This window comes from Cupressus sempervirens, chromosome 6, assembly GCF_028749045.1.
Source record: "Cupressus sempervirens isolate cs-2001-9-10 chromosome 6, ASM2874904v1, whole genome shotgun sequence".
Classification (NCBI taxonomy): Eukaryota; Viridiplantae; Streptophyta; class Pinopsida; order Cupressales; family Cupressaceae; genus Cupressus; species Cupressus sempervirens.
In genome coordinates, this window is record NC_143123.1 from 137356771 (window position 1) to 137485915 (window position 129145).

The following is a 129145-nucleotide window of genomic DNA, read 5'->3' on the forward strand; positions in this document are numbered from 1 at the left end:
TCAAAAATCTCGAGAATGGTAAATTATATGCAAAAAGTGAAGAAGGTATATTCCTTGGCTATTCCACAAGAAGTAAAGCTTATAAGTGTTTAAATACTAGCATTACAAAGTTGTGTAAAGTGCAAATGTGAAATTTGATGAATATACAAAAGTACATGAGGCTGAACCTATGAAGGAACAAGAGGAATACAAATATTTTGTATACTTTTATGAAGTTATGCTTGCTGATGAAGATTATGTAAATCAAGTTGCAAATCAACATGTTTTAGTGACTACCGAGTCACATACAATGAATGTTGAGTTGCATTTAGGAATTGAGCTACAGTCAGGTGTCGAGTTGCAAAATGAAGATGAGGCACATTTTGATCCTCAGATAGGTGTACAAGAAAGAGATGTTGAAATACCTGATAGAGAAGTACACAGTGATTCAAAATTTGATAGACCTAATGAGGAAAATAGAGTAGAACCAAGATTTTCATAGTATGTCAAGAGACATCACCCTACTTAATAAATTATTGGAGATAAAGATGCTAGACCAATGACAAGAAATAGGCTAAGAAATTATATATGTTTTCTTAGCTTGCATGAACCTAAAATAGTGAAAGATGTCGTAGAAGACATGGATAAGAGTAAAGCCATGAAAGAAGAGATTGAACAAATTGAAAAGAACAAGACATGGACTCTAGTTCCTAGACCAGAAGATAAGAATGTGATTGACACCAAGTGGGTGTACAGAAACAAGTTAGATGAAAATGGTGAAGTCACAAGGAATAAGGAAAGATTAGTTTGCAAGGGGTATGCACAAAAAGAAGGGATAAAATATCACTATTAAGAAGAAAGAGTAGTGCCCAAGGCTATTAAGAAGCAAGAGTAGTGCCCTGCATCAATTGGAGCTAAAAGTTGTATCTTACAACTTGATGCAGTAGATCTTACTTTAGGAGCCGCCTAAAGTAATCAAAGAGTTGGAACAGTTAATTAGTCACAAGCTAGGTGACAGAGGGATAAACTAAAAATGTTCATATCTACATGTTGAGATGACAAGTATTTGGCATTTTTGTCAAAGAGGGACATAATTTAAAGAAGAAACATGGAATATCTACTCAGACGGAGATAGTGTACCTAAAGATTACTATAGAGGAAGAAATGATTAAAGACATACATCTACCTAGTAAGAGGAAGATAGTACTAAGGGATATGTAAGAACAAAATAGTATAGAGATACCTAAATATTAGAAAGAGGGAGTGATCAAGAGGGATTTATAAGGATTAGTTGATTTTCTATTGATCAAAACAAAATTTTGTAACCTATATAGTAGATGGAAGTTGCTAATAGAGGGAGAGATTTCAATACAAGGAATTATTTTCTTTTTGGTATTGTTGTTGGTATTGGTTTACCATCAATGCCAAAGAGGGAGATTGTTGAAAAAAAATTGACATAAGTATGAGAGTGTGTTGCAATCATTGTTTTGTCATTGATGTCAAACCTGCTACTTGTTGGTAAGACAAATGCATAGTTTATTTGAGTATTATCATTTGTTTGATTGATGAAGAGGATTTGATCAAATGAGATGACAAGAGCACCAAGAGGAAAGGTTAAGTTATGGTAAGAAAAAGGAGTACAAAGATTAGTTAAGATAGTAATGTTATACTACATTGATTATCTACTTAAGGTTGCACAGCTTGGATACACTGACTAAGTCTAGAAGAACAAGTAATAAGAATTGAGTTTGCTAAGCTTGACTGAGCAGATAGTAGGTGCCAAGAAAACTTAGTGCAAGCTGAGAAAAAAATTAGTTGGAGACAAGCAAAGTGTAATTTTAGTGTATGCTGAGTGATACAATGTAAGCCAAGAAAAGTTTAGTTGATGCCGAGCAACAGTAAACTTTAGTGTTTTTTGAGTCATCTAATGGATGATAAGTGGAAGAATAGTATGGAAGCCAAGTGACAACATACTGATGCTGAGTGCTAGTATTCATGTTAAATCATAGATTTGATGAATCTAAGGTGACTATTTTATTTTCTTGAATTTTGTGAAGCATGTGGAAGATAACTATGATGATTTGGTGGCACAAAATTTATGATAAACCCCTTTGAGGCAAATTCAAAGAGGATTAGAGGGACTCAAATGAAAAGATGGATAGATTCATTGAATCCTACCTAATACTACCAAACCCTAAAATGGATGATAGAGGATGAACGACAAAAGATCCTAATTTTCTATTTATAAAGATGGCTTGTCAAAAACAAGGTTGGTCATGTCCGAGAACCTAAGTTAGACAAGATGTTTGAGGTATTGCTTCATTTAGTGACCAAACAAAAAAGATTTCTATTGACAAGCAAAGCAAGAAGGATTAAGAGTATAAATGCTTAAAGGGTGAACAAGCTATCAGAGATGAAGTGTATGAAAGCTGAGCAGAATGGAGGATTGAATCAGAGATTTGTAATCTACAAGTGAATTGTAATTTGTTATCATATCAAGCCTTACTATTACTTTCTAATCATTTTACCAGTCTAGGATAAATCCTTTGGATTAAGGTTGACCTAACAATCATTTGTAAATCATTTAACCGAGTGACATTCCAAGTGAATGATCTAAAGTCCTCTAGCAAGGCTCACTCCTAATAGGGTGATTAAAATCATGTAACTAGGTCACATTTAACAATGTGTATTGTAACCTTTAACAGGGTTGGCCTTTCATAGGGAATCGCTTAAGAAGAGTGATAATGAGTAGCATGTTACTGGTGGTTTTTCCCAAATTGGGTTTCCATTTAAAATCATTGTGTTAAATGTGTTATTGAATCTATTATGTTTCATGCTTACGTTCTGCAAAGTTGATTTGACAGTAACCGAAATTTTTTAAATGATTGTATGATCTAATAGATGCATGCATGAATAATTTTTATGAATATGGGTTCACTAAGCTATGAAAAGTTTTATTTGTACATCTATACCTTGGATAACTGATTTATCCCCCTCTTAGTTATTCTAAATAAATCCAACAATTGGTATCAGAACCATGTGCTTAAGAGGACTTGCTTGAAGGTACTAGAAGAAAAAGATCAAGATGTCAAAAAGAGAGGTACCCAAGCTAAACAATGACAAATTTCTTTCATGGAAAAGTATGATGAAGCTACACCTACACGGTCTTGGAGATCATGTACATTCTACTATTTCCACTGGGCATGTTGATCTTGCCATAGCCCTAACTACTGAAGATCTGAAAAAGAAGAAAGAATAAAATCAAAAAATGTTGGAGATTGCATTTGCCCCAAGATATGCTAAGTTCGATGACATCAAGGGTTTTGATAGTGCAAAGAAGATGTGGGATGCTCTTCACACCATCTATGGAGGAGATGAAAATGTTCTAAGAGCCAAATATGAAAGTCTTAGAGGTAATGAGAATGCAAGAAGGTGAGAATGTTGCTCAATATTACTCTAAAATAAAATATGTTGTTAATACTATAAGAGGATCTACTGGTAAGATAGATGATGATATTGTATTAAACAAAGTTTTGAGAATAGTATTTCCCTTCTATGCTATTAGTGTTTCTACAATACAAGAAATAAGATGTATACCAAGTTCTAATTTGACTCTTGAAGGTCTGGTAGGTAGGCTCACTACTTTTGAGCTATCTATTTCAAATCTGACAATGTTGAATATGGTTTCAAAGCTAAGATGTAATTGAAGGAACCTAGTGAGAAGAAGAAGAAAAAGTTAAAATATGTTTCCAGTGATAGTGATAACGATGAAGAGGATGTAGAACAACTTGAAGCACTACTAGCAAGGATATTTCACAGAGGTGAAGAAAAATTCAAAGGTAAGTTACCTATCATGTGTTTTAATTGAAATTAAGTTTGTCATAGTGTTGCTAGATGTCCAAAGAAGAAGAACTATAGAGGTGGAGACAAGTACAAAAGTAAGAGAAATTAGGACAGCAAAGATTACAAAGACAAAGGCAAGAAGTCTTGCTACATTGTAGAAGAGGAAACCAAAGATGGATTTGACGATCATGATGCTGAAGTGGTGTATGTTGCAATGAAGGATGATTATGATGAGGATGAGGCAAATGCACTAGTGTCTTGTGTGAATAAGAATGATAGATGGATCATCGAAAGTGGGTGTTCACATCACATGACTAGAGATAAAAGTAAGTTCATTACCTCGCATTATTATGATGGAAATAGTGTAAGGTTTGGTAATGATGCACCCTATCTGATAAAAGGAAAAGGATCTATCAAACTCATATAAATATTTTATGCGACAATTCCTATTATATTGAAGGACTTAACAATAATTTGTTGAGTGTGTCACAACTAAATAGTTCAGGTTCCAAGGATGAGTCTGAGAACAAGATAGCTAAGATATATGATACTGATGAAAAACTAATTGGAAAAGGCGATCAAACTAGAGGTAACCTATTCTACCTTGATATGCATGATGCTACTTGTCTTGTTGTAGAATATGATGATGTGTGGTTATGGCACAAGAGGTTATATCATGTTAATTTTGATAACTTAGTATCAATAACATGAGAAGAGTCAAAGGTTTGTCTAAGTTGAAAAAACTTGACAATGTAATTTGCAAACAATGTCAGTTAGGCAAAATGAAAAAGTCTAGTTTTACAAGTAAGGACTCACACCTCTAAAGGAATTTTGGAGATTTTTCATACTAACTTGTGTGGACCAATTGATGTGCAAATCAAAAAATCTGACAAGTACTTTATGCTATTTGTTGATGATTATTCTAAGATGATGACAGTTATGTTTCTGAAACAAAAATTTGATGCTTTCCAAATGTTTAAGTGGTACTTAGCAAGAGTTGAGAAGGAATCATGTAAAAGCCTGAAATGTATGAGATTTGATAGAGGAGGAGAATTTACATCAAATGAGTTTGAGATGTTTTGTAATGATAGAGGAATTAAAAGGCATACATCTGCCCCTAGGACCCATCCACAAAATGGAATTGCTGAAAGGAAGAACAAATATATAATGGACTGTGCAAAGATACTTATGATGAAGAATAATATTGCTTTGAAATACTGGAGAGAGGTTGTAAGTAGAATTGTTTATACCTTGAAGCATGTGTAAGTCAAGAAAGGTACTCATTCAACACCTTTTGAACTGTGGTATGTATACTCACCCAGTGTAAAATATTTTAAGGTATTTGGAAGCAAGTGTTATATTCTCAAAGATTTTAGTAATGGTAAATTAGATGCAAAAAGTGCAAAAGGTATATTATTTGGATATTCCACAAGAAGTAAAACTTATAAGTGTTTAAATACTAACACTAACAATTTTGTGGAAAGTGCAAATGTGAATTTTGATGAATATACAAAAGTGCATGAGGCTGGACCTATGAAGGAACCAAAGGAATACAAATCTTTTGTGTACATTTATGAAGGTATGCCTACTGATGAAGATTCTATAAATCAAGTTGGAAATCAACAAGTTTAGTGACTATCGAATCACATACAATGAATGTTAAGTTACATTCAAGAACTGAGCTATAGTTAGGGGTTGAGTTTTAGAATGAAGCTGGGGCACATTCTGATCTTGAGATAAGTATACATGAAAGAGATGTTGAAATACTTGATAGAGAAGTACATAGTGATTCAAAAGTTGACAGACCTAATGAGGAAAATAGAGCATAACCAAGATTGTCAAAGTATGTGGACTAGCATAAAGTCATGAAAGAAAAGATTGAATAGATTGAAAAGAACAAGACATGGACTCTAGTTCCTAGACCAGAAAAGATAAGAATGTGATTGACACCAAGTGGGTGTACAAAAATAAGTTAGATGAAAATGGTGAAGTCACACAAGGAATAAGGAAAGATTAGTTTGCAAGGGGTATGCGCAAGAAAAAAGGTTAAACTATGGAAAAACATCCACCCCTATTGCAAGATTGGAAGGAGTAAGAACTCTAGTTTCTTACGCTGCATGCAAAGGTTTCAAAGTTTATCAAATGGATGTTAAATCTACATTTTTGAATGACATATTGGAAGAAGAGGTCTATATAGAACACCAAAATGATTTTTTGATGCAAACAACAAAAACATGGTATGTAGACTACACAAAGCTTTATATGGTTTGAAACAAGCACTAAGACCATGGTATGAAAGGCTTCACAAATATCTTGTGAAGATTTGATTTGAGAGGAGTGATGATAAAAATAATCTGTACCTGAAGACAAAAAATGGAAAAGGTATTTTTCTATTTGAATTTTTTTTTGATGATATTATATTTGGTGGTCAAGATACTTTATGTAAAGCTTTTGCAAATGAAATGAAGAAATAATTTGAGATGTCTATGTTTGGAGAGATCAAGTTCTTTGTGGGTTTGCAAGTACATCAGATGCAATATGGTATATACATCACTTAGTCTAAGTATGTAAAGGAGACACTGAGAACTTTTGGATTAGAATATTTTGATCCAGTAAGCACACCTATGGTAATATGATACAAATTGTCAAAGAATGATGATTTAGCTGAGGTAAATCAAACATTGTATAGGTCTATGATTGGAAAATTGCAATATATAGTGAATAGTAGACCTGATATTGCATTATCTATTGGGATAGTTGCAAGATTCTCTACTAATCCTAGGGAGAATCATTTGATGGTTGTTAAGAGAATACTGAGATATCTAAAAGGAACGAAAGCCTATGGTCTACACTACAAGAAAAATGAGAAGTTTGCATTGAGAGCCTACACTGATGTTGATTAGGCTAGAAATATTGATAATAGAAAGAGCACTAATGGAGGAGCATTTTTCTTAGGAAAAAAGTTAGTTACATGGACCAACAAGAAACAAAATTGCATATCTTAATCTATTGTTGAAGTCGAATATGTTGTTGTTGTAGTAAATTGTACAAACATTGTATGGATGAAACAACTACTCAAAGGTATGAACGAAGAAATCACTGAACTTGTGATACTTTATTGTGATAACACAAGTGCCATAAATTGTGATGTATACAAAGACTAAGCACATTGCAATCAAGTATCGTTACTTGAGAGAATTAGTTCAAAACAAATAGGTGAAGATAGAATATCTGAATACAAAAGAGAAAATAGTTGATATCTTCACAAAAGCATTACCTAATGATTTTCATGAGTATCTAAGAGGTAAAGTAGGGGCAATACCCCTATCCAAGGATATTTAAGAAAAAAGAGTAGTGCCCTACATCAACTGGAGCTAAAAGTTGTATCTTACAACTTGATGCAGTGAATCTTTATTTAGGAGCTACCTAAAGTAATCAAAGAGCTAGACAATTGATTAATCACATGCAAGGTGATAGAGGGAGAAACTGAAAATGTTCATATCTACATGTTGAAATGACAAGTCTTTGGCATTGTTTTCAAAAAGGGAGATAGTGTAAAGAAGAAACATGGAATATCTACTTAGAGGGAGGTAGTGTACCTAATGATTACTATAGAGGGGCAAATGATTAAAAGACATACATCTATCTAGTAAGAGAAAGATAGTGTTGAGGTAGATATAAGAATAGAATAGTACAAAGATACTTGAATATTAGAAAAAGGGAGTGATCGAGAGAGTCATAAGGATAAGTTAATTGTCTATTGATCAAAAAAGAATTTTGTAACCTGTATAGAAGATGAAAGCTATTGATAGAGGGAGAGATTTCAATACAAGGAATTATTTTCTTTTTGGTATTATTGTTGGTACTAGTTTTCGATGAATTCCAAAGAGGGAGATTGTTGAAAGTAGATTTACATAAGTATGAGAATGTGTTTCAATCATTGTTTGTCACTGATGTCAAACCTTCTACTTTCTGGTAAGACAACTACCTAGTTGATTTGAGTACTATCATTTGTTTGATTGGTGAAGAAGATTTTATCAAATGAAATAACAAGAGCACCTAGAGGAAAGGTTAAGTTATGGTAAGAAAAAGGAGTACAAAGATCAATTAAGAAAATGATGTTATAGTGCATTGATTATCTACTTAAGGCTGCAAAGCTTGGATACACTGGCTAAGTCTAGTAGAAAAAGTAATAAGAATTGAGTCTGACAAGCTTGACTGAGCAGAGAGTAGGTGCCGAGAAAAGTTAGTGCAAGCCGAGCATAAAATCAGTTGGAGCTGAGCAAAGTATAAGTTTGGTGTATGTCGAGTGATGTAGTGTAAGCCGAGTAAAGTTTAGTTGATGTCGAGCACTAGTAAGCTTAAGTGTTTGCCGAGTAATCTAGTGGATGATGAGTGCAAGAATAGTATGGAAGTTGAGTGACAACATATTGATGTTGAGTGCCAGTATTCATGTTAAATCATAGATTTTATGAATATGAGCTGACTATTTTATTTTCTTGAATTTTGTGATGCATGTGGAAGATAACTATGATGAGTTGGTGGTGCAGAATTCATGGTAAACCATTTTGAGGAAAATTCAAAGAGGATTGAAGAAGTTTCTAGAGGGACTCAAAGAAAATATAGATAGATTCATTGAATCCTACCTAACCCTAAAATGGATGATAGAGTATGAACGTCAAAAGATCTTAATTTTCTATTTATAGAGATGGTTGGTCAGAAGCAAGGTTGGTCATATTCAAGAACCTAAGTTAGACAAGAGGTCTAAGGTAATGCTTCATTTAGTGACTGAATGGAAGAGACTGCTATTGGCAAGCAAAGAAAGAAGGCTTAAGACTATGAATGCTTGAAGGGTGAACAAGTTATCAGAGCTGAAGTGTGTGAAAGACAAGCATAATGGAGGATTGAAATAGAGATCTATAATCTGCTAGTGAATTGGAATTTTTTATCAGATCAAGCCTTGCTATTACTTTCTAATAATTGTACCAATCTAGGGTAAATCCTTTGGATTAAGGTTGACCTAACAATCATTTGTAAATCCTTTCACTTGGAGACATTCCAAGTAAATGATCTAAAGTCCTCTAAGAAGGCTCACTCCTAATAGGGTGATTAAAATCCTTTAACTAGGTCACATTTAATAGTGTGTATTGTAACTTTTAACAAGGTTGGCCTTTCACAAGACATCACTTCAGAAGAGTGAGAATGAGTAGCATGTTACTGGTGGTTTTTCCCAAATTGGGTTTCTATGTAAAATCATTGTGTCAAATGTGTTATTGAATCTATTATGTTTCATGCTTACATTTCTACAAAATTGATTTGATAGTAACCTACAAAGTTTAAATGATTGTATGATCTAATGGATGCATGCATGAATATGGGTTCACTAAGATGTGAAAAGTTTTATTTGTACATCTGTACCTTGGATAATTGATCCACCCCCCCCCCTCTCTCAATTATTCTAAACATAATGATAGTAGTTTTGAAAGTCTAAGCATAGCTCTACCCATGAATAGTAATAAAATTAGGAAGGGAAGCCCCAACCATCACAACCTCAACATTAGAAACCCTACCTCCACCCAACCTGTGTAGAGTCTTTTAGACACCCTCAAGTAGAGAACTGGGAACACCCAACCTAGACATGATTTAGACTTCGTCTAGAAAAGTAGAGGGCACAACCAATGAGGAAGTTTTTGGTAAAAAATTGTGTAAATCACTATGACCATAACTTAAAAAATTATTAATTTAGGAAATGTCTCATGAGGTTTTTCTCCTCTCAGCAATAGGAGGGGCTCCCTTCTTACTATAGGTGGATTTAACAAAAACTTATTTGAAATTGCGAAGGGGAAGTTCTCTTAATCAATTTATTTTTTAAATATATGATTTATAAATAATAACTATTAAAATTAACAAAAAAGGTCATATTGCTATGATAATATCAGTGTCTTGGGGGTTGAAATAAAAACAAAACCAAAGACAATGATCTAATTTATACTAGGTGGAATAGATACATGAACTCAAAGTATCATGCGCTTATTCCAAATGGAGATTCTATAATTTGAATTAATAGTAAGGAGCAAAGTCTCTAACTGAAAATATATGAACTTAAATAAAAATACTTACAACTGAAGCACAAAGTCTTTCAATTCTAAGTAGTTGCAGCCACTATCAATTAAGTAGTTGCAGCCACTATCAATTATAGAAATTCTTCTTTTTGAAGCATAAAGTCTTCAAAACTCAAATTGAATTGCAACGTTGAATGTAATAGCCAACTCAAAGTCTATAAAATTAAATTCAAATCCCTCTTGAACAAGGCATCGAAACTCATGACCAAGTCAATAAAATATCCTCTCAAAATAATTCACTTCTTTTATTGAAAGCAATTCAATTTACATCTAAGTTCATAGTCTTAGAGTGCATATACAAACTAGTAGATTTTTCTTGCATTGCTAAAAGATGAAAATCAAAATGATCCCACTCCTTTATTTATAGGAGATAAGTGAAGAATAAGGTGGAGAAAGAAGGGGTAACCCTTAACTACCTTTTACTTATTCAAGATTAGAAAGCTTAACGCACTTTTAATATGATTATATGTTATGACTTTGCATGTGATATGCTCACATGCACTTACAAATTATTACCCAATTAGAAGTAATTTGTCAACAAAACTACACCTATTTACTTAAGCATGTAAAAATGAGTAAGTGGATCACAAGACACAACTTCTACTACATTGTCCTTTATATAGTCTTCATGTTTCTATAGGATGCTCCATGATTAATGTGCTCAAGTTTGGTGAAACCATCTTTAAGTGGAATATGAATCTACATCCTTGATTTTTTTTATTGATGGCATCAAAAAATCATCTTCTTGAAATTAGTCTTAAGTCTTTCGATTGTGTGATCAATCCATTTTGCACCTCCTTGAACGAGCATGGGAAGATTCCTCTCTTGTAACTTGGGTTTTTAGGTCCTATTAGAAGTCAATCTAGAAAGTACTTTCCTCCCACAAACAAGTTTCAAAAGTCTATTTACAACCTCAAAAATAGCATTAAAAATGCATGTAAAACACTTAGAAGTGGGATTTTTAGTTCACATTACATACCACAAAAAACTTGCACTTTTTAATGCAAAATAGGTTTATGGTTATGATTATTAATCCCGTTGCATATGAGTGTTTGTAGCTTTATAATGAAGAGAAGAACTTGCATTACAACCTTGGGAAGAACTCTTGTTGAGTTTAGGGAAGATCATTAGTTGCAACACAAACTTGCAACATGATGGGAAGTACTTGCATTGTTCTGTAAACTAATCTCATTCAAAGATTACTGATCTCTAAAAATCAAATCTCTTAAATTTTGGGAACTTTGTATCCAAGAGACAAGTCTCCAATTCGTAGCTATATAAGCAACCAAGATTGACCAAATACTCCCCATAATGAAGGTAAACTAATACTTCTTTAAATCCATGACAAATGACCATGAATGAGAGATAAAATGAAAAAATGTAGCAATTGTAAGATTCATTCAAACTTCCAAAATGCAAATGTTTTGTGCCATTACAAATTGATTTGCATTAGGAATGAAAAATGACGCTCGAGCATGAGAAACATGATTTTTGTGATGATGAAAAAGTTGTAAATTAATTGTTCTTCTTAGATAAGATTCTCTAGTAGAGACATGCATAAAATGACAACATTTTGATAAAAATAGGTTTTAGAAACTTCAATACAAGTTAAAATGCTCAAAAATGGCTTTAAAATGACACTTTCATATTACACAAAGCCATTTAAAAAGTGTAAGTGATATAAAAATAACCAACCTTTATTATTGAGAGTCAAAAAACATTAAAAATGTGATTTCGACTATACTTTGCATGCCCTAATACCATAACCTATTTTGGATCATTCATCACATATGTTTGGATGCATATCAAAACATGTAATTGATTCAAAAATTGCTACTTTTGAATTAAACATGATTTTAAATGAAAAATGCATGCATAGTAATATGTTTTTACACATTTATCATGTATATGCAATGAGATGAAAATTTTCCACTTTTTAAGGCTAATGACATGTTGTTTAGATCTCATTGCATGTTTTAAACTTAGCTTTTAAAACACATGCAATGCCTTCAATATTTTCCACCATGGGTCTTAGAAGATGAAATACATATTCATGTTTGAATTAAGATATGCAATTTCTTAGAAAAATGCTAGCATTAAACACTTATGGGTATTCCCCTGTCTATTTACATGTAACCATTTAAAAGATAAGAAATTTAATCAGAATTTAAAAACACACCATTACATCGAAAACTCATTTGAAGTTCATATATCCTCATGCCAACATACAAAAATGAACTTTTATTTCCATTTCACATGTAAATACTCCCAAGGTGTTATGCAATGGTTAATGAAAAGTCCCTTAGGAAACATTTTATTAAAGAAAAATAATATGCAATCAGGCCAAAAAAGCCCAAATGATGAATGCTTAATTTTTTAATATCTTTTGATAGGCAACTTCGGTTGAAGTCTAAGATAGTGAATGAAATTGAAAATACAACTATCCTAGCGTGAAAATAAAAGCAAAATTAAACAAGACAACTAAGAAAATTCCTTGGAGAGTTCAAACTACAAACACTTACATAGGGTTGTCCCAATTTCATTAATATGAAATTAAGGACAACAAAATCCCCTCCCCATAGTTGAATGATCAAAGGTGAAGAAGTTTGTAGAGTGGCAAGAATAGTGGCTTGGACAAATTTGGAAAACTCTGTAACACCAAGCTAGAACCAAAATCTGTAACACCAACAATGACCATGTTGTGATTTAATTGTTAAATGTAAGAATACTCCATTACAAAATTATCTTTCAATCTAATACATTCTTAAGAGTCATATGTAGATTTTTTTGGAAAAACATTATACAATATGGTGTAAATCCTAGATAGGTGTCTTCCATACTTGAGTCTATTGTACAAATTGTTTTAAGATCATATTTAGAACTGGTAAAATACCTCATCCTAAATTTATTTTAGTTTTTTAAGACTATAGGAATCGTGGATATCACACTTTATAAACTACAGTGTGTTTGGTAAACTTCTTAATGTGATTGGAAATGTTGGTGCTACACGTCCTCCAATACCATGTGGGCTAGGGGGAGAGTGGACTTTGTGACCTTGTGCTTCATAACAAGAAGTTCTCACCAATTGATCTAGCCTTGATCGTTGATCCAAAATTTAATCAAGAGCACTTATTTTTGTGCATGATAGTATAATACACAGACTTAAAAATAAAAAAGACCTTTAGTTTATATTGATCAATCTTGAACACTTATGGATACTTATTAGCATATTTTGATAATCTGGAGCATGTTTCACTTATTATTAGTTTCCCCTTTAGCCTTAGGCCTTGTTTGTCAAAGTTAAAGGTTTGATATTCAATTATAAAAAGTATAAACCAAAATATAAAACATTATAATTCATAGATAAAAACTCAAAAAAAATATCAACTAATATACTATTATGACTTATACATATATTATAATTAATTACCAAGTGTCACGAGGTTAGAGTGTGTCCTTGTGCAATACTACCTTTTGAACTAAGTATGGTGACCTAGAAACCAATATAGACTACACCTTCACCTTAACACAAAATTACTACACATCTAGGATAATCATTAAGCATGTACAAAACTAAATAACTTAATAAAAAAAGCAATGCATAAACCCAAAAGACATGTAACAAGAAAATAGACACATAAATGGGGCAACTCGTGGATCCTTTATTCCATCATATATCAATCTTTACAAAAAGCTATCCATGCTCTATAAGTCAGATACCATATATTTCCATATATTTCATAGTTAATGGTATCCCATATATTTCCACTAAGGTACTATGTCATGCTATGATTCTAGTCACATTGGACACCAAACAATATAACCCATCTTACTCACAATATGAAACTAGCCTATGCAATTACAAATTAATCCTACCCAGATTGCTCACTCAGCATACATCTCAATACCCGTCAATTACAATTAAGAGGCACTCTCATATAGCCAACCAAGCTAATCAAAGATGGAACCAATCCATGCCCAAGATATCTGCATTGGACGCCATATTTCCCAGTCTCAACTTGATACTTAGTGTTTCCTTAAATCAACCCAGGTACTCTTATACCAATCTATGTGATTCATTCTGTGTGACCGTGGGTATCATGCTTCCATGGTAGTCGCTTGATCATCATCTATTTTCCATTTCCATGAAGCACAGTGCCTTCATGAAAACACACATTCCTTCAAGCTCAAAATCTAGGAAAAGTTGTGTTTATTTCCGCTCATCATAATGTAGCATACTTGATTTCCATTTTACCCTGGCACTACTTTGAAAGGCCACAACATTCTCCCCTACTTAAACTAGGTGACACCCTCGACATCGGTGCACCCTTCCTTCTCCAGACTGCACAAAGATCTTACAAACCTGTTCAAGCTTTCCAAGTTGAGATCCCCTTATTCATGAACTCTGTTACTTGCTCATCATCTCACCATAAAATTTCAGAGCGCTCCCATATCGCCTCTCCCTAGTCTGTTCCCTCGCAAACCACCATGAACTCTTTGTTTGATTTCTTCCCAATGCCTTAAACTGTCATAGGCAACAACTCTTTGATGCGATGATTTATATTGTCCAGTATATTTGCTAGACCTCTTTCAAGGATGTTGCATGCCAAGTCTTCAAGATCTGCATGGTGCAATATGAGCTGCAAAATGTGAAATACCAGATGCACTTTTAGATGCAAAGGAAGATTTAATTTGTAGGAAACCTTCCCAACCTTTGCAAAAATCTCAAATGGTTCATCCCAATGATGAACAAGTGAGGAGATAATACTTTTAGGGGCCTTAAATTGGTCCAAATTCATCCTTGAAAGAACCTTGTCTCCCACATTGAAATCTAGGTCCCGTCTCTTACGATCTGCAAACCTCTTCATTGGATCGCTTGCCTTGGTCAAATGGTATCTAGAAATATACACTTTCTCATTCCATCTTTGCACAAATTCAACTGCAGTGGTATCATTCCCATGGTAGCCACTCAACACCATGTGTGGATTTAGGGATTGTTGTACGCTAGCTAGCTCGAATGGAGATTGCCAATTTGATCCACTTTTCTGCAAGTTATAACTAAATTGATCCATCCCCCACAGACTCAAGCAATTCTTTTGGTTAGTGTCCACAAATCACATTAGGTAGCCTTCTTTTTGTCTAGCCATCTATTTGATGATGGTAGCTTGTGCTCATCAACAACCTCGTGCCTAGAAGCTTAAAAAGTTATGTCCAAAATTTGGATGTGAAGCAGAGATCCCTATCACTGATCAAGCTCAAAATCACTCCCCTATACTTAACACCATTACTAAAAAAGTATTTGGCAGCCAACTCCACTAAGCAAGGATATTTCCATGGCACAAAGATCCCATACTTGGTAAATCGGTTAACAACCACCATTATACTGTCATACCCATATATTGTTGGTAACTAAGTGATAAAATATAATGAAATTCTTTCCCATGGCAAACTGGAACGGGCAAGGGCCACAAGAGGCCCCCTGGATAATTGGGCATGAGCTTGTCTTGTTGGCAGGTTCTTACATATTGTTCAACATCCAATATCATTTTAGGCCAGTAAAGACCCCTCTCCAAGAGGGTGAGTATCCTATGTTGTCTTGGGTGATCAGTTTAGACATAATCATCTCACTTAAATATTATTTTCTTTCTCAGTTCCTTCCCCATAAATATGATTATCCATGAATTAGAGAATCTCTTCAACAATATTGAATCACCTAGTCCTCCCATCTTGGCATTGTAGGATGGTATGGTGAGCCTACGTATTAGCATCAAGGACTTCCTTGATTCGATCTAGAACCTCATCACTTAGCTCCACGTGACTACTAACTAGCTCCTCTGATTCAACAACAACATCTAATTGTGATTTTCTGCTCAAGGCATCAACCACCACATTATATCTGCCTGGATTGTAGACAACTTCAAAATCAAACTCTGTCATGAATTCTTGCTAATGCACCTCCTTAGGTGATAGCTTGGACTGTTTTTGAAAATACATGGAACTTATGTTTCCTGTGCAAACCACAAATGGTACACCCAAAATATAGTGATGCCACATTCTTAGGTAGTGCACGACGACTGTAATCTCCTTTTCATGAGTTGGATAGTTTCTTTCTCAGTCAATCAACTTCTGTGATTCATAGGCAATAGGGTGACCATTTTGCATCAGCATGCCTCCCACTGCATAATTAGATGCATCTATTGGAACCTCAAAGGGTTTTCCATACCTTGGAAGAGAAATTACTATCTCTTCAATTATTCTCCGCTTCAGCAAGTCAAATGACTCCTGTTGCTTCGTACCCCAATGCCATCCTTTGCCTTTTTTCAACCGATCAGTTATGGGGCCAACTATCTTAGATTAGCCTTGAATGAACTTCTTATTAGAATATATAGTCCGCTGATATAACTGGAAGGGGGGGTGAATCAGTTATCCAACTAATATCACAATTAACAACCATAAATAATCTTAACCATACGAGTAATATAAACTAAAACTACAACAAGATAATCATACACAATAGCAACAAATATGTTAACTATGAAAACCCTTGATTAGAGGGAAAACCTCGATGGGGATGGTACCCACAAGATGATCTACTAATATAAATATTCCTTGTTAAAAGATATACCCTGTTAGGAGTCTGTTACAACATTCAATACATATGAGTTTCTATTAGGAGACTTTAAATCCCTATTAGGAGATTCCGACCCTGTTAGGAGTTGTGGAAGACAGCTGGACCCACTGTCCAAACAGCTCCAAGGGAAAGACCAATGAACCCACTGTCAAAATGATCTTTATATTATTCCTTGTAGAATAATAGAACTGAAATGTACTTCCTTCCTTTGTCTCTGTCCTTTCAACCAGACTTCTACTCCTTCAGATCTTGTAACCAGATCTCAAATCTCACATCCAATAATCCCTTGGATTGCTTACACACATTCAGTAAGCACTCTACTCCTTTTCACACTTCACAATTCTTGCAACGATCATAATACTTGAACATGCTTGATATATTTTACAATCAAGGAAAACAACTTTCCTTTATACTATATCTTCATAATAATTCCTTGAGTCGTCCTTGAGGCTTCCCAATTAAAAAAATGAGATAATTAATTAATTACAATTACAATAGCATTGTCGGCTCACAATATATACAAAACTCATACATGTGATACTAAGGCTTGTGCACTCATTGATATCATCATCAAACTATCCTCTATCACTGCCTGACTGCACATCTCTTCATTACATCTCAAACGTAAGATAGCCTATAATCATTAGGAATTGCTTTCCCAATACTCTGTCTCTAAATTGCTCTCTATAAATTAGGTACAACTTCCATATGTCTTCGACTCAGACTCTATGCACCTAACCATGTCATCAGGACACTGTGTCATACATTTCCATAACTACGCACGACCAAACAATCAATCCATATGTCTTCAACTCAGACTCTGTGCACTTAACCATGTCATTAGGACACTGTGTCGTACATTTCCATAAGTATGCACGACTAGACAATCAATCCATTGTCTGTACCATCAAGATCTTTGTCTACTGCTCTACCAATCTTTATTGAATTTATGCTATATTGACATCAATGGAAAAAATAGTCATGAACACTACATATCAATACTCTCCAATGCTCAAGATACCCCCAAAGTAGTATCATTGGCATTCATGCTAACTATCTCCCCCTTTGGCATTAATGGAAACATAGATGAAAAACATCTAAGTTCCAAGAATACCAGGTACTACTCTACTGATGCTATTGTCCTCATCTCATTCATACTCTCCCCCATGCTTTAGGAAATGTGTTTCATGCATATTCTCCCCCATTGACATCAATGCCAAAGACCTCAAACTCAATGTACCAATTGTTAATCAGCTACTCCAAGTCATCAACCAACTCGAGTGTCCAAAGACACTATTCAATACCAAATACCAAGAGTCCTCAATGACTCGATACATACTAGATACTCCTCCAAATGGGAAGCATCATCATTTAGTCTAGTCAAATAATAGTGCTTTGTACCACTTGACTGATGCATTCTCTACATCAACTACTCAGAAGTAGGCAGGGGCATAACCCCAAGCATACCTCTCAAGTACTCACAAGTATCTTTAGGCAAAGGCTTCGTAAAGATATCTACAATATGATCCTTAGTACTTACATACTCCAATCTAAATTATTATTTTGTTGCTTTCTCTCTTAGCACATAATTTTTAATAGATATATGCTTTGTCTTAGAGTGCAATACATGATTCTTAGACATACTCATTGTACTTGTGTTATCACAATAAATGATAACAGGTTCTTTAATCTCAAGTCCGGTATCCTTGAACATATGCTTCATCCACATAATTTGATTATAGTTATTTGGTGCTACAACATACACTACCTCATCAGTACTTTGTGAAATACAATCTTGCTTAACCAAGAAACGAATCTTCCTCTAAGAAAGAATGCTCCACCACTGGTGCTCTTTCTGCCATCCATACTACCTACCCAATCAACATCAATATATGAACAAAGTGTGAAATCACTTGATCTGTCATACCAAATACCATAATCAGATGTCCCTTTCAGATATTTGAATATTCTATTTACTGCTGCAAAATTATACTACTTAGGATCAACTTGAAATCTAGATACAATCCTAGCTGCATTTGCTATATCTAGTTTGGCATGAGTTAGATACAACAAACCTCTAATCATTGATCTATACTTCTTTTGCTCCACTGCATGTGTCTCATCTTTGCTAGATAACTTGTAACCAGTTATCATAGGTGTGCCAACAAGTTTACAACTTTCCAAACCAAACCTTTTCAACAAATCTTTTAGGTAATTATCTTGTGAAATGAATATACCATCATTATTCTACACAATCTACAAACCTAGGAAAAACTTCATTTCTCCTATCATACTCATTTCAAATTCATTCTTCATCTCCTTAGCAAATTTATCACTAGCTTCATCATTACCTCCAAAAATGACGTCATCAACAAATATTACAATAATCAACAATCCATCTTTAATTTATTTTAGATACAAGTTACTATATGCCATACCTTTAGCAAATCCAAGCTTTGCCAAGTAATTGTCCAATCTCGCATACCAGGTTCTAGGTGCAAATAATTGTCTTTTGATTCCATTTTCTTTATAAAATATGTTAAATTCTTTAGAGGTGAATTCTCCTCCTCTATTAGATCTCAAACACTTAATCTTAACACCAAATTCATTCTCAACTCTATTCTTAAATATCATAAACCTCTCAAAAGCTTCAAATTTCTCTTTAAGAAATGTTGCCCACATCATTCTAGTGAAATTATCAACAAAAATCATAAAATATCTTTCACCATAGAATCCTCTTGTTCTAGAAGGACCACTCAGATCTATGTGAATGATATCTAGCTTCTCCGTGGTAGTAAACTTCTTGCTAGGGAATGATACTTTCTTCTTCTCAGCCAAATTACATTCCTTACACACAACATTAGTAGGGTTAACAATATTAGGAAAGACTCTGACTACAAAAGTGTCACTAACCTTCACAATATTATCAAAGTTTATGTGATAGAATCTTCTATGCCACAACCAATTGTTATCCACTTTAGCTACCAAACATGGCATCTCAGTAGGATTCAACATTTATACATTACCTCTAGATCTAGTGTCAGTTCCAATCATCTTACCATCTTTTTCTCTGATAGTGCAGGTCTTCTTAGTAAACTGCATTTGATAACCCTTGTCCACCAACTATCCAACACTCGACAAGTTATGCTTCAATCCATCAACAAAATAGACATCATCAGTGTTAGTTTTACCATCAAGAGTAATGGATCCAATTCATGTTATATCATAGGCTGCATTGTTACCAACTCTAACAATACCTCCAGCATGATTCTTGAACTTAACAGACTTATTCATATCACCAGTCATGTGATGTGAACAATAACTGTCAATTATCCAATCAGACTTATTTTCCACTTGGGTAACTAGATCATCACTTTCAGTTTGACCTTTCTCATCAGATTTTTCATCTTCATTTGCATGCGAACAATTTCTATCTCTATCTCTTCTAGGGTTAAACTTTCCCTTATACTTTTTCTCTCTTTTATGACATTTAGATGCATAATGACCAAATTCATTACAAGTCCAACATTTAACTATTTTCTTACCATCTTTTTCTCTTCTCACCAGAAGGGCTATTCCTTCCTCAATCTTTTTCTCTTCATCAGCTCTCTTGTTGCCAACAAAATCTCCACGAGTACTTGCACTCCTTGTCAAATTAGGTTGAATGTTTAGGGCACTAAATTTTTTTTTTACTCTTGCAAGTTCTCCAAATTGTCTTAGATATGCTTATGTTGATTCTAATCTCCCAGGTAATGTTTCCTTAGTGTAGGACATCACTAGCTGAATCATCTGAGCTATCGGTTTGAATGGTGGTGTCAAACTTTTCAAGATCTTCCATATGAATTCATCATCTTCCTTGGTTCAATCATGAGACTAAATTCTTGTAACCATTTCTAATATTCTACCAATATAACTTCTTACAGATTCATCATCCATCATTCTAGCATCTTGAAATGTACATATCCAATTCTGTAATCTCATTCTTTTTGCATTATCATCACCTTCAAAAGTAGATTCTAATGCTTTCCAAATTTCACAAGATGTTACAAGTGACTTTATCTGACTATATTCATTCTTTAGAAGATTTTTCAATAGAGCTTCTCTTGCTCTCATGTTACACATGAATAAATCTCTTTCTTCTTCATTGCATCTTTCAAGCTTATCTTCTTCAATGATTTTCTTCTGACTTTTTTTCAAGATCCAATATCTTGGACCCATCCACAAAAGATGAGTCTTTATCCTCTCCTTCCAATTATCATAGTTGGCCCCATCGAATCTAGAACTATCTTCCTGAATATATTTTCCATTGATCTCCCAAAGTTGTTAAGCTTAACCTTCAAGGATCTGACTCTCTAATACCAATTGTTAGAATATATAGTCCATTGATATAACTTGGCGGGAGGGGGGTGGGGGGCGGTCGTGAATCAATTATCCAACTAATATCACAATCAACAACCTTAAACAATCTTAACCATATGATTAATATAAATTGAAACCATGAGATACTCGTACACAATAAACCAGATATGTTAACTAGGGAAACCCTTGATTAGAGGGAAAGCCCCAATGGGGATGGTACCCACAAGATGATGTACTAATATAAATGTTCCTTCTTAGAGGATAGACCTTGTTAGGAGTCTATTGTAACATTTAGTACATATGAGACCCTGTTAGGAGACTTTGAATCCCTGTTAGGAGTTGTGCCAACCCTGTTAGAAGTTGTGCCAACTCTATTAGGAGTTGTGGAAGACAAATGGACCCACTGCCCAAACAACTTCAAGGGAAAGATCAATGAACCCAATGTCCAAATGATCTTTGTATTATTCATTGCAGAATAATAGAAGTAAAATGTACTTCCTTTCTCTGTCTCTATCTTGTCAACCGGACTTCTACTCCTTCAGATCTTGTAACCAGATCTCAAATCTTGCATCCAATAATCCCTTGAATTGCTTACACACATTCAGTAAGCACTATGCTTCTTTTTGCACTTTGCACTTCTTGCAATGATCACAATACTTGAACAGACTTTATATATTTTACAATCAAGGAAAACAACTTTTCTTTATACCATATCTTCATAATAATTCCTTGAGTCGGCCTTGAGGCTTTCCCAATAAATAAAAAATAAGATAATTAATTAATTACAATTACAATAGCATTGTTGGCTCATATTCTATACAAAAATTTATGCGTACGCTACTAAGGCTTCTGCACTCACTGACGTCATCATCTGACTGTCCTCTATCATTGCCTGATTGTGAATCTCTTCATTACATCTCAGATGTAAGATAGCCAAGAATCATCAGGAACTACTTTCCTAATAATATGTCTCTAAACTACTCTCTGTAAATTAGGTACAAATTCTTTACATCTTTGACTCAGACTCTGTGCACTTAACCACGTCATCAAGACATTATGTCGTACATGTCCATAACTAGGCATGACGAGACAATCAATCCATTGTTCGTACCATCAAGATCTCTGTCTGCTGCTCTACCAGTCTTTACAGAATTAATGATATGTTGACATCAATGGAAAACACAGTCATGAATGCAACATATCAATACTCTCTAATGCTCAGGATACCCCCAAAGTAGTAACATCAACATTCATGCTAACACTTCCTATAGTAATTTTGCAACTTAATCTATCATTTACTTAATTTCACATGTATTTAATTCATGTGATTCCACACTTTTATCTCCCACCTTTTGCTTCTTTATGTAGTCTCTTGATCACATCATTTCTAAATAATAACAATATTTTTTGGGCATCAAAAGGTAACCCCGATATCATTCTTAGAGATTCTAAGTGATTGGTCATAGTAACGCTAGATGCTAAAAACTTCAACATGGAAGGAGCAAGGTCTTTGGTAGCCTCATATAGGACTGCTACCATCTTTTCCACTCCTACAAGAGGCATGGATTCTTTTTTTTTTGTTATTTGAATACTACCATCTTCTTCCCCATTGCAAAGAAGCTAATGGGATTGTAGATATGTTGGCAAACAAGGGTTGTTCCCTAGAAATTCAAAGCACTATTTTAATAAACTTTAAGTCATCACAAGTCCTCATATATCCTCGTTGATCAAAGGAAGATGCTATTATAAGATTACATAGCTTAAACATCACACATTAAGGTTTGCTTCCAAAGTTAAATGTGTCGAATAATCAAAGTTCTTTTTTTAAAGTTTAATTTTCCTTTAGTGTGTGATGTTTAAGTCTGGCCTTATAAGATAGATTTTTCTTGTTTGTATGATCACATGTTATATGCTTCATTCCTCTTCATTGAAGACTATTCATGACCCTTTTGGTTGGCTAATTGAACATGTTTTCCCAATTCTTAAGGTTGCTCCTACTTTTGATGGATATTTCCACATTTATGTTCCTCTCCTTCTTTGGTACTCTATTGTAAGTCTTTGTTAGCTACTTGGGTGGGTTAATTATGTCCTTTCTCTAACCAAAGTGGGTCCTATTCTATGTTTTTTATCCTTTCCAAACTTTTATTCTTGTCCATTTTTGTCCAACATTAATATTTTTCTTATTTTGTCACTACCTCTAATCACTTCCCAAATTCCTTCACATATATCTTACTTGGCCCAATTCTCTTATTTTCTTATAACTAGTAGTCTTTGTTCTCTCATAGTTAAATAAGGTAGCTTGATTCCTTGTTAGTAGCCCTTGACTGAATTTTAGTTTATTTCTATTGTTCCATGGTACTTGGTTGAGCTGACATGGATTTCATGTAGGTGCATGTTGTCTACACAATTTTCTATCGATGCGATGAAGAAAATTTACATGTATTTGTCACCTCTTAGTGAATCAAGTTGGACTATGGGAAAGGACCCAGTATTGTGTTCTAATGGTTGTGATAGGAGTTGTTGATTTGATACCCACACTTATTGATTTAATATAAATACTTGTTGATTTAATGTTCAATTTTTTTTTACTACATTATACCACTAGTTGTGACTTTAAAGTTGTTAGTATAATGACGACTACCCATAATTGGATGAATTGTACCCTTAGTTATAAAAAGTAGCTTTTTTAGATATACCAAAGGTATTTTGAGGTCATTTAAGTGGTATATAATAGATATATGAGCCTATAATTGATCCAAATTATATTTGTAACAGTTCACAATCTTTTGTATCATTCAAAAATTCTCACTAGAACCAAAACATTGTCTTGTCCTTAAGAAAACTTAGTGAAACCATTTATATTATTTAAAATTTATCAAATTATCTGCCTTCTCATGATTATTCATCTATGTAAGTAGAAATTAGTAATACACCTTTCATCTATGTAAGCAGAAATTAGTAATACACCTCTTTGTTGTCTAGACAAGTTTTATTTTCTTTTTCTTTTTCATTATTCTCTTACTCGCAGGGTTGTATTTTATGAAAGTCTTTATTGTCTACCTATCCTACTTCTTAATTAAAGGAATTTTCATCATATCTTTACCTAAATGTTCTCTATGAATCTTTGTTGATGTGGTCTGTCTTTGTAGGCACATTTATAGTTTCTCCTTATTGACACAACATTGTCATTTGAAGGAATCCCCCAATATATTTTATTTGACCAATAAAATTTAAAGGTAATGTCATTCTCCCTCAAGATTTTTTTTTTTTTGTCAACAGTCTTTTCTTAATAAAGTCTTATCCTCTAACACTTTATATATTCATTCAATGAAAACTTCTTTCATTCTTCTATGGCAGTCAAATTGTGTTTCACTACTTATTAACTTGTAGTTGTCACTATAAGGAATCTCCCCATTTATTTTATTTGATCAATAAAATTTAAAGACAATGTCATGCTCTTTTAAGATTCTTTGTCCCTGAACAATTTGTTCTTGGTAAGGTCTCATCCTTTAATGCTTTATATATTCAATCATCAAGAAATTTTTCCTTTCTTCTCTGCTTTCTTCTATGGTGGTCAAGTTTTATTTCACTACTTCTGAATGTAATGTTTCTTTAGATATGTGATTGATAGCCATGACCCATAGTGCAATCATTTCCTATCATTGAACTTCTTTCTAACCCTCCACATTCTTTTGCTCCTTTTTCACCTTGTTTTTCAGCTCTCTTTTTTGTTAGTTCCTCGCATGGAGTTTCATCTTCATTGTATTCAACATTTTGTAGTTTAGTTTCAGATTTTTTTATTCATTTGTGTATTTTCCTTTTCGTTATGCTCTTGTGACCTGAAAGTCTACTTGTAAAGATTCTCCATGCAAAACCAATGCCACATCAACAATCTCCATACAATGTGAAAAGTCTATAAGAGTCAAGGTCATTTGAGTATTGACCAAACAACATTAAGTTTTAATTATCATTTAAATTAAAGAAATACCTACACTAGATACTAGATACTAGATACTAGAATACCAAGATGATCTAAACATGACAACCAAGACGATATGAGCTCCAGAATCTTCTCAAGAAATATAAAGGTGAGAATATTGTAGGATTTCTTTACCACCCTACCATGAAGTTGTTAAGCTTCCCTAGAATCTTTCCTAAAATGAAAGATACCCAACCTAGCATCAAGACTAACCAAACAAAATTAAAAAGAGTAATAGAATCGTGTGCAACACTTACAATATATGTTCTCCATAGTATAGTGCAATTTATTCTGTCATTAAATTTTTTTAAAAACATTATCAAAGGCTGACAACATTGAATACAAAAACATGATATTTATCCAATGACGTAGACCTACAAGTCATACATCCTTCAATGTACATGATTCAATCAATAGAATTTAATGAAAAATAAAAACTTCAATTTCAAGTACATTTTCAATGGCATCATTCAATGGCATCACTTTCTAGAATGCAATAGGGTGTCATTTAGTCATGCATTAGTCAAAATCTCAAGAAAAAATATAGATCTAATATAATAATTTCTTGCAAATTTTCTAACTCAATTTGGTATAGACTATGAATGCTATTAAATACTTCCTATTTTGGTAGTTTTAGGCATATTAGTTAAAGACATAATGCTAAAGCTTATATTCAATCAAGATTTATCTATTCACAAGAAAACACCAAGACATACAATATTTTGTTTGCTTCCACAATCCGATACAAACAACATCCAATGTTCATAGTCACACTGAACGTGACTTCTAAGAAAGCTGCAAGTAATTGAGGGCTTTCAGAATCTCACATGTTGGACAAAAAATCCAAGATACAATATTGAAGCATTGTAACTAAAGTTTTACTTGCATTCACTTATTCATTTAGATTTATATCTGGAATTTAATTCACCTAGTTCCAATGCATACAATCAAATTATAATTTTGTAGAATGCATTTACTAAATACCTAATGCATACATTCACTTTTCAAATCAAAATGCATTATCATTCTTGTTTAATACAACTACTTCATGATAGGAGAGTATATATATTCAACTCAATCAATCTAAAGGTAGCATGTACTAGAACCGTCAAAAATATTGGGAATTAAAATTCTACATAGAGGAACACATTTACCCATCCAAAATTAATAAATAAAAATTGGAGGGAACTTCTATACAATTTGGATTTTATGCTACCATTCATGTGATCCCATTAATTTGATAATTAAATAATCTCTCCAATTCAACAATTTTATACAGCTTGGAATTACTCCTGAATCAATATTTTAGTCTAGAATCAATGTTGTGGTCAAGAAAATGTGGCACTTATAGATTTTCAATACATTTACTCAAGTATGTGCTGATCCTTTTGGTAGAAATGGTGAGTTTGGTATGAATCTAATATAGCTTTTATTTTGCTTGTTTGGAATAGGTTTGTACCTATGAACAAATCAACTTCACAACATTAAAAATTTTCTCGACAATAGTTAATGCCAAGTGACAGTTTTTCTCAGCAACAGAAGGTGTCGAGTGACAGGCAGTGGATGCCGAGTGAACTTGGCATTCTAAGGAGCCGAGTCAACTCAAAAATAAGGGGAGCTCATCACAGTGGATGTTGAGTGAACTCGACACAAGAGATATCGAGTGAGCTCAACAACAAGAGGAGAGCTCGCTTCCTTAAGGGAATACTGAGGAGGCCGAGTGAGCACAAGATGAGCTCAGTTACAACGTGAACCGAGTGAGTCAAAAATAGACTTCTTATCTAGTTTTGCTCCACCATTAAAATACAGAGAAGGTAACAAAAAAACTTACAAATACGAACTTCTCAAATACTAAGCATCGTGCAATAATGAATAGAAAGGAGACGACAAAGAGCCAACACAACTGGATCGATTAGTATGTCTTCTTGCTTACTTTCTATTCAACTAGCTTAAACTATTACAAAATCTCAGAGCATTCGGCCTCAACTAGTAAACACAAAATACTTCAACTGATAAAAATAATCTTAAACTTATAGTCGTAAAGGTTGCATACAATAATGCATGCATCAATGGTGTTGAGTGATAGGCAGTGGATGTCGAGTGAACTCGACATGCCAAGGAGCCAAGTGAGCTTGACAGTAAGGAGAGCTTGGAAAAGTGGATGTTGAGTGAACTTGACACAAGAGCTGTTGAGTGAGCTTGGAAACAAGAGGAGAGCTCAATTCCTTAAGGGAACAATGAGGAGGCTGAGTGAGCACAAGATGAGCTCGGTTACAACATAAGCCAAGTGAGTCAATAGTAGACTTCCTGTCTAGTTTGCTCCACCATTAAAACATAGAGAAGGTAACAACAAAAATTACTAATATGAACTTCTCAAATACTAAGCATCGTGTAATAATGAATAGAAAGGAGACAACAAAGAGCCAACACAACTAGATTGATTAGTATGCCTGCTTGCTTTCTTTCTATTCAACTGGGTTAAACTATTACAAAATCTAGGAGCCTTCGGCTTCAACCAGTAAACACAAAATAATTTAACTGATAAAACTAATATTAAACTTATAGCACTAAAGGTTGCATACAATAACGCCTGGAGCAATCACTGCTTCATAGGATAAATAAAAACAAACTTACAAAATGACAGAGAGGTTCAACACATGTTGTTGCAAACACTAAAACTAAACCTACTTTTTGTCCTTCAAACTCTTCTTTGAATATTTCTTTCACCTTTGCTTTGATCTTCTGATCTTCTTGTCTCTACTCTCTTTTTTTTCTCCTTCTTAATCGAATGAATGAGCTTCATTCCTTTTGTCTTGTTTCATTTTTCCTTTCATTTGGATTTTCAAATACACCTACCAAGTTGAATTTTGTCAAGCAAGTAGGTGGGTGTGTGTCTCCAAGATGAAACCGACCATTTTTTCTAACACTTGCCCCTTCTCCCAAGCCATATGAACAAGGATCACTCTTGATCCAAATCAACTACACCAATACTCCTTAGGTGTACAAAAGTTGCTATGCCCAAAGGCTTAGTGAAAATGTCTGCTAGTTGTTGCTCAAACTTACAAAACTCCATTTTGATATCTCCATTCTCCACAAACTCTCTGATGAAGTGATATTTGATTTCTATGTTCTTTCTTCTCCCATGGAAGACTAGATTCTTAAACAGTGCAATTGAGGAAATGTTGTCACAAAAGATTGTGGTTCCATCCTCTTGCTTTTCATTCAAATCAGTCAAGATTATCCTTAACCAAATAGCTTGACATGATGTTGCATTTTTTGCTATGTATTCAGCCTTTGCTGTAGATTGAGAAACAATAGGTTTCTTCTTGGATGCCGATGAAATTGCACCTGATCCCATATGGAACATTTATCCAGAAGTGCTCTTCCTATCATCTATGCTTCCAACCCAATCACTATCAATGTATCCAATCAACTTGAAATCACTATCTACAGTATACAAAATCCTATATCCCTCAGTACCACTCACATAAATTAGGATCTTCTTTCTTGCTTGCCAATGGGATTCCTTTAGTGTTTCCATAAATCTATAAAGCAAACTTACTACATGCATCATGTCAGGCCAAGTTGCTATCAAATACATCAAGCTTCTAACCATACTCTTTTATAATGTTGGATTCACACTTCTGTTGCAATCTTTCTTGCTCAACTTTAGACCTATTACTTTTGGTGTTGGGGTTTCCTTATTATTTTTCATTTTGAATATCTCCAAGATCTGATTTGCATACTTTTCTTCGGAGATTAAGATGTCAACATGCATTTGTTTTACTTCTATGCCTAGAAAATACTTCAAGAGACCTAGGTCTGTCATTTTAAATTCATTCTTCATGGCCTCTTTGAACTCATCTATTAGGAAATTATCATTTCTGGTGAAGATTAAGTCATCTACATACAAGACAACAATCAATACCTTATCATTTGTTGCCCCTATATAGAGAGTGGGCTCACCACCGCTTTAGTCATTTCTATTGTACCATGCCCTTGGAGCTTTCTTGAGCCCATATAGAGCTCTCTTCAATCTATACACCTTGTGTTCTTCACCCAGGATTTCATAACTAGGTGGTTGCTCCACATAAATCTCTTCTTTGAATACATCATTCAAGAAGGTGGACTTCACATCCATTTGATATACCTTCCATTTGTATTGGGATGCAATTGCTACAACAACATGCATGGTTTCCATTCTTCCAACCAGGGCATATGTCTCATCATAATCTCTGCCATACTATTGCTTGTACCCCTTGACCACTAAATGTGCCTTTTGCCTATCTATTTTTCCTTTTGCATTGTAGTTGGTTTTATAAACCCATTTCACTCTAATTACTTGCTTCTTGGGAGGCAAAGTAGTTAACTCCCATGTCTCATTTCTTTCAATAGCATCTATTTCCTCATCCATGGCATTACATCATTTCTCTTCCTTCATAGCTTCTTCAAAGTAGACTGGATCACTATGAGAAAATAATGCAAAATTTACACTCTCATCAAACTCTTCATCATACCTTTCTTATTGGTATATCTCCCTTATAATCTTATTCTTTCTTGGCAACAGAGAGGCGAAAGTGGGATCTAAATTCTCAGTAGTGATGTTGTTACTATTTTGCAAGCTAGCTCGGGGTTGTCTTGAATTGCTAGGAGTTGAAACTCGGCATGTTAGAGGTTGCTTGCCCTTTTTCCTTTGTCTTAAAATTTCCATGTTTGCTACTTCATCATCTTTTTGATCACCATTATCTTCTTCTTCATCAATGGTCAGCATTTTACTTGAAGTGCTTGAAGATTCATCTACTGAGCCATCCCATGACCAATTTTTAAGAAAATCCACATCTCTTGAAATGATGATCTTCTTGGTGATTGGATCATACAACCTATAAGCCCTTGATTTCAAGTTATAACCAATGAGGATACACTTTACACCTTTGTCATCTAGCCTTTTCCTTTGTTCCTTTGGAACATGTGCATATGCTACACATCCCAACACTCTCAAGTGTCCAAATGTCCATCTATTCCTTGACCATGCCTCAAGAGGAATCTTGTCACGAACTAACTTCATAGGACACCTATTAATAAAATATATTGTTGTTGCTATAGCTTCTCCCCAATATTCAGTTGGGAGTCCCTTTTCTTTCATCATGCTCCTTGCCATTTCAACAATGGTCTTGTTCTTCCTCTCAGCCACCCCATTTTGCTACAAAGTATAATTGGCAATAATCTCTTTCTTAATGTCATTCTTCGTGCAAAAATTTACAAAAAAAATGGAGGTATACTCCCCTCCTCTATCTGACCTAAGGACTTTGACATAGTGTTCACATTCTTTTTTATCTAGGTCTTTAAATTCAACAAATTTGTCAAATGCTTCAGATTTGTTCTTTAATAAATACACCCATGTCCTATGATTGAAATCATTTATGAATGTCATAAAATAAGTACTCCCCCCAATAGAAGTGGTTTGCATAGGTCCTATTAAATCAAAATGCACCAATTCTAATGGTGTTCTTGCCCTTCTAGAATACCAGAATCAAAGGGAAGGCTATGTTGTTTACCAAAAATATAAGCCTCACACTTGTCACATGAATTTTCAATGCTTGGCAAACCATCTACCATTCTTTTCTTGGACAACAAATTTAAACCAACAAAGCTAAGATGTCCATACCTGAGATACCATAGCTTGGAGGGGTCTTCAATCATGCTCCTAAGAGATGATTGCTAATGTACTAATGTACATGCATGCTTGGTAGGTGCAATAGTGACTTGAGAAGATAAATATGTCTCTATCTTCAAGAGAAACATCTGGTTCTTTATCATTTGAATTGCTGCAAGTAATCTATTACTCCCATCCTTTTCATGGATGACACACACATCATTTTCCATCAGCACTTTATAACCATTTTAAATGAGTTGTCCAACACTCATCAAATTGTGCTTCATACCCAGGGCAAAATATACATTTTGTATCTCCCTCTTCTCACCTTGCTTGGTGCAGACCATAATAGACCCTTTGCCCACAATGGGAATGGTTCCATTATTTCCTATCTTAATTTTAGAACTGAAGCTTCTATCAATGAAAGAAAATAAACTTTCATTACCACTCATGTGGTTGCTACAACCATTATCCAAGTACAATACCTCAGGGATTCTTTCTTCACCAATGTTATACATAATGAAGGCTATGGGATTATTTGCATTTCCCATGTTCACATCAACCACATTTGCATTTTTTCTTGACTAATCACCCTACTTCTTCCAACATTCACTTGCATAATGCCCAAACTTATGATAGTAGTAGCATTATACATTACTCTTATTGGAGTTGTTATTCTTCTTACCTCCTCTAGAGATGTTTTGAGAGGTGCTTGTGTAATGCCCTACTCGGAGATCCTTCGAACAAGGATAAATATAAGACAAGTAATTTTTTTTTAATTAAGTATGGATGTACATGACACGTGACATACGAGGATCACAAAGATTGCAACGAAAGACTAACCAAATATCCTGACACCAACAGATCTCCAAATACCAATACTAACCAAAATGACTAACAACAAAAGACGCTAAACTGAATTCAAATCGAAATATTCTGAATTCAAAATGTGACACCAAAGGAATGAAGAACACATAAGAGGGTACCCTAAACACTTCCTGAAAAGTTTGGGTCTTACCAAAAAGTGTCTGCTATCTGCTCGGACAAGTTTTTACAAAAACTAGGCGATACTTTAAATCAACACTAGGTGATATTTTCCAGTATCATGCAACATTTCTCAAGAAGGGGTGCGACACTTTTAGGATTTGGGCAACACTTTGCTCAAGGGTGTTCGATACTTTACAAGTATCGTACAACATTTCTTCAATGGGGGTGTGATACTTAAGAGTATCACATGATATTTCTTCCTAAGAGGTATGATACTTTCTAGTATCACATGAAAAAACTCTAATGGGTGTGCAACACATTATTGTATCGCCCCATGCTAACACATGGTCGCCTAAGAAAACTAGAAAACTCTTAAGGAAAAACAAAAAGGGTAAAATAGAGTTTAGAACCTCTACATCGAGGAGTACTAGATCCACAATTCGAGGTGTAAACACTCAAACACAATAGTGAAAGATGGAAACAACATCTAACCATCTAATAAGCAATAAAAGGAAAGTACATAAGGTAACATCATAGTGTACTTAAAACAACATCGCAATAACTGAAAACAACATTGCAATGTGCAGAACAACCAAACTAAGTACACAGTTCCTCCCAACCATAATAGCATCATAAGACCATTGTGTGCCCTAACCATCCCCTGTGTGTAACATCTCAAGCTACCGATCAAATCATTAGTACCATCATATAGGGACGTCACTACTAAAATATGCTACAACATAAGCATAAGGAAATCTAACATGCTAGAAGTAAAGCATAAGATAATCCTACAAATCAACTCATCATCTACATATGCTAAACATCATAATAATTAAATGTTTCAATACTAACATCATCTAAACATGATATACAAGCATTCCAATGAAAGCATAAATCACAAGAAAGCATACTCCAAAACTCGAAGTACCAAGTGAAAACATCCAGCAATGGTCGCACTAGGACAATAGATCATCTCTATACACAAGTCCTTAGCATTGGTATGGGTAGCTACGCCTCCCAACCATGTGGAACTCGTAGGCCCACTCTCATCGTGGTGATGGAGATAATGATCCAACCACAAACACGCACAAGCAAACAACCATGGCTAACACACACACCAGGCAGTATGATGACTAAAACCAAGACATAGACAATGCACAAACTACATGTCCTGGTCAGACACTCAATAGGCTACTAAGTAGGGGTTGACATCATGGAGAGTCGCTTGGCATCCAAAAGCCTAAGCTCAGACCATGTAGATTCAACTCCTCTACGGAAGGCTCTAGCACACCACATCTTTTTATTATCTTAAGTTTCATTACCACCAAATATTTTATTTAGTTATCACTTAATTAAAAATTCCTTCACCAACCCTCTAGGAACAATGATCACCAGGCTATGAGATAGAAGTCCCCTCCATATGCTACCCTACCCTACCCATGCTCATCTAACGATGAGTGCCCGTACACATGCAAATTCTCAACCCAACCCCAATGATCATAACTTTTGGAAGTACCACAGAAGATTGAGACCCGCAAGTCACTTGACAAATGTGCACACACATATTCATGTGTGGTGCACCACCATCACGAAGATCATAACACAAGGACTGGATGAGAACACAAGCAGAAAGTCACTCAATTGAAAACAAACTTAAGAGGAGGGATGTGACATGCATCCCAATGCAACACAAAAGTGCACTAAAGGTCTAACTGACATCCAAATGAATAATCCAGGTCCACGACCCAACTCATGCCAAGAAAACCTCACAAAATAGGGTGGCATGCAAAACGAGGTAAAAACCCCAAAAATTGGAAAATTTTGAAATTAAAACCCATTTGACCTTTGGGTACAAAAATCTCAAAAATCCAAAAATAATTGAGTTTGGACACTGTATGCAAAAATGACCAGCATTACAGTGCAAAACCCCAAACCTCCATCTCAAGAACAGGGAAAATGTTCATACTCGACCAATTGGGCAAAACTAGCAAACAAAAATAGAGGGGAACACTAGTTCTTAGCCTCCTAACAAACTGCTACAGGAAACAGAAGCTTAAATGAAGCAGAAACAAGAAAACTTGAGAGCCCTACCTGACAGCAAAAGGGCCCGAAACTGAAATCAAGCTGATAAAATAAATAACTCGCAGAAACTGCCAAAAGTGATGGCAAAGCAAGGTCTCCTCGAGCCAAGTCCAACGAGACTGACCTTGTGAAAATCCCACGCTCACAGCTCCTAGAAAAAACAAAAATCAAATCCTTCAAAAGAGGATTTTAGAAAAGCTCTCCAAATTTCTAAATTCCAAAATAGAAAAAAATGAGGAATTATATTCCTCTTTCCAAACTTATTCACTTTTCAAGTAAATCGTCGATTAGGGAAAATAGCCAGTTAGACTAGTTAGACTTCGAATCAACCCAAACAAAAATAGGTTATTCCTCATAATGGGAATTCACCTAAGGCAAAGTTTCCAAAAATTAAATTTGATAAGATTTAAAGCCCAAAAACCCAAAATCACAAAAAATCACTTAACAACTTTTGCGACAATTTGAACCTCTAAATGCACAAACACACATACTGGTCTAATCACATAATGCATATAAGTTCGGATTTAATAATCACCAAAAGGTTTAATTTAAATAATTAAATAAGGATACATCGACCATACAAGGATGACGTTGCTAAAATATGAATAGTTGAATCACTAACTCCATGTGCCACTATCAGGGATATAATTCTTGCACACTAAAACACACAATCAAGTGCAATTGTATATAATATCATAGCTGAAGAAAAATGCATTAAATACCTAATTAATCCATTTACATCACTCATGTTCGCATAAAGAGACAAGAATGAAGTAAATCACCATATCATAAAATCCATCACATAACATAATCAAAAAAATATTTTAAAATACCAAATAATCAAATATCATCATAGATCTATTGTCATCTCAAAATGGCATCAACATGCAAATATGATAAACTCAACAACATAGAAGTAAAAATCTATGGTACTGAATCAAAGTATAACATCTGACCCTCAGGTTATCTCAAAGTACATAGATAAGAGTATCAAGTATCTCTCAAATCAAAATCAACAAGGGTACAATATGCAAACACGAGAGGCACTATAGCTTCCTATCACTTGGTTGCTTTCTCATCTTGAGCTTTCTGCACCAACATTCCTTTGACCATTCCTTCCACTACCTCTACTTCTCAAGCCTCTACCAGAGTTATTTCTTACTCTCCCCTTGCCTCTTGAATTCTCTTGAGCCTTGAAAGATTGCTCTTGGGAAGTTGTTGCTAATATGTTGATCTAGTGCTCATGGGTTTGAAGAGTTCCCATCAACTCATCCATGGTGAATGTGGTGAGGTCCTTTGCTTCCTCGATGATCATCACAAGGTTGTCATATTTATAAGGTAAACTCCTCAATATCTTTTCCACAATTGTTTGCTCTTCATACTCTTCTTCATTTGATTTGAGTTGGTTTATCAAAGTGGAGATTTTTGAGATGAACTCTACAATAGGTTCATTGTCCTTCATTTGAAGGTTTTCAAACTCCCTTCTAATCATCTATAGCTTTACTACTATGACCTTATCAATGCCCTTGAAGTTCGTCTCAAGGATATCCCATGCTTCCTTTGAGTAATTTATTGTTGCAGTCTTCGGAAAAATAGTCTCTGTCATTGCTGCCTCAATCAAACTTTAGGATTTTGTATCCTTTCTCCTTGACTCCTTCAACTGAGTCTTCTGAGAGTTTGTGAGGGTAACATTCTATGTTGGGTCAGTTACATCATTGAACCCATTCATCACAAACTCCCACAAATCATTAGCAACCATTATGGTTCTCATCTTCTTCGCCCATGTATCATAATTTTTCCTATTAAAGGATAGTGGTTGCTGCCATATCTTTCTTGTATCTCCTACCATGTCAAGTATCCAGAAACCAAATACCCTAACTCACTATGGATGTGGGCCCTCAAAATTCTGATACCATGTAAGAAATCACAACTTAACAACTTCAAAATTCACTTGGCTCCTTAGCATGTCGAGTTCACTCGACACCCACTGTCTATCACTTGGTACCTACTTCTACCAAGAAAAATTTGAAGTTGTTAAGTTGTGATTTCTCACGGTACCATTTTCTAACTTTAGACTCAGAACTACACCCATTGATGCAACAGTAATGAGGAGGATCGAAATAACTAATCCATGGAATGGATCTTGAGGTATGGTTTACATTTTTGTGGATGACATACATCAAAGGCACATGGAACATTTACAAAAGGAACTGAAAAAGGATGGTTTTATTTTTCCATTGTGATTATCCCTATTCGAATAAGCAATTAAAATGTCACATTAATGTTGTCCATTCAACAGTGATAGTGTAGTTGCTTGGATATATATATATATATATATATATATATATATATAGCAATGATATTTTAATAAGTAGGAGATAATTTCCATAGAAAGTCAAATTGTGATATTGCTATCAAGATTTAACTATGTGATTTTGAGTCAAACTCTTTGACCCATGTTTCATGAGTAGTGATTCAACATGAAACCATCTCTCATGAGAATAAATGGAACACTTAGCACTCATTGGATCTAGGTGATGCTCATAGGGGTAAAGCACTAGGACTTCCCGTGAGGTCACCCATCCAAGTACTACTCCAGCCTAATTGCACTTAACTATGGGGTTGCAAGCTTTGGATTTAACCATGGAGAAAACTTCATAGTTAAGTGGGCTTAGATTGGAGTAGTACTGGGATGGATGACCTCCCAAGAAGTCTCGGTGCTTCACCCCTATGAGCATCACCTAGATCTAATGAGTGTTAAGTGTTCGATTTATTCTCATGAGAGATGGATTCATGTTGAATCACTACTCATGAAACATGGTTCAAAGAGTTTGACTCAAAATCACATAGTTAAATCCTGATAGCAATAGCACAATTTGACTTGTTGTGGAAATTATCTCCTACTTATCAATTGATGCGCTTAAGGAGATTTCTAATGAATGGTTCATAAGGCACAACACTTGGTGAAGGTTTTTCAAGTGGGGTTGCAAGCTTTGGGTTTAACCATTGAGGAAACTCCATAGTTAAGCACACTCAAGCTGGAGTAGTACTGGGATGGGTAACCTCCTAGGAAGTCTCAGTGCTTCACCCCTGTGAGCATCACCTAGATCCAATGAGTGCTAAGTGTTCCATCTATTCTCATGAGAGATGGATTCAGGTTGAATCACTACTCATGAAACATGAGTCAAAAAGTTAGACACAAAATCATACAGTTAAATTCTGATAGCAATATCACAATTTGACTTGCTGTGGAAATTATCTCCTACTTATCAATTGATGGGCTTAAGGGGCTTTCTAATGAACGATTCATAAGGCACAACACTTGGTGAAGGTTTTGAGATTGGGGTTGCAAGCTTTGGGTTTGACTATGGAGGAAACTCCATAGTTAAGCGTGCTCAGGCTGGAGTAGTACTGGGATGGCTGACCTCCTGAGAAGTCTCGATGCTTCACCCCTTTGAGCATCACCTAGATCCAATGAGTGCTAATTGTTCCATTTATTTTCATGAGATATGGATTCATGTTTAATCACTACTCATGAAACATGGGTCAAAGAGTTCAACTCAAAATCACACAATTAAATCCTAATAGCAATATCACAATTTAACTTGTGGAAATTATCTCCTACTTATCAATTGATGGGATCTCTAATGAATGGTTCATAAGGCACAACACTTGGTGAAGGTTTTACAAATGGGGTTGCAAGCTTTGGGTTTAACCATGGAGGAAACTCCATAGTTAAACACACTCAGGTTGGAGTAGTACTATTATGGGTAACCTCTCGGGAAGTTTCGATGCTTCACCCCTACGAGCATCACCTAGATCCAATGAGTGCTAAGTGTTCCATTTATTCTTGTGAGAGATGGATTCATTTTTAATCACTACTCATGAAACATGGGTCAAAGAGTTCGACTCAAAATCACACAGTTAAATCCTAATAGCAATATCACAATTTGACTTGCTATGGAAATTATCTCCTACTTATCAATTGATGGGCTTAAGGGGCTTTCTAATGAACGGTTCATAAGGCACAACACTTGGTGAAGGTTTTGCAAATGTGGTTGCAAGCTTTGGGTTTAACGATGGAGGAAACTTCCATAGTTAAGTGCGCTTAGGCTGAAGTAGTACTGGGATGGGGTGACCTCCCTAGAAGTCTCGATGCTTCACCCCTGTGAGCATCACCTAGATCCAATGAGTGCTAAGTGTTCCATTTATTGTCATGAGATATGGATTGATGTTGAATCACTGCTCATGAAACATGGGTCAAAGATTTCGACTCACAATCACACAGTTAAATCTTGATAGCAATATCACAATCTGACTTGTGGAAATTATCTCCTACTTATCAATTGATGGGCTCGAGGGGCTTTCTAATAAATGGTTCATAAGGAAAAACACTTGGTGAAGGTTTTGCAAATGGGGTTGCAAGCTTTGGGTTTAACCATGGAGGAAACTCCATAGTTAAGCGCGCATAGGCTGGAGTAGTACTAGGATGGGTGACCTCCCCAAAACTCCCAGTGCTTCACCTCTGTGAGCATGACCTAGATCCAATGAGTACTACGTGTTCCATTTGTTCTCATGAGTGATGGATTCATGTTGAACCAATACTCATGAAACATGGGTCAAAGAGTTTGACTCAAAATCAAAATTTGACTTGCTGTGGAAATTATCTCCTACTTATCAATTGATGGGCTTAAGGGGCTTTCTAATGAATGATTCATAAGGCACAACACTTGGTGAAGGTTTTGCAAATGGGGTTTCAAACTTTGGGTTTAACCATGGAGGAAACTCCATAGTTAAGTGCGCTTAGGTTGGAGTAGTAATGGAATGAGTGACCTCCTGGGAAGTCCTAGTGCTTCACCCCTGTGAGCATCACCTAGATCCAATGAGTACTAAGTGTTCCATTTATTCTCATGAGAGATGGATTGATGTTGAATCACTACTCATGAAACATGGGTCAAAGAGTGTGACTCAAAATCACACAATTAAATCTTAATCAATATCACAATGAAATTTTAATCAACACTAGTGAAGAAAATCAAGACTGTCGATATCACACTCCAAGGAGATCGTTTACCAATTCATGATCAATTTTATATATTCAATCCAACAAACAAGTCAATTCCAAAAATAATACATTCTTGATCGATTTTATACCAATAGAAATTGGTATTTAACAAGCATGTTGGGGCAATTTCCTAGCCTGATACCATGCATTCTTCATGAAGTTGTTCAACATCAAAATGAAAACTAGGAAGTCAATATTTCAAACACAATCTTATCAACTTTTTATTTCTAATTTATTTCTTGATCAACGAACTCAAGGAACATAAAATGGACTACCCAAATCCAATAGCATGAAACCAAATTTTCTATTTAAAACCATAATTAAAGATGGTTACAAAATATAGAGCACTAGAATCGGGTATTGCCAAGGAAACAAATCATTCAATGTAGAGTTTGATTTCAATCAAGAATGATTTAATTTCAGGCTTCAATTTCTTGGAATTCCAAAGTAAACAACACAGACTACCAAGCTTACGAGTTTCGTATGCAAATCTTCAAGATTAACTATTAAAAGTTATAGATAAGAAAACATGGACAACTAAAATACCTTTTCAAATAAAAGAAAGATGATTCAGATGAGAACCTGGAAGAGTTAAGTCTGAAATTTTTGTTCCAACAAATTCTCTATGTTGCCTCCTCTCTGCAAACTAAAGGAAACACACATTTAAACCCAATAAACAAAGTGACTATCACCACAAGGTAACGAAAGCGCATTTCCTAAAATTGCCCTCATTACACCCCCTTTAACATCCACTAGTGCATACGGATAGGAAGAAAGATAGTGGTGTCATTCCATTTCGAGTAAATTCTTGTCAGTAATTTGTAACTACTAATGTAGTGATATTATATTATTATTTATATACATAATTTTATATAAAATAATTTCAAGAATGGAAATCAATAATCCACAAGGCAAATGGCACACCAATTTGTTCGGTAATGGGAAGGTGGGTTGTGACACTACTAATACTTTGTGTTCTTCCCCTTTCCTTCTTATTTGGATATGTTTTGGAGAGTGAGTTCTTGATTGATTTATTTGTGCCTAGCTCATTAAGTTTGAAGGTTGCAAAAAATTATTTAGTTAACTTATGCTCCTTTGTCTTCCCTTGTTCTTGATTAAAATACCAAGAACAAGATGATTTCAAAGTCCAATAAGATGGTTGGACCCATTTTTGTTAGACTTGCTATTCCATATTTAGTGCAATACTACTTGCAAGCAACTATATGTGAATATGGATCAAAAGTCTTTTTGTACGAGTATTCTACCATAATAATAAGAGACAAGATTTCCACAATCCATAGATAATCTTGGAGTATTTTTGGATTCAATTGTGTCACTATTTTTTGAGAAAAATAGTGACACAACTGAATCCAGAAACATTTAAAGATGGCCATAATAACTAGCAGTTGCACCCAAAAGAAGTGCAATGTTTTAGTTGATAACAAAATATATTTTGTATTATATTATTTTGAAAAAAAAGGTTAAACAATAAATAGGTATGTACATTTCTCTCTCTTTTTTCCCCTTTGTCTAAGTGAAGGATTACATTGATAGAAAAATATGTACGATGGACTACATGTGTCAATGTTGAGAAATTTCTCAATCTCTGATGCGTAATATATTTTAATTCACATAGTAAATTGGATTATGTCTCCAACAAACTACATGTTGTGTGGTAATTTTTGCATGACTTCTCTGACCATTTCAATTTCACGCATTGATTTGTTTAGCTTACACCCTATATTATCTCTTAATTGTTTGTGGTGACATTAGAGAGGCTTCCAAGATTATTTTGATACGATTTTGACTGATTCACTAAAGTAGAATCAATTATCGATGTTAATTTTTCATCACCTTCTTTGTCTTCTCTTCCTCTTCTTCGTCTTTTGTGTATTATCCTCCTCATTTTCCTTCTTCTCCTTCCTCTCCTTCTACTTCTTCTTTTCCTCCACCTTGTTCTTGTTCTTCTTCTCCTTCTCCAGCTCATGCTTCTGTAACGCCCTACTCGAAAACCCAAAAGAAATAAACCTAATATGATACAAAGTTTAATAAACTATTTTTTTTAAAAATTAAGCAACATCAAAGCAACAATGCAGAAGCAATATACACATACACATTTTTTACACATAAGCAATACAAATAAAAATTCCATTCATCAAGAGTTCCTTCATGTTGAGTCACATTGTAAGAAGTTTTATTTATAGTTTAAGTCTTAAGTACAATGTCTACAATTATAATGAATGATAGATACATAATCTCATAAGAGCATACATAAGAACAACTAATATGATAAAGTACAAACAAATAACACCATCCACTACACATGTTGTAGGGTATGCAATAGTAAATACTAGTTCATCAATATACATTACAACATCTCATAGGATCTCAAGATACATGATACATAGATGTATCAAATGAATAGAAGTCTCCAAGACAAGAACACAGATGATATAGGTATAACTGAATCCACGAACATCCAATAACTGTCAATTTATGGGGGAACCCAATGGTAAGAAGTCACTACCTCTCGTCCACATGGTCATCTAATCAAGCTCCCACTCCCACCATACAGGGAAGATAATGAACGATCCATACATAGATAATCAAATCATAAATCAATCCTAGGCAAGAAATCTTGAAAGCCAACTCTACCTCAAGGATACACAAACTACCGATAAAGAAAGATAACCGAAGTCAAACAAGATGCTCAACCCAATCATACACCACATACCAAGTCAACATCAAACACCAAGTATAAATCAAGTATTGAAAACAAAGAGATACACATTGGAAGAATAACCATTTCCAACACCGAGTGCCAAATGTCAAAATCACAATAACCAACAGATAACCAACTATCATCAATGAAAGAAAGCACCAACAATAAATAACATCTGACAATAAAATGCCACAAAAAATAACATCCAACAAGTACACCACCAGAGTCAAATATAAAAAATAACAAAGGAGACCCAAGCTACATACTAGGAAGTGTCATCAAATGTTCAAACTACTTGAGTTGCTCTTGACTAGTCTCTCAAGACCCTAGACCCTCAAGTGTTGGGTTACAATGAATTGGTCACTTTAGACCCTGGACCCTCAACATGACACATGCGGAACTAGAATACTCTCTCATGAAAATGAGGAAACTAGTCATGACTCTCAATCTCATCCTTAATCTATACAAGAACTCAAGGCATGGGCAGGGTAATATCTCTATTTACCTTTATAATGTGTTTCCAAAATATTAAATACTAGATTATCACTTATTACACAACTTACAATAAATTTTGCATCTAATCTATTTTAGATGTAAGAAGAATATTTAGCTTTATTTTAAAAGTTCATGATAATCACATGCTTCTAGTATAAAATTTAAAGTTGAAACCCTTGTTGTTCAATGTGTTGTTATCTTCCAATTTTCTATAATTAAATTTTACCTATATTAAAAAGGGTTTTAAAAGAATACGGTCATAATAATTTTCTAGATTTTTCCTCAATCAATTTTTTTTTATCAATAAGTTTTCCTTTTCAAAATCTACAACCTAATTCTTTATCCAAAAATCAATACAATAAATTAATCGGTACTATGCAAGCACACAAAAAGACAGAAAGTGGCTAGGTCTTTCAATTAAATTTTACTATAGATTTTCAAGCCCTATCTCAAAACAACAACTAATAAAGAATCATAACCCTTCAAACCTTTGAACAATTCTTTTGCTTCAATTCCAAATTTTGCTCCCCAAAACCTGTATGACTAAAAATGAACTACAAACTCTCTAATAAAGAATCATAACCCTAACTAGGGTTTCTATTCTCCAGTTACTAAAAACCACAAACTTAATTAAATAATAATTGCTTTAACTATTTAATCCTTTCATGCACACTTAAAAGAACTTTTTAATTAAAACATTATTTTATTTCTTTTCCTCCACTTTATTAATTAGTGCAAACACTATTTAAAGCGAAGTTTATTATTTAAATTAATTACAATAATTAAAGCTCATTATTTAAATGGAACTCTAATTTAATTATTATTAATTAAGTAATTATAATAAAGTAATATTAAATCTTTAATTTTTTAATACTTTAATTCTCTTTATTCAATTTTCTAAATTAGACTTATAAATTAGTTCTTTTAAATTAAAGCATATATTTAATTAATTATTCTCATATTTTAATATTTTCTTTTTTATCAAATAATATTTAATAATTTAGTTATCGTAAGATTTATCCAAGCATCATAATTAAACCATTTACCAAGTGAATCACAAGCAAAATCACATAGAAACAACATAGCAAAACCAACTGAAGTCAAAGTCAAACAACACATGCAAAGAAGACCCATGGATTTAAAAATGGCAGACAATCAAATACAAGTCGTCCCTCTCAGGAGAAGTAAATATTTTATGGATGGGATTGGACTTGAACATTATCTCCCCATTCTTACTATAGAATTATTGTGATAGGGCATGCTGATCCAGACAATTCAGTGAAGTCAATGCTTGATACCTATAATCTGCATAAAAGATTAGCATGTACATGTGCATATATATCTAAGCTAAATAGATAATGGCAGAAAGTGGTACATTATATAAATCTCGACTAGCGGGTGACTATGACTCCCTCCCTCAACCAGATAAGGCATGTCAAAAAGAAATGTAAAATAGACACACACACACACCATATACATGCAAGTATGAGGTGAATATAATAGTAAATCATAAATATAAATAATATCATATTACTCAACATATTAAAGTATTGCATTTCAATTATCAATTAAGAGCTAACATATCCACAGAAGAGTTATATAGAACTTTAACAACTAAGTCTACAATGATAGAAAATGAGGGATATTACAACTTCCACTTATCCTTCTTCGTCTCCTCCTCCTACACCTCCTCAATGTCTCCTTCTTGTCCTCCTTGTCCTCGTCTACCTCCCCATCCTCTCCATCTCCTCCTCCGCCTTTTAATAAAAATAAATAAATATATCATTCTTCCTTTTTTTTTTTAAAGATTATTAGATACATTTTAAATATATTATTAATCTCGATAAACATGCTACAATGGTAGGAAGGGTGGAGTGTGATGTGTCAGTGTGTTAATGTTAACAATTACATTTTTATTTTAAATTTGACAACCATTTGCACGTCAAAATTTCAATATTTATTATAAACATAATGTACTTTTAAAAATAATTTAATAAAATCTCATAAAAATAAAAACAAATATATTAATTACTAAAACTATGAGTTTTGAATTTTTTTTTAATCAAAATTAAAAACTAAAGTTAGCCGCAAAAAATATATATAGATTTTTTTTTACTGGTAAGAAATTAAATTTTAAATATTTTATAATTAATATCTATCCATATTTCTTTACATATATTTATACTAGTTATTTGAAATATTAAAGTTATATAAAAGTTGGGTGCAACATTTTTTGAAGAGTTTTTATAAATAGAATTCTTTCAAGAAAGTTTACAAGATTAATTATTTATTTAACATATCTTTGTTTGAAGTATTACTTATAAATTTTATTTTAAATTTTAAAATTACTATAATGATAAAAAAAAATTAAATTAATAATTGATTTAATTTGTCATTTATTTATTTTTATTTTTAATTGGTAAGAGGATTTATTAAGCAAACTTTCCAAATAAGAGGGTGTTTATTTAACATCAAAGCTTAATTTTTGTTTGTTAACTAAATATTTAGTAATATTTAATTGTTAATTTTTTTATTTTAAAATAATTATATAAAAATTTAAATTATATAGCTCTAAATCTTTTAAATAAATTTTAATTTTTTAAAAAAATTAAAAATTTAATACAATCATTTTTTTTTTTGTCTTATGATATATAATTGTCAATCTTCTTCATCAACTATAAATTAAATAATATACTTAATACTCTTTATTGCTACTCTTTAGACATGTAAACGTAGATTTATGTCATTTTTAAAACTTTTATAATTTATATAATCAACTCCTCATTTTACATTCTACTCATTTTTATTTAATATAAAAATATTAAATAAAATTTAAAAAATAAAAAGAGCACTTTCTGATTTATTATTAGAATATGAAATAAGTATTTTAGTTTTGTTAAAAACATTTATAGAGTAATCATTGCTAAATTAGAGCTTACTTATGAAAAAACTATATATTAGAATATGGAGTAGTTCTAACATTTATAGAGTAACCAGTGCTATATTAGAGCTTACTTATGAAAAAAGTATATATTCGAGTATGAAGTAGTTCTAACCTACATTAAGCCAAACTTCCAAAAAAATAAAATTAAAAGTGTCTGTCTCGTGAAATGATATACTTACTACTTTAACATAGATTTATATCATTTTCTATTCTAATGAAATAAATTGATATTTTATAATCCATTGCAATCTTTATTAATGATTTCTAAAAAATAATTTTATTATATAACTATAACTATTTTTTTATTCAATATAAAAATATTAAATATAATTAAAAAATAAATAATATTCTTCTTCAAAATAGAGAGTGGTCTTATGATTTATTATTATAATTTGAAATAAGTATTTTACTTTTGTTCAAAACATTTAATTGAAAACTTTTAATAAAATAAGAGCTCTAATAGAATTTCAGTCCTTGCCTTGTGTTAATGATAATTCACATGTACAAATAAGATTGATTTGTAGAATATTATAGAAAACTACACAATTTACATTATTTATCATTATTTTATTTTATTAATATATTTTTTCAAAAAAAATTAAAGATTTAAATTCTTATATTGTTTAATTGAATTGAAGAAATTTTGCATAATCTATCTATGCTCATGAGCAACCATAATAATAAATTAATATATTCAAATTTTAAACTATTATGAAGAAAAGTTTAGAAACATATTATTTTTTTAAAAATATATTTAAAATAAATAAACAAAACAATAATGTAAAACAAAATTAAACAAAACTCTTAACTAAAAATAATTCTTCAAACTAGTTTTTTCAAAACTAAAATTGAGCTTTCTTTAAACCATAATTTAAATATTTTTAGATATTCTTAATTCCAATTTAAATATTTTTAGATATTCTTAATTTTGATTTAAATATTTTTAGATATTCTTAATTTTTGCAGTAATTATTAGTTCCTACCATGGGTAGGAATACTTATGCATTCATGTCAGTGCTAATATGACATTAACACTGACCAATCAAATCAAAGAATTTAAAAGATTATATGAAACATCAAATGTTTATATCTTTTTCTAATTTTTCATTATTTTATAAATCACATTTTTCATTCATCCTATTGGTCCATAGTATTTTTGGTGGATTTTCTTCAACAAAAATACAAATATTTTCTAACAACTTATCATGCATTAATTACAACTTTATCTTTTCCACATTTGTGATAAGTTGATAAGATTTATTACTTTCAATCATTTTATCTTCCACCTCACACAACATGTCTAATCAAATATTAATTCTCAATAGCAATATAATTTCAATATGTTATATCTCTGTATTTGAATTTCTAATTTTATTAAAACTTTGATTTTTTAATAAAAGTAGTTAAATTATTACTATTATTTTACTTTTATAAAAATAAATTAAACAATATTATTTTTTAATTATATTTTATAATAGTGTTTGTTAATATGTATAATTGATAAGTGTTACAATTTATAAATTATATCATTTATTATTACTAATATTTTTTATTTAAACAATTTATCATTTAATTTAAATATATTTAAAAGTTAAATATATATTTTACTATTAAATTAATAATTATATTTTACATCAAAAAAAAAAAACATAATAAAGAAAATATCCACAAAAAAGAAATAATTCAATTCTAAAATACATATAAATTATTATTAAGTTTTTATAAACTATGTATTAAAATTAAATAGTTATATTCTATTTCTTATTTATTACATCATATTTATTTATCAACATCAAATTTATATGTATTACATCTATTTATTATTTACAAATGTATATATTAAATTATATAGATATTATTTCATAATTAAAAATTACTTAATTTTATGAAAAAATTGGAAATACAAAACATTAAATAGTAAACCTTCTCTTATTGTGTAAAATTAAACAATTAGTTTTACCTATAAAATATTTTTATATTTCAATACATTTCATTTTTTCTTATAAAAATGTGAATTTTAATATAAAAATTAAATTCTTAGTTTCGTTAATTAAAATATAATATATTTTAATTTTTTATTATAACTATGATTTTATTTTGACTATTTGTTTTATTAAGAAAAATAATTATATTTAATTCTCTTTCTCACACACACACAACTTATGTTGGTATCACTCTATCTTATTATTTTATCTCTCTTCCTCTTCCTCCTCTATATTATCTATCTTTTTTTTCTCTTCATATATGTTTATGTTGTTATTGTTCTATATTGTTATTTATCTCTATCTAATGATTAAAAATAGTGTGACTTGCATTTGATAATCAAGATGAAAATAATGCATAGTTGAGGGAGTTTTTCCAACTACTTATAGTTCTCTAGTAGCATGCATAACATGTTTAAACATATAATGTGATACTCTAAATGCTTCATGACTTCAAGTTCTATAATTCAAATATTGGTATGGATATCTTTCTTCATTGCACATGTTTTAAGTTGTCAATGTAGAAGGTGCAAATTTGTCTAAAACATATTTATTGATCGTAGTATGATATTGAGTACTTAGTGTCATATTGGGGACTTTGACCTCTTATTCTTGGGCTTAAATGCCCAAAGATATAATAATATAACATGAGAACTTAACAACAAAATATGAGTCATCCTATCATATCACAAGTGCATTTTTAGGACAATAATTTAACAATAAAATATGAGCCATTCTATTAGATCACAAGTGCATTTCTAGGCAAAAATTAATGTGTTCACAATGTTAGTTTAGAACTATTTAACCTTATTCTCATTCATATACACCTCTACGACCATTATGTGTTAGGCAGGAACTATGACTATGACGCATTGAGTCTCTTGTTATTATCGTTTTTGTTTTCTTTGTGCCTATGAACTTTGTACAGATTTTTGACATTGAATTTTGTCCACTATATCATCATAACATAATTTATTTATTCCAGATGATTTACGTTTACAACACGTTGAGTACTCCCAGGCATTGATTAGCGCATGATGAGCTGTAAATTTAATGGATGAACAAGCGTTCAAACTATGGAAAATACCTTCAAACAATATGAATATCTGCCATCGGAGAAAGATCTTTACCAGTGTAATCACTGATTGCAATTATTTCATCTAGTCCACTTGAGCATATCTGTTCTTGTGCAAACACTTATTTCGAAACTTATCTGCTCATAATATCTTTGGCACCTTTGCCAGCAACCTTCTTACATTGTGGTTGCAATTTCACTTTATCTTTACAGTTCGAAAATGGTCGAGTATAATGCCCTTTTTTGAGTTTTTAAATCCAGTTGTCCGATTACCTATCTTACTGAACATGATGCCACCTCTTGCATGTCCTGGAATTAGGTAATCAGTACACTACACATCAAACCTCCTCTATGGCATCCAGGGCTTCGATTATTGGGCTTTCACTGTTCATCGACATTATCTAATTCCTTCTCAGAATTATCTAAATCATCTGGCCTCTAGAGACAGGCGTAGACCCATGCTGGAAATTTTCTTTACAGCCAGCCTTTGAACTTGAACATCCTAAAAAGTTCGGCCAACAGACACAAGGAGGATTTTGTAATATGACAATACGACTTATACACAGTAAAATGACGAAAGAATGTATTGCTCTTCTAATTAAAATACATTTCAATTTTCTGTAAAACATAAATTTAAATGAATTGAGGTATCCACAAAAAGAAACTCCTCGTTCCCTAGAGTGAATATGAGCACGAAACGGTAGCAAAAAACATTACTAAAAAAAACAGAGGAAGACATTGCAGAAAACGGCAGGAGAGGGGCCTGCTAATCCTCCAAATGTGGGTAAAAAAGAAGCCAAATCGCAGTCCTTGCGTCTGAGAAGCGAAAAATGAACAAAGAGATGGTTCTAGGTCATACGAGCCAGAGATCTTAGAGGAATGCAGCAGAGTGCATAATTGTGTGCTCAGTGCCTTTGAAAGTCCGAGAAAAGTCGGTGCAGAATCCAGTTGATTGTGCAGAGACAAAGGCATAAGGTACAATAGTGTGTCCGGGTACAAAGCCAAGTGGAGCGGGGGCACTAGCAGATTCAATTTAATATCGCCCAAATGCAGATGAGTGTATCCATATCCAATGGGGGAGGGGCAGTTTCTTTCAAGCCTGGATAAGCATGAGGTGATTGTGTGAAGCTTCCAGATAACCATAACATTTTAAAATTTATTCTTCTTCTATTTTATGTATAAAAATTAATTTACTCCAAGTAAAATTGCTTTTAACCAATCAAAAATTAAGATTTGTTGATTGAAAATTAATTTACAAATTAAGTGATTTTTAATCTTCAACTCACTGATTTTCATTCTAAAAATTAATTGTGACCATCGCTAAAAACATTAATTCCCTGCCTATCTATAGGCAACGATTAATAAAAGTGTCTTTCTTGTGACCCATCTTTCCTGTGACCCATCTCTATAGCAGGCCACGTATAGCTTCAAATCGGATCACCTCAAATTTAAATTTTTGGTTTCTGTAAGTAGAGATATATAGTTTTCTGTTTGTTATTTCTCAAAGAACCATTAATTTTTATATGTGCATTCTGTTAAGGACTTGGAATCAGGGTAAGCTTTTTAATGGCAGTAATATGAATGCAGCTGAATACCGATCAAAAAAATATGAATCCACCTCATGGATATAAAGCTTCTATTGATGAACAGAGTGAAATTTGCAGACAGATCCAAACTCGACTGCACCAAAGACAGACCAGTTTACTATCACTTTTGATAAATATCATTCACAATATAAAATCAAGCATTCACTCACAAGTCACAACAGAACAATAAATGATTGAATAAAGCCAGATGTTGAACTCAATGAAACATGGGTATTGTTCAAGCATTTACCATATTCTGAATCGGCTGTAACCAAAATTAATTGACAAACTCAAACTCACAGTGGAAACAGTCTAATTTTAAGCATCTAAACAAATGTAATTTAGCGAAACTAGATATTTTGGATAAATCCCCAGTAGTGTGGTAGAGTTGGGGACCCCTTAAATGAGCTACACACAAAAAGCAAGCATAACAATGATACCCAAGATCTGAAACAGACAACACAACTCTTAGGCAATGACGGCATCAAGTAAACGACAATGCAAAAGAAATAACAAAAACCAACATTGTAACAATCAGTTTTTTCGGGTCCAATTTATCATTCAACTCACTCAAACAATATAGTTATAACTTCGATTTCAAAGGAAAGCAGTTACATCATTCATGTTCATATGAAGAAGATTTACCGTTAAAATCAATTAAACAAAATTTCTTAACTAAATACTTGAAATACCATTAAATGAAATTACCTCTGAAATTGAAAATCACATACCTCGGAAAACTGAAACTGAAAATCAACAAAGGATGCTTCTGCAACCAACCGGATTAGTCCACAAATACACTATAACAATTTCACAAATCGACTATCATCTAAAAACTGCTATCTCAAAATCATTTGATGATTACAACTAAATACCACTATAATTTAAATTAGGGCATCACATATCATTTTACCAATTAGGGCATCAATTACCATCGGTTCATTTAGGACTTCTAATACTGCTTTATCACTTAGGGCTTTAGATACCACGGATTCAGTTAGGGCTTTCAATACCACTATATCATTTAAGGTTCCAACTGTCACACAATGAATTAGGGCTTCAATTTTTTTTTCCTACTGATTGCTTATCTGTGACAGTTTCTCAAGATTAGATAAATACTTATATTCAATATTCATTTGTATGAAAGTAAAATGATGATAACAATGAAATACTTCAATTTAATCTTACCTTCTCATATATATAAATGATATTACCTGTTTCCGATAAACAATTGAATATATGGCTTATCTCTGTTCTGTCGCCTGTCCAACATCTTGAGAGAGATGAAACATTGCCAAGGGCTTTACCACCCAACCTAGGACCACAATATATCCCCACACGATTTCTAACGAGTAAGGCCCTCCCTACCTGGAATTGTCAGGGAACATCTTACCAATCACTGAGCTTTAAGATATAAACACGCCATACGACTTGGCAGAAGGAGATCACAGTAACAAGAATATGCATGAGCTATTAATTAATATTAAATGGTAAGTATTGAAATGTCATAAATGATACTGCTTCATATTATTAATGAATCCTTTCTCACACCACATCACCCATCTTACACAACCGGGTGAGTCCCAAGTATTCGAGATTCTCAGAACAAACAGCTCCTTCATTTATTCAAGGAGATTACATACAACCATCATTACATATTCTATGATTATGTTCTTAAGAGATATCAAAATGTTAACATTCTTGACAACATTCTTCATGCTTGAGCTAATGCTTTATTTATTTGTCTTGTTATTATAACATTCTTGTTATTGTAGATTCTCTGCACCTCTTCACCTACTCTGGCAATTCGCCTAGTGAATTCCTTGATGTTCACCTTATTGAGATATTTATATATGTCAATCTGACTATAAAGGTTTATTATTGGATTGTTACTCATTTGTCTTGAATCTTTAAAAGAAAACAGAGATATTTAACTTTTCCATATAAAGAAAACTACGGCATTCTTAAATCAAAATAAGGGAAGCAATATAATATGATAAACAGGATCTACGGTTTCCAAATTTTAATACAATTTTACATCCTCTGAATAACAAAGACATTCTCATGACTATTGGTAAATATACAAGTAGTATGATAACGAATTCTTGTAAATCTATGGCTAAGGATCTGTCTTAATATTCATCTAGAATTCTGATCCCTTGACAGTACTAACTCTATTAACATTTATCTTTATCGCACCTTCACCACCTCATTCTGGCTTTAGCCAAGTGATATCCTTGGTGCTCCCTTTACTGTTATCAAATGCTATGACATATTTCCAAGAAGGATAAAGTAAAGTTACAAAAGAATGACTTCAGATATTTATTCAAAAAGATTGACAAATCATGGATTTATTCTGCTCTCTCCTGACATTAAACTGTTATAAAAAAATATTACTGAATCAACACTGTTATTCGACTATATTCATATTGCAGAATTTATGAGGACGTAGACAATCTTATGATGTTAACTTGTGTTTTAATAGAAAGAGGATGATAACTATTTCATATTGACTGAATATCATGAATTTGAAACTTAAGGAAAGAATTCTAACTCAGTCATAACAAATTGTGAAAGAAGGAAAATAAATAAAATTGATTTGGACATTATTTCCTTACGTGGCTGACTAACCTGCAAATGATTGTCTAACACTGGGCTCAATCACCTCCTTCAAGTTCCACGGGAACAATTGTTTGAGGAAGCAGGAACATATTACTCTGACTTCAAAATGGACAACTCTATGTACAATCGAATGTCTTCTGAACGCAATGATATATGAGCTCTGATTTCAATACGTATGGAGATAGATGAAAAGGCGTATGGATTTCTGATTGCAAAACGTATGAACAAAGGCAAAGACGTATATATTCTGAGGCTATGGCTCCGTAGCAAATTAAAGGTAAGAAAGGGAATGATGGGTAAAGACTATTATACGCCAAGAGTGCGCCATCTTCCCAATATCACAACTTGCACTTGATTTTATTTGTATTCCAACTTACGCCTAATTTTGATTCGCTTAAAGACATTTCACAAGAACAAAGAGTTTAATTTAGCTTCCACCGGTTACAAGAAACCACACGAATTCCAATTCATAAATTTGATGTAAAGTAAGAACATAAAGTTAAAAAGATTATAATAAACCATATGAATTCCAATTACTTAATTGATTAAAAACAAGGAAGGCATAAAAGAAAGAAAAGAGGGTTGAAAGATTATAACTCAAAATAATAATTCAAATGTTGTTAAAATTCAAACATTATAATCTCAATCATTATTATAGTTTTGAATATTATTGTAATCGATTATTAAATTATAATGTTGTTAAATCATTTTTATGTTTAAATGCATGAATATAAATTATTATCAAAATAATAATGATGAAAGATAAATTACAATCTTTTGAGGGATGTTTTATATTTTAACTTAATTATTTTATTTAAATTATTTATTTATATAACTCATGCAATTCCATGGGTGTATCTTGTTTTCAAATCGCTAGGTCCTTTATCCGTCTGCCAGTGATGGTGATGCCCTGCCTAATTCTTTTCTGACAATGCTTTCACCCCTTCGACATGCTCCCTGCAAGGAATTTCTCTGTAATTAAATTATAAATTATAAATAATCATATCAGTTAACCTTTCATCTTAATTCCATGAATTTGCAATTAATGATCAACTAACATGTCATTTTCATTTGAAATCATAACGACCAACTATCTTACCATTTCGCCAAATTATATCAAATTAAACTGCCAAGTGACTTCATGTGAACCTCAACGTCTATATTTCAAGCTATGTCAAAAATTGGGATGTAACAAACATGAAGCCTCCATTACTTGGGATGCGCTTCAAGTGGAGGGTCTATCATTGGCTCTTATTAGAAAGTTACACTAGTGAACATTATAAGAATAGGATAGGAATAATTGATTTTCTAAAATGACAGCATCATATTAGTGTGTGAATACTTGATCGAAGGAAAGGAGAATATACTTTCGCAGTGGAGAATGAAGGGTCGAAATACAAGATTGAAAAAAAAAAAAAAAAAAAATCCCTTGCGAACCTAATCGAGGATATATAACACACTAAACTGGTTTTCTTACATAAGAAGACATAAACCTTTACCTTTTGCACAACATGTGTGTGTGTGTGTCATACCATATGCCTCCAATTCCTCAATATACAAGATTAGATTCTTCTTTAATCATGGACATGGAAGATATGTATTCACACAAGCAGATGTATGAAATCATTTGTTATCTTGCCAATCACTAACACAATTGCTGTCGTACAGAAAAATTTCCACACGCTCCAAAATAGAACTTTTAAGTAGGACTATATCATAGAACAGTACATTATTGAGGATAAACTCTAGAATCTTACCATGAAAGCAATATATCCATAAATGATATCAAACTAAAACATTATACAATAATCTATGATCTATTACATTAGGGTAGGATAAACCTCAAACGGCCAATTACCAGTTCGACTCGAAATAAATTAAACCCAAATTATCACTGATGATGATCATGAAGAGTGATCTGAAACACTGGTGCGAGCAAAAATCAGAGATCTTTCCAGAAGCTCATTCTTGAAATATAAATTACAGCACAAGTTCTATATGTTGGATACTTCATAACCCAATACAAATTAGCATATGCATGTGAAGAAACCAATGATATGATTCTCCAAAAATCACAGACAATTATATCTAACTTGCTCATGGAGTTTATGCATCTTCATGAGGAACCCATTGTATGAGAAGCAAACTTATTGCTCCTTCCCTAAAAAATCAATTATAGTGCATATATATCAGAAATGATTGATCGGATTTGACGAGTACTTTCTATGTATCATTGAATAAGTCATATGAAGCATATGTGATCCCTCCCATTTTGTAGCCAAAAAAAATCTACTCAACTGAAACAAACAGATGACTGCCCAAATTACATTGCCCTTCTCAAAGGTACAAGAAACTACTCAATGTTAATCAAGTATTTCAAAAAAGCAAAGTTCATAGAAAGATTATCATCTGTTCTTCTCCACTAAGACCAACAGGTAATGATGGAGGATTTTCCACCAGCTACAAACATTATTGGATGCCAGATAGTCCACAAATTTGGCATCTGTTATCCCTGGTTAAATTGTCCACCAGTACTTAAGTGGCAGGAACTACCAATTGGAAAATGAACAGACAGAAATAGCATAAAATCAATATGAAAGCATTTGTTAAAAATCTATATAGCTCACACAAAAAGTGAGATCTGTTGTACAGTTACAGTAGACTTCATTGCTTCTAAGCGAGAAGTGGGATAAACTTCGGTCGAATGCAGTGTAGCTTCACTTATCTACACCCAAGAGAAAAAGATTTAGCATTTAAATGCTCTGCAATTAATGCTGAGAGGATGTCAACCCAAGTGTCAGGTAGACCAGGAAGGCACCAATGCATGCAATCTTGGCCCCATATTGCAACTGCATCCTTTCTTCCGAGCCATATAGCAGGATGAGCGTCAGCACGAAACTCACTCAGATGGGTTAAATCCAACAAATTGATACTTGTTCCTTGCAATGCACGTTTTATGATAGCATTAACTTCCCTAGCTTCTCGGTTTATTCCACCATTTCTTGGTTCAAACCAATAATCCAACTGTCAAATAAAAGTGCAAATAATCAATACTTTCATTCCAAGCTTGACATCTAACAGGGAATCCACACATATGTCAGCACTTCTATCCACAAATACTTATAGCAAAAACTCTAGTCTGTCAAATGTAACGGGAAGTTAACTTATTTCCAGCCTTCAAAGGTGGAGATTTGGTAAAGAATTAGGTTTCATCGATTCATTTTTCCGGTAGATTCCAAAAGATAAACAATGACATAATGCGGGATGGACAAGGAAATGTCAACTTCTAAGATTCTATTGAATAACACTTTGTACTTACTACTAGCCATACCTTGTCTTCTTCAAGAAGTGAGTCAAATGTGCAACTGCCATTTTGATTCCACTCACCACCATCAAAGTGCCTTGGCGACTGTGTCCTCCAGATCTTTAATCTGTCCTTTGGAACTGTCTTTTCAATATATGATCCCATGTTTTGTAGAACTATATCAAGTCCATCTCTTATACTCAATGAGCGAGAAATAAGATTTCCTTCTCTATAAAATACAAGCGGTGTCTCTTTAGGAAATTTGTCTGAACCCCACCTGCAAGCAATTATCAGGGCAGTGAAAAGAACTGTCAAGCATCCTAATAGTTCTGTGATTTTATTTTTTCAAATCAGTCATTAAAAAGTAGTCAAGAATTTAAATCAGCAGAACCAAATCTTCCACGAATAAAAGAAATAGGAAGACTAACTGCAATCATTTTTAGTTGAAATTTCGGATTAGACAGCTTTTTCTGCTTATAAAATTCAGTTACAGATAGATAAATCCTACAACTATAAAGCCACAGGCCAATCAAGCACATTAAAACTTAAGAGCAGATACTATGGCGAATCATTTCTGCTATTGCAATACACTGAAAAATAGACTAGTAATGAAGCCTACAAAACAATACTGATATAATTAAGCATAGCCAAGCTTCCAAAATAATACTGATATAATTAAGCATAACCGATCCTATAACAGCTCTGCGGTAGTCTATAAAGTAATAATGCAAACTCTCTTGCAACTAGAAACAACTGTATAGAACATAAAATGTGAAGAATCCTTGAAGGTCTCTGGCTACATCTTGCTTGACAAGATGGCAAACAATTCATGAGCAAGTAAAGCATCGAAAAAACAAGCTCGGTCAAGTTTTTGGCTTTTAATTTACCATCAATATGAAATTTTAAATAGGCTACAGAGCAGGTACCAGACCTAAGTGATCTCTAGATTTTAAAATGTCAACAAAGGGAATCTATCAGAATAATCTGCAACCTGCAGTCAGCATATAGTTTATCTTTCCAAGAAACAGTTGAATGACTAATGTATCACAGTGAAGAGTTTGAACATGAGATGAAAGAACAAAAACATTCAAATATGTTCCATCTTTTAGAATAGTACATTTATATATAGATACCCCAAAAAAGGAGCCATTGATGGCCTTAGATAATATTTACCACCCAGCATCTCAAGATGAGATAGTTTTTTAAGTTGAAATTTTCGTTTTTAAATCAAACATTTTCAGGCTATAAGTCCTCGCATGTTAAGGCACATGTGTATAGGGGTAAATGTGAATAAAGTATATAAACCCTAAGTTCATCACAAATCCCGATTACACAACTCATAGGAGTTGAGGAAATTGATCCTTTTAATCCCAACTCGAAGGTAACTAGATCTAGGAAGATTAGTGTCAACCAAGTGATAAAGGAGCACTAATGCAAACAAAGATCTAATGGTTATAAGGTTGGAGAAAGGATACAAAAGTCCCTAAAACCCTAATGCCGCAAGAGCTACGAAGAGCAACCAAGTAGATGTGCAATGTAAAACTAAGATATAAAGCAATGATAAAGTGTACTGAAATGAAAGAGGGGAAATGATATACCTTGTGAAAATCCTAAAAAACGGGCTATCAAACGACTCCCAAAAGGACTGTTGCCCCTAACAAAACTGAAAACTGCGTTGCGGACAAAACCCAGAAATCATTCAGCAATATATCAGGGTCAACCTCCCTAATCAGGGTCGAAATGATAGGGCGAAATAGAGTCAAGGTCACAGTGCACCCCTAATCTTGGGTCTGAATTCGAATCTGATTTCACATTTCCGAAGAATGACAAAAAGGGTACTCTGATCTGCAACCCGTTCACCAATCTAAGCTCTGCAACCTGCAATAAGAAAGGGTTTTTGTTGTTGATGGGGGATTTGCCTTGGTCAAACCCCAATTTAGGAATTTAACCTTGAATTGAAATAATTAAATTGCAGAAATGTAAAGCAAATGTACGAATTCACTTTACAATAGTAGGATTTCTTAAATCGAATATAATGTGGTCACTTCACCAATTGATTTGGATCAAGAAGATGAAGATGAATGGACGTGGAAGATGCAACAAAATATCTTGAAGATCTTGCTAGATAAACTACTTTAATGGCTTGATACTTGAATCCTTGATCTTCAATTGATGAATTGCTCGAATGATGCTTGAAGACTTGAATGCTTGAGTGCTTGATCTTGTGAATGCTTGATGTGAAAATGAAATGAGAAGGCTCTCTTTTATAGAGATCTCAAAGTGGCCATGTTAAGTAACATGGATCTAATTCTGCAAATGTAATTTTTATTGCCATTGCAATTGATGATTTTCAAATGCAGATTTGGATCTCATATAAATGAGGAGACATGTCTCTATAGCTAATCATCATTGGTTAGTATATTTTAATATAACTAACCATATGTATAACATATATATAAATTATTATATATATAATATAATGTGTAATATATATATTATATATATACTAATATGTAATATATATAAAGAATATTTATCTAATGATGATTTACCATTTAATGAAACTTATGAATATCAATCTGACTGAACTACAATTTAACACTCTCTCTTAGTTAGGAAGGATTGATATAGAACATACTATGTTCTTGAGTATAAGGAGATATGATCTCACTATGATATCCCTAGAATGGCATATCAATATGAATTCATCAACACACATATAAATTAACATATTTAACATATGAAATTTTCTTCAACTCACTATGAGGTTAAATTTATCAACCCCCTCTTTTATAAAAGGGATTGAAGTAACTATAATACAAGAATAACCACCACCTTAAGTATGGTTTATGATAGTTTTAAATTATGGTGTCCAGCAAGATTTAGCTCGAAGAACCATAATTGATTTTCATTGTGTCTGGCAAAATCCGGCCCGAAGAACAAGGATAACCCTAACTTCAAACGTTTCTATTCGAAGACAGATCAACTATAATAAAGTCGTCACTTTAAATAGGATCAGTACACAAGAAAGGTCATCACCTTTCACAAGAAAAGTTGTCACTTTTCACAACACAAACTTGCAAGCACAATTTTATATTCATGAATACATTAGTTAAAAAATGCATTTACAAAAATGTCATTTTCAACTTCGCAAGAGGCTTGGTAAAAATATCAGCATTTTGCTTATTTGTACTGATATAACTTAATTTGATAACATCTCTGCCAACCATATCTCTTATATAGTGATGAGTCTCGATACGCTTCACATGCTCCCATGGAGGTAGCTACATACTCAGCTTTAGTAGAACTTAAGGCAACAATTGGTGGTTTTCTACTAAACCAAGATATCATAGCTTGACCCAAGACTCAAGCAACAATAAACAGGAGTGCATTACTTAGAACTTCTTCTTATAGAGAGGATATCATCCATGAAGGATTGCATCTCAGAATTTCTCCCTCTAAATATCGATCCTGGGAGGTCGGGTCCTCTAGTTACTTCCACAAGAATTTCTTCCCCCAAGGATGCTTGTCAAACTCCCTCTAAATCTGATATCAATTTTCTAATTTCTTGGTGATAAGTCATCACTTTGTCATAATGTACATAGAGGTAGGCCCATGAGGTAGCTACCCACATGTATTTCTAGACTCCCTCTAATTATTAATCTTTTGAGCTCCAATGTTGCCTCAGATGAAGTGACACACTCCCTTTTTTTATAGAAGAATACTTTATCATCATCGATATTTTCTTGATGATTCTCACTTTTTTTTCACTTGATCATTAAAAGACTAATTAATTCTAGATCATCACTTCTTTTGGGGCTCCTTCATAAGATTGAGTATGTACCATTCTTGTTTTCCTACAAGATCATCTTTAGATACAAATGAAAAATCAAAGGAAAATAGTTCAAATAAGAGAGATACTTAAATAGATAAACATATACTTAAGGATAAGAAATACTTATCCTTGATACCAATTTTTTTAATAAAGAAAAATGCCTTCAATGGGGAATGCAACATTGGTTAAGGTAATCATTCACCTCCCCTCAATGTAGAATTCCACATGCTCTTGTTTCTAGTATTGCTCTCTGGCTTGTTCAAAGAGATATGCTCTAACCGATTCTCCTCCTAATATTGTTTCTTCTCTAATATGCTAGTCAAGAATGAGTTTTGCCAAAATTTGAAATTTTTGTTCATGATCATCAAAGATATTTTCTTTAAGTGCCTAACTTTATCCATCTTGACCATCAGGGTCTCTAGAGCTACTATTATGAGGTTTAGCATGCACAATGTGTAATGTACCATCTTTCTTTTCCTGTAAGAATATTCTCAAACATAAAGGAAATGATCAAGGCAAATAATCCTTATTGTATGTATAGAATTACAAATAAGAGAGAGACTAAAAAAAAGCTGCTAAATGTAAAAGATAAAAATACTTATCTGCACATGAAGATTCATAAATTGTCTTAGATTATTTGCGAGTGGAACATCTCCCCTCTAAATAAGGTTCAAGTGGGAATGAAACATTGACTATTATTCCCCCCACAATGTAAAATTTTCACTCATTCTTATATTGTTGAACAATTTTGTATCAAATATGACAACTCCTTTCTAAGTTCCAACTTGCTCTTTTCTTCCATTGAAGGTCCAAACATTCATTTAGTTTAATAGAAAAAGAAAACATGTCCTTCCATTTTATCAAACTTGTCCACAATATGCCAATATCTTGATTAAGTATGATTATTCCACATTTATGACTCTACAACTCATACGTCAAGTTTCAGTCATCATGGAGAGACTCGTAGATGGTTCAAATGAATTCTTAAAAACTTCATTAACGTCTCACAACTCCTCAAATTTCTTTATAGTAACTTCTGCAAATATAAGTGGCATCATTTAGAAGTCATCACTTCCTCGTGGTCTACACAAGGGGTAGGCCCATTAAAATCACATGGTCATGATGTGTGAATCACAGTCCTCTTGACAATGACATTTTATTGACCACTAGAGAAATCCATCTCAACATTGTTTACTCTATCTTAATTTGATATCAGTTCTCTTTTTCCTGCAAGAACATTCTCGGAGGAAAAGATCAAGGTAAATAGCTCTTATCGTATATACAAATAAGAGTGAGTAAAATGATTAGATAAGTAAAATACTCTAAGGATAATAAATACTTGTCTATCATTTTAATCTTCCATATTGTAGTAAAAAAATAATTTTCAATTACTTCATTAAGAGAGATTATATGGTAGTGTGTGTTAGATGAAAATTTTATTCTCACATACTAACACTATCAAAATATAAATCCATCTCCTCTATAAGATTTATACTGATTTCATTAGATTCTCTAAGAATATAGCACTAAAGATTACATAAATATAAATATGACTTCAAAGGCTATAAAAATTAATATCTCTAATATGTACCTTTGAGTCAAGTCTACATTACCTTTGCTAAAAAAAACCCACAACCAATCCATAACCAATGGTGGTTTTTTTGTTTTCTTTTATTTTATAGAATAATGCATATATATCTAATAAAAAAAATGTTGTAACATAATATACCTCTTAAGTTTACCTCAATGGCTTTGGTACCCAAAGTCTTTACCATACCTCGTAATATATTAAAATATTTATGTGTGATTATGTTGAAGATCTTGTGCCACGTAATGGATGACCATGAGAGGGTTCCTTACATTGTTTACTTGGTGGTGGATCCTGCATCCCTTTGGAATCTCCAAACCTTTATATGTGGGGGCCATCTTACTATTCATTATACTTGAACACCTTTTATCATTCAATGGTTATGGCAAAATTTTAATGTGTAATGGATTTGTTTGTGTTCTTTTCAGAAGGCATGTCATCCTAACCATTGATATCAAGATAAATTCCCAAGGATTTGGTGTAGCATCGAAAGTAATGTTACAAGTCCAATACAATCCATGTGTCGAGTATATGAGTGGTCACCACTTCCAAAGTGGATTCTACCTGCACCCTCATCATTCTCCATACCTCAAATGCCTTTGGTGGTCCACGCAACATGCAAACCCATGCTTACCCTATCCCGTGCCCTATGGAAATGTGAATTTGTTGATGCATGTTGTGGCCAATATATTTTGTCTTATTTTCTTCTCGATTAAAACCCTATCAGATTGGTGTATGATGATCTCATTGTTTCTTGTCGAAATGAAATTGTAATTGTAGCACAACTCAGCACATCCTTGTCTTGTAATACATGACCCCACCTTACAGTTTGACTGCCTTTGAAATAAGTTATTTAATTTCCTTGTTCCGACGTTATAATGCCTACATGTGTCCTGATTTTTTTTGGTAAAGAAACCCTTATTCACAAGCCCATTCATTTTAATTTCTCCCCTTCAAGGTGATGAAGAGGTTCATAATATGCCTCTCGTGTGTCATGCGGCTTTAATAAGACACCTTTCTTCATGAGACTGGTGACGATCTATGAGTAAAGCAGGTGGTCCAAATGAGTAAAATAATTTATAATTCCTTGGTATCTAGGGATGACACCATGACTACACGCACAGACCTACCCATGCATGTCCGTGTTTTGTCCAAAAATAAATAAAAAATACTCCAAATGCTCTACTGCGGTCCACCTCCTGGAACTTCTGATTTTGTTTGTCATTCTTATTTTCACACCCTCCATAGAGGCTACAATTCATAGTTTGCAATGACCCACAAAAATCTGTACTTGCGGCAATTGAAAGAAGGGTATAATTCTCCCAATGTAGTGGATACCTAGAATCATAATAATACACGTTGGAAGCATTAGATTGAACACTGGTTATTGGATATGATGAATATGGTGGCTCAGAACTACAAAAATAGATCGTCCAAGTTGTGGGAAAAAAGGAGACTGGCGACAACTTTGTGATAGGAACTATGACATGCTATATATGATTTCTGATTATGATCTAATCAAAACATTTTCTCATTATCCATTCTAAGTTTGACATTGATTCACCAGTCTAGCACATTTTCTCATCATCTATGTGAGTGTTGTGGGATTCGATCTTACATTTGCAACTAGGCTCTGATACCATGTTAAGTAACATGGATCGAATTCTGCAAATGTAATTTTCATTGCCATTGTAATTGATGATTTTCAAATGCTGATTTTGATCTCCTATAAATATGAGAAGGAGACATGTCTCATGAAGAGACATGTCTCTATAGCTAATCATCATTGGTTAGTATATTTTAATATAACTAACCATATGTATAACATATATATAAATTATTATATATATAATATAATGTGTAAGATATATATTATATATATAATAATATGTAATATATATAAATAATATTTATCTAATGATGATTTACCATTTAATGAAACTTATGAATATCAATCTGACTGAACTACAATTTAACAGGCCAATGCCTCGAACTTTAAAATGAGGCGAGACCCATCTTAAAGTGGAGCAATAAATGCTTGACCATAATAAGATTCCTTGGGGATGTAAATGAAGGATTATTAATTTGAATTAACAAAGGTCTACCCCAATTTAGAAAGTAAGAGGAGACACATGATACTAATTTATAGGGGAGATAAAATATTATCTAAGATAGGACTAATTTTAAATATTAATTTAAATTAATTAATAAATGAGGACACAATATTTAAGAAAAATAAAGGCGTAACTCATTTATAGCAATTCTAGATTAATAAAAGGTCCAATGAGATGAAATGAATTATTTAAATCGAGGAAAAATATAAGATAAATGCAAATAAATGATGAAATCGTATTAAATGGGTGCTAAACCTTCATTAAATTGGAGTGCTTCCAATTTAAGATGGTACAATATGCAATCTTTACTAAGAACACATCTTACCTATTTTGATAAAAAATAAAATACAACCCAATTAGAGTTATGAAAATTATCACATTCTAAAATCCAACCTCAATAAATTTATCATACATTCAAGAACATGAACATCACTATTATCCAATAGTCAAAAATCAAATATTCCATTTAGGGACTTGTGACCATTATTCCTCTGAAATTTCTCCAAGAATTCAAAATTACGAAAAGTAGCCTTGCATTTGATACTCATACATGTGATATTTCTCATTGTAAGTCGCTCAACTGAGTGGCAAGGGTCAGTTCCATATGATGGCAATGACAGTTGAATTGAGCTAATTACTCCAATCATCTTATTATACTAGTGGGAATTATGTACTTGTATAGAATGAATATGGGGTATCCCAATCATGGCTGATGCAATTGCTGTGATCAGGAATTCAGAATAGTAAAAATTTTAGCAGTCATGTCATTTGAAGACATTCAAGTAGTGAATCCAATGAATTTTTCATGAAGGAAAATCCCCACAGTGCAAGAACAGATTACTCAAATAGTCAAGTTGATGAGTGAACGGATTATAGAGCCATGTGTGGAGTGTCTGTCACAGATAAAGAAATTTGCATTGTAATGTGATCATAAAATATTGGCATATTATAGGGTAATTATTTTCTTCATATTTATTTACATTTATCGACCTAATGACTAAGAAAAAAAACATATCCAGTAGTGGCAGAATAGTGCACTTATAAGGTACTTGCAGTTGAGTGGGTAGTAGTATGTACTCATCTGCAATTTTCTGATAGTTTATTACTACCTTCAACTATTATTCCTCATGGACTAAGGCCGCTTAAACAAATTCTGGAATTATATCAAAAAGTACTGGACCCACAGGAAAATTCTGACAAAACTTGTATGCTCTTCCAAATATACCTCTAGGCAAAAAAGCCAACTAATTAGAAGAATGTGTAAAGTTTTAAATATCAGATTAATGATAAGTTAGATATAAAAATGATTTACACAAATTTAATACAACTAAACAATAATATAGTTATATGAATAATTATCTTCCTTACCACAAGAGTCAAACTGCTGTAGAGTCACAATCTGAAAATATTGATAGTCTTCAACTGTGTTTGCTGACATCTTCTACAACATGATCTGAATATCTATATATGCACTGTTTATGGCACCGTCTTCTACAGCACAATCTCTTTATAGATAGCTCTGCAAATATATATTTCAATCTGGCTTGGGATTGATGTAATTCTATTCGTGTTGTCTGTTCCTTGCAATGAGATAGTGAGAGAGAGAGAGAGAGTGGGGGAGGGGGTGCTGAGAGGACGTGACTACTTGGCTGAACTGGTGGCAACGTTTCACTTGAACAGCTGCCTAACTGATTTATTTGTCAGAGACAATTATTTATTTCCTGTGATTAAGGGAATGATTAAGCATGTGAAATGTAATTTGAGAGAAAAGATAAAATGCAGAATAATAGTAGTTTTATTAATTGTTTATGTAAGTAACAAAATAATTCAAATGTCAAATTGGCCTATCTGCCTTTGACATTTGAGTTCAATTTATCTACAATAGATAACTAGAGAAATTAACACTCCCTCTTTATCTATGTAGATAAATGTATGGGAACTCATGATTTATCATGGAATCACTCAACATGATATACATCATGATGTTATGTTCAGGTACATATTTGTAGAATCTCTCAACACAAAAATAAGCCAAGGAATCTCTCGACTTGTGATGGACTCTCTCGACATGATCTTAATATGACGAATCATGGACTCTATCAGCATGATTGCAATCAGTGTTGTCATGAAATCCCTCAACATGACAAGTCATGAACTCTCTCAACATGACAAGAATAAAACTTAGCCTTAAATTATACCTAATGAGAGACCTCCCTCTCAGCAGAACTCCCTCTCAGCCATAGCCTCAATTTCCACAATTCCAACCTTGCCTCAAAAATACACAAATTCGGCTCTAACAAGAGGCTTGATGAAAATATTGGTTGTTTGTTCTTCGGTTCTGATATACTTGAGTTGAATAATATTTCTTTTAACTATGTCTCTTACGTCGTGGTACTGAATTTCAACATTTTTTGTCCTATCATGGAACATGTGATTCATAGAAAACTTGACACAACTTTGATTGTCACAGTGGATTATTGTAGGAGTTATAGGCCCACCAAATAATATGGCTAGAAGCTTTCTTAGCCATACTGCTTCTCAGGCTGCCATACATGCTGCAATATATTATGCTTCTGCTGTGCTAGGGGCTACAAAGGATTGTTTCCTGCTACACCAGGAAACAACAGCAGAACCTAAAATGAAACAGAAACCAGAAGTGCTTTTCTTGTCAGTTGTAATACTGGCTTAATCGGAGTCTGTAAATCCTTGCAGATTTAGATTCACGTTGCAAGAATTCTTCAACTCACAACCAATTGTACCTCATAAATATCTTAGGATGTGTTTAGCTGCAACTAGATTTATACTCTTAGTTCATTCATGAATTGACCGAGAGCATTTTACTGCATAACAAATGTCTGGCCTCGTGTTGACAAGATACATCAAGAACCCAATTAATTGCATGTACAAAGTAGGGTCAACAAGATCTGAATTTGCTGCTGATTCTCTTAACTTCCTTAGGTTGGTTTTCATGGCTGTTGACATAGACTTGCAGTCTAAAATACCAAATCTCTTCAATATATCAAAATTCTATTTTCCTTGATTAAGAATAATTTCATTATGCTTTTGCCATTTTTCAAATCCTAGAAAGTAATGCATAGCCCCTAGATCCTTCATTTCAAATTCAGATGCCAATTCTTTCTTGTATTTGATGATGAGATGCTCTTCAGCGGTAAGAAATAAATCATCAACATAGAGAACTAGAATCAGAGCTTCACCATTAATGATTTTAAAGTATACATTAGAGTCTACATCATTTTTACTAAAACGTAAGCGTAATAAATAGATAATGATCAATTGACAATTCTTTCATACCATGCCCAAGGAGCATGTTTAAGACCATAGAGAGTTTTATTTAGTTTGCATGCATGAGTATCCTCATTATGTATTATAAAGCCTTAGGTTATTCAATATAAACTTTTGCTTTAATTACTCCATTCAAGAATGTAGTTTTTACATCCATTTGATGTAATTTCCATTTCATGGCTGCAGCAATTGCAATAATGGTTCTAATAGATGTATTACAGGTTACAAATGCAAATCTTTCCTCATAATCAATGCCTTCTTTTTATGAGAATCCTCTGGCAACAAATCTGGCTTTGTATTTTTCAATGCTACCATCTACTACATGTTTTATTTTGAATAACCATTTTGAAGAAATAACCGATTTCTCTTTGGGTCTTGGTACAATGTCCCAAATGTCATTTTTATGATGGATTGGTATTCTTCGATCATTGCATCTTTCCACTCATTGTTTCTCTGCTTCTTTAACTATAGTAGGTTCTGATTCAAGAATGTTGTTCATTAATGCTACGTAGTTAGAGAATTTGTGAGGTCTCTTGCTTTCTCTAAAGGTTCCTTTGGGAGCACTAAATTTTTCAGCCTCTTCCATTGCTTTTTTGGCCTATAGTAGTCTCTTACAGTTTACCACAATATCTCTCAGACCATCTGTTGAGCCCAATGGTTCAGATGGTTCATTGTCTTCTTGTATCTTAGTAATCTCCCTCTAAGACTCAATAGAGGGATCAACTTCCATATCTTGAGTAGGTTCAATTTCAACTTCCATGTGATATCCTTTTGATCTTCTGAAAGCAATGTTCTCTTCAGAGATAACATCTCTACTAACCTCAATTTGCTTTTGTCTAGGGATGTAGATTCTATAAGCTTTGAATGACTCACTTTAGCGGACAAAAATTCCTCTTTTCTCAAAAGGTTCGAGTTTAGTTCTTTTGTCTTTGGCTGCATTGATACAGATGGGACATCCAAGAATTCTAAGGTGATTTACTTCAGGTTTTTCACCTGTGAAGGCTTCTTCTGGAGTCATGTTTTGAAGGATATGATGTGAGCTTCTGTTTTGAACATAAACAGCAGCTTTAGAGGCTTCTGCCCATAGAAAGGTTTGAAGATTTTGATCATATAACATAGTTCTTGCTGCTTCTACAATTGCTCTATCTTTTCTTTCTGCCACATCATTTTGTTGAGGGTTATAGGGGACACTAAATTCTCTTGATTCGTGCTTCTATACAAAAAAATTGTAAGTCATTAGGGGTATATTCTGCCCCATTGTCAGATCTTAGGATTTTAATTCTTTTCCTAGAAATATTTTCTACTTGGACTTTAAATTCTTTAAACTTATTTAGGACTTCCTGTGACTCTTTAGACTTAAGGAAGTAGATCCAAGGTTTCCTAGAGTAATTGGCAATGAAGATTACATAGCACAAAAATCCACTTAGGGATGGTATTGACATTGGGCCACATAAATCATAATTCCCCCACACTGTTTGTTATAGCTGTCAATGCTCTTCATTATATCCTCAAATCTGGCCTAATCTCCCCTACAAGCAGGGGTTTGAGACTGCCTAACCAAGACAGCTTCTAAATGCCTACTTTGTTGATGACTTGGCATTATTATCGAGTTCTCTGAAAGTAACTTTGATAATACTTTGAAAAGAATGGAGATCTTCTATGATGCCTCTAGATCTAGAATTACTCATAAATTGGCAGTTTTTGGTTGGACTATGTACCCACCAAGGTGGCTTGCTAACAAAGGTTGGAAATGGTCAGTAGCATACAGAGTGGTAAGATATCTTGATATTCCACTCTCATTTTCTCCTTTCCTAAATATAAAGTTGGAATGGGTCTACAAAAAAGTAGAAAAGAAGCATGCAAAATGGCAGACCGACCTCTACCTCAAGCGGGAAGAATTCAAGTGGTTCAAAGAGTAAATGCCATCTCATGCCATTTATCATTCTTAAGCTTGGCTCTTTGCTAACTATCAGTTCGACAAACTACTAAGATTTTTAAAGGAGTTTTTAAAGTATGATGATAAAACCTTAAGGGCCCGTTTGGTTCGTGGATATCAAAAGGAATTAGAATTGCGTATTCTAAAAAAATCGCAATCCACTGTTTGGGTCGACGAAATAAGAATTGGAATACAAGAAAATTAGAATTCCGTATCCTCATTTATCCCCCAATTCGAGGATTCGGTCTTCCTTCTAAATAGTTGGTATTGCTCGAATACCTGTTTTAATTCCAATTTTGGGAAAAATGAGCATTGCAAATTAATACAAAAGAAACTTTTTTTTATGTCTGGCAGACCTAAAATTTTTTTGGCGCTCAACCGTTTGCACTCAATTTTATCTTTGCCAAACGTTTTGCCCTTCATTTTCTCTGGTTAAAAATTTGTTCTCATGGATTCCTCTGCTACATTGGTGATGCAATGCCGCGCTGATTCAACTGTGGTATATACGATAGAGCCCCAGAAATGCTCATACATTCGCCTTTTTGCTCTGTAAACATACTGCAATATAAGTTTTTGAAGACCTTGCTAAAGATTTGTCATCAGCATGATTACTGTCGTCACACGGCCGGCATGATGTTTCTTGGTGTATAATCTTTGATTTTGGATTCATTTTTGTCTTATTTATGCTACATTTATCTGGATTATGTGCTTGTGATTCTGAGGATTTGGTACGAGAGAATGAATCCTGCTAGAGGATGCTCTAAATAGGTGTGGATATTGTTATTCTGGTTAAAATTCATTCGATCTTTGTACAGCGTTATGAAGTTCAAGTGAGAGGGAGATTGGTGATGGCGGCAGAGCGGGTGTCGTTTGAGATAGCGAGGCTTATTCTAGTCGGTATTTCAATTCCAAAAATGTGCAACCAAACAGGTGAAATGTGTATTCTCATAATGAATTCTTGGTGAACCAAACGGTCCCAAATCAAATCCTCAAAACAGTAATCTGGATTTCAAGTTCCAGAATACCAAATCAAGGTTTATGAATGCCAATTCTCGAATCATATTCCAGCAACCAAACGGGCCCTAAAGGTAATAAAAAGAGAGATAATGTCTCTTGGACTTGGTCCTTATTGCAAAAACATCCAGGGGGTTTGGACCTAAAAGACTTGAAATCCCTAGGTGTGGCCCTTGCTTCTAAGTGGATCTTCAAAGGAATGCAAGGAAACCATCCCTAGAAGGTTTTTATAAAAAATAATTTGAAGCTTTCTAAACCAAAAAAGACAAGCATTAGTCCCTGCTACACATCCGAGAACTTCTCTTTGGTCAGTTCGGGGTTAGACCTTATGGCTCGGTGGTCTTTTCATCCTTATAATAAGCTTCATCTCAAGTTAGACATCAAGTTTCTAATGGGCTAGTAGTGACTAATGATCCTCCACAATATATTGAGAACCATTATCTCTTGTAGAATATTGATAGGACTAGTTGAGCACAAAGTATGGATTACCTTTGACCCACAAAAAAATTATAACATGATAAATAATATCCTGTGTAATAACTTCACAGGAAAGTTAAAAAGTGATGTAGAATTGCTTAACAACATAACCTGGCAAGATGGCACTAAACTTACCCTTGTCTCAGTTAACAAGACCTATTTCATGCTTGCTGGCTCAAGAGATGTCTATACTTGGCTTAACAAGGCTTGGAAATTGAGTTGGTCACCCTCTAAATGGTAAAAAGATTTTGAAACATCTCTAGCTGGTTCAAGACCCCTCAGGGATTCTCTAAACCTATTCAGAGCACTATCGGGGTAATGAAGGTTTTCCCGCTTTCCCCCACTTTATTCAACGTCTACGTTGATGAGCTTGAAGCTTTCCTCAGGGACTTCTCTCTCCCCGACAATGGTTGCTATTTGTATGAAGTCTTGTTATCCACCCTTTATTTGGTTTATGATATGGTCCTTTTGGCCTCCTCCTCTGAGGGCCTCCAACGCCTTTTGGTTGATCTAGCTTCCTTTTGTGACTTGAAACAGCTTACAATTAACCTAGCTAAGACCCAAGTTATGGTCTTCAACTATTTGAAGACCTCTCATCTGCACTTCTTCTTTCAAGACAAGGAGATTGAGATTTCATCTATGTACAACTATCTAGGTGTTAGACTCTCTTGACCCTGTTTCAGTATGAGAAAAAAAGCTTGGGTTCCCTTGCTTTGCTTGAGCAACAATGTTTCTGACACCATTTCCAAGACACAAAGTCCAAGATGTCCCTCATGGATTCTCTGATCAGACTGACTACTCTTTATGGCTTTGTGGTTTGGGGCTCCTCCTCCTTTGGTGCATCATCAGGTGCCACCAGACTACTCCTACTAGTATCATTTTAGTTGAGTCCAGTGCTCACCCCTTCATTCTCGAGACCACCTCCAACCTGACCTAGTTCCTTCACTGACTTCAGGAGTTTGTTGGCTCGGCTGAGGGTCGGAACAAATGTTCTTACTTGGTGTATCGATCCTCAGAGGGATCGCAATGGCTAATCCTAATGGTCGAGCCCAATGTTGGTATGCTCAGGCTTTTGCACTTCTTGGTTCTATTGGCATTGAGATTGACTATCTCCCTCCATTCCAGTATTTGCAGGTTTTCCAAGCTCATTTCCTCCCTACCCAGTCGAAAATGAATGGGCACATTCAGACAAAAATTTATAGGAGATACATCCACACGACCTAGATCGATCCCCTAGGGGGACTCCATCCTAGGATGGTCTTCTATGTTGAGCACTACATTGGCCTTCAGGACAGGATCATTATTTGTTCTTCCTACATTAAGTGACGTTAGACTTGTGCTCTAGAATCCCCCTAGGCTCCTTCAGGGTGGGCTCCCATTGGCTTCGCATCTAGACCGATCACCAGATTGACCTTGGTGATCGGATTTGCCAACTTTGTGACACAAGGTTGGTTGAGACAAAGTCACACTTCTTATTCCATTACCCCATCTATTATGAGATCCAAGGGAGATTCCATTGTCTCTTTAGGGATTGCCAATCCTTAGCTTCTTTCTTTAGATACACCAACATGTCTAGCACTTTATCTCTATGAGGCTACATGTTCTTCATGATCACACTTTGTAGCTTCAGTCTCCCTTCGGACATGGTTTTGATGAACTCATCACCTTCCTTCTTTCTATAGGTCGCCTCAACCAGAGGCACCAAACGTTCACTAGGCTAGTTTACTCTTGTTCATACCAAATTCATGAGACCTTGCAAAGATCATACACATAGGCAATAACCCTCCATCCCGAGGGGTACTCAGAGACAATCTCGGCCCCCTCTCCCCCTAGTGGGTATCCCTCAGTTTTGGGTTACCTCACGTTGGTCAATTGACTATTGTTTGTTGTTCTCCATCGCTCTCAACTTCTGGGTGGTGCCACTCTTAACTCTTTGGTTTTGGTTGTTAGTTCTTTCCTCGAGCACTGTTTGGTGTCCCCTTTGCTTCTGTTTTTTTGTGGTAACTTTCAATCCCTTAGACCCTTTTGGTGGTCTCTTGTAGGACATTAATTACTTATCTTATCTTATGTTATCTAGCTTAAACTTGTTAAACCAATTTATTTTTTTGTTTTAGATGGCTTCTCATTCTCAAGAAACTTGTTGACCAAGTTTCGAAGTCTAGTTGATAGTCTACTAGGACTTTGATTGTTGTAATATGCCTGAAACTTTTGAGCACCTTTCGCTTATTGCAAATATGCTATTGGCATTTGGTCTTTGATGTTTGGTTATCCTGTGAATTGGAAGGACAACTCTAGTTTTTTTCTATCTGAAATTATTGGTGGTTATTTTGGAACTTTTAATGACTTTGAATCAATTTTGGCTTGTCTTAACCAATAAGTTTTGTTTGGTTCTTGCGCAAAATAAGGAATGAAGAGGTTTTCCAATGCAAAAGAAGGCAAGTTCACCACAAAAGTCCCCTTCTAACTGTTGACTGATGGAGGTATAAACAGGATAACCAAGATACTAAGAGGGGGGTGAATTAGAATCTTAAGAACTTTTACTTTTCACCAATTCATTCACACATTCAACAATTATCCTATGCATGTAAAACTTGTAATAATAAACTTACTGTAACATGTAAATCTAATCTAACACATACATGAAAATAAACACATAACACTATGTTTGTTACCCAGAAACCCTCCAAGGTGAAGGTAAAATTGGGATGGAGATGACACCCACAAATCTTCACTACTGCAGTAATAAAGTTAACCTATTATGGTTACAATGTTTGATCATAAAATATGATCTACCATATGAGGGGTCTGCCCTCTTAAAAGCTTAAGAGACTGCTAGGTCTCACCTTGCTAGAGGATTTAACACTTACAACAAAGTAAGGACTCTATTAGGAGATTTACAAATATTTGTTAAGACCACTTTGTTAAGAGATTTACCCTGATTCAAGTCAGTTAGAACTGATTCGATACTTGACTCTCGGTATACTCTGTAAGCTGATTTCAAGTCTTCTCATTGCTAACTGATCCTCTCCTCTTGATCTGATAATACTTATATTTCCCCTTTCACTTCATTGCTGTGATTAGGTCACTTGCTCTGTTAAGTGATAACGAAACCTGTATTTGCTCATGCAGTTGCACTTTCTGCTCGGGAATGGTTATGGAAACTTTGTCCACAATGTTGTTCTCAAATCTTCTTGCAGACCAATCCATCAATTAGTCATTTGACTCCATATTACCAACATTCACTTGATCAACTATATTTACAAGCTGGGTGATGATTGGCGCATCTTCATCAAAATTTTGAATATCAAAATCATCAACAGAAATATGCTTTACATCATAGAGTACCTGCTTTTGCTTAAGCTCTCTTCTTAACACTTGTTGTTTCTTCTTTGCCAAAACCTCTTGTAGCAAAATGGTTTGCTCCAAGGTGAGATTTGCCAAATCTAATTGTAGCATCTCAATTATTTCATCTAGACTAACTTCAATATATGGTGAAGTATGCTTTATTGATTTTCCTCTTCTCAGCGAAGGAGTGCTACTGCTCGGCACTGCTTTGGGAGTTGGTGAGGGAGTTTCACCACTCGGTCGTGCTAGTGCATCGGTGTTCAAGACAGAAATGGTTGCACTCGGTTCAGCTTTTCCTCAATATGAGGTTCTGAAACAATCTTACTACTTGCACTTGTGTCTTTTGTCTCGGTTCCTATCTTTGTATCTGTGAGCCTTAACTACTCGGCCTCTGGAGTATCAACGGTGTTAGCATGTACTAGTTACATGCTGCCTTGCAGGCTTGGCACACTTGAACTTTCTCCATTGTTGTAATCATCTTCGATGTTTACAGTGTCTTTCTCTGTTGCTTTGGTGGATAACACAAAAATGTTTTTCCAAAGCAACTCTATTTGTTGTGCTACAACTTTCATTTTATTTTGTAAGATCAAAAACATTTGTACTTAAGAACAAATCTACTCCTGTACTACTCCAAAAATGTGCTCTGTTGATCCTGGGACAATCATGCATTACTCTGACTAATGTGTCAATCCTTATCTTTTTCTCTTCTACTTCTACCTATTGCCATCTCCTTTCTAGTCTCTCAAAAAAAATCTTTGGGTATCTTCTTCTCAATCATATCCACCATAGCCTCCTCAACTTTGGTTCAGTTAGTATTATCCAATGTATCATACTTTACAAATCTAAAACTGGATAATCCTATAGATCTTCTTACGTTTTCACATACCCCTTCAAAAGACTTTGTTTTCCTTATGGGTGGTCCTCTGACTAATCTCCTTTTCTTAGTTTTAGGAGCACTGGGCTCTGTAGTCTCTACTACTTTCTGTTTTTGCAGTCTGCTTAGCACTAGCAGTTGCTCTGGTCCTTGTCTTGTTTGGTGGTGAGGAGAGAGGGGTGTCACTACTGGCTTCTTCTTGATTCCTTTAGCCTTCTTGCTCGGTGTAGTGACAACAACTAGGACTTTACCCTTGTCACCTTCTGCTTCTTCCTCTTCCTCATCACCATTGTCTTGTTTTTCATCCTCTCCAAGACCTTGTGTTCACTGTAGTGCTTCCTTTCCCTTGCCTAGGGTGCCCAATTTTGTTTCTAGGTCTTCAATCATTATTTTCCTTTTCTTCTCCTTAGAAGCAATCTTTATATTTATAGTTATTCTTGCTTTAGCTTCCTCATATTTACCGAAATGTATAGCCTCAGTGTCTATCTCTTCATTTAATAGTGCAACAATGTTTGCACTCACCAGCTCACTGTCAATTTCACAATCAAAATTTTATAACCAAGCCTTCCTCGACTTCACTGCCTGCACAAATGTGTTGTCTATATCTACAAGAAAGCATATGTCACTGTAATACCTTGTGACCAATTCTTCAAGTATCCTCATCCTTAACTTCATTCTTTGCTTATATTCATCAAAATAAGCATCCATAACATTTTCAAATTTATTCCCAATTATGTAATGTATTCATTTGTGTCTCGTTACTGGTCTGTCTTGTTCCCAAACAACATTACCAACACCATGAAAATACTTCTGGATATAAAAGAAAATACATATAATGAGGGATCCAAACTTACACATTGAATTCTTCACTTTCCTTATAGATGACAGATTCTCTGCTAGTTGCAATTTTTGTAGCTCGGCAAGATCATATTCATGATTTTTCATCACTATCTTCCATGCTTGATCCACTGCCATACAAAGCACACTATTCAATCTGCTTGATTGGTAGAATTTGTGAGCTATAACCCTCATTGCAAATTCGATTAGTGGATCAAAAATGTTTGTAGTGGATAGACCTTGTCCATTCCACTCGGCTCCAATGTTTGCTTCAATTCCTTCACGACTCAAGCATCACATGGTTTTCTTCTTGTCTAGAGTTGGATAGCTTATAACCCTACGAATCATTTCCTTCGTGATCTCCACAGGTCCATTTTGTAACCAATACTTCATGTCATAAATTCTACTCAGAACAATTTTAATCCATTCAATCTTGAAATTTCTTGGGAATTCTAGGGCACAAGTTAACCCTTTCCTTTTAACAACTTTGAATTCATCCTTCAAAATACCTTCATTGAATAGCTTCTCATATGCTTCTCTGATCTCGTAGTCTCTCACTTCTTTGATTTTACACATGTAACAACTTCTAACATCATGGATCATAATAACTTTGGGCGGTATCGAAGATAGCGCACCCATTGAATCTCCTTTCATTGCAATTTCTAGAATAGCACACAACTTTGGTGAAGGACAAGCCTCATTCTTCACCAATTGAATTCTACTAACCTCTTGGCTCATTCCAGCTGTAGATGAAGCTGTCATATTTGTTGCTAGGGTTTGAAATTGCTTCTTATCCCTCTCTCTTCTAAATCACTCGGTAATGTTCAGATCTTCACTTGTTCAAGCTCTTTGTCAAAATCGCTCTTGAAATCTTTTACTCGTCACTCAAATTGCCAAAACGCTCTGTACACTTGAAATCTGTATGCAAGGTATGAGATAATGTCTTCAAACTTTGACATATACCTTTTTTTGTTCGATTTAGGGTCTTCATTAGTGTTGTGTACTCAGGTAGGTGGAAGCCAGTTGTCTCGGTCAATATTGATACCTTTTAATTAGGTCTTTACTTCATAGCTTGATCTCTTCCATATCACTCGATCTCTACCATTTCACCTCTGAAGTTCTAGGTCTATGTTGCAATGTTTAGTCAACATAAACAATTTAACTGATGCTTGGCAATCCTTCATAAATTTGTTCTTATATATCTTCACATACACAAATATGAACTTTGCCATGTTTCATTAAAGGAACTGATGTATGATATATCAATTAAATATACAGTTCCATACATACCTTTCTTGCTTAATTTGAGATGACATGATCACCTTCTCCATTGGATTGGTTGACCTCAGCTCCATTTGCTCCACTATTTCCATCTTTTGTTCTCTTTTTCCATTTTTTATCCATTTCCTTCTTGATTTGCTCAATGTCCACTTTGCCTTTGCCTTTGTCTTTTGTTTGATTTGTTGAATGTACTTGAGTCCTGCAATTCCTGCTTAAATGTCCAAACTTGTGACATTTGGAACATGCCTTTTTAGGTGCATAGTTCTTCCTTTGATTTGTCAAGTAAGGTTTTCTCTGAGATTTGCATCCATATGCTCTATACCCATACTTCTGAAAATTATAGCAGTATCCTTCAAATCTAGGCGTAGTCGATGCATTCCTCATTCTTGACCTACACATGTATTTGATGTCCTTGTTTCTTTTAGTAAAAACAGTAACCAATAAACTTAGGTTTGGGGTTTTGCATACCATGTTTGCGTCGACAAATGTTTGTAGCATGATCAAGTTTTCCATAGTGATAGCATGTTGGTTTGTCCTTTGATTTCGAATTCCTCATCTCTCCATCCCTAGATGATTCTCCTTGTTCAATGTATGAATGTCCTAACCCATCAATAAATCTAGATGACTTCATAAGTTCTTCAAAGTACATCATTGCCTCTTTAGGTTTGTTGAATCTCTCCATAGATTCTTACTTAGTTTTCAATTCATTCTTCAGTATGTCCCTTTGCGATTTGAGATTTGCAATTTCCACATCCTTGTTATTTAACTTCTGATTTGCGAGCACGATGTTTGTGAATTTTTGCACATCTGATATCCTTTCTTCAAGTCTTGTAGCCATTAATCTTTTGTCTTCCTCAACTATAGTCCTGTCTTCTTCAACTTTCTTCTTTTGCTCAGTCACTTCACATATTCTTACTAATTGGATTTCATGTTCTCTTTTTAGTCCTCTTATTTCTTCATTCAGAAGTCTGTTCTTTTCAAGTAGATCTGCAGATGCTTTGCCATTTGGATTGATTGATTCAAACAGTCTTTTAGTCTCAACTTCTTCATAGGAAAATTGTTTTATCTGGATAGCAATCTCATGTCTCCTTTGTAGGGAATCCTTCAGATCTTGTCTCACTTTCTCAAGTTTCTGCAGTATGAGTTGGATGTCAATTGCCTGATTGTCAATAACCTTGTCCAGTTTGAAAGCCCATAACAGAATGTTTGTTACCTAGAAACCCTCCAAGGTGAAGGTAAAACTGGGGTAGGGATGACACCCACAAATCTTCACTGCTACAGTAATGAAGTTAACCTATTATGGTTACAATGTTTGATCATAAAATATGACCTACCTTATGAGGCCTCTGCCCTATTAAAAACTTAAGAGACTGCTAGGTATCACCTTGTTAGAGGATTTAACACTTACAACAAAGTAAGTACTTTATTAGAAGATTTACAAAAATCTGTTAAGACCACTCTGTTAAGAGATTTACCCTAATTCAAGTCGATTAGAACTGATTCAGTTGCTGACTCTTAGTATGCTCTATAAGCTGATTTCGAGTCTTCTCCTTGCGAACTGATCCTCTCCTCTTGATCTGATAATACTCGTCTTTCCCCTTTCACTTTACTGCTATGATTAGGTCACTTGCTCTATTAAGTGATAACAGAGCCTTTCATTGACTTTTGATCTGATCTCAATCCTTCACTTCACTCATTGGCAAATTACTCCTTGTTCGCATTCATACACTTCTCTTCTTCTTCTCCACTCTCTGTATCCCTGTATGTATCTATACATCTGATCTGAGCTAAGATCTCATCTATTTAAAGAGTTCCGTAAAGAGTTTTCTAGAGGCTTCCAAGATTAGCCTCTCCATCTCAATTGATGATCACAAACATAGGGATATGTAATCCATGTCACTCACGCGTAAAACTCTCTTTAACAACCTCTACAAACATTAAATGTTCCTTCCATGTTCATGTTGGTTCGAAAACGTTTTAGCTCAAAATTTGTTTCATTCCTGACTTTTATGTAAACTCTGTTTTGCTCAACCTTTACTATTTTTTGACGCTCGGCATTGTTGTTGCTTGGTATGTATTGTGCTCGACACATACTGTGTAACTCGGCACTTGTATGCTGGAAACTACTTGGTCGATGATGAGCTCAGGTCGTATAGTAAATACTCGATGACCATATACTTACTCAGCTCCTATAGAGCTCGGTACATACTTGCTTATGTACATGACTCAGCCTATGTAGAGTAGCTCGGTCACAGTGATGACCGTCTGACTCTACCTTGTAAATGACTAAGAGTTTGACACTAATAGACAACAACAGTTAGAGCTACCAACACTGACTACTATGTTACAGGTCCCCTACTGCCTTAGAGATCCCTAAAGACAAATCCATGTATCTTTCAAAAAGAAGTTGTTACTGGTATATAAAATAGACATCAAATCTGCCTCCTTTTCCCATGGGAGAAATAAATTGTTTAAGAACTTGAACTGGTAGACAATTACGTGGTTGAAGGAAGATTGTCCAGCCGAATATGCATGGTATCAGCAAACTCCTTCAGTTACATGGCTGAAGGAAGATTGTCCAACCGAAGATGCATGGAGCATCTTGGAGGGAGCCGAATTTCTTTTACAAAACTCCTACTCAAAGCATTGGCAACTTTGCTTGATTGTCCACTTCTATGTTTCAACACAAAGATGAAATTCTACAAATATTCTACCCACTTTATATGTCTATGATTCAATTTGTTCTGACTTCCAATGCACTGCAAGGCCTTATGATCTGTATACAAGACAAATTTCTTAGACATCAAATAATGTCTCCATTTCTTCAAAGCTTGAACAATAGCATAAAATTCCTAATCATAAACTAGGTATTTCCTTCTAGCGTCATTCAATTCCTCACTAAAGTAAGCTACAGGTCTTCCTTCTTGACTCAAAACGGTTCCAATTGCATTCCCACTAGCATCACAATTTACTTGAAAAACCTTAGTGAAATGAGGCAAAGCAAGTGTAGGCAACTCTACAACCTTTTGTTTTAATGTTTCAGAACTGTTATTCGCTCCTTGAGTCCACTTGAAATCTTTCTTATATCCTCTCATAGTCTTTGTCATAGCATTACATATTGAACTAGAATTTCTGATCAACTTTCTATAAAAAACTTGCCAATCCATAAAATGATCCATAGTCTCCAACAATCGCAGGTGTAGGCCATTCCAATATAGCTTTTACCTTCTCAGGATCCATCTTCAAACCTTCAACTAAAATCACAAAACCAAAATACACCAACTCTTCTTTCATAAAAGAACATTTCTTCAAGTTAATCAACAACTTTTCCTCTTTCAATCTCTGTAACACTTGTCTGATATGCTCAAAATGTTCCTCTTTTGTCTTACTGAAAATAAGTATGTCATCAAGATATACAATCACAAATTTGCCTAAAAATCTCTTCAAAACTTCATTCATCAATCTCTTGAAAGTACTAGGTGCATTAGTTAAACCAAAAAGCATAATCAACCATTCATATAAACCTTCATTAATCTTAAAAGTAGTTTTCCATTCATCTCCTTCTCTAATTCTGATCTGATGATATCCAATTTTCAAATCAATTTTGGTAAAGTATCTAGCTCCACTCAAACAATTCATGATGTCATTAATCCTAGGCAAAGGAAACTTATAATTTATTGTGATCTTGTTTATAGCTCTAAAATCAGTGCATGTTCTCCATTCTTCATTCTTCATTATTCTTAGGTGCCAAAACAACAAGTATTGCACAAGGACTCAAACTTTCTCTTATCAAACCTCTCTCAAGAAACGCCTGCACTTGTCTATTTTAGTCTATGTCGTGCTTTATTCGATAAGCTAGCTCCAGGTATGAAATCCATACAATGACTAATACTTCTCACATGAGGTAATCCATCAAGTACATCCTTAGAAATAAAATCTTGAGATTCAACTAACAAAGCTTTTGTCTTAGGTGCATGCTCAAGTTCATCCTGTTTTTCAAACTTTTAGGAATCAAAGCAAGACATATATTATATTCCTTCATATCTTTAACAAATTGATTTCCATCCACCATGCAAACTCTTAGACATGGTACAATATTTCTCATCAATTTTCTCAATCAAAGGTAACAAAATCTGCTTCTTCCCATTTGCCCAAATAGTATATTGATTCAATCTCCCATCATGCAATGCTTGTCTATCATACTGCCAAGGTCTACCCAACAAAATGTGACAACAATCCATAGGCATAATATCACACAAGACTTCATCATACTCATTCCCAATTTTAAATTTCACAAGGCATTGTTCAAGTACCAGCAATTTACGTTCATCCTGAATCCAAGCAACATGATAAGGGTTTGGATGTCTCAACCTCTGTAACTTCAACTTGTTTACTAGTTCCTTAGAAGCCAAATTGTCTGAACTACCACTATCAATGATCACTTCACAACATTTTCCATTAATTTTACATCTGGTTTTAAACAGACTTCTCCTCAAAACAAGTCCTTCATCTGATTTCTCATTCCATAAGACCCTTCTTATCATTAGGTTTTCACCATTCTCAGGTTCATTAGGTGTTTCAGCAACTTCTTCACAAGACAAAACATTTATGCCACTTCCTCCAACCTTTCTACTAGAACTAGTGCATTCAAAAGTTCTCTGTCCTTCTTCACCACATTTATAACAAGTACCTTTAAACCAAGATCTTTCATCTCTCTTACCATTATTACTATAGTATAGCTACCTCTAGTGTAGTTACCTCTTATTCCAGCATTGTCATCTTTCCAATCAGATTTTCCTTTCTCTTGCACTTCAAATCTGCTACTTTCTCCAAAGGTTCTACCTCCATTTCTTTGAAATCTGCCACCTCTTGATCTTTGTCTTTGATCATGTTTGCCAACCTTTCTTCAACTTTCAAAGCATACTGATATGCTTCCTCTACACTATCCAACTTAACATAACTGATCTCATCTTCAATTGATGTCCGCAAACCATTCAAGCATCTAGCCACTTTCTCAACTTCATCGTCCACATGTCCAGATCTGATATCCAACTTGTACAATTCCTCAGTATATTCCTTCGCATTCATGTCCTTTTGTTTCAAGTTTTGCATTTTCCTCAACAAGTTAACTTGGTAATCAGCAGAAAGAAACTTCTTCTTCATCTTCCCAATCATTTTCGCCCGTGTCTTGATCTTTTCTTTTCCTCTTTTCTATCTTTCAATTTGCAAGTTATCCCACCAAAGTAAAGCATGACCCTTCAACTTTGTGACTGCTATTTTAACCTTCTTATCATCAGGAATACCTTCATACTCAAAGTATTTATCCATCTCAGAGATCCAATCCAATACAACATTGGTCTCAAGTCTTCCATCGTAGCAAGCAACTTCAACAACAGGTCTAGCATTCGCCCTAAACAAAACTCTCAAAAGCCTTTCCTTGTCTTGTTCAACCTCAAGTTCAAGATTATGATTAGATATTGTCTCTTCATCATCACTAACATCCTCAAGATGTACCCCTCTTCTCTTGCTGTCTCAACGACTTCAAGTCTTGCCACAATCTGCCTTAACATGTCCATAATAGCATTGTCAGCATTTCCTCTACCACGAACTATCTTAACAATAGTTCTTGCAAATTTGTAACCTTCTACAAGTTATAGGTCAGATCAGATCTGCCACCCTACAACCCAAATTCAACAAGGTTCTCCACGATTTGATCCTCAAGAAAGAACTCACTCTGATACCACCTGACGCAAGGCAGGGAATATCTCAAGGAGAAAACCCCAAGCTGTTCTTGCTAATAGTAATACACAGAAGCTTAATCACAAACACAACAAGGAACATGATGCAATGTGCAGCTATTCAATAGGTGTAATTATTTAACTTCACATATAAAATCAGCAACATGCCCAACCATGAGGCCTTCTAGATTGTAAAAACCCTCAACAGGGTATATTCTTAACAAACATCAATTTGCTTTTGCTAATCAACAGTTTGATATTTTGTCTAAGTCTTTATCAATTTGGACAAATGAACACCACTAAACAGTTCAGAAGTAATTCTATAATTGATGGCAATGCTACTAATATCCAATTTAAAAATTGACTTTTGGTAATTGACAAGAATGCAATAATGAACTTGGAAATTGACTTCTAACAAATGAAATATGGATTGCAACTCTCAAGAAATAATCCAATTTATTCGCAGGTTCAGAAATGCATGCTCCTCGCTTATGATCGCAAATGCTCTAAAAACCTGATTGTTGCTCCCTAATAATTGATTGCAGCCTTCCACAAAGTCTAAAATCGCTACCAAATACAAGAACGACAGCCACAGTACAGTCTTCTTTAACCATGTCAAACAGTAGACAATAATAGCGTTCCAAATCACAAATTCTCCAACCACAATGAAATTCCCAGGTACAGTACATAACAATCGGGAAATACTATAATTTAATTAGGACAATTCTCAAAATTAACTCAGAATACCTCAACTATGAATTACCAGGCACTTCTTAATTCCAAACCCTTATACTTCAGCAAGGGCAAAAAAATCGGCAAACTCAGAAACTCTTCGCAGGCAACAAAAGAAAATAATCAATTAGATGTTTTACTCATCAAATGGGTTCATATTTATAATCTCCAAATGGCACAAAGTTTCCCAAATGAACTTCACTTAGAAGCTTCCAACACACAATATTAAAACATAATAAAAAGCCATTATAGACTAATTTATTTTTGGCTCCAAAAATGACTTTTTCCACCATAACCTCAAATTCTGACATGTAAGGCCATTGTTTCTTGTTCCCATGATTTAAAACTTTTTGTCTTGGTTCCAACGAGCTATGATACCGAGGTAACCAACCAACAACACTAACAAAAATAGCAACCTTAGTGTATTTAGATGAATGATAATAATAATTTACCCGTCTTGCAAAAACAACTGAAGAAGCATCAAAATCGAAATCTAACAACACCAAAGTGATCCTGATGATGAAAGACAATGAATGAACCTAACAGGGTGACTTACTATAAATAGACACTCCCTCCAAGATTCTTGGAGGCCAAACCGGAAGCTCGAAATAAAAACTAAGAGCATCTTCCAACTCCTCTAACTCAACTGAGCTCATCGAAACCAATGGATTGACTTACTATAAATAGTAAGTCCCTTAAATGGAGCCAAAACACACCATAGGCTGCTGGAAAGCCTATAACCACACAACTAAGACCCTCAAGTCCTATCATCAGCTCACGAGGGTCACGATGGTGAACTGACCTGGCCAACTGCAGGAACTTGCTAAAGATGGGGACATTACATGGATTGCGGCCTTATACACAATGAGGATTACAAAACAGAATCTCAGCTCACATCCTCTATCTTCTAGATCTAAATCTGCTATTTGCATCTTATCTTCCTACCTCTAACCAAACTTCTTATATAGCTAGCTAAGCCACAAGTCAGCTAGTCAAGCATTTAATTACGTTATAGGTCTAGTCTTGAAAGTGTTACATCCCAAATTTTTTATCTTTTAAAATAATCTTATAGCCGTTGTAATGGTTAGTTAAAAACTCTTGGATATCATGCTCTTGTGAAATGGAAGTTATGATTAACCGAATTGATTCATGTGAAAATGACTTGTTACTTGTTAGTTGATTATTGTTATTTCAACTAAAAATGAATGCTTATATTTTAAGAGAAATGTTACTGGTGGTTAGCCATTGTGATAGTTATCAATTATTGTGTTTTCTTGATATTCCAAATTAAATGGAGGAACATGTTATTATGGCGAAAATATGCATTTTTGGTTGCAGAAGAAGACGAAGGGGGGGAAGCATTGCTAAACGAGATTTAAGGAATGGGGCACCAATTTAGTCTGTCATCAGACCATTAGGTATGGGTTCTAACTACGTTGGTGAAGGATTTAACGGCTAAGCAATAGAGTACACCTTAGACAGTCATGAGCTACTTGGTAGTTTCTTAAAACAAGAGAAAACATTAAACATTTAATATCATGAAAAGAACTACTACCTCTCTTTTATTTTGAGACATTGGAAGTGGTCAACAATTGCAATTGTGTATATATATAGTCACCTTGATATTATGTTAATATCTATAAATTGCATTTGCATGTATACATACATATATGTGTGCATGCTAGAGAATATAATGATAAAAAGGAATTATACGTACTCTCAAAATTAAGCACATATAGATATATGTATATGTATTACAATTATAGGTAAAAATTCAATAGCATGATGACAATAGATATAATATATTTGATATATAAATCATGAGAAAGTATAATCCTTATGTCTTAATTTTGGCTCCATATTGATGAGTGCTTGCCACCTTCATATTGGCTTTATTTTTCTTTTAAAATTTTGAAAGTTACGAGAAGCTTCTTGTAATCGATATTTGGCTTTGATCGGGATTCCTTCTTGTAACTGATAAAGCCACAAGAGACATTACTAACTCTCCCCATGGCTAGAGTCAAGCATTCGAAAATCATTTATTTTCTCATGCTATTGCTCTGAACCAAGACTCGTCTCTCTCCACTAATAGTGTTACTTGGAGGATCATATTTTGATACCTCAATTGTAGTATCAGCCATGCTTGACAGTATTTTTGTGTTGGAGCCATGTTGCCAAACCACAGCATCAAATCCGAAGTTACAATCTTAGGTCATGAAATCATTCGACCAGCCTTATTTCTTATTTTATATGTACGTCTCTTACATTGCATTCTCTCAAATAAATTTTGCAAAGAATGATAGAATATTTTGTTAAATGCATCCACGATCTTGAATAAGTACTATAGCCAATACTAAGGCTCAAGAGTATTAACATCAGCTTTGTTTTCCATTTTATGTAATTATTCTTTTTTTCATACATCTCGAGTGCTAGTACAAACCTACAGAGTCAAAATTGAAGTGACTCCATTATGTCTATTGATCAATTACTTGTACAATGCTTAATAATGAACGTTGGTATAAAAATATTTTTTCATATTTCATAAAGGATATATTTGACTTATACAGTGGTATTATCCATACACTAGTTAAGAATCAGACTTGTGTACATAAGTTCTGAATGATAAAGAGTACATAGATATCGGCCTATCTCCTAGATTGCACCCAAGACCAGCAAGGTCGAGTATAGATGGGTGAAGAGGAGAGGTATCCCTACAAGAATAAACTAAGAATCAGTAACCAAAGAGCATAAACATCTAAAAGAGGAAACTGTTTAGTTCAAGTCAGTTCATGATTGTCCAAAGTATATTCAATGGTCAAGTTAATCGATGGTGATCGGGTTGTTCATTTGCCCATCTAAATCCTTAGCCAAGGTAAATTAGAGGCATGCTTGCCACAATTGATCACTAGAGGTCAGAAGTGCTAGCTGTCGTCGGTAGAAATTGTGTATTAGCCGACGGGTCCCTTCGGAAGGAAATTCTATATCAGCTAACAGGTCCCTTTGGAAAAGTTCTTGTTATGTAGCCGACGGGTAAATAGTTTGTAGCGGACATAATGTATCTGGACGACGGATACCTTCGGGAAAGTTCTTCGGAAAGTATTTATAACCCCTTCGGGAAGCATTGTATGGATCAGATCATTGAAGCATAATGTAATGTTCTGGCATATGCGAATAATAATAAGAAGAGTTCTGCTGTTCGTGTTTGTGTCCATTATCTGTGTGCAATTCTTAATTAACCTATGCGATAAACATTTGGTGCCGTTGCCCGATGGACCTGGTATGCAAGCAAGCGGATATGAATTAAATGCCGAATCAGTTGAACAAAGATAAGAGTAAGCTGAAGGAAAAAGATGACATACGCGTTGCGCAGGAAAATTTAATTCTGGCTCAGCAGATAGAGCGTCGAAGGAGATTTCAGAAGATTGCCGACGGAAAAAAGAGCGCGGAAGGATTGTTGAAGGAGACTCGACAACGGCTTGATTTGGTGGAAGAAGCGATGGAGGAGTTTCTGAACCTGCATATGCCATGGGAAGAGAATCTTGACGGAAGGAGATCGACTCACACGGCTCGAAGTGCCGAAGGAGCACGAGCGTGGAGTGACCTCTTCATCCGAGATATACTTCCGGAACGGACAGCTTCGATTGACGAAACCTCTTCACCAAATAGCGCGGGTGTTGCAAACAGCGCGGGTGTTGAAAACAGTGCGGAAGCCAGAAACAGCGCGGGTGTTGGAAATAGCGCGGGTGTGCAGAACAGCGCAGGTGTTGCAAATAGTGTGGGTGTGCAGAACAATGCGGGTGTCCAGAACAGCACGGGTGTTGGAAACAGCGCGGGAGCTCAAAACAACGCGGGTGCTCAAAACAGCGCGGGCGTGCAAAACAACGCAGGTACACAACAAAACCCTCAACATACAGTGATAATGGCAGGTCCGAAGGAAAAGTTGCCTAAATTTGATGGTGATGAAGCAGCTGATCCCATTCGACATTGTAAAACATGTGAAACAATCTAGAGGGCAAATGGCATAACAGATACAAATGAATGGATCCGACAATTTCCTGCTACCCTACGGAGTGTTGCGATTGATTGGTTTACTGATACTGATCCACAAAAGTTAAACAGTTGGGATAACATTAAGGAGTTCATCGCAGAATTTCAACTTTTGCGCGACGATAATGAAATTGTAGCGGAGATATTCAATACCAAACAAAAGAAGAATGAAACAGTACGAGTCTTCGCCAGGAGGTTGAAAGACTTAATCAGTAAAATGGAGAATAAACCAGCAGATGGGCTCCAGAAAAGATGGTTCATTGAAGGCCTTCACCCGAAGCTGCGGAAAAAGATGAAGATCATGCCACCATCGACATCCATTGAAGCGTACAATCGGGCAATGAACCTCGAAAGTGACCAGAAGACAAAGAAGAAGAACAAGACCAGCTCATCGGATTCAAATGACAATGAGCCTTCAGGAGAAGATAGCAACGACGATGACGAGGGAAGCAACAAGAAGGTCCGTCTCCAGAAGGACATGATTCGGATGATGGAGTTCACGAACATGAACAAAGAGACTAAGGGCAATGACCTATGGTGCACGGAGTGCAAGAAAGAAGGCCATACGAAGGGATCTTGCCCGAAAGAGCAATTTTGTGAGATCTGCCAAATTCTAGGACACTCGGTAAAGGAATGTCCTTTCAACCTGAAATCAAGAACACCACGGCAAGTGTTCCTCACGCAGGAGGCATCCCCGTCAGGAGGGAACGGGAACACCCATACAGAAGGTGCCACATCGGGCGGATACAGAAACAACCGGCACGGTCAAAACAACAACAATAGCAGCAACAACAATACAGGCGGAAGGAGTCGAATTCAGTATGATGCGAATGGTCGGCCGATAGTTGAATGCCGCGCATGCAATCTGTGGGGTCACTTTGCCCGAGAGTGCACAACGGCGAACACACCGAAGTTGCTATGCCGATGGTGTGGACCTGGCAATCATGACGATGCTAAGTGTCCAAAGTCTGGAGTAAACTTGATTACCGTCGAGACAGAAGAGGAAGAAGTTCTGGCAATCACTTGGAAGCAGGTGAAGCTACACCCTGATCTGACGAAAGAAAAGAAGAGACTGGAGGATGCACGGGCAAAGATCCAAAGAGCAACGCAGGTAGGAACGGCACACCTGAAGGACACGCCGAGTACCTCTGTACGAAACTGCGCAGAACAGAACATTGTACGGCAAATATTGCAAACCAAGATACCCATCAGGATAAATGATCTGTTGCTCACTATGCCTCAGCTCCGATCGGCACTCACAAACATCGTTCCCGCTGCTCAACTACCAAGAGAACATGGAAGGGAGCAGGAGAGTGGAGCAAGTACAGCGGACAAAAAAGGGAAGGAAAGTGGCACAAGTGCAAAAGATCCGATGTTGTTAGCCCTCTCATCCGGACGCCATCCAACAGTCGTCGAAATGGGAATTCTCGAGACTGTATTGACGAAAACAATTGTGGACGAAGGGTCCAATGTCAATGTGCTGCCAGAGGATACCTGGAAAAAGTTGGGACAACCAACATTGTGGCCACCTACCTTCCAGTTGTTAACAGCCGATCAACATGGAATCAAGCCATTGGGAGTACTCACAGCGCAACCAGTGAAGATTGGAACACAACCATTCCTGTTGGACTTTGTCATGATCCCACTGAAGCGGAGAGGATATGATGTCATTCTGGGCCGGGGGTGGTTGATACAAGCCAAGGCAAAACACGATTGGAAGAAAAATACTTTATCACTTGAAAGCAAAGGCCGGAAGTATGTCATTGATCTACACACTCAAATGGTTGGAGAAGAAGCTCTATCGTCGGATTCCGAAGGAGAAGATGATGAGAGAAGGCAAAGTATGGAACCCGATCAGGAGGGAGTCCTACAATTGGAAGGAGATGACGATCTGGATTCAGTAAATGGTCTTTACCACTAGCAGATAGAGGATTACGAGCTCTTTCCAAGTTGTAATATGCTAAGGATCGACGAAGGTAAGAAAGAAGAAGGAAATGAATGTCCAAAGGAACACACAGAAGCCGAAGGAGGAAATGAATGTCCGAAGCAACACAGAGAAGCCGAAGAAGAAAACGCGGATATGACTGAAGCTGAAGGACAGAACATACAGTACGAACCCAAAAGAAGGAAAGATTCTACTGTACAACTGCGCAGGAAGAAAGTATTACGTCAAACCACAGATATAGCAGAAAGGTACCGGCGTCAAGGAAGACACACGATACGGTCTGCACAGGCAACAAAGAGGAAGGGTTCAATAAAAGTTGTAGCAGTACAGAGTGAATGTGTTATCGACGAACAAAAGGGGCAGCTGACAAAGTCCATGGTAGCGAGCTTCAAGAACAAACTGGGCGATATGGAGATGACACAGAACAGGCGTAGCAGGTTTCAACTCGAACAGTGGGTGTTGAAGTACGACGACCGGAATGAGATCAAACTAGGCAAGGTCAAAGTTAAGTGGGTCGGGCCGTATCAAATCCGGGAAGAGGGGGGCAATGGAGCAATAAAATTATGGACTTTGGATGGACAGGAAGTGCTTCAAGCGATGAATGGCTCGAAGCTGAAGGTATACTACGGTCGGAAGACTTCTGCGTCAAGGAATGGCCTTCAAGCAACCCCTTCGTCGTTGCAGACCGATGATGCCGACGATCGAAGGGAAAACTGACTTTGCTATTGAAAAAAAAAAAAAAAAAAAAAGTGATGAAAAAGCTACTGTACAGATTTTCGGAAACAAAGCATCGTACGGATTCTTAAATGTTCACCGTATGGTTTTGAAGGAAGTGTACGGATTTTCCAATCCAGTGTACGAATTTTTGTGATGTACGGATTTTGCCAGGTTTTGCATCTTGTTACGGATTTTTTGGAGGTTTTGAGCAATGTACGGAAAAGCATCAAGTCTGATATGTACCGTACGGATTTTTAAATGATAATGCAATGTACAATTTTTAAGTAAAGGTTGCCGTACGGATTTTTTAGTTTGGCAAGAGCATACTAATTGGCATAAAATTGTACGGTTTCCTTCACACATGAATGTACGGTTTTTTAAGCTATTTTAACCATGCACCGTACGGACTTTATTGAAATCACCGTACGGTATCCTAGTACGGATTTTCAACGAAAGTTATGGTACAGATTTTTAGTATAGTGACCATACGGATTTTGGGGGGTTTGATCAGTACGGATTTCTACATGTGTTGTACGGATTTTTGAGGAAAGCCATTGACACTGCGGATTTTGGCCATACGGCGTACGGAATTTGGAAGTAAAGACAGCGTACGAAAATTATAATTTGGAATGCGAGGTAATTGTACGGATTTTTCAAGCATATCATGTGTACAAATTTGGATTGCAAGATTACAGATTCTGAAGAGTGGGGTTTTGGCATACGACTTCTACTTGCTATTTGGTAGCACAGAAGGGTCACAGGAGGTTTTCTATAAAAAAAAAACGTCGACAAATCAAGAATGCTCAGAATGAGTATCAGATGATACCACAGGGTAGAGGAAGAACCAACGATTGCCAAAAAGAGTGTAGAATCGGCAGAAAATGACAGAAATGGTGTGTTCCATGTAGTTTTGTGTGGGTTTCAGAGTGCTAATTTGGTCTTGGCGGCGAGGGGCGCTGCCCCTCAACCCCACCCTGTACTGGGACAGGGAGCGCACCTGACCCCGCCGGACCCCTAGTCGTTGCGGATATCAATTGTGGGAGTTTGACCAGTTGAGAAGACTTAGAACTGCTGCAGGCATGGAGTGTTTGTGTAACAGAGGCACTGAGAGTAGGTGTTGGCCGTGAGGCTGTCTTGGTGGATGTGTAGAGAGCTCGAGAGGAGCTGATCATCCAGTTGGAGGCAGTGCAGCGACACTTGGTTCAGTGTACTCGGAATGGAAAGGCAGAAAGCGGCACAGGTGGCTATCAGGGTCAGATGTCAGATTGGCTAAGGTGACAATGTTGAAGACCAGTTAGTCAGTCAATGTATTTTGGTTGTTGATTTGTCTCAAAGATTTTGTAATAGTCGTCAGGAGAAGAGTTTTCTTTTTGGGGGGGACGATGTCGTTAGTAGAAATTGTGTATTAGCCGACGAGTCCCTTCGGAAAGGAAATTGTATATCAGCCGACGGGTCCCTTCGGAAAAGTTCTTGTTATGTAGCCGACGGGTAAATAGTTTGTAGCGGACATAATGTATCTGGCCGACGGATACCTTCGGGAAAGTTCTTCGGAAAGTATTTATAACCCCTTCGAGAAGCATTGTATGGATCAGATCATTGAAGCATAATGTAATGTTCTAGCATATGCGAATAATAATAAGAAGAGTTCTGCTGTTCGTGTTCGTGTCCATTATCTGTCTGCAATTCTTAATTAACCTATGTAATGTTCTGGCATATGCGAATAATAATAAGAAGAATTCTGCTATTCGTCTTCGTGTCCATTATCTGTGTGCAATTCTTAATTAACCTATGCAGTAAACACTAGCTGACAAAGAGAAGGTTGATTGAGGAATTCCTTAGCCTTGTCTACTGCTTAGCCGACACTCAAACGTCGGAATGCTTGGGTGGCAAGACTATGGTGCCCCAAGCCTAACTCGGGGTAGGGAGGGCCTTTCTCGTAAGAGATTGTTTGGGGATATGTTAAGGTCTACAGTTGGAAGGTTAAGCCTATGTTAATGATTCTCCTCTTCACCAGATGTCGAGGCTTACACAACACATCGACAGTTATTATGTTTCATGTATGAATTCTTAATCTCTTACTTGTACATACTTTTTATGTTACTTTAAAATGCATAGTTGTCGATATAGTTAGATTATTAGTTTCTTTCAAAGTGTAAATGTATAAGTTGGTTATGGAAGCTATATTAGTTGTCTTTCATATAAAATGGATATAGTCGTTGCTAAATTCTAATTACTGATCTTTGTATAATGAATCCAGTTGATAGTTTTCCTTTCTATATGATGTTAAGGAATTCGACTACTTTATGTCATTTTGTTATGATATTCGGCTATAATCTTAGAATATGTTCTCTATTTTCAGCCTCGTAAAAATGGTATGTTACAAGAAGAGTAAACCAAAACCCAAGCACATGACAACATAAGATCTCACACACTTAAGGATAGGTCCATACAGGGGTTAGGAGTCGGCTCCTAACTACACAAGATGCCACGTCATTGCCGAAAACTGTGCGAACAGAAACAGCATGCCTTGCTAGATGAAAACTACAAGAAACACAGACCGCAAAGAATAGCACAGAACTCGAATAATAAGGAACATTGGGACGTGCGCACTTAGGACAAGAATCAAGGATAGGTCCTCGACGTCATGTGAACTACACACAACTTGAAATCCAGAGCAGCAACAACTACTTCACGAACAGTACACTAGTACAGAAAAGAAGAAATAATTTTGGTTGATGCAATATTGCTCGTTGACCCAAGATGCTCCTACATCATGAATGGCCTTAAAGCTCATATTGGTCAGATTAACCAGATTTTTATTCACCTTTTTCATCTTGACCTTGAACCCAGCAATTCTCCCTTCATAGTCTAATTTCAAAATATTGACATCTTTAGCAACATTTTCCAAAATTGCCATTTTTCCTAATATGGAAAGATGCAATGCTACTCTAACTAGATTGGATATTAATATTGATTTGATTAATGTCTAATAATAACCACTACAAAATTCTTAATCAACAACAGTATCCCTGGCCTCTATGAGTAGGTCCTCCAAATATTCTTTGTCAAAATTTGGGAAAGGGTAATCCTTCCATAATTGCCTTGGGAAAGGAGGGCAAATCTTTCTATCCTCAACAATCCTAGGAGGAGAGGTAGGGAGGAGGAAGGCCCCACAAAACATCTACTAGAGGTTCTATGGTGCTCAAAGTTTGAGTCAATTTCATCCCCATCCCCTGAGTTACACTTCCACATTTAAATTTCACCTGCATAATCCAAACCCTTAGACCCCGGAGCAGCCACATTAGCCCTCTTCCTTTTTTAGCTCTTAAACTTCTCAAATAGTGGAGGGGAGGTATCCATCTCCTGGGAATCAGATTCATTCTCCAAAGTTTTCAACTCGTCATCTCTTGTTTCAGTATCCATTTCATCCCATGTTTTAGTAACCATTTATTAATTGTTTAAAACCCTGAATTGTCAACATCAACCAAAGGAGGGTAACCGCCCTTCCATCTTCCAAATCCTAGCATTAAAATAAGAGGAAGGGCCCTGACATGCTCTAGGATATGGAGGATTATGTTAGAGTAATAAAGTTTTTTCTTATTAATTAAATCATATTGATTTAATTATTAAGTCACTTATTATCTATATTTTACTTAAGCTAAACTTTAGGCATATAATAATTAATTCTTTTATTAATTATTATCATGCAACCTAAGTTTTACCTGTTAGGGTTTTGATCTCTTTTTATAAGAATTGATCTATTTGTAATATATTAATTCACTTTTGATAATAGCAATTTCTCTTTTTGCTCATCAAGAATGTCTCACCTGTAGATCTGGGAATTCCAACCTCCATAGCTTTTGATTCTCTCTTTCTATGACAAGTGTTTGCATGCAAGTGATTCTTGGGTTGATCTTTCATCAACTTCAACATGTTATTAAAACTCCAGATCTTCATGCCCCTGGTCTATTTATGAGAAGCTTGGCTTGGCTTTCAGATTTGTACCTTTTTTTTCAAAAGGTTTTGGTTCTTCAGAATGATATTTTTGGATCTGGGGGGTCACTAATTTTTGGGTCACTCTGGGTCCAAACAAACATAATGTCCATTGAGTTCAAAGCGCCCAAAAACCCCTATTTTCATATAAAATTCGTCTCATTTGGACACAGTTAAAATCTGAGGCAAACAAATAATGCTCACAAATTACGCATGTTTCCCAAGGCGGCGATTTAAATATTTTTGGCATGTGAATCGAGATTTTTTGGCATGAAAATCTACATTTTTTGGGACATGTGTCAAGTTTTTTGTACGAAAATCGAAACAATTTTATACTAATTTGGCATGCTTCCCAAGGTAATATTTGGTACGTGTGGGCACACTTTTCAATGAATTTGGCACATATCCCAAGGCAATAATTTTTATTTCATTTTGCCCTTCCAGCGCTTTTTTGACCTACATGTGGTTTTTTGGCCATAACTTGCTCATCCGGACTCTGTTTTTTACAAAGAAGATATCGTCGAAAAACTAGTTCTAAGCCCATTCCAATGGTTCAATTTATTTGGACTTTTGATGTTGTTTGGTTGTCATTTTGTGCAATTAAAGTCAAAGGTTCTATTTTGCACTCTAGGAGACATATCTTGCAGAGTAACAAGACTCGCCGCAAGTCGAGCAAGTCTCTCGAATTGGCGAGGGATTGTTGAGTCAAAATGAACCGTGACCTGAGCTCGGCCAATCAGGGAGTGTGACTAGCCTGACTCACGTGACTCGTGAGTCAAGGCGTGAGTCATGGGTCATGACAGTCATGACCCGATCACAGTAGTCAACGTCCAGTAAAGGTTAAAACATGAAAAAAATGTTATTTTTATAAATATATTTTTTGGTTCTTTTTCATCCTTAAGACCCTAAAAGGGCTTTCATAACACTCTATTGTGAGAAAAAGAAAGAGAGAGAGGAAGAAGAGAAATAGAGTGTCATTGTTTTGCAACTAGCTGAAAGGAAGAGGAGAAAAGCTTACATTTGTGACATTGGAGCAACTATACACCTGCATATAGATCATCAAGGAGTTTATAGGAGCTCTTCTCAACACTTCTCAACTCATTTCAAAGAGGTAAGAGTTGATTTTTTAGATTTTGATGATTTTTTTCTCTATCCTTGGGGGTTTTTTGGATGAATTTTTTTTGTATGTTTATAGGTTTTGTTTTACTTTAGATCTTTATAAAATACAATTCTTAAATGGTAATATTTGGTCTAAAATGTCTTATTGCAGCAACCTTGACATTTTTCCTTACTCATAATGGCTCCTTCAGGTAAAAAACCCAAGCTCTCTAAAGGCGATAAAAAAGATGAGTGTTGGAAATACACCATAGACTTTTTAGGTAGAGGTAGAACTCAAACAAAATGCCTATTTTGTAAGGTCACTAATAGTGGGGGGATAAATAGATTGAATTACCATTTTGTAAGGTTGACCTCATGTTAGAGGATATTGGCAAGCTTGAATGGGAGAAATCATGTGTTGCTAAGGGCAAAAATCTTTGCAAGTTCATCTATAATCATGCCTTGGTCCTCAGCATTTTGAGGGAATGAAGGGAAAGGAGTTGGCTCGTCCTAGTATCACAAGATTTGCCTCTAATTTTATCACACTAAAATCCTTGTTGAATTCAAGGTTAACTTTGAGGTGCATGTTTGTTGGTGGAGTTCCTCCTCCTTTGTCACCACCCCTGCAGGGATAGATGCAACAAAATGCATTTATGATGAAGAAGGTTTTTGGGAGCCATGTAAGGAGATTGTGGAGGTAATTTAGTCTTAAAATTTTATAAATTAATTTATCTCATACATATTTTTGCTTTATTTTCATTGTGCAACTTTGCAAAGTTTCATCATTCACTAAATTGTTTTTTTGTTTAATTGTTTTGTAGATCATTAAGCCCCTTATAGCCCTCCTACGAGTTGTTGATGGGGAGAAGCCCACCATGGGCTACATATATGAGGGCATGGATAGGGCAAAAGAGGCTATTAAGGCCAAATATGTAGGGAGTTGAGGACAAGTATGGCCCTATTGAGACATAATTGATAGAAGATGGCAAAATCAGCTTCATAATCCCATCCACGCAACAACCAGTTACCTCAATCCGGCATACTATTTCCGTGAAGATTTCAAGGCAGATGAGGAGGTTCTTAGTGGCCTATACACTGTGATATTGAAGATGGCCACTAATGCCATAGATATATTGCTTGAGATGAATGCCTATAATAATGCATTAGGGCCCATTTTTTCAAGTCAAATTTGCAAAGAAGATCGTACAAAATTGCAGCCAGGTAAAAATTGCAGCTTAACCCTTATACAATCTAGTTTCTAAATTTCTAGCTTTAAAGTTCATATTTTGAAATGAGACTAATATTTTTTCTTTTCCTTTTTTCAAAATTCAGATAGATGATGGCAAATGTTTGAGCCTTCAACCAAAAACCTTCAGCAAATCACCATCCGCATAATGGGCCAGCCAAGTAGTGCTTCTGGATGTGAATGCACTTGAAGCATGTTCGAGCACATCCACTCGAAGAGGCGTAACAAGTTGTCTATGGAGAAAATGAATAAGCTAGTCTTTGTGCATTACAACCTACGCATTAGGACTAGGGAGATTTTGAATAGTGACACCTCTCCAATTACTTTAGAGGTTGATCCAGAGTCTAAGTGGATCATTGAGGCTACTGATCCCATCTTTGATGATGAGGACCTAGAGTGGGTTGACGAGGCAAACAGAGAGGCTAAGGCCGTGGCTATAGCAGCACAAGACCAGAGAGCTAAAGTTGTTCCTAGTGGCACCTCACAAGCACTGGCAGAGACTGCAGTTGATCCTATAGGCACCTCACAAGCTAATGCTATGGCTAATCAGTCATCCAAGACCTTCCTTAGATGCCTTACTAAGAGGCATTTTATAGATTATACTAAGCCTGAGGTTGAGGTTGGGGATGAGGATGAGGATGACGTTGAGGATAACAATGATGATGAGGATGAGGACTATGAGCCATAGCTATAGTCTTGTTTTAACTTTTTGTTTAACTTAAAATATGATCAGAATTTGGAACATTTGATGATGACTATTGATGTGTTGGATTTCATGGATTTGATATACATTTTGATGGGTTTCATAGATTTATCATTTTATATATCTATGATTCTATGTTTTACTTTTCTATTTCCTTCAGCTACTATTTAAATTTTAGTATTTAGCAATTTACCTTTGTACTTATGTAATCGATGTATGTTTAACTTTTAAGTATGTGCATTGTGATCAAATTACCTTCTATTTCAAGATGTCATTGCGCATTTAAGCTTTATTGAATAATGGGTGCATGGAATGTTCTTTAAATCCTAAAAAATCTCAAAATTTCTAGCTTTTTTCACTTTGTCAAGTCACTAGCGAGTTCGAGCCGAGTCTAAGTCACATTACTTTGATATCTTGAGACATTTTATTTTTCAGATTCTGCTCCAAGCACATCCCATTCAGTTTTTTGCATTCTGGTGGATATCTTGGTTGTTTCAGGTCTGGAGATCGATTTTGTTGCTTCAGATGATTTTTCATAGGTTTTACTATCTCTTGTATTAACCTTATGTCTCTTTTGATCTTTGTTGACATCCTTTTGTAGTATTTTTGCAAACGCACTAAGATAAAGTGCCACTCTATTGCATTTTGGGATCTTGCACATCTTTGTGTTTTTTTGTACTCGCACTACATTATAAAGTGTCTTAGGGGGTTTCATGTTGGCCATATTCGTCATCTTCCTTTGTCAAGTGAGCATTCCTTCTATGACATTAGCCTCATGATGTGTCGATGACATGTGCCATTATAGGTGTTTGTACTTCTTTTGTACCCTCGATGTTCCTGGTTCTTCTTTCTGTAAGAGATATTGCATTCAGTTTCAGTGTTCATGTCTTACCTCTTAGAATTATAGGGGGGTTATGTTGGTTCTATTGCTTTCTTGGTTCAATGGAGTGAGCTATGTATTTAGTATTTGATCCTATGTACTAGGTGATTACAGTGGCAAGATACCTGTGCATTTTGGCAAGATGGATCATTTACCATATAGACATTCTTTCAATCCTATTTTTGGAGGCCATGAAGATACCTTCCATCTTCGATTGATCAGCTCTTTAGACTTAGTCTTCTCTACCTAGTCATGTTCTATATAGTGGAGGTTCTTCAGATCAACAATTTGGCAATGTTTGCAGCTTCATGCTTCAATGGTGTTCTTCATGTTCATCTTTTGTTCCTATCTTTAGAGACATTCCATAGCTTGGAGGCTTCTTCAGTCATTCACTAGTTATTTTCAGCATTATTTCTCTCTTTTTGGAGTAGGGTTTTTCCCACTTATTTTTCCTCTTCTCAGAGATTTGGTTGTACTTGAGTACCTCATCGGGCCTTGTTGTTGGGACCCAAATTTACTTTTAGTAGTATTTTCTAGGTTTTTAGCTACTCCCTAAGTTTATCTTGGGGGAGGTGTTAGAGTAATAAAGTTGTTTCTTATTAATTAAATCATATTGATTTAATTATTAAGTCACTTATTATCTCTATTTTACTTGAGCTAAACTTTAGGCATATAATAAATAACTCTTTTATTAATTATTATCATGCAACCTAGGTTTTAACTGTTAGGGTTTTGATCTCCTTTTATAAGGATTGATCTATTTGTAATATATTAATTCACTTGTGATAATAGCAATTTCTCTTTTTGCTCATCAAAAATGTATGATCTATAGATCTAGGAATTCCAACCTCCATAGCTTTTGTTTTTCTCTTTCTGTGATAGGTGTTTGCATGAAGGTGATTCTTGGAAGCTGTGGGGTTGATCGTTCATCAACTTCAATAGATTAAACCCCATGTAAAATGGGGTTCCTTGCATTCTTGCCATGCTCTGTAATCCCTAACTCCAACGAGGCTAGTAGCTAATAAGGAAAAGGCACCTTCTACTTGTGTCTACGTTGAAAACAGCAGTATATCTCCCATCTAAGGTGAAGTATTGCATAATTACCTTGTCCATAGACACCCAAAGAGATTTGAGGGATTTAAATTTGTAACCAATATTGGCCTTCCTCATCATTTTGTTTGCCTCCTTAACTTTGAGAAATTTTTGCATGGTTGCCTTTGATGATTTCCTGTCACTAAAAATTTCCCTTCCCTTTACAGTGAGGCTACTAATTTCTAGAATGGGGTCTTTAAAAATCTGGACACTCTTACCATAAGCTGAAAGCATCAAATTCTTCCATCCTTCAAAGAATGTCTTGAAGCTTTAGGATTTGAACCATGTAGATACTCTAGGTAGGGATATAAAGTTTCTGCATATCCTGCTTGTAAATCAAACTAATGCATAACCTATATAGTGTTGGAGATGGTCTTGATCAATTGCAGATGAATATTAGTCCTTCTTTACAATATGATAATTCTGCAATAAAGTATCTTCTGTTACTAATTCGAATGAGGCAGAGAATGTTAATGAACAGACTTCTTTGTACTTGTGTGTTCATTATCCACATTTCTATCTCATATATAAGGTAACCAAAGGGCATGTCACTTGAAGGAACATGACCCTATCTAGGTCGGCCCTATAATATAACTCCCATAATCGGTGCTCAATGAAGAATATGATTTGTAAAGACATTAACTAACTTTAGTTAAGGTTGTCCTTAATAACCACTATCCCTAAAGAGACGTCGATAATGCCTATAAAGGAAGATATATATATTTAATGCTAGATCAGATCTATGTGATCTGTACAATCAGATCAACATGATAATTGATGTTACAGTTTTAACACTCCCTCTAACTTGAATCATACTGAGAGATAACATATCTAGCATCATCAATTACGATGAATAAGCATAGAATGATACTCTATATCTATCTGAATCTTCTTAGCATGTGGTATCATTGAACACATGATACTATGTCATATGACTATACCTGTGATATGACATATCACTTATACTAGTGATAACTGTATTGCAAAGAATACAATATACAGGATAAAATCTAGAGCATAATTAAATTCTTCATTTATCCACATTGTGACTCATAGGTACTAGCATTCTTATATCACAATATGATCCTGAGTTAAGATCTACCAAAATACAAGATAGAGTCCGGAGAATAATAAAATTCTTCCTTTATCCAAATTTTGACTCGTAGGCATAACAATGTCTACATCGCAATGTGATCTTGAACTCATCTAGATCTGGCAATAGATCTCTATTGTTTAGCACATTATCTAAGAGAACGTTATCTCTCATAATGCCTTTTATACAAGTGTTCATTTTCTTAGAGATCGTCACCTCTTAGATAATGAACACAAATGGTGAAGCCCATCACAGTCAATAGCCTGACAATAATAATTTTAGAAAATTATTTCATTAAGAATTAAAAAATACAAATGTATAATAATTCAACCATACCAAGTCTTTTCCTGAAGTGATCTATCTTCACTCGAGAGCGAGGTTTGGTAAGAATATTTGTTGTCTGATGTGCAATACAAATGTATTCTAATTTTACAAAATTCCTTTCTACAATATCTCTTACATGATGGTAAGGAATTTCAATATGCTTGGACTTGTCATGAAAACTATATTCACAGAAAGCTTAATGGAACTCTGATTATCACAATGAATAATAGTAGGATTCATGGGTTGACCAAATAATCCCACAAGAATTTTCTAAGCCAAGCTGCCTCTTGAGAGGCCATTGCTGCAGCAATGTATTCAACTTCTATGGAACTCTGTGCTACTGATGCCTGCTTTCTACATATCCAAGATATCATTGTTGAAACAACATCCAAAGGTTCTTTTCCTATCAGTATCACTTCCAGCCCAATCTAAGTCTGTGTACCAATGAAGATCCGAGTCAATTCTCTCATACTTGAGCCTACAAACAAAGATTTTAGGGTTATGAGTTTCAAATCCTTCAGGTTGTTCCAAATATACCTCTTCTGTAATCTTTCCATCTGATGTACTTTCCATCCCTTTGATGCTACAATATCTAAAACTGTTCTTACAGAGGTGTATCTGGCAACTTGGAGCAAAGGTTTCTTCATAAACAATTCCCTCCTTCTAAGAGAATCCTGTGGCTACGAATCTAGCTTACCATCAGCAGCATGCTTGATTTTAAATATCCATTTAGAAGAAACAACAGATTTTCTTATGGCCTTGGAACAATTTCCCAAACATCATTTTCAATAATGGAATGGTATCCTTCTGTCATAGCAATCTTCCAAGTTGTAAATGTAATAGCATTTGAAACTTTGATGGTTCTACTTTAGATAAATACCTTATTTTGGTTCTAGTTAGATAGTACTAAATCTGACATCAAATCCATAATGTCACTTGTACTAGTATCCGGACATTAAGTGCACCAAGTACTAAATCGGATATCAAATCCATGATGTCACCTGCACTGGTATCCGAATATCAAATACATGATATTCACCAAGTCCTCCGAGTACTAGTATCCGGACATTAAGTCCACCAAGTACTCAATCCTTGAGTCGAGAAGACTCAAACCATGGATCGCCACTATCCACAAATCATAAAAAATATAATCACATAGATGAATTTAGCCAGATATGCAACCAATATGGTCTATGCTATATTCACATATCAAATACATGATCATGCAAAATATCCAATTATAGACTTAACTATATAAAAGAGGTTTAGTCTTTGCTATAACATAGCCAATGATTATAACAAACGCAAACCAATAATGTAGCCTAAGCTAAATATGGTCTTGAAAAAGAAATACTTATACATATGAATCCCCAAAGGAGGAGTTTATAATGCAAAACTTGGTGAAAGTAGGCCCATATATAAACTCCCTCTTAAGTTCGCGCATCTCTAAGGTGGATTCAATCCACGTATGCAAGTTCTCAATTTATCCATGACTGTTTTAAGTCAAACCAAATTGAAGTAACTGGGGTTCATGAGACTTGATGTGATCTACTCCCTTAGTGAAGAGTTTACAAGTTTCCTATCTACTCCCTCTAAAGTTTAGGTTTAACTACTTTTGGTAAGACTCCCTCTCAATGTGTACACTGAAAGGTCCCCTCCCGTTATCTAGCCAAGGTTTACGGTTAACTTCTCAAGGGGTTACGAGTCATAATCAAACCATGAGAATTTTCTCTTTATGTCACTTAGTCCAGATTTATCTCAAAATTAATGGTTTATACAACCAGTTTTAATTCTTTAACTCATACTTAGAAATGAATATAATGTAATATCCCTATTGACATTCAACCTTAAACAGAAAAATATTCTGCTATGCTTAGAGTGCACCTGGAAATGTTCGAATGCTCTTGGAAATGATTCCCTTTGACATTTGGCGGCTTTCTTTGTGCGCCTCTGCACACCTTTTGCATAAAGCTGAAGGCCTGCAATATTTTATAGGATGCGGCCACAAAATTAGATCTTCTTGGTTATTTGCCTCAGATATGTTTTCACTTTCTCTGTTGATCAATACTCCCAATGACAGACGGAATAGTTTTTCGCTACACATAAACATCCCCACAATGCAAATTATCGATGCTTTTAAAGTTCCACCAAATAATAGTTTCTTGGTTAAGATAGATCAGATATATCAAACTCTTGATACTATTGTCTCTTTCATGTCATCTCAAATGTATTCGAGCACCAACTATAGAAGACATGCACCTCCCATTTGCAACCTCAAACTCGCTGCCATAAATTTGGTGCAATTGATTAGCAAAATATTTATACTTGGCATTGAATTGTTGTAGTGCATGTTGAACCATACGACCATGGTCAACTTCGCCTTTTGCAATCAAGGTAATTTGCTGCTCTATAAAGCTCCGAATTTCTGGCAAGCACAGATCTGCATCAATGGACTGATATCCTCTGATTAGTGTGATTCCTAACACTGTAGGAATAATCTGCCTTGCTGCATGTACCTGTGCATGATTCCTTTCACATAATCGCCCCAATTTGGATTCTTGCATTGGAGAGAAAGGGTGCCTTTTGTTAGTGAACAGATTGTCTTCCAAGAAAATGCGTACAAATTAACTCTAAATGCCCAAAGAAGAAGACTAAATCAGCACAAACAATTGGATCATTTTGCTTTTGAAAAGCATAAATGCCCTCTGAATTTATCCGGGTACAGCTCCCCGTACATGATTTACAACGAATTCGAATACGGATGCTTTTAACCAGAAAGCACAAAAGGTCTACAAACATCTACCCGTAAACACAAAATAGATGTAGAAACTAAGTAACTGAAAAGAAAAGAACAGCAAAATAACACAAAGTTTATTTGCTTGGATGCTGCATTACAAAGCGAATGAAAACCCTGAAAAAGCAAAGAATCGGAACTTTAAAGGTATCTTGAAATCAAATATATTCAGGAAATAGTGACACTAAATGCGTTTAGAGAAAACTAAAAGTTACACAAAGATAACAATCAGTGGAAAGAAAATTGCCCAAAACTTGAAGTCTTGGTCTGCAATTTTCTCCCAGATCTCCCTTCTCTAACATGCATAAAATTACACAGACCTCATTACATATTGCATCAGAATCACCATCTAGAATAAAACAGAATTTCCCTCCTTTACATTACACTTAAAATCAAAATTTCCTCTCCTTACTAACACAAAGTTCAGAAAAGAAAATAAAGATCTGCTCTTCTACAGTCCCAAAATATGCTCTCTCCCTTTCGCGTTGTAGCACCAAGTCTGCCCTCAGGAAAGAAAAGTGGAACCCCCTCCCTTTGTTCTCAAAAGTTTATATAATTTCTCCAAACTCCGATGAGATTAATCAGCTATGATAACTGTTTCTTGGAGGTGCCTCTTTTTTTTTTTCTCTTTTATCCCTCGATACATAGATGATGCCTTGACTTTTCGGTAAATCTCCAACATTTAATGACCATACTAAAGATATTATAAAATGATTAACTTTTTTCTTTACAATTTAGAAAGATAATCTTTAAAGTTGGGGGGGGGAGTATAACTACATTGGGGCAGATGTCAAATTGAATGATGACTCACATCCTCATTGCCAGAAGTATCCTAGAATTCATGACCACCTATGACTCATTTCGCGTGCACTTAATATTCTTGGGTTATCTGCTAATACAAAGCCAATCTTGAAGGATATATATGGATTCAAAGCATGAGGAGTACTGATTTATTTGGTGCTTAGGAATCTCATTTCGTTAAAGCTCAAAGGTTAATCTTGTTACCATCATGTTCGATCTCTTAACACTCTAGACATTTTGTCAAACAGTCTACACGCATCTATCAATGTCCTTACATATGATTTCAACAAGAGTCGACCAATTCTATCACAATGCACCCTACATTCCTTCAACCTTCGTGGCTTAATAATGTATTTGATGTTGCCAATATTTACAATGGAACTTGATCTTCATTACATATATTTCAAAACTTCCACATCCGCACACGTGTTTGACATGGGACATATATCTGTCACGTTTCTACAATTCATACCTGCGGGTTTAACGTTACAAATCTTTCATACTTGCGGGTGTTAGACAACCAGAGACTGCCCTATCAATATTGATTTTAAATATTCATTGTGCCACCATGGATTCCTGAGATTGCATTGAGCACTTGTGCTAAAACCGAGGGTGTTCAATGTACATGCGCAGGTATGAGAGGCGTCTCCATCCCTTTGTTTTGGTTGAGGTTCATTGTGGATGCCGCCAACTATAGTGTGAAATGCCTTTGGGCCCTATACCACCGCATTCTTTTGCAAAGCCAGGCATTTTGATCTGACATGGTGCTTTCGCGTGACACATCATCAAAGATTGGTTTGCACATGGCTCCTTGAGATATTTCTAAACTTTAGGCTGCATGTGTTAGAAATACGTAGCGTCAAGATGTAAAGCCTTCCTGTCCTCAAGGCTTTAGGTTGGACATGATACTACTGTCGTGTGTCGGTTTGCCAATTTCGTTTGTTTTAATTGACTATCCCTCTTTATAAGCTATCGCAATGTATTCGGGCTAATTTGATGATAAAGACAGCTTGTCTGTTGCCTCTGCTCTTGACAACGGGAACATTCATGTCTATTTGAATCCCAAAGTAGTCATCTATTTTCGCAAGACACGGCCTTGGTGGTGAGTTTCACTTCAAAATGATTTGAAGGTCTTTTCAAATGGGAAATCAATATGCCAGAAGAAGCTCCTTCTTCGTGTTTGAGATCCATATGGAGAGGTTTTTAATATTAAATCTGCCACTAGGTCCAGATCGTGTTCGTGTGATGTTCTTGGGTTACAACTGTGAATAGCTTCGAAGCCTTTAAACCTTTCATGGTGACCTTGATGTTTCCATTTGGCATATGGCAGCAATGATATCACTTAGTATGTAAGCCATGTTACATGTAATTTGTTGAACATGCTATTTTGTCCCCAAATGATGACAAACGCCTCTTCATTCAGCCATGCTCGGGATGGTATGAGATTCGACATGCATTGAGTCATTTTGGCCTTCAAGGTTTGTTGCACTATTTACCTGCACCCTTTATGTTCACCATTCTTGGTGAGCAGGGTATACATATCTATTCACAGATCAATGTGTTCAATCTTTTTAACAAAGATGACTACTATTGTAGAAGCATATGATGAAGGATAATGAATGTCTCAAGTTCACAACTTATTGAATCGCCAACCCACACTCTGAATTTCCATCTGCAAGCTTGGGATCCGTTATTTGAATAGTCAACTTTATACCAACAGGATGCCTTATCATTCTGAACCTTAACCTTGAGCCAAAACTAGATTCTAATGCTTAACTAAAATGGGCTTTGAACTTTGAACCCTTCGAACTAAACCTTCGAATTTGTGAACTAACGAACTGCATCTCTGAACTAGAAATGAATCGCCAAACCCAAGCCACTAAATTGCACATATGAACTTCTTAGAATAAACCATGAGCCTACATGACAAAGTTGAACCATTTCGAACCACTCTGAAATGCTTCAAATCGTGGTTCGAAGTAGTTCAAGATTCCACACTGGAAGTTTAAATACTGGGTCCATATCGGGTACCAACACCTTCAAAATCAAATGTTACTAGGTGGACTGTGCTCTCCGTTCAAGGGTAACTTATGTAACCTTGTCTGTACAATCGCTCAGCTATTTGCATAGCATGATGAGGCCTCAAACCTAGGGCACTCAAAGCAACCTGAGCAAATTTACAATATTCAAACCGCAGGGACGACTTTTGCGTTCTTCCTTTTGTGAAACATCTACAACCTTGGCTGAGCCAGAATCAATCACCAATTTCTGAAAGACTTTGCATATTTCTTGGTTAAATACTTTGTTCCGATCCCATAATAACTGAAGCTGATAACCACTCTTGTTAATATGTGGTTGAACAATCCAAAATGGCTCTGGTTTAAAATGTGGTAATTTCCAGATGTCATTGTACACAAAACCCAAGCATTGGTGTTTGACAGGGCCCATAAGAAATAACGCCAAAGTCGAGATTTCAATATTTGCCTTGAAAATAATGTGTCTGAAATCGTGTAAATGCAACTCCAACCTTTAGATCAATCTCTTGACATGCATCAACAGCTTAGTGCTTCATTTTTATTTGGTTCAACAATATTATTCATGGCTTTACTTATGTCTTTCTCTGTTATTGCAGAAAACCGCGCATGAAAACTTGCAGACCCAGTCCCCTCTGCAGCATATTGAGAGTGCAATCTATTACTTTGAAACATATATTCTTGCCCTCTTAATTTTGTTGCCTTGTGTTGATCTGCCTTCAAGTTGTTAGGCTTTATAGAAGGAACTAGGCTCTGATACCATGTAAAGTTTCTGCATATCCTGCTTGTAAATCAAACTGAAGTATAACCTATAAAGTGTTGGAGATGGTTTTGATCAATTGCAAATGGATATTAGTCCTTTACAATATGATAATTCTACAATAAAGTATGTTCTGCTACTAATTCGAATGAGACAAAGAATGCTAATGAACAAACTTCTTTGTACTTGTGTGTTCATTATCCACATTTCTATCTCATATATATAAGGTAACCAAAGGGCATGTCCCTTGCAGGGACATGACCCTATCTAGGTCGGCCCTATAATATAACTCTCATTATCAGTGCTCAATGAAGAATATGATTTGTAAAGACATTAACTAACTTTAGTTAAGGTTATCTTTAATAATCACTATCCCTAAAGAGACGCCGATAATGCCTATAAAGGAAGATATATATATTTAATGCTAGATCAGATCTGTGTGATCTGTACAATAAGATCAGCATGATAATTGAAGTTACAGTTTTAACAAGGGAGCCACAGCATCCTCTTTTAGGACTCTCCAACTCTTTAGATTTATTTTGACATTATGAGTTATAAGCTCAAGCATATTCCTCTTGCCACCCATCGATAAAAGAAGCCTAAAAATCACACCAGGAGCCTAGCCCACAAAATCAGCTAGAAAACCACCTTATAACATTAACCCAAGCAGGAAAAACACTTGCAATCTGTGTAGTTATCATGAAATAGCAGGGGTTACCTTAATCATAATTTATTAGACTAGCAGCAGACCACCAATAAGGGTCTTGGAAAAAGCAAGAAAATTAGGTGACATAACCACTTAGGCAATGAAGCAAATCATACTTAATATTGCCTTCAACTTGAGGCGGAAGGGGGTCATTCCTTTGCCATCTGAGCACATTTCTCCTTATGGTGCCAATGTTCGCAAAGGAATTTGCCAGAGCATTTTCTTCCCTAAAGATATAGTATACAGAGATATCTTTAAAAGAGCTAATTAAGAGTAGTTAATCATTTATTAAGGTCTCAATAGACCCAGTAGGTGAGTCTTTTTCAAACACTGTCATATGTTGATTAGGTCATCTTCAATCCACACTTTTTTATAACCCTGAGAATCAGCAAGTTTAACGTCATAATGTGAAGCAGTGGTTCCAACATGGTGATTGGTCTAAATTCTTAAAGGGAGTGCCACCACTGACAGAAGTCTTCAGGATTCTTCTCTCTGTTAATGTTTGATAGCTTTTGTCGGATAAGCATATGTATAATTATATGTGATATAATTGTGTTATAAATATATGAGATAGGAAATTAATATAATAAATATATATATATATATATATATATATATATGATTAAATAAATATATGATTATATTAATTATCTAATTAACAAATAGACATGTCCATTCGTCTATTCATTTACCTATTCTCAATATATATCTAAAGAGGATGTTGCTTTTGGAAAACACATACCAAATATCATGGCAGTGTTAATACATTTGCAGCAGATCCTAGAAAATCAACATGGTATCAGAGCCAAATTGCAAATGTAAAAATGGATCATTGAAAATATGCTAAATCACACAGGATGTAATCATGTTCACCCTACAATATCTATCTATCATGGTAGATACAAAGGATATTATTATAAGATTTCGTACATATATCAGGAGGTTCATATATGTTCAAAACTGTCAGCAATCGCAGGGAAACAAGAGAAACGATAATTACAAGTACTCTAAAGGGGTATGCTGGTAAAATGTCCCAAATCAAAGCCGATGCTTGTGGCTTATTTAGATAAATTTCTTGCAAACACGCAGTCCCATTAAATGCAATGGTTAAGGTTATCTTCATCGTGAAGGTTTTGAAAATATTTATGAATATACAAAGAGTAACATTGATAAATTTTTGGAGGAATCCCTAGGCTTAAAATAAATCAAATGGCTTATTTATAATGGAAAAATGGAGCAGCAACTCTGACAGGGGTTGCACAGAAGAATGACTAAACGAGGAAATTAGATCAAGTCTGCAAATTGAGGATTCAAAAGATAAGAGGAAAGTTGGAGACAGAATAGATGGTGCGACGATAGCCATATAAAGGTACTATTATGAAATCAATGAAGAATGTTAGTTCCTGTTGAAAGAACATATTTAGCAGAGATATCCATGACAAGTAGAATTATATAATTTAGTAATAACCACCACCGACTGAAAGAAGGAGAGGAGAATTCGATGATTTCATGATATGCATGCATATGAGGGTAGATGGAGCTTGATGACTAAAGTTTGTCTTCCCACTTGCACCAGTGGCATGCTTATTTTATTTTTTGCACCTGTCTCTCCCTCACTATGCATCCATGGAGAATGCAGACAAATGTGTAGAGAAGGGGGTCCCACAAAGGACGGGAACAAATAATAATGATCGAAGGTAATTGGATAGGTGGATGTTAAGTAATCAAATCACGTCAGCGCACAAAATCAGAAATTTATGTGCTAAAGTCTTATAGTACGAGGGGTCCGTTAAAGACGTGGGTCCCTAATCCCACCAAGGTAAGTTTGTTGATATTTGAAGTTTTTCTTTGATATTATGGTTGAATAAGATATGTTTATTTCATGTGATGTATTATTTGAGATTATGAAGTCAACAAATATACATATATGAACTCCATATATGCAAATGTAATATGACACTAAATATATGGTGATTATATATATATATATATATCACATCGATAAACATATAGTTATCATTAGTTATGTTTTACATATCTTAATTTATAAATGAGAACTTAGTTATATGTAGTTTATAAATATTGAACTTCTAAGGATAATATGTCACCTTAGGGGAAGTCATATATAGAAATTAAGTATTGTGTTATCTTAATTCTATTATTGAAAATAAAGAGAGATGTTATAATGTTATTGTTAGTAAACGACATGAGTTAAATTACTAACATTCTTATTTATATTTCTATATGCACTATTAGAGCTATTTGCCTTGATCTTTTCCTTTGAGAGTGTTATTGTAGGAAAAAGAGGGAGATTGAGAGGGAGACTGACATTTCATTAGAAGCAACCTTGAAAAAGAGGGAGCGAGATAGAGGATATGATTCAATCAACCTTCAGTGATCTCAATCATATTGATCTAAAGGGAGTAAACCACGTTGTGATGGATTCTCTAGTGATTAATAAGTTATAACAGTCAAGAGGACTGTGATTCATGAATATACCTTATGACTGTGATTTTAATGGGCCTACCCCCTGTGTACATCATGAAGAAGTGACGACTTCCAAATGATGTCACTTGTATTTGGAGAAGTTGTTGTAAGGTGACGATCTTACAATAACTTGTATTATGAGATCAAATAAATTGAGTAAATAGTGAATGTCTTGCATCTCAACATTCTCGGAAACCATTACTCGGAGTATTTGGTGAATATCTTTGATATTCTGGGAGGCTAATACTCTTGATATCATATGTGATATCAAACCTTATTTTGAGTAATTGGTGAATATCTTATGATATTCTAGGAGACCAATACTCGTGATGTCAAATGTGATATCACACCTTATTTGAGTACTTGATGGATATCGAATGTCAATATTCTGGGAGGTCAATGCTCTTGATATCAGATGTGATATCAAAACCTTTTGAGTACTTGGTGAATATCATTGATATTATGGGAGGCCAATACTCATGATGCTGAATGCAATATCGTATGGTGGAAAACTTTTGAAGTACCTAATGAGATATCCTTAAAATTTTGTAATACTACCAGTGGTGTAATATTTGTCTTTTGTTCATCCTCCCTAGCTAAGAGGGAGTGTTAATGTTTGATAGCTTTTGTCGGATAAGCATATGTATAATTATATGAGATATAATTGTGTTATAAATATATGAGATAAGAAATTAATATAATAAATATTATATATATATATATATGATTATATTAATTATCTAATTAACAAATAGACATGTCCCTTCGTCTATTCACTTACCTATTCTCAATATATATCTAAAGAGGATGTTGCATTTGGAAAACACATACCAAATATCATGGCAGTGTTAATACATTTGCAGCAGATTCTAGAAAATCAACACTCCCCCACAGCCAGAAAGCCCCAGATTTGCTTCGGCCGCCCTATCAAGTTCATTTTGATCCAACCTGGAGGAGAAAGACACTAAGCAATGTTATCACTAAAAGTTTTAGATTTCCTGATTGGTCAAGAGATATCATAGTCCAGGCCCCAATTCTAAGCAACTTGAAGATCATAATCAACCAACACCAGATTAGAGAAGTTAAGACTCAAAAATACCAATTGGAGATTTTCCTTGATAGCATGGCTGATTTTATATGAAACAACTGAAGATCTTAATAAGGAATCTATAAACTTTTAGTTGTTCCTTTCCTTCTACAAACCCCAAGACACATTAGGGATAATAAAAGACCAAAGGAAGGCAAGAAAAGTATTATGTGACCAGGCAAATGATTGACTCCATAAGTCACTCAAAGAAGAGGAGAAGACCCAATGTAGGTTCTAAAGGCCAAAAACATTAATCCAAACATCCCACACAAGGAACAACCCGAAAGGAGATGATAAGCACTCTTTGAATCCTAAAAAGAAAGGAGACATCAATTAAACAAGGAAAATCCTTTGATACAAAGGTTGTTAACATGATTAAAAAAAAATTAATATAAGAAGCCCAAAAAAATAGTAACCTTGGGAATAAATTTAGAGTTCCACATCAAAGCCCAGATTAGAGGAGGGGAGATGGGTTGAACAAGAAGAGAGCAAGCAGGAGCAACAGAGAACCTCCCAGAAGGCAAAGGCCAACAAACAACCCAATCAAGAGCAAGAGAGACAGGAATGTGTGTGCTCCAATATAGATTGGAGGTCAAAAAGGCCCAAATCCACAGAGGATAGATCCTTCCATTTGCCATTTTAATATAGTCAATTATCTTTCCTCTGAAAAAGCCTCATGCAAGTATCCTTAAAGGAACAAACATTTGGCAGCTCAATAAGGAAGCAGTGGCCCAATCAGCAGATATTCCAAAACCTAATAAGCCTTCCATTCTTAAAGGTTTATCCAAGACATTCCAAAACCTAATGAGCCTTCCATTCTTAAAGGCCCATCCAAGACATTCCAAAACCTAATGAGCCTTCCATTCTTAAAGGCCCATCCAAGACCTTTAGATATCACAAATTTGGACTTGAGTACATAATTGCACAAAGGCAAACTAGAAAGATGATTTTGTGATTCCAAAAACTGGTTGGAAATAGAAGGGTTGCAAAAGTATTTGCTAAGCATAATCTCATCCCATTCATGACTTTTGGAAAAGAGCCTCCATAGTTGTTTAGCCAACAAAACAAAATTGAACTCTCTTAACTTTCTAATGCTAGACCACCAAAAAATTTAGGTTTCCCAAATTAATCTTATGCTAGAACATGGATTTTATCTTTCCCTTCTGTTCCTAACCATAAGAACTGTTTCTAGATGTCCCCGAAGCCCCATGTTCCCAGGACGGGGATGCCTCTAGGACGCAGGTTATCTTGCAACCATGATCAGGATGTCCGGAGACAGCCAGGCATCTCTAGAGCTTCTAGAGGACACCTAGGTGTACCTCAAGCGTCTTGAAGATGTCTAGAAGACTTCCGTTCCCATACATCTCAAAAGTTTTTTTAAATTTCTTTTTCTTTTGCTTTTTGGGGTTTGGGTTGTGAATGCAAATTAAATTTATATCAGATTGATCTATTATATATCTTTCTAATGTCAGAATTCCAAGCTCACATATCTTTGTTTCTTATTGCAGATTATGATCAGAATAAAGAGGTCTTGATATCTGTTGATGCAAAGTGAATATAATTCAATATTTAAAAACACTGAACAAATAAGTCTGATTGTTGAACTCTGGAAGGGAAGAACATTTGTTGTTTTCTATTTCTTCTTTACCCGATCAGAATTGGATATTAATATGATTTGAAAAGGTGGCACATGTTGAGTGGGTGCATCTCCTCAAGCCGGAGACATATCCGCTCGACATATAAACACTCATAATCATCAATTAGTATAGCAACCACAAATATTACCAATTGGGGTTGTTAATGATTTGCCCAAGCAAACTCATATAAAGATTGCCGATCTGCAAGATGGTAACTATAATCAAATCTGTGAAATGCTTACATAGATTCCAATCATGTGATCATTACCTGATCACTTAATAAGATGAACATGAAAGGAGTAACAACAGATCGTCAATATACTTGAAATAAGATGACAGATATGAGGGTATCATATGATGATCTGCAATATATATATATGTGTGCGTGCGTGTGTGTGTGTATAATTTCAAGATAAACAAAAGAATAATTAAAAGTATATGTATGCATATATATATATATGGCAGATCAAGTTATATCATCCAGTTTATCTGATCAAAAGCTATTCATCAACAAGAGTCCATCCCTAATTAGACTGTAAGAGACTTGCTTACAAAAAGAGTCCAGCAGAACAGCGATTTAGACATTGATTTTGCTATTTACTATTTTCTGAAAATTGAATGATTTTGTGAGCAAGATGAAAAAGAATTTGGTGTAAAGGACATCATGATAAAGATACCTAATACAAAAAATACAAGAATCTAAGGGCTTGAATATAGATCAATCATAAAGATATCTACAAAAAAAATATATAAAGAAATCTAAGAGCTTGAATATAGTCTAAACTGTAACTAGAATTTTCTGCTTATGCTGCTGTTACAGCCTAAAAAGATATAAAGGAGAACAGATAAAAAATTATTTCAATGAATGATAATTATAAAAAATTAATTAAATGTATCTAATAATTGACTAGCTAATGGTTTCTGAGTTTCAAAATACTTTAACATCAACTATAATTCTGCTGCACAAAAGGGAAAAATATATTCAGAAAGGAAACAAGCAAGCTCACCAGTGTCCTGTGTTAAAAATGAATACATCATAGTAGTTTGTGACATTGATCCAATCATCTGCAGGAATGTCTACATCAACTCTGTAAATTCCTTTAACTCCCAGTGTGACTGAATGTATTCTTGCACTTACAGGCTGCCACCTTTAAATAATCAGTAATATTCCAGTAAGCATAAAGTTAACAATATAGTCTAAAGTCTGAATAAATCTTTTCTAAAAGCAATTCAAAAACAGATACAATCACAAATATTTCTGAGGACTTGCTATAAATACAAAAACCAAGCTTTGTTCATCTCATTCCTCTGGGCTTTAATATAGTTGACATCAATTATCATACTTAAAATCTATATTTCATTTCAGAGAGAAATACCAATGTTAAAGCTCTATCCAATATATTTTGACCAAAATATAGCAACCATAACAAGGATTCATATGAGTTTATATATTATTGTAATGAAAAGATGTATAAAGGCTTTCCCCTACTTCTCCGGATCAAATTACAGGTTATTAGCAAGTTTTCATTCCTTGATTTTTGAGGGCAGAGAAGACTCCCAAATTTATACAAACCTAATCTAATGCTACTATGTTCAGGAAACACCTGTAGCATCACATAAACTGGATAAACAAGTCTACGTCTAACTCAAATATTGCACCACACATTCCAAGGCTATAAAATACCCATTCAAGGAATAGCTAATAATTACTCTTGGTTAGTCATACAGAAATGCATCCAATAACACAGCATCACTTCAGGACTAAGGAACAACCGGACATGCTCATTATTAGAAGTATGAAACATGAAGTTAAGAGTAAATTCTTAATGGAAAATGTATATACAGAATTGCATGAAATAAAAGCATCCTGGGATGCAATCATCAGGGACATCAATTCCTAACATATAAAGCTGATGAGGAAGCCATGGAAGAGTTCCTAACATCAAAACTTAAAAATCTACAACCATTAATGAAGAAACTACTAAAATGTATATAACCCAAAATCCTATCCAGAGATTTTTGATGAACAAGACTAACTCTTCTGTTTCTTGGGCAACATTAACATATAAATGGGCTTTGGAATAGTGTGCGGGTAGAGAAAATTGATAATCAAGGCCTACTAGGCCCGTGATGGCCATTTGTTGACTATCGATAAGCAGTATATATATTTGTTAAACAGAACTAGAGCTTGAAATAGAATTCGATCCATACAATTGCAAAAAGGTGACTTTGTACAGATCAATGCAGCACCTGAGAAAACATAAAAAGGCATCTACAATCAGGGTAGCTAATGAAAATAGATAAAGGCTGTTGAAAATCCTGGAACAAACAAGGATATTTCCCTCTGATCTTATGTCAACTTAGGCATCTACAGAAAATATGTTCTATAGTCTGTGTTTTATACAGAGCAAAACCTTAAGATCAATTCCTGGTGCTGAATTTGATGCTTTTTCATTATTCTCAATTGACAGAAATGCATCCAAGATTGACAAGAGGTAAGCAAAGCTCATATAACTGATGGTAATAAAGACAGTCTCATTAAATGTACGAATAATTGGAATCTGGAGATAATATTGAGAATAGAATGCCAACTTTGGCCATGAAGATGTGATCCAAAGATCTGAATGATTTTCCTAGAGATATTGTCCCTATTGTAGTGTTCTTTGGGTCAGGTCCAGTGGAAAGAATATGCTATTATTACTATTTTACCTTGAGAATAGAAAGATCAATTGTATTTAGGAGGGAAAATTGGAAAACGAAGCTCGCACTTTCCAGTGTGGATTGGGAAATTTCGAAATATATCTTTGCTATATGGCAAATTCTATAGAGTACAATTCTTCTGATAAGTTCCCTCTAACATATAAAGTGGTAGTTATAGATTTATACTCCTGAAAGATTGTAGCATAGGAGAAAATTTAACCTGCCACAAGAACATTTTACCGCAAATCAGGGGTTCACTATAAGGACTAATTATGTTGGCAAAAATGACCAGAAGTAAAGAAATATTAGATGAAGAATAAGAGACAGAGAAAGGCATTCTATTGATATCTCCTACTAACTAAAGTAAATTACTGTTGGCCCAACACGTACATCGTGGGGTAAGTTCTACACTCACTCTCTCAGATAAGCGAGTGTCGACTACACCAAGTCAGGAGAGGCAGCTCAACCATCGATCAGGTTCGTTCTCATCAAATCATCTAGTTCAAGACCTACATAGAGGTTTAGTTTCAATGCCCACCCACAGCAGAAAAAAGATTCACTCAATAATCAGGAGTACTAGATTAAAGTAAGGAAATCAAGGGCCTCTAGGTCCTGTAGAAAAGAACCCTCGGAGCTGAACAAGTGTCTGATGAAAACAAAATTACTAGCCATCGAGAGCATAACAACAAAGGTAAATCCCAAGCAGATTTCCCTGATGTAACCTACATACCTAATAAGCCTGCACGTTTATTTACCGAAAGACATTCCCAGGAATGTTTAATTTAATTTAATTTAGATATGAATGCCCTCTGGCGGCCAACAATGGCCGATGCAAAATTGAAAAAAAAATACATTAATCCAAAATGTACAGGAGGTATAAATGAATCTTCAAAAAATAACGCGTAAAACGTAGTGTTACATATAACAAGATCATAGTTTCTGAAAACGCAATTGCAATAAGATCGTCAAGCATCAGATATAATGCATGAAAACTTAAACCGCTGGCTAGCAACCACTCTCGTCAAATTTTAAAACCAAGAAAAGATGAGGTAGTAGACGTACTCATATCTAGCAAGAAGAACGGCTCGATGATACCCAACAGTAACATTGTAATTTGGAAAATAAGCCCCTTTCCATGCACCCTTCCTTTTCCATTTCCTAACTCCTCCATCTGCTGTTCTAAGAATGCAGAGAAACGACACCATAAAATTCTCATTGAGCGAATCCCCAATGAATCCAATCTTCATATTCCTAACAGAACTCAGAAACAAATGTGGACTAATCTGCGATAATTCACAGCTATTGGGAACCCACTTCCAACCAAATATTTTATCCATATTGGATTTTTTGTTTTTTATACAGTTCCAAGCATTTCTCTGAAATGGGCAGTCTTCATCATACAAATATTTTCTCTTGTCGTCATAAACCCAGGTGCCTTCTTCATATTTACAGAAATTGGGCATTTTGATACATGATTTGTTAACAGTATCAGCTGCGATAAAATGATCATGCGATGCGCGGTTGAGCAAGGGGAGGGAGGCATAAAAAGAAGGGTACGAAAATATGAAGAGAAGAAACAGACAGCAAACAAGGATTAAGGAGAAGGAAGATACAGTCACAAATGAGGAATGTGATTGTAAATGCTTGGAACGCGCAGAGACCATGGCAGCCAAGTAGAACAATTAGAATTGCTCACAATTTGTCAACATTAAAATTTTGAATTCTTCAGGTTTTCTCAAATGAAAATCGGATCGCACTTTAAGATCCGTTAAAGTGAAAGTTGAGCCATTTTAACACTTTGCAACTTGAAGCACATTGAAAGTTGGGAGGATTAATATGTCGATTTGTATGAATAAATGAATAAGAGATTTTAATCAGGTTTACAAAGCTAGTCCATGGGACCCTAAGTTAGCGCACATTCCAAAAAGGAGGAAGAGAATCTAAATAAGTTGTAATCTCGTGATTAACTTGTTTCTTCGTAGGTGATAATCTGATTTGTGATTTTATCTAACTGTTTTTCTTCAAATATGTATCTATAATACAAGGACTGATATGATATGATATGATAGATTTTAATGACGTCCACGAGACTAAAGTAGTCTATGGGACCCATGCAATCACCCTCTCAAGTCAGGAGCGAAACTAGTCAGTTGTAAAGTTTTGGTTAACTTGTCTCTCCTTCTCTAAAGTTTGGTAATCAAATCCGCCGCTCTCTTCACTTGATCTTCCTCGAATAAATAGTTGAAGTCCTTGTTCTGTAGTATTTTTGTATAACCAGATCTGATGTCATTGTAAGCTAGGCAGTCTTTGACAAAGTGTTGCTCTGTCTCAACTATTCCCATATTACAAAATAAACATGTTCTGTCTGCCCACTCTTCCTTTGGAACTTGCCACCGACTAGTTTCACATCGCAACTGATGTGAACTAGTTCGAAGTTGTGCCATCAAAATTTTTGCTTTCCAGTTAATAGGTGTTCTTATATGGGCTTTTTCATCATGACTAGAAGTGGGATTAAATTCTTTAATGTAATAAGATTTTTTCCACCCTATGCGTCTTGTCCACAGAATATTGCAAAATTTTTCATTGACAAACTTTTTTATTTCTATAATGTTATCCATGCAAGTTTGGATGTCGATATCCCATTTTCGCATCCATTTGTCATTTTGCTTCATCCATGTGTTTTTCCGCCTCACAAGTTTTTCCTCTATGATCAACTTGGGCCAATGATGTGTTTCTAGCCCTTGGGTTTTCTTTAAGTAGCTTATCATCTGGACCAAAGCAACAGCTTCTAATGGAAAGGAACCCACCTCCACCAAAAGGATCTCATACGGAACTGTGGTCTTGACTTTAAGATTGCATGTGATGAAGTGTTTTTGAATTCTTTCTACTTGCCGCCATTTCTGTTCGGACATACTACCTCCCCACACTTCACATTCATATAGAATAACTGGAGTGACCAGCAAACCAAAAAGAGTTTTCATGGTCGTCCAATCCCATAATCCTGCGTTCCTACACTTGTTTTGTAAAGAGTATAACGCCTTCTAGCCCCCTTGGATCCTTTTTGATCTGCAAGTATCCCAATTGAGTTTGTTATGAAAATCGATGCCCAAGTATTTGTACTCTTCCACAATCTCAAGTGGTCTATTTTCAAATAGAAACTCGTCTTGTATGCTCCTATTCTTCTTCAGTGAGAAGATCATAACTTTGGTTTTGCTAGTGTTAACTTGCATTCCTACTTCATGACAAAAAATTTCTAGTGTTGTCAAGTGCTCTTTCAAACCTTTAGCTATTCTAGCAAGAATTATGAGATCATCTGCATATAAGAGCAATCTTATCACAAAGTGGGCCAGCTGCACCCCCTCACCATTGGTCTTGTTTATTCACTCTTCTAACTTGTCAATATAGAGCCCGAACAATGTTGGAGATAGCGGACACCCTTGCTTAACTCCGATGTTGCTATCAAAATTTTCTGATAGCCCTTCTGTCGTTCTGATTTTAGCTTTGACCTGCTCATATAATCTGTAAATCGCTGACCTAAGTTCTTTAGGAACTTCCAACTCTTCCATTCTATCCCATAATTTATTACGTGGCACTGTGTCGAATGCTTTTTTTAAGTCCATGAAACAACAAAAAGCCTCGTTCCCCGGAGTGTCCTAAACTTTCTCAATCAAGTGTCTAAGAGTGATGCCATGATCTATAGTAGAGTGTTTTGGTCTAAAGCCTGCTTGCCCTATTGCACGTTTGCCTTCCGTTTCAGCCCAGTTGCTGATTTTTTGTTCTACCAAGCTACCAAATAACTTGCCAAATAGTGGATTGATCATGATGGTTCGGTAATTAGAAGGATTATTTATATCTCCACTTTTGTGGAGTGGGATCACCACACTTGTTGTCCATTTTATAGGGAAACTTTCTCTATTGACACTGTTGAAAATTTTAGTGATGTGTGGTGTGAGGGTTTCAGCACCCCATTTTAAGTATTCAGCTTGAAGCCCATCTATATCTTGCGCTTTACCGGCAGCTAACCTCCTTATGCCTTGGATAATATCTTTTTCGCTGAATAACTCTCCTGTAGTCTCTGTTTCCATGGTTCTACATTCTCCTAGATCACACTCGTAGAGAGTCTTGGCATATTCCAGCCATTTGGTTCCTATTATGTTGTTCTCTATCTGAGTTTTTCTCTGCTGAAGTTCTTTCCAAAACTTTCTGAGGTTGTTTTTACCAAGATTAATCAACTCGATTCTTCTCTTGTTTACATACTCTCCTTTCTTCTTTTTAATCAGCTGATCATACTCCTTTCTACTTTCTTTATTTATGTTCTTTTTCCAATTTCTTTTTGCTGTTTTGCATTCCTCATCAAACCACGGATTGGCCGGAAAAGTGTTCTTGGCTTCTCTTGTGGCCCTAGATCTTTTACACTCCTCCAGTGCTTTAATGATAGTAAGAACAAGATTATCCTTGTCCATGAAATGATGTTTATCAGACTCAGGATGGTTTCTTGGAAACCTAGACAGCCACAAAAGAGAGTTTTGGAAGGTAGCATGGTTTTCTTGTGTCATTAAAACTTTGCCAATCGGAATCATCTTCCTCTTTTGTAAAGGTTTTGGGACAATATGTTGATCTTTAAAGTGAGTGGCCACCCTTATCAAGATGGGGTTATGATCAGATTTTAGCTCCATGGGGCAGTTCTCTATCTCAAAGTTAATTATCTTTGCAACATATTCTTGCAAGCATATTACATAGTCAACAACACTTTGTCCATTGTATCTTTTGCATGTGATTCCACTTGATTTAGGCCACTTTTCCAAACCATTACATATGACCATCTTATATAGGCAACATAAACCTAGTAATTCCGCACCAAAATGATTAATCTTTCCCATGCTATCCTGTGAAGATCTTTCCCATTTTTGTGTCCCTTCTTCTTCAAGCCAAATTGGGTCTCTGCTTTCATTGTATTGTATTAACACAAAAGAAGAGGAGGGATGTGAAATCACTCTACTAGGGTTTTGCATTGCAGTTTTTTTTTTTTTTTGAATTTATCTCTAGTTTTGCACTTGTCGTGTCATGTTAATTGTGGGAGCATTAGGGTTTTTACTATGGCTCCAACTAACTTTAGCCCAGTAGGTGATACTAGTGTTGGAGTTGTTGTGATGGATGCTCATGGTGCCTCTCTGAATAAATGGTCATGAAAGTTTGTTCTGGAAGTGTTTCACGAGGTAAGAACTCCCCTGATATTGTTCTTAACATTCAAGAGTTTGATGATGCATCTAGCTAGTTAGATAAGCATACCTTGATAGGATATTTTGTAGGTCAGACTCCTCTTGAAAGCATGCTCAAAGAATGGGTTGCCAAGACCTAGACTCCTCGTGGAGTCCGGCTCAAGGGCATTCAAAACCTTACCAAGGTTTTTTTTGTTTTGATTTGCTAACCCTTCCCAAGCCGATGAGGGAGCTCTGGTTAGTTAGGTCTTCACTACTAGTTTTCTAGCGGTGGTCTCATGATTTCTCTCTCAAATGACAAGAAACTAAAAGTCCAGACGAGTTTTCAACTCTCCCTTCACCTTGCTAAAAGTTTATCCATGTTATTGCTCAAACCCTTGGCAAAGTGGTTTGCATGGAGCCAGAGTACTCTAATGTGTGTCCTTAAAGGAGCGTTTGTGTTGAAGTGGACCTCTCCTGTGATCTTAAAGGAACCGTCAACATTCAGGTCAAAGCACACACCTTCGCTTAGAAGATGCTTTATTTGAACCTATTGAACACCTATTATTAGTGTCAATCAATTGAACACAAGATCAAGGACTACCCTTTGGTCATGCCTCACAAACGAGCTCGTGTCAAAGAGACCTAGGTCAAGCCTGCTAAAAATGCCAAAAAAGATGAGTAAACAACTATAGTGTGCAAGGGTAAGAGTTCCTTTCTATTCAACCAACAAGGGTCCTCCTCTGCCTAATCTTCGTTGGAGATTATTCTTGTTACCTCTACATTGCGCCAATCAAACCAATGGTCTCACCACACATTTCAAACCCTGTTCACCAGGGGATGGCTTCGTTTGTGAGTGGTTCTCGACCCACATGGGTCTGCACTCTACAAGCGGTCTCCATGATTATCCCACTTAGGTCTTAGCCCTTATGATGCTCTCATAGCCCAAATGGTCATGGAGAAGAACCATATGGTAGTTCAGAGAAGAGGAGAATCATCTCTTGTGGTGATTCTTCTCCTACCTTCACCTCCAATTCGTTTTTGCATAATAATTTCTCCTCGCTTGGGGACGAGGATGACATGCAAGAATTGTTTCCATTAATTTCTCTCATGGAATGTGTGGGGTCTTAGAGACCTCCCTCACAAATATTATGTGTGAGATGCTAGACGTCGACTTGGTATCCTGGACATCCTTTGTCTACAGGAAGTTAAGATTTCAAGATTTTCACTCAACATTATGTGTCGTGTTATTTGGCCAGACAACACAATTTTTTCTTCCCAGCATGAAGCTGATCAAGGTAGTGTAGTTACTCTCCTTTCACCTTGTTTATTGGCATCTATTATTTCTCATGGTTCTGACCATGTGCACAGGATTGTGTGGATTTTGTTGTCCTTACATAATCATTCTTTTGGGGTAGCTAATGTTTATGCTCCCAATGATGTTGTTGAGCGATCCAAGCTTTGTCATTGGATGGTGGATTGATTGCTACTTGCCACCTGGGTTGTTTGTGGGGACTTCAATATGGTTGAGCTGACTTCTGATAAAGAAGGTATTATGTCATTTCGGTGGACAAATAGAGAGAGAAGTCTGGTACTATATGTGCAATAAATTAGGTCTTTTTAATCTCAATGGCCATTGCCATCATTCTAGTGGAATTGGCATACTTGGTCTAATTTTAGAGCTGACTCTGATGGGATTTTTCAAAGGCTTGACAATGTGATGATATATGTACAATATTTTTTATCTTTTTCTAAAGAAAGGGAACTACCTGTCATTCCTTTGTTGGATGTGACTTTGTCAAATCATTTTCTCATTATATTTACTGTCACCTGGCAAACATCTTAGAGGCATCCTTCCAAATTTCTCAACGCGTCATTATTGAGCCATGAACCCACTATGGCTCACATATTGCATGTTTGGAATTTAGAGCCTTGGCCCTGCACCCATTTTAGGTGGATTCAACGGTGCAATGATGCTATCACTCATATGGCAAGATTTCTTTGGATCTATGGTAGGCAACTTGCCCTGTACCGCAGATAATCCTATGAAGCCACCACCAAAGCTCTATGTGTAGCTTCTAAGGTTTTGGCCTTGAATCCATTTGATTTAGACCTACAACTTTGGCTTTCCAATCTCTATCATTAGAAATAGGTTGTTGACAATTATGCCACCAGGGGGGACCAAACCAAAGCCTATCTCCACTAGCTTGAGATTGGTGACCAAACCTCAAAGGAATTTTGTCAAGCTCTCAAAGCTTGGTATACTTCAGTTGGGATTAAAAAAATTAAGGAAGGGCAATAGATTCTTTCTAACATTATTGACATTATTCAAGCCTTTGTTCGTCATTATGAAAAGGTTATCAGTGCTCAAGATTACTCATTAGAGCGGGAACAAGTTTTGAAGGATTGCATCATTGTTACTCCTAACTACCTTGTGATTGAGCAGCATGCTTTCTACGAGCAATTTCTTACCCTTAGTGAACTCAAAGACTTTGTCTTTTTCATGGTAGATGACAAGGCTCCTAGGTGCAATGGTTTCCCCTATAAATTTTACAAAAACCTTTGGGATTCCATTGGACTTGATCTTCACAAGGTCCACCTGGAAGCATTTCAATCTAAATTTTTAGGTAACATTATCAACAAAGGCAAAATTGAATTCATACCTAAAGTTGGTGATTCTGAAGATATCTATAATTGGAGGCCTGTCGCCTTGTCAAATGTATCCTATTAGATCATAGCCAAAGCCCTCACATTTTAAATCTAGCATCTCTTACCCTTGGTTGTTCGTCTAAAGTAGACAAGCTTTATCAAATATTGCTACATCTTGGACAACATAATTGTTATCTGGGAAGGCATGGAATGGGCCCATAGGTCTAAGTAGCAAGCTCTCTTTCTCAAAATTGGTTTTGCCAAAGCTCATGATCGTATTGAATGGCCCTTTATTCTTGCTATGCTAAGAGCTTTAGGATTTGGACCTGTCTTTTTCAATTTGTGGAGATGCTTTTTGGCGATGCTTCTGCTTGCATCACCATTAATGACAAGCAATCTGAGGTCTTTGGCCTTTTTAGATCTATTTGCCAGGGCTATCCTCTGGCTCCTACTTTGTACATCCTAGTTGCTGATGGGTTTGGATACCTTCTAGCTCACTCCATTTCCTTTGGTCATGTTTGAGGCATTTCTCTTCCTGAGTCCTCCACTGAACTTGTCAATGGGCACTTTTTTTATGATTCCTTCCTCACTCTCATTGAGGATGAGGATAATGTTTCCAATTTGCTCCAATGTCTAGATATTTTCTATTTGGATTCTAAGTCTGCCAACTAGTGGCACAAGACACTTTGCTATAGACAGTCCTTCCTTTTTGTCACATCTTGGCTTGCTCAATACCTGTAGAAATGGATCCAACATGGTGAAATCTTTCATTTTCTAGGTATTCCTTTTTATTTTCAAGCTTTTGTTGTTGACCTTTGGAATGTCATGCTTGACAAAATCTCCAAAAAGTTGGATTATTGGATTACCAAGCCTCTCTCTTAGGTTGTTAAATTCCAAATTTGCTCCAAGGTCTTGGTTGCTACCCATGTGTATTATTCCTCATGTTTGGCTCCATCCAAAGCCTTATACTCCAAATTGGAGAAGCTTCTCAAATATTTCCTCTAGGCTTTGGATATCGAGCATCATGGATTTCACAGAGTCACTTGGGAATATTGATGCTTGCCCAAGGAATCTTGCGGCCTTGGCCTTATTTCCACTCAAAAGAAAGGTATTGTCTTGTGTGCTAAGTGGGTTATCAAATCCCTTTTTGGGGATGAGTCCTAGAAGATTCTTCTTAGGCATTGTATCTCCTTTGGTTTCCCAGTTAACAGGTTGGCATTGAAGGGGATTGAATTTTAGACCCTTCTCATCACCTCAGAATCAGTGCAAATCCAAGGCTCTTTTGTTGTAAAGAGCATTTGGAGAGTGTGGGAGGTTGTCAGGTTGTGGCTTTGATGGGTTGGTAATGGTTTCAGAGATGGGCTTTCCATGAATCAACACAATTTGTGGTGGTCACCCTTTTTTTTTCTATTGAGGACATGTCACTTGCCAAGATTTAAGGTGCTAGTGCATTACATTTTTTCAAACATGGCATTAGGACTCCCAAAGATATGTTTTCCACAGTCTCCATGAATATGAGATCATGGGAAGATACGCAAGCTCGATATTGACAAACTTTCAACCTTCTGGTCTCTACTCTACCTCCTCACTTGCTTCACAAGCTGAGCATTCAACCACTCAAACCTTGGTGGAAGAACTAGAAGTGGTATATGTGTACTCCTCTTGTCAATTACAAGCCAAAAATGGGATATTTGTGGTTGGTGCCTCGTTTGCCTATGGTTGAGTCTCTTAACCAGTGCTGACACCTCCACTCCATGCAACAAAATTGGAGATACAAGTTTAACACTATCTAGAAAGTCATTAATGAACTGAAGATTGCACAATTTTCTTGGTGTGTCCTCTTCCAAGGTTTACCTTTGGGTCCTCGGCTCAAGCACTTGGGTATTCTTGACCCACACTATCTATTTTGTGGGCAACCTAAGTCTTTCCTGCATGTCTTTTGGTTCTGTCACAGAGCTCAATTGTATTAGCTTTGGATACATTTTTTTTTAGGCCTTTTAGGCTGGAACTATTTTCTTGGCATATGGTGTTGCTCAAGGACTCTACCAGAATCCCTTTAAATTCTCCTAGATTTAGCATGCTTTCAGGATGGAGATTCTTTTCACTCTTTAGAAAGATAGAAATGTTTTTTTTTTACACGCAATTTTCTAGATATAAGTTGTTATGTATATTAAGGCTTGCATATGTAATAATGTAATGCTACATATTCAAGTACAAGCTAACATAGTGGCTCTGGAGGTGGCCCACCTGAAGGAGTTTCTCAATCATTGGGGCAATTCTTTGTGTATGGTTTCCTAGGTGTCGTCAGATTCTGCTTCAGTGAATTAGACTCCACCCTATGGTCACCGAAAGGGGCATAGTTCCTCGCCCTGCCACTCTTGGATCCTACGTTCCCAGGCTCCTTGCCACTCTCCCAATCGCTAGGATGTTTTCCACCATCGCTTTGCCTCTACGTGGTATAGCTCGAGGCAGTCCCCCGATGCTCCTGCTATTGTTCCTTGTTGGCTAGTGCCTATTATTGACCCCAAGTGGTCATTCCCCCACCTAGACCTGGCAATTTTGCTTCCCAAGGTGGAGGGAGAGATAAAATAACAAGAGTTGTTGTTGATGTTGATGGGTGGGCTCCTCCTGGGCTACCCTCCAACCCCATTGAAGCATGGGGGTTTGATGATGGATAGGATCCACCTCCCTCAATTGGCACTACTGTAGCCGCTAGAGGGCGGTTTTAATAATTTTTGATGAATACTTGTTAATGTTTCTAGCTCTGCCATTTGAACTCTTGCGGGGTGATCTAGTATCCCCTGATCCCTTTTTTGTGAATATGTAACTTTAATATTTTATTAATATAGAAGGGACTATTCATCAAAATGTGTGTGTGTGTGTATCAAACACTGAGTTGAAGATTGCACACTTGTTTGGTGTATCCTCTTCCAAGGATTTTTGTGGGTCCTCAACTCAAGCCTATGGGTATTCCTAACCCATGTTGTCCTTTTTGTGGGCAACTTGAGTCGTTCCTGCACATATATTGTTTTTGTCGCAAAGCTCAATAGTATTGGCTCCAGATCCATAACTTTTTTAGGTCCTTTAGGCCAAAGTTATTTTCTTGGCATATGGTTATGCTCGAGGACTCTCCTAGAATCCCTTTTAAGTACTCCTAGATTTGGCATACTTTTGGGATGGAGATTCTTTTCACTCTATGGAAGGATAGAAATGCAGTGCTTTTCACACACAACTTTTTGGACATAAATGTTTCCATGTATACTAAAGCTTGCATATGTAATAATGTAATGTTGTAGATACAAGTACAAGCCAACAAGCTGGCCCTTGAAGTGGCCCACCTATAAGAGCTTCTCAATCATTGGGGCAATGTGCTTTGTACGGTTGTCGCCTCATTTTGCTTTGGTGGATCATACTCCATCCTATAGTCATTGTTGGGGGCATAGTTCCTCAACCTACGACTCACAGGTGTCGCATTCTAAGGCTCTCCAACACTCTCTCAGTGGTTGGGATGCTCATCGTCAATGCTCTACCTCTCTGTGGCATGGGTTGGGTTGGTTCCTAGGTGCTACTCCTATTGTTCCTGCTTCCTCTAGTTGGCCTACACCTACTGCTGACCCCAAGTGGTCATTTCCCCACCTGGACCTGGCAGTTTCTCCTCCTAGGGTAGAGGGAGAAGATAAAGAAAAAGATGTTGTTGTTGATGATGGGTGGGCTCCTCCTGAGCCACCCACCAACCCCGCTGATGCTTGGGGTTTTCATGATCGACAGGATCCTCCTCCCTCGATTGGCACCATTTTAGCTGCTTGAAGGCAATTTTTATATTTTTTTCATGAATAGTTGTTAGTGTCTCTAGCTTTGCCTTTTGAACTCTTGTATCCCCTAACCCCTTTTTTCTGAATAAGTAAATTTAATATTTAATTAATAGAGAAGGGACTATTCATCAAAAAGAAAATATGTATCAAAAAATAACTAATTTACTATTTTCGAGAGTCTTCTCATAGACTATGTTTGAAGTCGGTAACTTTTTTCAGATTGGTGCTTATATTCAAAATTACTTCAATCAAGGAAAAAAAAAAACTAAAAATAATATCACAACCATTCAGGGGAAAAGACCCAATTATTGATAGGAGGTCCAATAATTGTTATGGTTTTTGTCATAGATACCCCTCATTTACTACTTTTAAAAGAGCTCAAATAATGAAAACACATGTACTAATAGTCAATCATTTTTTACCTTTTTTGGTTGGTGATTAGCTTATTTGTGCACCACTATTGGGGCATTTCATAAAGACTGTTGAAACAATTAGCCACTAGTATTGTCAAATTTGAGTGAACAACTATCAATGCATGAACATATCAAGTATCAGGTGAGTGTTTTGAAATGACACTTTTGGACTGCTTTGCGCTCCATAATCCCTATAGAGATATCTATGAATACCTGAAAGTCGCAACTTCACTCACCTACTGAGGTACTGTGAATACTTGAAAGCCACAACCTATGCTTTAATCACTTCACTCACCTATCGAGGTATTGTGAATACTTGAAAGCTACAACCTAAGCTTTAAGCACTTCACTCAACTACTGAGGTACTTTGAATATCTAAAATCCTAATAACAAATTATGCAAGGAATGTACTATAGCAAAGCAAACTAGAGATAATTTTAAAAATATGACATTTGGTTCATATTAATCTATGTGGTCTGATTAAAACAAGGACTTTGTATGGTGAAAGATATTTCATTTTATTCATTGATGATTATGTTACATCCCCTAATTTGTTGATTTTGAAAATTCCATTTACCCATTGATATTTCAAGATAATATGAAATGGCTAGTTAAATTAGGTACTTTTTTTTAATTCTATATGAAATAGAAATATTGGTTATTTGTTGTGTTTCATGTAGAATTGAAGATATTTGTTAATAGTTAGGATATTACATGAATTGGAAATGGTTAGTTAATATGGTTATTAGTTATGGTAACTAAATTGTATTTGAATGATGTGGAAATATGCTTTCATCGTGTTATTTCTTCTTGTAGGAGTGCGGCAAAGGGGGATAGGGAACATTGACAAAGAGGGAATAGGGCATGAGTGCACCAAGTTGCCATCGAGTTAACATTTATGACTTTTAATCACCATGGCCAAGGTAAAGCATACTAGGACAAATGAGGCAATACCAACTGTTGACTGTGAGCTAACTAGGTCATCAAATGCTCACACACATTTATATTCGCATAAACAAATAAAAGAGAAATGAAATTGTTACCTTTAAAATATAACTTGGGAATTATGCACCATGTGATGTCATGTGTGTTATGTTATAAATAATACCCATGGTACGTAGGTACATTTATACATATATAAATGTGTGTGTGTACATACATGTAAATATACATAAATACACACACACACACACACAATTTGTGTGTGTGTGTGTGTGTGTGTGTGTGTGTATACATATTTATTTATTTATTTATTTTGTCAGGAATTTCAACTCACACTCACCACCTTGCAAACCATTCATGCATGTATCTCCTTTCTCTTGGTCAGGTTCAAGAGTACTCAAGCATTTCTCTATATAGAGGAGAATCACAATCTCATAGGAGCTTGCTCTCTCTCTCTCTCTCTCTCTCTCACACACACACACACACACACACACACACACACACACACACCATTCTTGATGCAATTTCTTGCCCTTGCCAATCTTGCTGTCCATTTTTTTCCACTGAGAATCCATGCCATGGTAATATTGTCCCTATCCAAGGAAGTTAATTTTGCCAGAGGAGCTAACCAACAACCTTCAAGTCTCATATATCAAAGCTTATGAATTAGAGCAGTAGAAACAATTCATCATAATTGCAACATGACCCTATCAAGTCAAAACTGTAAATCTCCTTGCACCATTTCTTTCATTTAAGTTGGTATGTTTATTAAGCATAAGTTATCCTTTCATTAAATGGTCTGATAGAATAAGAAAGGTTTGTAGCAGAACTTGAATCTTATTTCTTAAACATGCCAATCATGGATTGAGCTAACTATTCAAAATGTTTATTATTCCCCCTTATGTTTGTTTCATGGTATGATAGCAAGCGTGCATATCATGTGGATGTATACACGCTTCATGTTACAAGGGAGTTCCCTCACATGTCATTCATAGCATGTAAGTATAATCCACTAGATAAGAAGTGGTTGAAAAAACCTTCCAGTTGTTACTTTCACTATTCAAGGAAGTTATTGAAAGAATTGTTGTTATTCACTTGTATACTCCAACCAGCCTGGTGTACACTAGAGAGTTATACAAAGAACCATCAAGGGAGGCCATGTAAGGCTAAGATGAGAGGTATAACTTAAATAAGATTGGTGATCAATTCTCTACATAAAAATAGGATTGTGTATCCCAGTCAAATTAGAAAAATTATAATTGAAATCGAAAATCTAGTTAGCTCACGGTGGGAAGTTTGGGGTAATATCTTGTTTGTCAATTTGAGCGGTGGGTGATTAGGCACATAGTGTCTATGTAAATTCATGGCCAAGGTAGGTTTAGTGAAAAATGAGGTTTTTGTGATCATTAGAGGTTAGGATAACTTGTAGTCGGATTGATAGGCTGATAGGAAGATTCCATAGTCTAGTTAGTTTTGTAGTTGAC

The 129145-nt window shown here is 35.3% G+C and overlaps 1 protein-coding gene across 1 annotated transcript; it reads right to left on the bottom strand.

The window, feature by feature from the left end:
- Positions 1–54424: 54424 nt before the first annotated feature.
- Positions 54425–116501, bottom strand: TBL12 (trichome birefringence-like protein (DUF828)). The gene is made up of 4 exons (XM_089787114.1): positions 115710–116501; positions 112955–113095; positions 55458–55707; positions 54425–55150 (listed from the first exon to the last, which is right to left on the bottom strand). Exons 1-4 carry the CDS (start codon positions 116309–116311, stop codon positions 54848–54850), a joined length of 1296 nt encoding a protein of 431 aa, XP_089643240.1. The 5' UTR covers positions 116312–116501; the 3' UTR covers positions 54425–54847.
- Between the last annotated feature and the right edge of the window lie 12644 nt (positions 116502–129145).

Coding starts and splice junctions, on each gene's coding strand:
- TBL12 (XM_089787114.1), bottom strand. CDS start 116,311: ATGGTCTCTGCGCGTTCCAAGCATTTACAATCACATTCCTCATTTGTG. Junction 113,096..115,709: donor GTTCTTCTTGCTAGATATGA/GTACGTCTACTA, acceptor GATTATTTAAAG/GTGGCAGCCTGTAAGTGCAA. Junction 55,708..112,954: donor ATTTTTAACACAGGACACTG/GTGAGCTTGCTT, acceptor AATTGCTTGCAG/GTGGGGTTCAGACAAATTTC.